General features: G+C 41.6%; 1 protein-coding gene across 5 annotated transcripts; it reads right to left on the reverse strand.

The window, feature by feature from the left end:
* Nucleotides 1-11,429: 11,429 nt before the first annotated feature.
* Nucleotides 11,430-84,657, reverse strand: LOC147465001 (heparan-alpha-glucosaminide N-acetyltransferase-like protein (DUF1624)). Of its 5 annotated transcripts, none has more exons than XM_086517400.1 (13): nucleotides 84,224-84,657; nucleotides 83,908-84,045; nucleotides 77,905-77,986; nucleotides 77,755-77,831; nucleotides 77,555-77,670; nucleotides 45,325-45,427; nucleotides 45,108-45,224; nucleotides 44,861-44,955; nucleotides 44,618-44,684; nucleotides 44,440-44,521; nucleotides 43,653-43,744; nucleotides 43,120-43,263; nucleotides 11,430-11,570 (listed from the first exon to the last, which is right to left on the reverse strand). In XM_086517400.1, exons 1-13 carry the CDS (start codon nucleotides 84,437-84,439, stop codon nucleotides 11,445-11,447), a joined length of 1,455 nt encoding a protein of 484 aa, XP_086373526.1. In that variant the 5' UTR covers nucleotides 84,440-84,657; the 3' UTR covers nucleotides 11,430-11,444. The 5 variants fall into 5 exon arrangements, with proteins under 5 accessions (XP_086373526.1, XP_086373522.1, XP_086373543.1 ...); XM_086517396.1 differs by lacking the exon at nucleotides 11,430-11,570 and adding an exon at nucleotides 38,470-39,293 and having other exon boundaries at nucleotides 84,224-84,654; XM_086517417.1 differs by lacking the exon at nucleotides 11,430-11,570 and adding an exon at nucleotides 38,470-39,293 and having other exon boundaries at nucleotides 84,125-84,261.
* Between the last annotated feature and the right edge of the window lie 59,522 nt (nucleotides 84,658-144,179).

A 144,179-nucleotide genomic window follows, 5' to 3' on the forward strand; every position in this document is an offset into this window, starting at 1 on the left:
GGGGCTACTAGCTGTGTAGATGTGAATGGGCCTCACATATACAAATACTTCAATGCAAGAGTTTAATACTGGCTTTGATGGGACAAAATCCTCCTCGAAGCCGGTCCAGCCGCCACTCCCCGTCTTGATGCAAACTCTTGTTGCGTCACTTTGTTGCCACCGCCTGTCTGGATTGGTCGTCCTCTCCTCCCTGGGGAGTGGCGGCTGGGCCAGCTTTGAGGAGGATTTTGTCCCATCACCTCCATCATGGATCGACGGGGTGGAGAGGTGAGAGTATTAAACTCTTGCATTGAAGTATTTGTATATGTGAGGCCCATTCACATCTACAAAATTGTTGTATGCGACCCATCACTTGCTTCCCCGCAGGGGTCATAATGGTCTCATCGGACATACGATTGATGAGGTAGGTGTATCACTTTGGCATGTCCCTCCCGTGAACTATAGCAACCCTGTCCAATGAATGCTCATCATCCAGGCCTCTAGGTGACCCCGACACAGTGTTCGAGTCACTCCTAAGCATCTCCGACACAGTGATCGAGACACCGGCCACTCTCAAACGCGTAGGCAGTATAATCCTTCGGTGTACTCAAAATAAACCTAAATCTAATCTAACGTAAATATAAATCTAACCTTATCTTAAACGATAAAAAGAGGAAAATGGTATAACCTTTTTATCACCCAAGTGTGGTAGATTGGTTATGTCATTTCCCTCTTCAATAACATGTAAATAACCTAAATAAACCTAAATCTAATCTAATATAACGTAAATATAAATCTAACGTAAATAAACCTAAATAAACATAAATCTAATCTAATATAACGTAAATATAAATCTAACGTAAATAAACCTAAATCTAATCAAAAGTAAATCTAACTAAAAATAAATCTAAATCTAATTTAATTTAACTTAAATAAACCCAAATCTAATTTAACGTAAGTCTACATCTAACCTAATCTCTAATGTCTTTTGGGATAGTTTCCTACGACGTTAAAACTCTCTTCTTCTTTTGTGTGTGTGTGTGTGTGTGCCAATAAAAAGAGAAAAATGGTATAACCTTTCTATCACCCAAATGTGGTAGATTGATTATGCCATTTCGCTCTTGAATAACAGGTTTTGAGTTCAACTCCTCGTCGGCTAGATCTTTAGGTCTCTTTAATTAGTTTCCTACGACATTAAATTAAACTCTCTTCTTCTCGGGTGTGTGTGTGGGTGGGTGGGTGTGCATGCCAATAAAAAAAGGAGAAAAATGGTATAACTTTTCTATCACCGAAGTGTGATAGATTGGTTATGCCATTTCCCTCATGAATAACAGGTCTTGAGTTCAACTCCTGTCGACTAGATCTTTAAGGTCTCTTGGGATAGTTTCCTACGATGTTAAGACTCTCTTCTTCTTCTTCTTCTTCTTCTCTCTCTCTCTCTCTCTCTCTCTCTCTCTCTCTCTCAATGTGTGTGTGCATTCTTTGTTTAGCATGTGTGTGTGCGTTTTTTGTTTATGCATGTTCTCTCTCTCTTTTCCTCTCTCAATATGTGTGTGCATTCTTTGTTTATGCATGTGTGTGTGCGTTTTTTGTTTATGCTTGTGCTCTCTCTCTCTCTCTCTCTCTCTCTCTCTCTCACACACACACACACACACAAAAACACAATGTGTGTGTGTGTGTGTGTGTGTGAGAGAGAGAGAGAGAGAGGGAGAGAGAAAGAGGGGAAGGGAACATGAGAGTGAGGAGAGGGAAGGAGCATACCTGGCTCTCCTTCCTCTCCTCGTGTGTGTGTGTGTGTGTGTGTGTGTGTGTGTGTGTGTGTGTGTGTGTGTGTGTGTGTGTGTGTGTGGAGAAGAAAGAGAGAGAGAGAGAGAGAGAGGGAGAGTGCGCGTTACCTTGCTTGCTTGAGCACACGCCGAAAACTCAGATCTCAAAAACTCATATCTGAGATCTAAGTTTTCGGATGCTCTCGGTTTTTTTTTTTAGCCCTGACGGCGTCGCTAAGTTACTTGTAATTTAGCGATGCCGTGGTTTTTCACATTTGAGCGTCGCACTACGAGCGTCGCTACTATTAAGTACCTCTTGTAGTGCTCCAATACGTGGCAATCTTGGCATAGCCAAGAAACAATTGCAATAGTTAATCAATAGGTGATTAGCCAAAAGGAAGAATGAAAACTTGTGCACAATGAGTGGTTTTCCCCATGAAGAGAGCAAGTTTGTTCAAATTTGCGCATTGAGTAATCTTATTATATAAATCACTACTAATTATTGCAAACAAAGGGTCGTCGATGGTGCCAATAGTCACCCACATTTCCAAGGGGGCAACCACCATGATAAATAACACCATCATGATCCATGCCCAACACCTTTGTCGAGCACCTTGTTGCACTACTATTGTATGCAGCAATCACCACCATTGATACCTGCATGTGAGTGCCACACATTGACAATGTTATTACCAATTGAATAGGCTTCAAAAAGATTAAAATTTCCATGAGGAGTAGGCTATGGCCCTTGATTATGAAAATTATTGAAGAGAGAGATAGAGAGAGAGAGAGAGATTTGGTTATCATTCTTGGAGGTTAAATAGTTGGTGATGAGAGTTGCAATGGAGAGACCACGATATGGTTAGGAGACTTTATAGGTCTAGGTCATGGCTAGAAATGTGAGGGAAGCAACTTTGGATGTGAGAAAAAGCTGAGAACTCTTGTAGTGTGTGGTACTTAAACTCTTGAACTTCTAGAGAGCATAATTTTCATAGTCGACGGGATTCTTCTCCGTTGCCCCAATGCGTTGTATCACATTGAACGGAATGGGAGCTAAGCCGAATGGTTGCAATAGTGTGTATCATTGACAAGGAATAGGATCAAGCATATGTGAGTACATATCCTCTTTTGGCAAAAAACATGGTTTTGTACTTGGGGGCAATATGGGTGGTGTAATGTATGAAGATTGACGCTCTAGATTCCTCGCAAGCCATAATACATTGGAATTGTAGAAAATATTCATTCAATGGCGAGTCTATTGAGTCATCGTGTATCAAGTGTGTATTCCATCTCTCTAAGCACTTCTTTATGGATTGCATCCATAGCATGCTCAAGATCTTGCTTTTGTACATCTTTTGAACTTTTCTTACTTCTCATGCAATTGTAGGAAGTCGATGTGTCGAGTTTTGATGCATCTTTATCATATACTTCACAACCCATAACTTCAATTGAAAGAGATCCCGAATCAAGAATTAGGAGCATATATGGTGTTTGTGTCTTAACTTGGAAAGAGTTTGAGAATACTCTCACCCCACTTTCCTTTTATGTTTCTCCATAATTCTCCACATGCACATGCCTTTTCTTAGACTTGAAAAAACTATTGATTGACTTCTCGTCTTCTTTTAAATTAGTGCCTTGTATGCATGAAAATGACTTTGATAATTATCTTTGTCCTTACATTTAGATTTATCAAAGACTTTCGAGCATTTTGACACTCTTTAACAAATCACCTCTTTTGTGATCTACCTTTGTTGTGCCAAAGGTGCTTTATGGCAAAACATTCTTCAACACAACAATGGTCTTGAAAGCTTCTCGTTTACTTTCCAATGGTGCGTTATGTTGGATCTTTGTCATCCATAACTTTTTCTCAACCATTTCAATATACATCGATGCTCATTTAAAATCCATACAAAGACACAAGTTTTCTTCACTTTGGTTGAGATTTTCATGCCTAGGTGTTTCTTCACATGTAAAGGTCAATACACAAGGTCCGATAGGTTGATTCTAGGCTCCATTTTCTAAGAATGAACTTGTGCAGTACACAATGGTTTTAAAGAGTAGCATACAATCAATTACACTATCCCCATTGTGTTTTCTACATGGGAATTCACCAAGTCCACTCCATAAAAATTCACCATTTGCATGAACATACTCGTGCTATTGCACATGTGTAGAAGTAGCTTTCCATATCGATTTGGCTCTTTCTCATCCCTTGAAGTACAATCATATGATTGAACTTCCTCCAACCCCCTTGAAACCCCTTAAAATATATGACATATCAAATTGTTGTGTATTATGTTCAATATTTTTGTGCCGCATTCATGTCCCCAAAGACAATAACATCACCTTTTCCTTGAGACTAAGCAATATCCTCCTCTAAATCAATAAATCATTGATCTCTATCCATACAAGCATAAAAGGGGTATCATGATAAGGAATGTAGCAACCAGCTACAAATAGGTGTGCTCTTTTTGGTGTCATAACCCGTACTTATACATAACATTTTTGTTTGTCATCTTTTACAATTGATACAAATTATTCCAACCCTTCCTTAGGCTTGCATACTACCCCTCATTGCCCTCTTTGTTGTTGGAGATCTTTTGACCACATCAATGAGGATACCTTGTATTCTTCTAGCTAGTTAATCCTTCATGCATCATGCTTCCGGATTTCAATTATAAGTACAACATCAGCTTTTCTAATTAATTCATCTATGCCAATCCTCGCATTCCATGGCTATCCATTGCAATTCCAAAAGAATACTTTCAATTGTAACTCAGAAGCGAGAGGAGGAGGAGAAATTTTTAGTATTATGGAATAATCCCAAGGGATGTAAAAGATTGTATTCATAACGCATGTGTGTGTGTGTATGTTTGAAATGAAAAACTAACAATAGTTTGATTATACAAACTATTGAACCATGCAATGGAGTAGACCAGACTCGAGATGTGGACAAGGACAATGACATTATATTGAAAGATACGTTTTACACCATGTCAATTTTTTGTTTTAATAGTTTAAATTAGCCTGGACTACTACTGAATGAAGACATGTTTGATGTAGATCTTCCTTTCTCCAGGTATTGCTATTGTTGTGATTCAATTTGAAGATATCCAGTCCCTAGAGACAAACCTACACTAATCTTATGAGGAGAAGGATCTAGTTGTTATCTACATCCATAAAAATCATTCAGTGACAACTCGTTATTCTTGTGTGTATTACAAGTGTTAAAACTAGGTCTAGTTGTTATCCAGGTCACACCTGTAGAGTTAGCTTACAGGCTACCAAGCGGACTACCATTTATTTTCAAACAAATACCAAAGTAAACATATGTCTGCTAATGTAAAACCAAGAAGAAGTCCTTTGAAAAATTTGGATCGCATCTTGTTTATATTACGGAGAATTGTAAAAAAAAGTTATAGTACTTGCCATCTCTTTGGAGACCCTCACATGAGGATTAAGGCTTTTTAATCTACATTGGAAACTTTAAATAATAATGTAGTCATCTACATTATTTTTTAAGTTAATCAATGATAATCCCATGTATTTCATTTGTAATATCAACCTTTTATAAAAAAAGACTCAAGATATATGTCAAATGATGTCTTACTTTACCCGGACCAAATTTTTTTAAGTTAATCAATGCTAATCCCATGTATTTCATTTGTAATATCAACCTTTTATAAAAAAAGACTCAAGATATATGTCAAATGATGTCTTACTTTACCCGGACCAAATTCAAATCTACTTACCTTGTTGATCCAATCGTCTAAACCATTTGTCAATTAATTGTTTTAATTACTCAAAACAATCACAAGCTAGCCTTAATATGCAAGATATTCACCTTCAATTTTGTTTATGTTATCAACCAAAAGGAGGTCATTAGTGCAAGCTCCATGCCCTATATAGACCATTCCTCTACCCACATGTCAATATAGGGTTCAATGCTCACCCAATCCTTAACAAAAATCTTTTTTTTTAAAAGAAAAATGGTTTTCAATACTTGGATTGTTCCAAAAAACACAAAGCCTATAGAGACTTGGTGTATATACATAATGTGTGCCTTCTGCACCACAAGTCATAGAAATTGAATATTAATGCCATGTAGTCAAGAGATTTAATTCCAAAGTTAATTTCATTAGCATTTGGCCATATTATTGCTAAAAGGTTTGTAAATGACTAGTGTGCCCACTTACCGGCTGTAACTTAAATTCGTGAAGTTATTGTTCACAAATTCAGTCCAATGTCCTAGGTACCACATTGTACAAGATAGAAAGATCTATGTAACAGCATATCATTTGAATGTGGAGTATAATTTCAAAACCCACCGTATACTGCGAACTACATAATCATGTGGAGTATAATTTCAAAACCCACCGTGTATTATGAACTTTGTAATCAAAATATACAATTATCATCTTAGGGTAGAGCAAAAATGAAACCACATTCCAACGATTAGTGATTATTGAAAGAATATGTACATTCAAGAAAGTTTTATTGTACATTAGATGAATTATAGTTGGATCCAATCATTTCAACTATCATCCTACAAGGTCAGCTTAAAAATGTACACATGTATATAATGTTCCCGATTTTTGAAAACATTAAACGTACAATATATGATGCACCTTTCTTAAAGTCAATAAAATTTAAACGGTATTCCAAAACACAGTGATAACACCTGGTTATAAACAAAAACAGCAGATAAGTATAATGTATTACGCCATTTATCCCATTAGGCAATCAATTGAGTAGTCACATTTGTCGACATCATGTGTGAAATCAGAGCAGACGTTGTAGGTTATCGCTTCAAATAATCCCAACCGTCAGGGCATAACGTTGCTTGTACTTGTGCATGTATGTGTGTGTGTGTGTGTGTGTGTGTGTGTGTGTGTGTGTGTGTGTGTGTGTGTGTGTGTGTGTGTGTGCGCGCGCGCGAGAGAGAGAGAGAGAGAGAGAGAGAGAGAGAGAGAGAGAAAGAGAGAGAGAGAGAGAGAGAGAGAGAGAGAGAGAGAGAATGTGTGGGTATGTGTTTCTTTATACACCTTGGTTACCCATCATAAGCTGAAGGATCCAGATGCAGCAAACGAATGGCATCGTACCGCCTTTTGTGTGTGTGCAAGGGTGCTAGTGTGCGAATATGTGTGTGTGTGTGTGTGTGTGTGTGTGTGTGTGTGTGTGTGTGTGTGTGTGTGTGTGTGTGTGTGTGTGTGTGTGTGTGTGTGTGTGTGTGTGTGTGTAGACGCAAGCTTATAGGTGTGTGGAGATGAGGGGTAGTCAAACGATAGATGTGCACAGATGAGAAGACGTGAGCATTTGGGGCAATCGGGCAGGGCAATCAGGCAGCATTGGCCAAAATATATAGTAGCTCATTAATCGGTGCATTAATACGACCCTTATGGGTTTCAAATGCTAGCCAGATCAAGCTCATCACAAATCCACAATAGCATGTGCATGTGGTAAGAGTTGAATTATGCGAGCCTTATTTAAAAAGGACCCGATAATTGTACATAGTTGTAGTATAGTATCAATCACTGTGGTTCAGTTAACAAGACTAGTGTTAAAAAACTAGAAAGTCCTCAACAAACCTATCTTTATGGGAATTGTTGGAGTCTAGATATCACGGGTTTTTTTAACGAGGTTTAAATATTAGTTGTAGTAGTACTTAAGTGTGTGTGTGTGTGTGTGTGTGTGTGTGTGTGTGTGTGTGTGTGTGTGTGTGTGTGTGTGTGTGTGTGTGTGTGTGTGTGTACCCGCCTTGTCCCAGGCACCATACACAATGGGTCGATAGTAGGACCATTGTGAATGGGCCTACTACCTAATAAGAGAAATGACGTTAATATGGTTGAAATGTAAGCCCGCAGGCAATAATTTTGAGAAAGAGATTTTATGATTTTGTTAATTATGTCACCTCTTGAATCCATTAAGGCAAAATTTATGGATAAGTATCTTGATATCTTCCCATGCTAAAAAGCAGTTAGAAGAGGAGTACAGTATCAAATATAGGAGGATGATGCAGGTACTAAGAGCAGCTTTATGTGGTGGATTATTGTTCCTTTTTATGAATTCAATGGGTGGGATATCTTATAGGTCCCTCTTCCAAGTAAACCGTTGGTCATAACCTCCCACACAGGGGTTATGAAGTGTAATTATAAAGTTAAGGAATTGTATCGAAGTAGAAAAGAATCCGGTTGATGAATTAAACCCTTGTCCATATGTTGGTTCTATTTTTAGGCAATTAGGGTAAATGTGACTGATTTCGTTTGAGAATGTTTTATTGTTGAGGCTTAATATGTCATCCATATATCTATAAGTGTGTTTGAATAGTGAAAGTTTATGATAGCTGCTTATGTCACTCCTGGTTTTGAGAAACCGTTTATATTCAAAGAAGGCCAAGTATAAATTACACATAAGAGGTGAGCAGAAAAAACCCATGGGAATGCCCACGCTTTGGTTAAAGCACTGTCCTCCGAAGAGAATAGTGCAATTATCAAGGACCCAATATATATTTTTAAATAGTTTATCCTCATAGAAGTGTAAGGAATGAGAAGATTGTGTTTTCTTAATCCATCTAGGTTTTTTGGAGAGAGACATGTAGAAGAAACCATTCTTCCTAGCACGTTTGAAGGTAAGCTTAATCATCTGTAATAGAACATCTTTCAATCCTAATTATCCTTTCAGGGATATGTTCTCATACATTGAGTAATATCGATTGTGAAGAGATGGAAAATCTATTTAGGGAGGTTAAGAGTAACTACTGTGGAGTTTTTTACTAGCCAAAAAGGGTTATAGTGTATTTGGAGAAAGTTAAAGCAAAATTTTTGTTTAGAGGCACATACAAATTTAGATTATGAAAGTACCAAGTCAAGGCAAAGAGTGATATCTTTGGTAATGTTAGTAAAATACCATTTGAGACATTAGATCTCCATTTGAATTAATGCTTGTGTAGTTTATAGGTGGAAAAAAGTATGGAAGTTTGGTATCTTGAAGAAAATAGCCTAATTTATCTAGATGTTCTGAAATCATATTAGTGACCTCATACAGAGAGGTGTTAAGTGGTGTGAATTCCTTCCCGAAAACATGAGAGTGAGCTATTTTCCAAGCCAAGTTTTTGCATAAAAGAGTGGGACAGTTTGAACTTTTATCCAGCCCTACTATAAATCAGTCCTGTGAAAGCTTTTGAAATTCAACAGCCAGTTGTGGTGTGATCCATGTGCTTTCAGTAGACAACCATTTATATGGTAAGAGCGAGATTTTTTTTAAAAAGACCAATTTTGCTAAGTCCAGTAGGATTGACTTCTCCAGCTGGAGAGTACTGACAAGGTCAATTAAACAGCTAAGTAAAGCTGATAAAGCGAGGTATGGGTTTTTAGGAAAAATGTGTATGTGGTTAAGTCCTTTAGCTAGGATTTTTTAAAATGTGGTATTCTCAACTAGATCAAAACTACAGGTACATACATGCTTGCCATAAGTATCAAAATCTCTACAAAAAGGGATATATTTATCACAAGCACAAATAGGAACGGTGTTGTGTCGTAAAAAATCATTACTATAAACCAGATTCTTAATAGGTTTTTGATACTTCCAACCAATAAGTACATTATCAAGTATTTCATGGTTTCCAAAAAGTAAGTCAAAACACTCACAAAAAAGGGTCTTGGGTGTACCCAATCCCGAAGGTCACTTTGAAAAAGACAATGTTGGTAAATATACTCTTTGCAAGAAGTCTTTTTGGTAAGATGCATCCTTCCACAAAGGGCCAATAGTAACCTGCACAACATAAGTAATCATAAATCAAGAAGGTGTCGCATAGGGGTGTTTATTCCTCTTCCCCTAGTAAAGGTACGAGATTTCCTCTAATAAAATTAGAGGACGAGATAGGTGTCAAAAATGACGTGAATGAATTGGGGGTGGCTAGAGATTTAGGTCTTTTTATTGAGGGAGAATCATCATCCTCAATACATGGCTTGAGTAAACTGGTGATAATCTTAACACCTTTGTAGTTTGCATATGTAGTCAACTATGTCCCAGGTTCATCATATTTCAGTTCTTTAAGGATATCCAACATAAGCCCACGAAAGATATTGAAAAATATATGATCAATCACTAATTGTTTAGCTTGGCCACCTAACCAAGAACAAATAAGGGATAGATGAAAGTCCATCGGCTCCCCGAGAAGAGCTGGTCTAGATGGTTGAGGATAAACCAGATAGCATGGTCAAACCACATAATCCTGGATTTGCATGATGCTTTAGGGTCAAGAAATTTACATGCACATTTAACATATGGTCGAAATAGATTCCGTGTAGAGGTCAGGTTTATTTTTAGCAAACTCCATGTTCCCTTTTCTCCGAATGTATAGACATGTATTGGAAGAGCATTTGGAATGGTCAATAACGTTAAGGTTGAAGGGGGCTTTAATGAGTTCTTCTTTGTCTAAGAGTTGTCCTCCTTTCAGAATTCTGAGTCTACACTCCTCAACTGTGGAGCAGGAAGATTAGCCAGATAGACCCAAGTTTCACTAAGAATTGGTGCTAGAAAGGCTTTGTTAGGTAAAACCCAGAGCTGATGGTCCACACCAAAAGATTCAATTTCAATTTGTCTAATTGGTAGGAAAGGAAAAACCTTGGACACTTTGGGTACCATTAGACATTAGAGTCACTAAGGAAGCAAAGATTGTTTTGAAATTCCTTGATAGCTTCAAGTGTTGCACTATCTCTGCAAAAGATCCACTGGTTTGAGGGACTGTTGGAGCAACAGGGATACTGATAAAAGAAGGATTGAGGCCACATAATTTTTTTAGAAAGTTAGATAATTTAGCCCCAAAAGAACAAAATAAGGCCAGCTCTTGCTGATACTTTATAGAAAGTATAGGTAGTTGGGCTATGTAGTGGGAAATCATACTAACCCCATCTTTGGAGTCCTTGTCCAAGGGAGCCAGAATCTTGACCCAATCATTGAAAGACAACATGTCTAATATAGATAGCTTTTTATCTGAGGCAAGAGCTGAATCATATATTAATTTAGAAGCATTGAGACTGCCAACACATGAGAGGTAGCCACAGAGAGGGGCTCAAAAGATAGTTCAAGGCCTTGCGAGAGGGCAAGGGTCTGCAATAGACAAAATTATTAGTAAGTCAGGGATTACTTATGGTAATATGTAACACAGCATTTGGCGCATCGATCCAGAACATGTCTAGTTCTAATAGCCAAGGCTTTTTTTGGAGAATGGTCCTTTAGTAGGTAAAACCTAATTTGTTATAAAATCCTGGTATGCTTCTCCGGGTCATGGTTTACTCAAAATGTTTGTGATCCTGAAAGAAAATATACAATTAGGTGGGCCTGCAATCCTTAAACCGGCAAAGTCACAGACTATAATAGCCGTGAGTAGGTATCTAGAACATTAGCCTATAAAGGACCACCTAACACCTCTGCCAACCAAAAAAGGATTTATAGGCACTGGATCCAACCTAGAACTAAGAATCAAACTAGTTTCCAAAGCCAGCGTCCTGGTTTTTCCAAAAAGAATGAAAAAACCTTATGTATAAGACGTGTGTGTAGCTGATTTTACTTAAATAATAAGACATAAATAAACTTTAACATTCAAAAGACAACTGGCTTTATAGAAAAGGCAATGATTAGTACAAAAACAACTCAGTCTTAGAATTATCTTTGTACATGGCATATAAGAATGAGGCCTCATTCTAGTATACAATGATAGTAACCCATTAAAGAAGTACTTCCCAAGTAGTATGAGCCAGTGTGATCATGGACAAACATTTGCTTCAAACTAAAAAAAAATCCAAGAATGGATAGAGTCAACACCTGCATCCATTCAAACAAGACAACAGATGCGTTAGTCTTGAATGCGTTTTACAGGTGTCAATGGACTATATCAGTTATTATCCATGTCCAACTTACAACACTTTTTACTTTAAACAAACATCCAAAGTGTACATGTTTTTTTGTAAAAATTTCTTTCTTTTTTTACCTTGTAAGAAAGGCCGTTACCTCTTTGTTTTATGGTATTTTTTATATGTATGGTTTCTATATAGCCCAAATTTTATTAGTTCTTCAACATATATTTACATCTGTATCATTTTGATCAGAAGGCCACCACCCCTTCTGATCCAATTGACTTAATACCACCATTAGTTTCAAAGTTATTTTGTGCCTACTTCCCAACCATACACCATTAAGATTTTCTATAGCAAGTTTGTCATTCTTTTACTTGGTGTGGAGAATTGGTCAAATAGCTCTCCTAGACTAATCAGTAAAATGTGCTATACTTCTTATCACTTCCATCTTTGAAACCATTTAGTCAAAACATAGTAACTTTGTCCTTAGCATTAGATACAACTTTCAAACACATCGTTTCTTGGCTTTAGGCAAAAGATAACTCAGCTAAGCATATCACATCCTCTACCTTTAGTTTGAGTGAGAGGAACCAAAATTATATACCAAAACTGTATACCCGAGTATTCATACACCAGTCCTTAAGCGAAAAAGAAATTTATTAAATCCAGAATGATCAATTATTGCATGGTTAAAAAACCACCATCATGGTATGCAATGTCACCTAGATCTCAATGCATAGTTTATATTATCAATGTGACACCACAATTGCGCTAACAGCCCAACAAAAAACCATGCATCAAATGCAACAAGGGCTCATCAGACCCGACCCCCCCTTTTTTGAACAATTTATCCTAATATTCTCAGCCGAAAGATACCACTAGTGTATCTTTTAAAATTGGCATCAACGACTACTTCTCGTAGCTAATAGCCTAATTTTGTTGAGTTAGTATGCAGATCTATGAGCCCAAATCCTGTTGGAATTAGGGTTGCAGAGAAACACACACAGCTTGGAGAAGACGAAGGAAGCTCAAGGCACACAATAGAGAGTGTGTTACTTAGTGTGCAATGGAAAGATAGATAGCCCTAGAGTGATGGGCGTATATACAATGCACGGGGGAAAAAACCTCCTAAAGAGGGAAAAAATGCCCCGGCGGTCCTAGTGTGTTCACACACATCACTACCACATGTATATGGTAACAAATCCCCCCTGGAGTGATGCGGTGAACGAGAGCTAGCACATGAGTAAAGGGAAGTGCCATGCCCTGAGGACAGGATCAGTCCACAAAGGGGAGTAAGCCCAAAGCTTTGCGGAAAGCTTCAATCTTCTCACGAGACAATGCCTTTGTGAAAAGATCTGCAAGGTTGTCCTGTGTTGGCACATAAGCCAACCTGATCTCTCCTGTTGAGAGCCTCTCCCTGACATAGTGGTAATGCACCTCAATGTGCTTTGTGCGAGCATGAAAAACTTGGTTCCTCGCAACTGCCAATGCGCTCTGACTGTCAGTGTAGATAGTGTTGGCAGTGTCCTATCCAACACCCAAATCAGCCATAAGGAGTCTGAGCCATACACACTCAACCGTAGCTGTGAAGACTGCCCTGTACTCAGCCTCACAACTCGAAGTGGCCATAGTAGGTTGCTTCTTGCTCAACCATGATATACATGAACTGCCAAGCATGAAACAAAAACCACTTGTGGACACTCGCGTGTCAAAACAACCAGCCCAATCTGAGTCCGAAAAAGCATGTAAGTCTGGCGGCAATGATCCCCCCTTGGGATAAAACAAGCCAAGATGTAAAGTGCCACTAAGGAAGCGGAAAATCCTCTTAACAGCCTGCCAATGCTTAGACCCTGGGCTATGCATAAATCTGCTGACCTTTGAGACTGCAAACTGAATAGCTGGCCTCGTGTTGCATACATAAATGAGGCAGTCAACAGCAGTTTGGTAAAGAGTGACATCAGCAGGATCACCAGTATCATGTAGACTCAACTTCAAACCTGTTTCCATGGGACTGGCAATAGGTTTGCAATCCTCAAGTCAAAACTTACATAGCAATGTCTCTATGTAACTTTTCTGACACAAGGCAATACCACCATCACACTGCTTAAATTGTATACCCAAATAATGATGCAACAGCCCCAAATCTTTCATCTTGAAAGTAGCATTCAAATCAGCCTTAAATTCAGCAATATGTCTCTCATTTGGTCCAGTGATCAGCAAATCATCAACATAAAGAACCACAATGACAAGTACATCACCCTCACGCTTTACATACAATGTGCTTTCTGTTGGACTGTTACAAAAGCCTTGTTTGACCAAATGAGTGTCAGCTTTCTCATACCAAGCACGAGGAGATTGCTTCAACCCATACAAAGCCTTGTTACATTTGCACACTTTGTCTTCTTGTCCTTTTATGACAAAACCGCGAGGCTGCGTTACATAAACTTCCTCACATATGTCACCATTCAAGAAAGCAGTAACAATGTCTGATTGATGTACATCCCAACCAAAATGAGCTGCCAATGCACATAGAAAACGCACAGTAGTCATACGACAAGTGGGAGCAAAAGTCTCTTCATAGTCTATGCCTTTTTGCTGTGCATAACCTTTTGCAACAAGTCGAGCCTTATCGCGATCGATCTCACCATCCGGCTTGCGTCTCAACTTGTAAACCCACTTCGTACCAATGGTCTTTTTGCCAGGAGGCAAATGACATAAAGTCCATGTGTCATTTTCTATAAGTGCATCATATTCTGATTGCATGGCAGCCATCCAATTTTTTGAATTCTGTGCTTCATCAAAAGACAGAGGCTCCTCAACATCATGTAAGCTAGACACAGCCAAAGCATAACAATCAGATGCATAAGATGCATGGCGAGAGCCTGAACGAGTACGACTAGACAAAGGTGCATCCAATTTACTGTCACGCAAAGTGTGCACCAGGCATTTTGGCATACCTCTAGCCTGCTCATTTTCAGCCCTTTCCTCATCAAGTACATCATGTACATCTCCATCAGTAATAGGCTAATCTAAAACATTTTCAGAAACCCCCATAGGCTGTACATTTGCCTCATTGGAACTTACATTCATATTTCCACCACTGAAAAGAGGCAACAAAGTGTCATAAATGTCCTGTGAGCTTACATTATTGTCTCTAGTACATGACAGCAAGGGCTGAACATAATCTTCCACAAACACTACATCCCGAGAAACCAGAATACGTTTTGTTCGCGGATGATACAACCTGTAACCTTTGATTTCAGCACTATAACCAACAAAAATACATTTGATAGCCTTATTATCCAATTTTCTGCGTTGCACTTGTGGCACCAAAGCATATGCCAAACAGCCAAAAACACGCATGTGCTCAATAGAAGGCTTTCTATCATGCCATGCTTCATATGGAGTAATAGACTGCAAAGCTTTTGTAGGACACCTGTTAAGTACATAAGTGGCACACAAAATGGCCTCAAGCCAAAAAGAATGCGGCAAAGCTTGACTTTTGACCATACATCGTGCCATTTCCGTCAGTGACCTGTTTTTCCTCTCAGCATCACCATTTTGCTGAGGTGTATAAGGCACTGTACATTGGTGTTTTATCCCACGACTAGCCAGAAATGCATTAAATTCATGAGACATATACTCCCCCCCTTGATCGGAACGGAGGGTGCCCATAGTACATTTCAAGACATTTTCAGCCATAGCCAGAAATTGTTTGAAGCACATGAAAACTTCGGACTTCGCTTTAAGCAGAAATACCCATGCATGCCTGGAGTAATCATCAATGAAAGTCACGAAGTACAGGTAATTGCCCAAGGACGGAGTTTGCATGGGCCCACAAACATCACTATGCACAAGCTGCAACCTGCATGTGGCCCGAACTGAACCATCCTTTGGAAATTTCGAACGCTGCATCTTACCCAAAATACAGCCTTCACAAACATGTTTGATAGGTGATTCAAGAGGCGGCAAAGAAGCAACCATATCAGATTTCTGCAAACGCAGCAAACTGGCAAAATTCAGATGACCAAAACGTGCATGCCAAAGTTTTGCATCTGAAATAGCTCTTGAATCTGCAACAACATTTGCAAAGTTTTGTCCACACTTGTCATACAAAGTGAGCTTATACAGCCCATGGCACAAAAGGCCAGATGCAACAATTTCATCACCAAAATTGAGATCATGAACTGTACATCTGTCATCCACAAATTTGACTACAAGTCCAAGTCTAGCAAGTGCGGATACAGACAAGAGATTCTTCTTGATCCCAGGTACATAAAGTGCATCAACAAGTGTGAAGGAACTACCATTAGCAGCAGTGAGCACAATCTTTCCAACTCCCTGAACTGGATAAGAGGCGTTGTTGGCACAAGTGACAAAATTCGCATGAGGGACAAACTCAAGAGAGGTAAACAATTCACGATGTGAGGTAATGTGCTTTGTAGCACCACTGTCAAAATACCACACATGTGAATCTGCAGCAACAACTGACAAGCATGCATCATGGACAGCAGGATTGTAAGTGCACTCTGCGCTAAAAGCCCATTCTGCATCAACATCAGCAACAGAGTCTCCTTTCACAGAAGACTCAACAATGGCTGCATTTGTAGTGGAACCAGCATTTGTAGTGGAACCACCCTCTTTCTTCTTAGCCTCTTTGGCCTTCAACTTAGGACACGACTTGATCAAGTGATCATTGGCTTTACAATAATGGCAACGCATCTTCTTTTTGCCCTTATCACCAAAATTGCCAGACGAAGTACTGCCAGCAAAAGCATTAGGAACAGAATTTTTGCCACTCACAGCAGAACCATAAGAAGTGGTTGCATTACTGTTACCACCCTTTGTTTGAGAAGCAATAAAAGCCTGTTCAACTGCACGCTGCCTAGTCCTGTTTTTTCTAGAAAGTGACTCTTGCAACAGCAATGTGCATAATGCATCAAACTTGATAACTTCAGGATTTCCTTGTGTCATCAGTCTCCAAGTACTAGCAAAAGTCTGGTAGGAATCTGGTAAGGCATCAAGAACAGTCTGCACAAGGGAACTGTCTGAAATGACTTCACCTGCAAAAATAAGCTGCTCATTGATATCCTTGACACTAGCAAGGAAAGTGCCATATCATCTTCCTCATGCATAATCTTCGACTCCAGCTCTTTACGCAGAAAAGCAATTTTAGCCTCATTGCGGCTTGCATAAAGACCTGCTAGAATATCCCAAGCCTGTTTTGCACATTTTGCTGAACGGATGTGAGGAACAATGGTGCGCTTCACAGACAACGCAATCAATGCATGAGCCTGCGCATCCTTAACATCCCAACGAGCTTGTTCTACTGTAGGCAAAACAACTCTAGCAGTTGCAATCCTTGCAGCAAGACCTGCAACATCCTCAACATCGCCTACATCCTCAGAACCAGGACGTACATCAATGCCTTGCACAATGTTCCAGACACCCTTTGACACAAGAACATGTTGCATCATATAAGCCCACATAGGGTAGTTGTCCCCATCCAACCTGTCCTCAACAGCAAACATCTTGAACACATCTGTGTTGTTGTTGTCAGCCATGGTAAATGCTGCACGTGATGTGAAAACTGCCCGAAAATAGGAGAAATGGAGCGGGAACAACCTGTGCTATATAGCACAAACCGTAGAAGACTATAAGGCACCTATTATGCAGAAAACGGCACTGACAGAAATTCTGCACAAAATGACGAAATAGCATGTGCAGTACTGCCTGTAGTGGAAACGGAGGCCGAAATGAGCCCAAATCAAAATTCTGAGCAGACCAAGCTCTTCGAGCTTACCCAAAATATTTGTCGACCTGCGAACGCTTGCCAAAGCTCACTGAAATCGGAGAAAGTGAGCAGGCGTGTGCTGGAGCAGCTGGCGACTAAGCCCGGGAGGACGTGACCTGCTCTGATACCAATTGTTGGAATTAGGGTTGCAGAGAAACACACACAGTTTGGAGAAGACGAAGGAAGCTCAAGGCACACAATAGAGATTGTGTTACTTAGTGTGCAATGGAAAGATAGATAGCCCTAGAGTGATGGGCGTATATACAATGCACGGGGGAAAAAACCTCCTAAAGAGGGAAAAAATGCCCCGGCGGTCCTAGTGTGTTCACACACATCACTACCACATGTATATGGTAACAAAACCAAGGCCTCAAACTTAATGCCATGCTTACCCATGAAGTGCATGGGTACGACCTAATGCAAGTTATCTCAAAACAACAAAAAGATGGTAGTTTTTTTCATAAAACGCCAGCAATGCATTGGTGAGAAGCTATCTACACCTGTGTAATCATAAAGCTCAAGGCATGTGAACAAAGCCGTTCATGGTTCCTTGCAATCCTCATTTACCTACCAAGGCCAAGTGCCCTTTATGCCTAAAGTCAAAACAAATCAAAAGAAATTATGTCGACTACTGTAAAAAAAACCACCTGCGTCAAAAAAACTAGAGAAAGTACGGACTGGTTTTTGATACACGTGGCTGCTAAATATCAAGCCAAACTATTTTCATGTACATCATATGAAAACCAGAACGCCTAGTGCAAAAAAACCAATAATTTTTTCTTTTTGTATAGAATGCGGACCTGAGAAGCACCCTCTTTTGCCACAAGCTCCATGATTAGACAATAGGCAATCTTCCGATAAAAACCCTCAATCTCTCTTTATACCAACACAAACACCACACAAAGAGACTAAGTGAGGGGCTCAAGGTCATCCTCACCTTTATATAGTGCTTTGATGATGATGCAGACCAGCGGTATTGAAACTGGCTCAGTACCCAAAGTGTGGCTTCAAGTGGTAGCCGCCTTGGCCCCGTAGGGGGATTGAGTGGGAGAGAGGATATGAAGAACATCATCATGTAGCGTGCGGGTGCACAGAGCTCCTATGTGAGGTATACACTGTAAGCGACAGGCGTGAACAACTCGATATGCCCAAGATCATTTCACACAATACCCAAAGTTGCCTGCCAGTTTATTATGGGGTACTATTCCATTTTCAATGCGCCTTTGTTGAGAGGCATTAACAAACTTATGCTTAAGGGGCCACTCCCATACAAGAAAGAGGGGGGGTGGGGGGGGGGGGATTTTTAAATCATATATTTGAGGGGTTGTGGGGGTAAAGAAGTCCTAAACCCAACCAAAAGAGTCGGGTTTTTTAAACTAAGTTTCAATATTATCTATATAAGTACTTATGTGTGTGTGTGTGTGTGTGTGTGTGTGTGTGTGTGAGAGAGAGAGAGAGAGAGAGAGAGAGAGAGAGATTTCATTATTATACTCAAAGGTCAAATATGACATATGGGACCTAAAGAAACGTATCATATGGGGCGTGTGTAGTTGATAAGAAACTCTCAATGCTCAAGAATTATGGAAATGATTGTTGCAATGAGACTGCTAATCAAGCCCCAATGACTTGTCTCACATTCTAAAGAATGAGAGTTGAGCTAGATGGAGACAATAGTGAAGATCGCACGCAAGGGGATGGTCTTGATCATGTATGGGTGTGTGCGGCTCTCTCGTTTGGAGAAGAAATTTGTTTTGTAGTCAAGGGTGACATATATGGTGTAATCTTTGGGGGAGAGAGAGAGAGAAGAGAGAGAAGAGAGTAGTCCCCTTGCCATCACTTTGTCCTCCATCTCTTGCCATCTTGCTACACAATGTCATGATGCTAGGTTGATGCCGTTGTCACTATCAACCTGTTGTAAGCAGCCTCTTGCCATTATACACCCTACACACACTTTCTGAAGTGTTGTTGTTACCCCACCCTTGTTAGAAAGCTCTTTGTGGTGGAAGATTTCCCAAATAGGATTTAGTGGAATACATATTTTTGTTGTTGCCTGGTTAGTCTTTGTGTTGCAGTAATACATAGATTGGAGTTTGCAGAGCTTTGGGTGATTGATGACTTTGCTAAAGGGGAATTGAACCACAAACTTAGTGTTGCAGTAATACATAGATTGGATATGCGGAGCTTTGGGTCACTGATGACTTTGTAAAAGGATAATTGGACCACAAACTTGTTCTCGTTGCTTAATCCCATGGGTTTCTTTCATTGTCACTTTGATGGTGTTTACTGGCATTCCTCGCTCTAATTGTTGCAAATGAAGCTGCCCCCATGGCAAGCTCACCATGCGCTTCACCCCGAGCAGCATGTAACTTGCTCGCCTTCAATGGCCTTTGTATGATGTAGTAAAACATTGGTTTAAAGGACTTTTCTTCGCCATAGCTAATGATGACTTATTCTTGTCATCGACTTGTCTTGTCTAATATTGTAGTGGTTTGCTTGCATCAACTGCATCTTTCTCTTATCACTTTATGCTAGTTGTTGCCTTTGTTCAACCAGTTGTCAAGGTGGTTGAGCATGTTTTCCGTGTGTAGCTATGCGTTTGGACATTGCTTTAGTAGAGCCTTACCAACGATGTCTAATCAATTTCATTATTGTTGCTTGTGCACATCCCTCACTAGTCAATCTTGATGTAGCCCCTTTGTAGGACTTTTTCTTTTGGTTTTTGCAATGATATTTTTATATTTATTTGTGTCTACGTATTTCCTTATGCCGAGGTGTGTGTGTGGCATGTGGGTGAGTGGAGCTTGGCTTATGTATCCTATGTTTTCTTATAAGTCGTTATTGTTGAGGCTTGCTTTTTTGTTTGTGTGTGGGTGGGCATATAAATCTTGTATTATTATATTGACTTTGTTTTCTATTTGAGTTTTGTTTTGTTTTGGTTTTCTCTTCTTCTTTTTTTGGCCTTTTGTTTTTCCTTCTGTTGGTGTGTGTGGGGTGCTAGGGTGCACATTTGTTGGAGCTTTACTCTCTCTACCATGTTTTCTCCTGATGGATTTCTTATGGTGGCCTCTATGATTTTCTCCACTATCTCCTCTAAGTTAGCCTCCCCAAATTTTGATTATAGTAGCAAACTTTGAAAGTGGAACATTGTGTATGGTGGAGGAGACCTCCTTGATAACTCTAGTCTAGTTTCCTCATGTTTCCTCTTCTTGATTGTCCTAAAGTAGATTTCTTGGTGTTGAGCCAGCAGAGGATCACAACCACATTTTTGCTCACACCCATCATTTTGTAACCATTGATTGTAATAAATGTCTTTCCGACATTAATTTTGATTTGAGCCATTCATTAAGTAACGGGACTCAATTGAGTTTCCAGCCTGTAATCCCGACGTAATTTCACCTGCTGATGTAAATAATTAGAGATGTTCTCACCTCCAAAGCTAAGGTATATAAGCCAAAGTTTTGTAACCTAAAGGGGATTCAATTATTAATCAAAGTGAGTTTTTGAGCGCCGTGACTGTGTCTGAGAGAGAGAGAGAGAGAGAGAGAGAGAGAGAGAGAGAGAGAGAGTCTTATCTCCTTGCTACGCGAGCTACGGGGCCGCCATTGGAGAAGCGACACCACCATTGTGTTAGCAACGGTGAGAGCTACGCACAAATACCAAGAGTGCGCGCTATCGGCTTCTACGTGTGGTAAGTTCCTACGAGCTTCGGTGTGAGTTTTCTTCCAACTCGTGTGTCGGAATAGAGCGTGCAGCATATCTATAGAACCACAACGAGTAGAGCTACACATTAGTACCATCGGGGTCAAGTTTCGGTCACCTGTATTTTTCGGCCTGTCTTCATACGCGTTTGCCGCACGGAGTGGTTATAGGTTGATTTTGCAGTTCAAGTCTTTAGGGTGTTGTTCTTACGTAGTGCATATACTTCCCCTTGAGTTTGAGATCGATTCAATGATTCTAGATCCTGTTTCGTATAGCATTCGTTCGTAGTACGGATTTTAGTCACTTGCGTATTTTAGAACTTAGATTTGATTTCCTTAGTAGTGATTGTCATTAGAAGGTCGAGTAGGTGATTTGACACCCACCTAGTTGTTTCCATGCGCCTGCGGGTCAAGCTCCGTCCTCGTCTGACAAATTCTGTTGTTGGTTGAGTTCTCGCTATTTAGCTTCTGCTAGCGGCGTAACCGCCTTAACATTTGGCGCCGCTGCCGGGGACGAGAGCCCTAAGTAGGTGACCTTCGACTAATCCTACGAGGTGAGTCGTATAAACTACTTTGTATACTTTAGTTAGAAAAGATCTAGGAGTGGTGGACTCCGAAGGTCTCGAGAGATACTAGGAAGTGGGGTATTCCTGGGTCTTCCGCGTTGACAGTATTTTTAGTTTAGCTTAGATTAGATTGTTTTTTATGGTGTTTAAGTGGTTGTTGACATAACAAGCATTTGCTACTCCTTGTGTGGTAGTAAATCTCTTTATATTTTCAATTGCAAAAAATACATTTTATGATTAGAAGTAGCTTAGGTAGGGCCTGATTTGATCCTGATCTAGAGCTATCAATTGGTGTTCTATTCGCTTGATGTGTTTGATTGCATGTTAGATCACTGAAAAAAGTCGCTTTGGTAGTGAAATATGCAATAAACAAAGTTCAGAAAAATTTTCTGTGTAACTGATTGTTGCTGAGAACTTAAAAGAGCTATTGGAAGAGTTCTGTGCTGAAAAACTGGAAATCTGCAACTTTAGACATCATACGCGTATGATGTCTTAGGACCTAAACAGAGACTAAAATTGAAAATTTGACATTGCCAAAGTGTTTAGAAGGGGGGTTTTACCCTAAGATCAACTTAAAACAAGGGCATTAACACTCAAAGAAACCCAAAAAAGACAAGTCGGAGTCCAAGAAACGCAAAGAATAGGAAATTTTGGATTCAGATTTTGTTTTTACATTCAAACCTGACAAAAACACTTGAAACTCAATTATAAACATTGGAGAAGGCTTAAAACCAAAAATAGTCAAAATCTGGGACAAAAAACATCATACGCGTATAATGTCTTTTGGCACATCCACTACTTATTTTTGAAATCTGACCTGACAAGATTGTCACAAACACTGTTGAAAGCATAAATATCAAGTTTGGACCCAAATTGATGAAAAAGACATCATACGCGTATGATGTCTTTGACCTAATTTTGGACATATTTTGATACTTTGCTAACACAGATCCATTGTAATAGCTGTCTAGAGGTTATATTTCAAGTTTCATACCATTTGGATCACAATTGACCCAAAAAACAAGTCAAAAGCGGGAAATTGCCAAGAAAAGCCTGAACTAGCCATAACTTGCTCAAACAGAGTTCAAACTGAATTTTGTGAGTAAACAGAGCATAAAGGGGCCACTGAGAGTGAGCATAACCAAAATAGTCAAAATCTGTGAAAAAAGACATCATACGCGTATAATGTCTTTTTCAGCATAACAGTAACAAAATTCTCACCTGATGAAACAGAAGTTGTCCAACTGACAAGATTAAACAATTGACCAAGTATCAGTCAGTTTGGATCAATTTTGACCACAAAAACCTGGGAAAACAAATTGCCGAGACGGAAAAGTTACAGTCCTTTAGGGGAATTGATGAATTTGAGATCGGGCAGGAATCTCCGGAATAATCAACCAAAACAAGGGGAACCAGCAAGTGTCATATCAACCGAGGAAAGTGTAAACCAAAGTTGGGTGCAACCATTGGAGCCGATCTTTGAAGGAAGTGTCTCTGATACTTCTTCGGAGAGGTCTTACGAGATTTTCACCGAACACTTGAACTTGAACAACAGAGAAAATATGGCAGCAGGATCATCAAACCCTTCCGCCACCATGAAGCTATTGTTCATAAAATACCAGTACGACAATGAGCAAGGTGCCAAGATCTACAAAGATGGAATGGACCGCTATTGTGTAAAGATAGAAGATAGACCTAGTGAGTTCAAGGACTTAGTGCATGTGAGCTATAGCGGAGATAGATATCTAGATGACGAGGGTACCATGTACTTGGTAGTCCTAAACCCTAACATTGTGGACAAGTGGGGATTGATGGGCACCAAAGCCAAAATAGATGAAGAACTCGAGGAGAAAGCACCAATAATGAACTTCCCTAATGCGAGGTTAAGAAGAGAGAATGAAACTACAAGGATCAACACTGATAACATCTATGTGGGGCTGTACAAATATAATAATGGGGAGCAAGATCTCTATTATAGATGTGAAGAACCCTACACCGGAGAGTTGACAGACCAAAAAAGACTTTATGTCTTTACCTACACAGAGGGATCGGAAGTGAAAATTGCCGCTTACGATAAGTATGGCAGGCAATACTCAACAATGGGCAAGAAAGAATTAGAAGGATATACATACTTTGGGGGACCACTACATCAGTATTATGTTACTTCTAGCTCACATAGACCAGCACCAACAAATGGAGTGCAAAACTCAATGACAACAGGAGGACAAAGAACTCAGGTTGCTGACTCTTTCAGTCAACCTTGGGACTCGAAGCTCGGACCAATGGGATCATTACATTCCAGAGAGTCAATGGAGACGAATCGAGGTAGTGCAGTTCCAATCCCCACCTATACCACTCCAGGTCCAAGGTTTGAAGCGGAACCATCACATTTACCTCCTAGTAGTAGATTCAGGGCGGGGGAACCGACAAGGGTAACCCATGAAGTCCATGATGCTAGAGAAAGCTTTAGCCGAGACACAGGAGCAATGAGATTGGTAGCAGATCATAGACGTATGAGACCATCTCAAGTAGCCAAGTGTATGCCAAAGAAGTATGGTGGTTCAGGAGATCCGTATGCACATGTGTCACTCTTTAAGCAAGTCTTAAGAGCTGAGCAGATAACAGATTTCCATACACAATACGAGGGATTTGGTCTTACTCTAGAAGGTACTGCATTGACATGGTTTCAACCAATGAACATTGGGGGATTCCATGACATTGACCATTTGCTAAGAGAGTTTGCTGAGGAATTCTCAAAACGAGGGATTAAGCACAATACGGTCTCACAAATATATGCTTTTAAACAGAGAGAACACGAAAAAGTGAAGGAAGCTTCACTTCGCTTCAAACAATACATTGAGAGATGTCCAGTACGTGAACGACCACAAGATGACAGACTATCTGTTCTCTTTATTGAGGGACTGAGGAACGACACTCTCAAGAAGGACTTGCACTTGAAAGCTTGTACAAGTTTCGAGCAAGTAACGAGAGAGGCATTGTACTTAGTGGATAACTGTACGGTTTATGGAGAGGTGTCAGCGGATACAGATTTTGCATCCAGTAGCTCCTCCTCCGTAGCGAGCGAGACTACCACTAAAAAGAATGTTCAAACAACAACCATGCCAAATGTAGAGCAAATGATAGAAGATGCTCTAAAAAGGATGGCACCATACCAAAAACCATTGCCAAAAACACTGAAATGGTGTGCTATTGAACAAAAATGGACAAATCATCCAACAGAGGAGTGCTATTACAACAAAGGGTATGTAAGGGAGCGCCAGTATGCACCTCCTGCTCAATTAGCACCACCTCAGATACATCCAGTACCTCGATACCCAACGGGAAATGTACCAGGACCTATGGGGATAGAAAGACCGCAACCGGTATTGGGACAACAACCACCTTTACCAGGAGCAAGACCAGTGGGCATTAGATATGCACCAACCTTAGAGAATCAGGAAGAACAAGCCTTAGTGCCTGTTCAAGCCTATTATGAAGAATCAGGTGCACACATGTCTCCGACAGTGTATTACCCACCAGAAGAACCAAAACAACCAGAACCATGGGGCATGATGGGGAATGTTGGAACACCAACAGTTACAAGTGCTTCTGATGAAGAGAGATACAATATGGACGCAAGAACCTTGATGTTCATAGCTCATGGAGGGTTAACAGGACAGAGACCATCCTATCCACAAAGGACGAATCAAATGGGACCAAGACCAGCACTAGGACCCTGTTACAAGTGTGGAGGTGACCATCTGATGAATGTTTGCCCACATACGGAAATCATTAGAATTAACGCTTATTGCACTGAGTGTGGGGTTACTCACTTCATTGAGGATTGTTCAAAGAATCCAAACAAAGTGCAAAAGACGACATTGAATATGCTAGAAACTATTCCTACCAGCAGTGGGTCTGAAAATGAAACTCTGATACCAACGCAAGTTGTTACTAGAGCTCAAGCTAAGAAAACCACTAGAGAACCTGAGAATGGAAAGTTAGCGACTGAAGTGGTTAGTCAAGGACCGCGGAGTCAGAAAAACACATGGAAAGCTAGAAAAGCACGCATGAAGTTGAGAAAAGAACGTGAAGACGCTATTCTAGCTGAGGAACTAAAGCAAACTAAAGCTAGATTAGAAAAACTTGAGAGTCAAAACGGGAAACGAGAGATGAGCCCGGAAAGAACGAAACAAAAGAGTATCAAAGAAACAACGAGCTTAAGCTCAGGGGGATCAGTGCTAGTCGACAAGGTACACGAACCATTGGACGCACTGATGAGAGCTTACGAAGCTAGGTTAAAGAACAACCAAACACAAGAACAGAGGTGGATGACATACCCAAACGCAGAATTGGAAAAGCAGAGACTTGAAATGTGCCAGAGAATGATCGAGACTGCACAAGCCTTATTAGAACCACCAAAAGAAACAATGAATTGTGGAAAGGAAAACCCAATTCAGCAAGAGACTATCGTTTCACGGGTAGCTGAAAAGACTCCCAGTGCACAAAAGCCTGAAAATACACAAAAGGATGACCGCATAGTATTGAACACAACCGATCAGGAGATAGAGAGTTTTCATCCAGTCATACAGAGGATTTACGGAAAAGATGAGGATTACAATGAATTTTGGAAACAAGTGAGAGAGGCAAACTTTGCAAACGAGCTAAGTTGCCAAGCTAATCAGACAAATGGGAAAAGGACATCAGGAATCCTCCCATAGTGGAATTTGAGGCAGGATCTCAAGTGGACTTGGATCTGCAATCTTACTAGGGAGATGGGGGCTCTGTTAGAACAATGGAGAGCAAACCTCATTCACTGAAAACCTTACCTTCATACTTAGGAGAGTATGAAGCAAAATCCGAGATTAGAGCACTTCCCTCACGAAAAATCTCATCAGAAAAAGTCATGGACTCGCAAGGATTGATAGAGATTTTGTCAACACCAGTGACATGCACTATCACTCTAGCTGAGCTTTTGAGGCTAAGACCACATATGTGGACCACTGTAGGAAAATGCTTGGAGAAATTCGGGATAAAAGATCCAACATCGAGATTGCAAGAGAGCATGGAGGAGCTGAGCAAGCCACAAAAGAACGCTAAGCCTGTACCCTTAAACAAGGTCGGAGAGTATTGCGAAGGTGAAGAGGGGAATACAACCTTACCAGTTGAATTCCAAGGAGTGAACACAATGGCAATACTAGACAGCGGAGCTGGGGTAGCCATTGCTACAAAAGAAATCTGGAAAAAATGGGGGAAACCAGCAATAAGGAAGACTAGGTTGAAACTCCAATTAGCAGATGGACACATGGAGAAACCTATGGGGTTATTAGAGAAAGTTGTAGAGACTTCTTGCGGCATTGAATACGAACATACTTTTGCTATTGTCGATTTTGCCAAGGAGAATAACTATGATATCATATTGGGAAGACCATTCATGAGACAGTTGAAAATGGTCCAAGATTGGGGCTACGATCACATATACTTGAGAAATATGGAAACCACTACACGTGTGAACCTGAAAGACCATAGCTACAAAGATGTGAACCGAACACCGGTGGAGGAGTTTGATTCAGCTACTTTGGCGGGATCCGAATTTCCAGCTTGGTTAGGTAAACCCAAGGAGTTATGGATGTGTGGAGCTTCGAAATGTGGAAGTCTGAAACGAGAAGAATGTGTTTTAGAAAGGGCTATCGAAGACGAAACTTATGTAGGAGAACCCTTTCCAGAGGACACGTTTGAACCATTAGAATGGACACACATTCTAGCAACCCTAGATGTTTGTGCAATTCCGGATGGTCCCACAACGAAATTTTGCGACAAGGACGGGTACGACGTGGTTCCGTATTTCATGTTGAGAACTGTACTCGAAAAAGAAACTGAAAAGAACGATACACTGGAAAAGGAAGATGAAGAGAGGTGTTTCACGACATTCCCGATCATCCTGAGTGGGGAAATGAAGCAGACAACGAGTCAACGGACAATTCAAGCGGAAACGAAGAAACTATAACGGATGTCCGATTTTATGATTTTCCGAACCAAACTAAACAACGCCAGAAACACTATAGAGCAAAGAAAAAAACAAAAGGGGTTAGAACCAATCCGATGCCTAGAATAAGAGGAAAAAATCAATTCTTAATGCTAGTAAAGGCTGAAGATTGTGTTAAGGATAAGATTTCTGGAAGAAAGAGAGGCAGTGACCAAAAGAGCTTACGAAAAGACAAAAGAGGCTCAAGAAATCAAGTTCAAAAGAATGGAACGAAAACTGAAACAGAAAAATCAGAAAAGAACAAGCGCAACAGAGAACACACGGAGTCCAAGCTAGAACGTAAAAACAAATACAGAGAGCTCAAGAAAACTTTGAAAGAAGTTTGGACGACAGAAATTGAGAGTGGAGAGGACAAAAACGCCAAAATCAAGGAAAACATGGATGTTCCCTCTCACTATAGGAAATTCACAATAGAGGATAGGAAGGTGATATTAACCCCACCTATTCGAGAGAGGAAGGAGAACGAATCTTATGACGGACCGGAGGATGCAAAAAAAGTTGATTTAGCAGCTCCAGGTGAGACGCTTAGACCGGTGTACATAGCCACAGATTTGTCTCCAAGCGAGGAAGAGAGACTTTTGAGTCTTCTCAGAGAGTACAGGGATGTGTTTGCATGGTCTTATAAGGACTTAAAGGGAGTTGACCCATCGATATGCCAACACACAATCCCACTGAAACAAGACGCAAAGCCTAGCAGACAGAGACCATACACATATAATGATACTTTTGCTAAGCGAATCAAAGAAGAGATAGATAAGCTAATGGAAGCTGAATTCATATACGAGATTGAACACACTGATTGGGTATCTCCGATTGTGGTAGTACCTAAGAAGAACGGAAAACTCCGAGTGTGTGTCAACTTAAAGAAAGTGAATGCTGCAACAATCAGGGACAATTATCCCCTGCCGATAACTGATCATGTTCTAGAGCGTGTATCAGGGAAAACAGCATACTCCTTTCTTGATGGTTTTTCAGGATATAACCAGCTAGCCATAGCACTGGAAGATCAACATAAAACAGCTTTTGCAACGGAGTGGGGAATTTATGCTTATCGGGTTATGCCTTTTGGTCTAACCAATGCTCCCGCAACCTTCCAGAGGCTGATGACGCATGCTTTCAAAGAATACTTAAGGCTGTTTCTCGAAATTTACATGGATGACTTATGCGTACATTCTCTACTGAGAGATGAGCATCTAGAACACCTAAGAAAAGTATTTGAGAAATGTAGGACATATCGCATTTGTCTCAATCCTGAGAAATGTGTGTTTATGGTCCGACAGGGCAGAATTCTGGGACATATTGTCTCACAAAACGGAATATCCACGGATTTAGAGAAGATAAAAGTTATAGTGGATATGCTTAGACCAACCAATGCGAAACAAGTACAGAGCTTTATGGGACATTGCGGATATTATAAACGATTCATTTACATGTACGCTATAATAGGCCAACCACTTTACAGGCTAATAGTGAACTTTGAATGGACAGAGGAGTGTGAGGAATCATTCAAGAAATTGAAAGAGGCACTCATTACTGCTCCAGTCTTGAAATCACCAGATTGGGAGAAGATATTCCATGTGCACATAGATGCTTCTGCATATGCAATAGGATGCATTCTGGCTCAGCCAGAAGAAGGAAACATGGATTTTCCTATATGTTACGCCAGTCGACAGCTCAACCATGCAGAGAAGAATTACACCACAACAGAGCGAGAGGGATTATGAATGATCTATGCTGTGAAGAAATTTCGGCATTATCTTCTAGCCAACGAGTTTGTGTTTTTTACGGATCACCAAGCCTTGCTCTACCTAGTGAATAAACCATGCAATACCAGGAGAATAGTGAGATGGTTCATTATCTTACTGGAATTCGACTTCACGGTAGTAGTAAAGAAAGGAAAAACACATCTTAGAGCTGATCATCTTTCGCGATTGACGAATGGAGAAGACCCTATAGGAGTAGATGACGACATGCCAGACGCGTACTTGTTCAACATAGAAATGATACCGAGGTGGTCTCAAAATGTCGTTAACCTATTAACCTATGGAGGAGAGTTCGATAGAAGAGAATACAACCTGAAACATATTGCTATTCAGCAATCCAAGAATCTTCAATTGATTGCAGGAAGGTTGTATCAATTGGGAAATGATCATGTTTTACGACTATGCATCAATCCTGAGGAATATAGTATATATCTGCGCGAAGCACATGTTCAGGAATGTGCATTTCATTGTTCAAGAAGGAACACATATAGGAATTTGTTACAATTGGGAGTCTATTGGCCAGGAATGAAAGAAAGCGTACATGAATATGTCACTGTATGTATTGTATGTTCATCAAAACCTCCAGTCGAGTATTCGACATTATATCAGATAATGAACGCTCCAGAATGGAGTCAGTATATTGTTGAATATCTCACAAATAGAACTTTCCTAGAAGGAACGTCAAAAGCTCGTCAGAAATCTGTAGAGACAGAAGCTAGAGATTATGCTTTAATAGGAGATCAACTCTATAAGAGAGGTAAAGACAACCAGCTTAGGATTTGCGCATCAGAGTCTGAGTATGTGATAATCCTGGAGCAAGCTCATGGAGGAGTAGGTGGAGGCCATTTCTCAGGTGATAAGACAGCAAAACTTGTCTTAGCCGCAGGAATATGGTGGCCAACATTACATATGGACGCTGAGGAATACGTTAAACGGTGTGATGACTGTCAGCGGACCAAAGTACCACTTAAAAGAGATGATATGCCGCTTAGACCAATGATGGGGGCAAGGCTTTTGCAAAATGGGGATTGATTATGTCGGACCCATTTCACCTCCTGCATATAAGACTCATGCACAATACATCATTGTGGCTACAGACTATCTAACAAAGTGGGTCGAAGCAAAGGCAACTCAAAAAGCAGATGCCAGGACCACGGCACAATTTCTATATGAATACGTTTTTGTACGATATGGATTGCCAATAGAAATTGTGAGTGATCGAGGCACACATTTCATAAATGAAGTGATAGAGATCCTTCTAGATGAATTCATGGTAATCCATAGGAAATCAGCCCCGTATCATCCACAAGCAAACGGACAAGCTGAAGCAACAAACAAAACCATATGCACGGTCCTTACGAAGATTGTATCTGAGTCGAGAACTGACTGGGACCAGAAGTTGCATTCAACATTATGGGCATATAGGGTAGCATATAAAACATCAATAGGAACGACCCCATATAACATGGTTTTTGGGCTAAATGCTATCTTACCAATAGAATTCTTGATTTCAACATTAAGGGTGGCTAAGGATCTAGAGTGGACAGGGCACGAGCTCTCTGATAGAATAGATGACCTAAAAAAGCTAGATGAGCTTCGCCTAAAAGCAGTAGCTTCCATCTACGCTCAAAAAAGGCGACAAAAGGAATTTTTTGATAAGCATGTGCGGACTAAAGCGTTTAAAGTTGGGGACTATGTCCTAGTTTACACTCTGAAACAGCATGCTAAGAAGCTTAAAAAGCGAGGGATGGGACCTCTGGTGATTAAAGATCTATCACCAAGTGGAGCCGTCAAGCTTGCTACGTTAGACGGAGAAGAAATGCCCAATTGGATTAGTGGATGCAGAGTGAAAAAGTATCTGTTGCCGCTAACACAAGACATGCTTCTCAAAATACATAAAGAAAAGCTGCGTGTCCAGAAAAAGAAAAAGATTGAGGAGGAAGCGCAAGCCGAGGCGAAGGAAAGAATGGAGAAAAGAAGACTACTGCGCCAGAAACAGCGCAATGAAGGAGCAATACGAATAAACGCAGTTAGTATAACAGAAATGGGGAATGACAAAGAAGAACCATCATTGAATGCAAAGTAGGAACCAACCAAATCAAAGCCAGAGCACTATTGGATTCAGGAGCTCAAGCTAACCTACTGTCACTCAGTTTGTATAGACAATTGACAAATGACACTAAACTACAAACTGCCAAGCAAGAGTTAAAAAGTTACTCTGAGAATTCAATCAAAACTGTCGGATGCACAGTTTTACATATACAGATTAACCAGTATGTGTATCCTCATATGTTTTACGTGGTTGAAGACCAAGCTACACAACATCCATTATTGCTAGGACAACCATGGCAGAAGCAATACAATGCAATGATTGACTGGAGTTCTAAATCAGTGCTTATCAAATACGAAGGTGAAAGTCAATCAGTTAAGTTCACCAAAGGAGCAGAGCCAACTCCAAAGGACGAATCCAAAGACAAAGATGAACAACAACCAGAGAAAAAGAAGAAGCAATGGCAACCAAAAGTTTCTATACAACCGGACTACTCTTCGACGAGGAATTCTCAACAGTGGATAAGGAAGACAAGCAATAATATAACAGCTCAACCTTGGAAAAAAACGGAATCAACGTTGGTATGGAGACCAAAAAAGGTGGTGCCAGAAAAAACAAACAGAGTCTTCAATACCAGACAACAGAGTGATCCCCGACAATCAAGGACAGTGAAACAGATCTGGATTCCAAAGAAGTTCATGACGGCACAAAGCGACAGCAAGCAAATTTGGATCCCATAGATTTGTAAACAGGAACTCCCTTCAATACAATCAACGGAAACTCCTAGGTATTTCAAGGAGAGGAAATCAACACACAGAACAAAGCAGGTTTGGGTCGCAAAGAGTTTGTGGCAAGCACAAGCAAAGCGGAAGCAGATTTGGATTGTGAAAAAAGACAACAAGGTAACGAAGAATCCATCTACTGATTCTACTACCGAAGTGCCAAAACCAACCCAAAACCCGACCACCAATCCTTCAATCAAACAAAGAGCAGCTTTATTGGAAAGACTGTTGTATCATCGCTCTACAATTGCATTGGGAACTTATGACCAAAACAACTACAATGCTTCACCCACAGACACTTCATAGTCGTCCGAGAGGACTCAGACTAAGAGGGGGGGAGGTATACAGGAGCTACAAAGCAGCTACAAGCGGAAAAAACAAAGAAAAACAAAAATTATATTACAAGGGCAGTGTCTTACATGATTTTGCAATTTTTTATGTTTGATTGCGGATATTGATAATATTTATGCCCTTATATACCTTGTTTTGCAACAAGAAGAGATCAAATGATGAATTTGGGTCTCTAGATGTGTAAATATCACTAAATAAGAGTGTTTTTGGAGCTAAAAAGTGGAAAAAAGTGGTAATCCAAGTCCAAAAATCACAAAGAAGTGTATATTCATATACACAGGGTTACCAGATATTTATCGGGTATGTTTGGAATTTTTTGGCTTCAATTTGCTATTTTTCTTTATTTTTTATGATTTTCTTAATAAAAATAAAAGAAAAATAAAAAAGCAGGTGAAATGAGATCGGAAAAAAGAAAAGAATAGACGGTGATGATCCTAATGACAAGGGCAACCCATGGTAAAAATGGGGTACAATTCTGAAAAAGTTGCGAAAAGCCCGAAATGACAGAATTTTGGCAAAGTGGACAGATTTCTCAGAAACAGGTCAAATGGAGTCCAAATTGAGAAATTTCAAATCCTAAAGTGCATTTCACGACGAGATAGGAGCACATGTCAAATTTGGTAACAAGTGATCCGGGAAGCCCGAAGTTAAGTATTTTTCACTTCACTATCAAGCTTATTTCCAGTATTACCTTCTTGGAGAGAGCAAAGAGCACACAGGAGCATCCGACCTTCTACCGCCTTCTACGACTGCTACGAGAGCTCAGAGGACACCAGACATGAGAGGTAGACTCGTTGCCATAAGCTTTTGATGCTTATCGTTAACTTTTGTCGCGAAAACTCACCAAAACCAAGAAACAAGAGCAGACGGGGAATGGGGAAGAACGCTAGGTAGGGGCACAACCGCTTAACCAAACCTTGCAAGAACTTAGAGGTGGGTTATCCTAACATAGAAGATGAGTTTCTAGCACTCAAAGCTCGAGAAAGAACGACTGGAAAAACCCTAGGTCAACAGAGCCTGCAAGAGGCAAACAGAAAAAAGTTATCGGAACGACACAAAACTTCTCAGGAAGCTTAACAACATCGAGGGCAATGCAACCATGGAGTATCTCCGGGTTTGGATCACCAAAAGTAGGTCGGAACAACCGATTCGGCTGCGGACACACAAAGCGTCATTTTGGCATAACGGCTAAAATTGACGACCAAATGACATGAAACTTCACGAGCAGTTTCAACTATACATGGATGACTTATGTTTGCAAGCAAAACCCAAAAGAAAGCTGATTCACTTACCGATGGTGAAAAAGACGCTTTCGAGCAACCAAATGGATAAAGATGGAGAACGGGGAGCCAAAGTCAAGTCCAACCAACTGGATGGCTTCACAACATATCCAATGAGCTGGAAATGCAACTCTCAAGAAGAAAAGTTGAAGAAATTCAACTCCAAGGCAAAAAGACGACTTCGGAGACTGAAATGCCTATAAGGGGGCTTTTTAGCTAAACTGATGACTTTTTAAGTTGAAAACTAGTTAGCAGGGCTTAGGGCACTAGCACAAAGCATTCTTTGCACAAAAAGACCAACATTTCAAGAAAAGACATCATACGCGTATGATGTCTCACAGCATGATTTTCACATTCATTTCAACATTTGAGTGCATAGCCTCATTCCACATGTTAATCACATCCTATGAACCAAGTATCATGAGAATTGGAGTTAGAAAACCCAAGGAAAACCAAAAAGACGCAAAGTAGGCCATAAAATTGATTTTTGGTCCTAATTTTGTCAAAATAACTCCAAACTCATTGAAACTTTGTAGGATTGTTGATTAACACATCTACAAGCTATTTGGAACCAAAAAGCACCATTTTGACACAAAAGACATCATACGCGTATGATGTCTATTTGCACTTACAGAGCCAAAAATGCTCATTTGTCATCATACATCCATTATATATATCTAATACATGCTACATATGAAGTTTGGAACCATTTGGTCAAGTGGATCACCCCATTAGCCCAATTAAGAGAAAATCCTTCATACAAAGCCTATTTTTGTCCCAAATCCAACATATTCAAGTCCAAACCAAGATTTGAGTATAAACAGTCCTTCACTAGCACATGGAGAGTCCACAGAACCAATCCCATGAAAAATTGATGAAAAAGACATCATACGCGTATGATGTCTCCAGAGCCATTTTTAGTCCAAATTCTATCCAAACTTGATAAATCCACTGAATAAGCCTATCTAAAGCCAAAACCAAGCTTATAGAGAAAATTGGTCCAAAAATGCACTAAAAGACATCATACGCGTATGATGTCTCACTATGTGATTTTGGCACCTCAGGGCTTCAACCACCAAACAGAAGTGTTCTACATGCCATTTGAAAGTAATCCACCAAGTTTTACCCAATTTGGATCATAAAATCCAATTCCCTTTCAAAATTTTGCCAAGAGCCTGAACTGGAGTAAACTGGCCAAAACTTGACCGAGTGGGATCCAAACTCAAATCCAAGCATATGATACTCATGTATACACTATCAGCTACAAGCACAACCAATATGAAGTCATTTTGACACAAAAGACATCATACGCGTATGATGTCTCAAGCATGTTTTTGAGCCCAGTTTGCATATTTTTTCACCTACATTGCATCCTTAGGCCCTGAATAGCTCATGTTTCAATTTTCAAGTCATTTGAATAGTTAAAAGCTTCATTTCAGCTTTCAGTACTAAAAAGACGCTAACTTCTGAAATTGGAGTTACAGGATCCATGGATTCCGCTAAGTCATCGGCAACTAAGAGAAAAAGACCAACCATCAAGGATGCTCTTGCAGAGGCAGAACCTTTTGATATTCCAACAGAAACCCTCAAGCCAACCAAGACTTGGGTGGAGGAAGCAGTACTAGAAAAAGAGGGAATAAAGATCTACCAGGGGACTTTCAGAGATCCTCAAGGGCAATCGGTCGATGTGCCTATGATCCCACGAGAATTAGTGGATTATAGCAGATCAGAGATCATCAGCAGATACCTGGAAAAGGCTACACAGGTTCTTCACCTCGAGACCATCAGGTGTAGACACAAGAAGAGTGTATGAGTTGGCAACATCCATTCAGAAGGATGGGAAAGCCACGTTGACAGCCATGGATGGAGAAACAGTTGAAGTACAGATCACTCCACAGCTCATTGCAGATGCATTGAAGCTGCACAACAAAGGGAGTTCTGTCAGAGAAAGAAGGGAGGCCATAGAGGTCTATGGATCAAAGAAACAAAATACAACCTACGGAGATATGGCAGATCAACGAGCGGCAACCCTTTGCCGATTATACAACCAGTTTTTCCATGTGTGCAGTAAAAGACCGCAGAAGTATACTACACCACCCCATGCCATTGCGACTACCATCACATGGGCACTGAAGAGCAACGTGCCAAAGGAGGTGAATTATGCTCAATACATCCACGAGCAAGTAATCGCCATGCACAACCAGAAACCAAAGTACATAGGAGGAGGAGAAATCCTAACAAGAATAGCTTATGAAGCTATTGGAGCTAGGGATCAAGGGCCACGGATTCCCTCCCAGAATGAGTGGCTTAGAGAAGCCGATGAGGAGGAAGAACAGCAAGAAGTATCCAAGAGGGCGTCCACAAGAGCACGCCGAAAACTAGAAATAGTTTCAGAACCTGAAGAGGCTGTGGACGAGCCGCTCAAGAAGAAAGTGAAGAAGAAGGCCGATCCCAAGCAAACCAAAAGTCAAAAAGCCGCAAGAATGGAAAGGCTGGTGGAGCAGTTTAGAGCGGAAAGAGCTCTAAAGGGGGACTTTGAAGAAATGTGGGTGCCGGACCCAAGTAAAGTCGGAACCAGCTCAGCCAGGCCACATGTTGATCAATATGATCAATATATTAGAGCTTATGAAGAGTCAGAAGCTGGAAAGAGCATGGCAGGATTGCAGAAAGGAAGCCAAATTGGCTTAATTACCCAAGGATGCCAGGACCAAAGGCAGGAGAGAGAATAGGTAAAACCTACATGGTGAAAACCCTAACGGGCACCATCAAACTCTTTACTGGCTCTCCTGACCTTTCGTGTCAGATGCTAAAGAAAATCTGCAGGACTCTCTTAGCATGCATTGAAGTGTTCGCGCCAGATAAAGCCACGACCTCGAGTCTACTATCGACGGCCGACACAGTGACGGATATGATGTATGATCTTTCATTGCAGCCATCACCAAAGGTGTTACATCTCTTATACCAAAGAATTATGTTTTTGCCTAGCTTCCACATGCAAACATTTGAAGAAGCTTTCTACACCGGCTTTTTCACTCACGAAAGCAAAATATTCGGCCCAACCTTGACCATCGGCAACCTACGCTACGAATCACATTTGCAGATGCTCAAGACGACAGGACTCTATTGATCAAGCCTAAAAGTCATGTCAGGGACGACATGAACGCGGAGGGGGGGAGTGTTGAGCCAGCAGAGGATCACAACCACATTTTTGCTCACACCCATCATTTTGTAACCATTGATTGTAATAAATGTCTTTCCGACATTAATTTTGATTTGAGCCATTCATTAAGTAACGGGACTCAATTGAGTTTCCAGCCTGTAATCCCGACGTAATTTCACCTGTTGATGTAAATAATTAGAGATGTTCTCACCTCCAAGGCTGAGGTATATAAGCCAAAGTTTTGTAACCTAAAGGGGATTCAATTATTAATCAAAGTGAGTTTTTGAGCGCCGTGACTGTGTCTGAGAGAGAGAGAGAGAGAGAGAGAGAGAGAGAGAGAGAGAGAGAGAGAGAGAGAGAGAGAGTCTTATCTCCTTGCTACGCGAGCTACGGGGCCGCCATTGGAGAAGCGACACCACCATTGTGTTAGCAACGGTGAGAGCTATGCACAGATACCAAGAGTGCGCGCTATCGGCTTCTACGTGTGGTAAGTTCCTACGAGATTCGGTGTGAGTTTTCTTCCAACTCGTGTGTCGGAATAGAGCGTGCAGCATATCTATAGAACCACAACGAGTAGAGCTACACATTAGTACCATCGGGGTCAAGTTTCGGTCACCTGTATTTTTCGGCCTATCTTCATACGCGTTTGCCGCACGGAGTGGTTATAGGTTGATTTTGCAGTTCAAGTCTTTAGGGTGTTGTTCTTACCTAGTGCATAGACTTCCCCTTGAGTTTGAGATCGATTCAATGATTCTAGATCCTGTTTCGTATAGCATTCGTTCGTAGTACGGATTTCAGTCACTTGCGTATTTTAGAACTTAGATTTGATTTCCTTAGTAGTGATTGTCATTAGAAGGTCGAGTAGGTGATTTGACACCCACCTAGTTGTTTCCATGCGCCTGCGGGTCAAGCTCCGTCCTCGTCTGACAAATTCTGTTGTTGGTTGAGTTCTCGCTATTTAGCTTCCGCTAGCGGCGTAACCGCCTTAACACTTGGTGATGCTAGTTGCTTCCTCACCATCATCTTCATCCATTGATTGCTCTCTCTAATATGTGCTTCCTCAGCTCCATGATTACAAATGGTATTAGTTGATGTGCTTTGACTTGACATTGAGTAGTTTCCTTTATTTAAGTTTTAAGCAAGCATGTATGTAAGTAAGTAAAGACTATTTAGAGTCCCCCTCGCCCCCACCTCCTCTTTTCCCCTTCCCCTTCCTTCCTTCTCCATATGATGAACACAAGTGATTCAAGTTTGGTTTTCTGAAGACAAAAAAAAAGTTACTTGTAGATGTCATACATGTAGTCAAATTTTAGCATGTATAAGAAAGTGAATTGGATGGGGAAAAAACAATAAATTTGATCATGTTGATACAAAGTGTCATATAACTATTTTCTTAAAATTTTATTCCATACTCACAATTGTGAGTGGATCTATTAAATTCACCAAAAAGGAATGTACAATAACCCTCAAGCACAAGATAGGCCTTGAGGGGACACAAGCTACATAAAGGAGCTACACAACCTCAGACTGAGGTAAGCAACTTCAAAAGATTCCTTACGTGATCTTAACACTTGTGCCATGATGGCTTGGATTGCTTGATTGCACTCGTCATAGTTCTTCCCTTTTCTAATGGATATGACCACTTCCATGCCTTCCTGGATAGTCTTTGTGAAGCTAGCTGTTCAGAAGTTGTTTTCGAAGACCCACCAGTTCCTAGCTCTCCAGACTTGTTTAAAGTAGCTAGTCATATGACTAATTTTACTTACAAGCTTGAGTCTAGTTGAGTGAATTGAAGATCAATTGTAGCTCTTTCTTACTCCGCTTCTCCACTTAGAAAAAACCTCATACTTCCATGGCATTGGCCAAGGTTCATCCATGAAATAGTGGCAATCTATTCATACCATGTCAATATTTTTGTATTCTCCATTCACAAGGTGAATGGCAAAAACCAATGTACTTTTGCCTCCATAAGCTAAAATGCCTTAAATTTTTGTAGCAATTAATGCATAAAGACCATTGTAACCCTCTTCCACAAACTTCGAAGGAAAATTGTTTTAGAGTTTCCAATATATTTTTTGCCGATGGAGAAGGCCTGAAACAACTCCCCAAAATAAGATTTCTCCAAACAAGACATAGAGAAGAGTGCCCGCTTTTATAGAGTGCCATGGCTCCACAAAAATGTGCTTTTGTATCCAATATACCTATTAAAGAAAAAGTCATTGACGTTGTTATGAGCCTTAGTTTAATGTTACTAACAACACATTGATCTTGTCAGATGATAAAATATATTATTACAAGTTGAGAAACATAGTTTGCCAATCATATAACAACACGACCTTGTAGAAATCCACACTGATAAAGTTATGTATTTAGCTATAACCCATGCATGTAGATTGAGCCTACATTTACAAAAACAAGTCGACTTTGTCTGTCTCTTCACCTTCCTTTCTTATCCATTATTAATAGTAGTAAGCAAGCAAATAGTTAGATGAGCTCTAAGAGATTGAATGCTGTGACGATAATGCTAGTGCTTTTACACACAACTTTGCATAATTGGGGAGCAGAAAGCTGTCTACAAAAGGAAGCAATCAGTAAACAAACTAGGAAGGTGAAGAAATTAACAATCATGAATGACTAAACTTTGTAACAGATTGTTAATTTTAATTCTAAATGACAAATATCTAAAAACTTAGTATGATTCAAACTTTACACTAAAGGTTAACTAATATAAATATGATAAATGCACCATGAAATCATTAAAAGTTTGCATTAATGTGTGTGTGCGAGAGAGAGAGAGAGAGAGAGAGAGAGAGAGAGAGAGAGAGAGAGAGAGAGAGAGAGAGAGAGAGAGAGAGAGAGAGAGAGAGAACACTTCTAAAAGGAAAGGGATCTTTCTAGAAGATGGCCATCTTGCAAGCCTTCTATTTGCCACAATTGTCTGCATCAAGCCGAGGAGACTTATGAAAGGCAAACCACAATACCATGGAGGTACATGTGATTACCCCACATACATGAACAAAAAAAAGTATCGATTCTCTGAATCTTACACTTAAATTTTGGAACATATTGGTGCATTGAAATTTGGTGAGTTAGGTGATGTTAAAAAAGTCATGTACTACATTATACAAGGTGCATAGACACACTATTTGGCAAGATGGCAATCTATCAAAGGTGCAAATCATAGACACTCATATGTTTATCACCCTCTTCCACATTTTTGGCTTGTTAAAACAAGCCCCAAAGAAGAAGCACGAAAGGTAGTTTATCTCTGAGTGTTCTCACATGTGTTTCTCCAATGGAGTTTCAAAGAAATGAGATCTAAAGGAAATCATCTCAAGCGTGAGGTCTTCACTTTAAGAGCTACCTTCCAAAATTCCAAATTCATCCTTTTTCGTAATCAATTTTCTTAATTTATCTTTGAAAAATCACATTCCTAAAATACACACTTCCCTTTTAGGCTCCTCTAAATTTTTTAATCTTTTTTAAACAAATTGATACCCTTTTTAAAAATTTACATGGATTATCATATATATTTTCATAAGAGATTCAAATTTATGATAATCATATTTTTTAATCCTTTAAAGTTTTTCATCCTCTTTTCACTTAGATCTAGAGTTTTTGGACTTTAAAAGGAAAAATTTATAATCTATTTTTTTAAATGAGAGGTTTATATGTTTTAACATACCTGAGGGATCTTTTTAGATCACCTTGTTTGATTGTAAAAGGAACTATACTCCTAGACATATTCTTTATGCATCTTGCATTCCATAACTTACCTTAAAAATAGCCTTTATACGAGTGCTTGTTGACCACCTGCGTTGCATCTATACTATATATAATGGGGAAGGGATTCCGGCCCCTCCAGCCGGACTCGTGTCGCATGCTCCCGAGTCCAGCGAGTGTGGCTTGAAGTCTGACGACACAGGCGGCCAACATGCTCAGAGAGAGAGAGGCCGCCCCCAAGGCGGCATGCCAGACTAGTTATACACTAGGATAGCTAATATGGCCATGACTTTAGGCAATCCAATCTTTTTGCTTCCATTTTTCAAGCATGAACACAATAACTAAGCAAAGATTTACGTGATAGAAACAAATAATGGTGCATGAGTTGATGTTAGTAATTTGAGTTATCCTCATGGCATGCGAAGAATAAGACGATTAGTAGTAGTGTATGAACATGTTGGAGAGGGTACTCATATTTTGCCATATAAGCATGCTCTCAACATTAAAATACTTTGAATTTCATAAAATTAATTGTACAGCTCCTCTATAGGCTGTTTTAAATGGCAGGTCTTGTAAATTGGAGGACCGTTCTTTTAGTGGTAGAAAAGCCCATAGTTGTGCACTAATAAGTGGCCAAGTATCCATAATTTAAGATACTCTTAAAATGAAAATCATGGAGGTGAAAGCTATAGCTAACATGCACTAGTAGGTCTCCCATCACTATGGGGGGACTTCTATCGTTTCAAAGGACCCTCCACATTGGAAGTGCCTCTATGAGGTCTACAACATTTGAGGTGGGTGTGGTGGTCTAAGATTCCCATTTCATAAAGACAAATATTTTGAAAATTCTTTTGGTAAAGCTTATACACTTGTAGACGATTCTAGACGAGTGTGGACAACCCATCCCAAGAAATTTTTCTGCAAAACAAGGGCTCCCCAATAGGCCCCTTAGAGGCATTTTTGGAGTGTCTTGCAATGATGAGGAGACTCCATATATGCCTAATTATTCCTTTATTCTATGGAAATTCCCAAAATATCACCCGAGTTTTAAAAATTTCCAAAATATATTGGAGGAATTTATCCTTTTTGATGATGCATATTGATCTTTAAGAGCCTTAGACAAAAAAATTCCACCAACAAGCTCATCAATAGTGGCATGCGTGTCGACAAACTAGTGGATTTTTTGATCCCATGTGCCCAAAATACCATAAAAAATCCTAATTCTATCATCTTCTATTGAGGGAGATTCAACCTTCGTATGGAAAGTTGCCAATGATGTGATGTTTGCAAGAATGACAAGGGGCGCATTTAAGGAATCTCGGTAAAATTTAAGGGTGGGAAACTTTTGACAAAATTGGCCAAATGTGAGAGCTACTACTATAAGAAGTGTTTCTCAGTGTCCTTGCACTACTTATATAGTGAATACTTTTGTTTTGAAGCCACTAGGTAACATTAGATGTATATGATGTGCACTTGACCATCTCTTTTATATGGAGATGAAATGTCTTTTGACTTTTCATTTACATGGGGCTTTTCATTTTCTATACTCACCCTTCACTTATGCATTTGAAATGTTTTGAGAGAATTTTTATTTTTCTAAGATTGGGGAGACCTAATGAGCCTTTTGGTAATTTTCCCTACGCCCATCCAAATTTTTAGTGTGCAATGTGTACACGTCCATGTTCAAATGAAGACTATCCCGCTACTATCCCTCTACCTCCTGGACTTGCGCTGTGGACGCTACCGATACGCAAGGTACCATCCTTCATTTTGCTCTTTATAATCTTCAACCAACAGTATTTCCCATGCACGAGGAAGTCTCTGCAGCCCTAGAACCTCATCAAACTTTATGCGGTTCTAGGGTTGCAAAAATAGAGCACAGAGAAAATGTTGCTACCAGACAACCTTTTTCTCGTGCTTGCCCCATAACATTCTTGTTGTGGGCGTTGCTACAAGTGCCACTCCCTCTGCCAACGATGATGGCAGTCTCATTTTGGACGTGTGAGAACTATCATTTAAGCGCTCATAGTTGGGTTTTGTGGATTGCTAAAGAGTTGTTTGGGGTACTTCATGCCTGTGTTTTTTTCTCATAATTGTTCCTAAGGCCCCCCGTGTGCGACTGTTTTGAACACCCTAAACATCAAAGTCGTCAATCCTTTAATACATTTGTCCTTTTCCCTGAATTACAAGCCACGGTGGACTGACGTGTATGTATATTTGTATAGTACTAACCAGGCTCATCTTGGCAATTCACTGGAACTGGAAATGCGCTAAGCACAAAGGTGGTTCGGAGAGAGTAAATACCAGTGTGTTGTTGGGTGACTTGTAATACCACCCATTGATGAATGCTGGGAATATGCCCTCCGCAGCCATCACAAACACAAACATAGCATTGAGGCCCATCCACTTCAGTAGCAAGAATGGCTTGCTGAATCCATAAATATCAATCTGTTACATTTCAAGCGACCAGGTCAGTAAAACATAGCATTTGCCACAAACTGGTTCCACAAGAGAGTCATGCTATATGCTCTTAAGTCATTGAGGTTGGTGTCTAGTGAAGCTCTTAGTCATTGGCACAAGTAGGCTCTAATTGCAGTCGGATATGAAAGATTTCCTTTTGTACAGGCTTTTAAGCTTTGCTTGTATGGAGTGTCTTTGATCACAATTATTTTGATGATGGGATACTAAAAGAACCTCAAGCATTTAGTTGTAATGACCTTGACCTCAGGTCTGTGGCATATGTGATTTTCCTTATGCAGTGGGAAGTACCACAAGGTTTATTTGCTTGATTATTCCTATGACATGTAAAGGGAGGCTTGCAAGCTTGATAGACTTACCACTACATAGAAAAAACTGAACACAAGTCCTGCTGACCCTCCTGTAAGGCATACATAGCTCAAGCTGTACAATTGTTTGTTTAGCGGAATAGCTGCAGTTGCCCCACACTATTTTATTAGAAAAAAGCACTAATTAATTTAAGACAATGTTACTTAATGCTTGGTCTAAATGTCATGTCTCACTCTTTTCTTATTCTGGAGAAAAGAGTGGCTATATTTTTCCACGTAAATGAGGGTTCCAAAAGGTTGCAAGCAAGACAACCCAATTGAAACGACACACGGCTATGGATACTAAAGAAAAAGATCCACAAATTATAAGTTAGTTGTTAAGGTGGCTGACAAGGATTTGCACATGATGGCATCCAAAGTATTGGTTGTATCTACTGACCCTCCTGTAAGACATACATAGCTCAAGCTGTACAATTGGTTATAGCAGAATAGCCGCAGTTTCCCATGCTATGTATTAGTAAACAACATTTGTCAATTAAGACAATGTTACTTATGCTTGGTCTAAATGTCAGCTCTAGAGTAGCTATATCTTTCCCTGTACATGAGGTTTCTAAAAGGTTGGACTCAATGGAAATCACACATGACTTTCAAAAGTAAGAGAGACAAAAACTCAAGGTAGTTGTCAAGGTGACTGACTAGGATCTGCAAGGGATGGCATACAAACTATTGGTTGTATCTACTAGTTCTCCCCCTAGTATGATAATACGCTTTTTGATGCTAGGGATTTTCTGCTCTTGCATGATGCAATAAAGACAAAGAAAAATTTATCTATGTTTACCATGAGAGTAATGAAGAATCAAGCCCAACAAAACCAAAACCAGAGCTGGAAGAACCCAGTGTAGAAGCCTTTTGGTGTGTCCCTGTAAGAGAAATACAGAAAATGAGCATTAATTCATTTTCTTTCACATAAGGCTTCAAGAAGAATAGTGGATTGAGTGGGATTGTCAAATCCTAGCCTTGTAGTGGATAAGAACATGACCATAGTGAACTCCAAGAATAGCACTGAGTATTCCTGAGATGGAGCTGTGGTATACAAATGGTAAACATCAGCAAGTCAATGCATTGAAATTAAAAGGATAATATAATTTCCTTTTTCAAGTAGCTAATCATGCATCGTGGCTGAGGGGAAGATAGTTGATATTTGAAGGGCAATTTATTTCTCTCTAGCCATCATTTAGATATTTCTTCAGCAGTTCTACCCGAGAATGCCCTCAGGCTCAAAAGGTGCCTGGCACCATGTAGGAGCATCTGGACGAAAATCATCACTTGAACTTGGCGAGCGTATATCACAAGGCTGAGAGTCAAAAATAGAATTGAGTTCAATGGTGCTCGTGCACATCAAGCATGTCGATTTGAAGTTCAAAGAGTAATTAAAGCCTGATGAAAAGAACATTCAAATCTCCTTGCGATGAATTAAAACCTAGTTAAATTTAACTAAACACTTACCAATGCACGTGTCCATTCGGGAGTTCCGTACATATGATTCAAGCCTAGAACCTCACGATCTATATACCCAACAGCATTGCAAGGTGGCCCAAAGTGAGCTTTAACTCCACATTTGACCTGTGAAGTACCAAGTTTTTGTCAAATACAGCAATCAAGGTCGTCGATGAGATGGATTATTATTCTCCAAAAATGTTTGGATAGTAGGCTAGATGCTCACAGTAAGAGTCTCATTTGTGTAGGCCGATTTAAACTGCCAATCTGGCACATATAAACCATATACGCATGAGCAGTATATGATTATAATGCTCACTGCCATCACCCTGCACAATGTGTGCTGCATCATGTTCTTAACAAAGTTGCCAACTTGTTGCTCAAAACTTACAGATGAAAAGAAAACTTATTACTGTCGCAGGTGACCCTGAAGGGGTATTGATAGTTCATAAAACTTGTATGAGAGGCTGAGAGAGCAATATAAATTTGTGAAGTATGTATGCATGGTCCATCCATAAGAACACCATAGCAAAGCTGCAATACTTATTTGAGGTGGCCTGAATGTGTGAAGGTGCCAATGAACCTTGAGTGAACCAGAGAAATGATGTCCAAAGTTGCACTGAGCTAAAGAAACTAGGAATATATTATGTGGCTGTCTGTTTGCAGCTTTCTCCAGTTGCTCAAAGGGCCAAGGCTCACGTCAGAGAGTAAACTTTCAAGCACTCGCTGAGATTTTGTGAACAATAATTTTCTTAGGGCTCATCATGTATTTCCAGAGGCTGGTCACAGTAGGCAAAAAAAGAATCCACTTCGTGTTATTGGAGAGTCATCTTCTGGCTCATCCTTAGTGTGTTTAGGTGTGTGTAATTGTTTGGTCGGAAGGGGAGGTTGGGGGGGGGGGGGGGGGGGGGGGGGGGGGATATCTTCTTTTTCCTTCTCATGGGGCCTTGTGGTCCATTTGGAGTTCTAGGAACGATCATTTGTTTCCTCAAACTCCAAGGGATTTGCATAGAAAAAGTATGTCGTGCTCTCTACTGTGGGTGCTCCTCAGTGTAATGTGCAAGAAATCTCACTCCAAACAGATAGCAATGGAACAAATCAAACTCAATAAACACAACAATAGTCTCTAAACTCTATGGAAATCGACTAACTCATGGAACCAATATAGACTTTGGATGGCAGCACATTCAGCTCCAAACCCGGGACTCACATGTACAATGGGGGTGTTGAGGCTCCAACTGGGCAGGGAGTGCATATGTGAAGCGTTGGACTGGACACAAGACTCCAAAGTCACTCACTCATAAGGCGTACATGATGCCTCTGACGACTAAAACCAACTGAGCATATATATGACCATAAAGAGCAGCCAACGGTTAACACATATCCTTGGCAGTCCAGTTGCATCTATCTTTGAATAGTTGTGGCCATGAAATGGCCACGATGTCAATTAGACCAGCACTCCCTGTGTCTGCCACCTGTCATTGCCTGGATGAGAGTCCACCCAGTATGAACCATAGAGCAACTGTAACTGCCTTAACAGTGGAAGTGCCACTGTAGCCCTGCTGTTGGATCCATCTTTGCTAAGTTCTTTTTGGATTGTTTCTCTTGCATGCCAGCTTATTGGCCCAATATGGGTGGGGGTGGTTCTGCCTAGGTGTCCCCCTCCATGTCAGAGTTACCTGGAACGCCGAACAGGAACGACGACGGGCCTCCCTGCGGAACGAGGAGGGGTCGGGAAGTCGGGAATGGGAATGGCGCGGAACGGAAGGCATAAAAAACACCCAAATAATGCAATTTTTAGCTTTGCGTGATTGAAAACAAGTAATGTTAAGAGTCGCAAAAACCTTGATTCGAAGACCATTCAACATTACTATGGCAAAGGTGACACGTGTGCCGTGTAGACTTGGGAGCTTGAGAGGGAGAGAGGGAGAGAGGGAGAGGAAGAGGGAGAGCTCGAGAGAGAGATTGTACTATGTAGACTTGAGAGCTTGAAAGAGGCTAGAGCTTGAGAGTCGAGACTCGAGAGGATAGAGCTTGAGCCTCGGCCCTTGAAAGCTTGTGTGCATTGTGAAGGTAAGGGGTGGGGAGGGGCATTTTATAAGCCAGAGGCTCACAAGATAGAAAACCAAAATCTGAAAATTTGGTTCACAAGACCAAAATCTAAAAATTTGGATGTTCCGGTATCAACTGCTTGTCCAAAACGGCGGTCTGTTCCGAAACGTTCCCTAGCTTGCATGAGGCCCGAAACGCTGTTTCGACATCTCCCCCCCCCCCCCCCCCCCTCCTCCCCACCCCCAAATGGGCGTTCCAACTTCCCTGGTAACTATGCTCCATGTGAGTATTCTATTGTCATGGACTCACTTCGTGGATGTCATGGGGCTGCCCCATTTTGGGCAACGAGGGTACTTTAAAAAGCGAGACGAGGCCAACAAGGAGAAACACACAACCTCAACTGCAGTTGTAGCTTCTCATGAGACGGTGGGGACCGCTTTTGTCGTGACGACGGACCACCCTCTTGCTACATCATAGTCAGGTACTTGGGTTGTTGACAGTGGTGCCACCACTCACGACTCCGCAACAGTCATGGTTTAGCTCTCTCAGGGAGACTCATAGGCAAACCGTCACTATGGGTGACAACCATGAGATTCCAGTGTCTGGCACAAGATAGATTACCCTCTTTCGTTCCACTTCAGACCCAAAGTTCAGTTCAGTGGAGGCGCTTTATATTCCGGACATGGCCTTCAACCTCCTCTTTGTGTCGAGTTTGGACTCTCAGGGAGCTAACATACACTTTGAGAGTGGCACAGTCACCATTTCTGATTCTACAACAGGTACTATCCTTGCACGCGGTGAGCACGATGGTTCCCTATACCACCTCACTGCTCTTCTGTGACCTGTCTAGGACCACCAAGTCTTCTTCTCTATGTCATGCATGATTTGGAAATCTATGTTATCAACAACTTCAACAGGTTGCTAGGACCTCTGTCACGTGACACATCCAACCCTATGTGTCCGTGGGCAAGCTACTGCACAACAAGGGTTCAGTCAGTTAGTCTAGATTTAGAAGTGTTTTGGCACTTTTGTGAGTATGTTCGCAGACCGTGCATGTCCATACACTTAGTGTAGATGCATATCCTTTGGTTGCACACAACATGATCTCAAGCATTCCCATCAGAATTCATCAGAATCCTGCAGGGGAATTTTCCAGTGCATTTAGCCTATTTTCCCTATTTTTGACAATTTTCACTTATTATTTTTAAGTGACTTTTGTTGGAAAGTAGGTAGGGCAAATTGAGTAAGTTTGTATAGAACTTTCTGGGAGAAGAGGCAACAGGAGCACTCGCTCAACAAGCAACTTCTCAGTAGAATCCTCAAGAAGCCTAGCGTTTTTGCATCATAGCAAAAGGTTGGCATTTTTGGACCAGATCAGCCAGCGTTTTTGCTCTTGCAGATATCTGGCGATAGCAGACCAAGCAGACTCCCCATCGTTAGCAGATTCTCCACAGCAAGACCATTTTCAGCCCTAGCGTTTTTGCATCTGCAAGGCACTTCAACGTTTTTGCAGATCTTCGCGATGGAATCCCCACAAGCATCAGCGTTTTCAGTTTCAACAGTCAAACTCCACAGTAGAACCCCGAACCTCGCAGATCTCACCTTCCCGCAGCAGTTCCTCGCCGCACGGTCAGATTCCGCAAGGTTTACAGATTCAGCCTGGAAAACGCAGATTTCAGCATCTGCGTTTTCAGCGCGTCGTTGTTGCATCGTCGTCATCATCGACATAGAGTCAAAATTCAGTAGATAAAGATTTGCAGATTTCAGCCCTTAGCATTTTCAGAATTCAGCCGTCTCGTCGTCGTCCTCATCGTCGTCGACATCGTCGCGGCAAGTCCAAGCATTGTAGAGATTTGTGCAATCATAAGTAGACCGCTCTTGCCATAGAGAGTGGGGCCTTTGGAGGAGGGTTTGACAACATTCTGGTGTCGTATTCTCTTCTCTCTCTCTATCTCTCAGTCTCATACACTTGCACTCACAGTGTCCATTCACTTTGTTTATGATCATTGCACTCTCTCATTAAGAACGGAAGGCTCTCCCTTCCATAAGAACAAAAGGAACCTTGAGCACAATTCGAAGCACTCATCTTCAGCAAAGTTCAACATTCATTCCGCTGCACCTTACAACCTCTATGGTGGAGGGTTTACCAGCAATACCCTCCTCATCAAGCGTATGCGAGGCTTGCCAGATGGGCAAGCAACACAGGGTTGCCTTTTCGAAGTAGGCATCCACCAGAGCTTCGGCACCACTTGCATTGGTTCGCATTGATCTATGTGGCCCGATGAGCACTCCTTCATTTTTTGGCTCACAGTTGTTGCTTGTGCTTGTGGATGATTTCAGCAGGTACACTTGGGCTTCGTTCCTAAAGCTCAAGTCGGAGGCTTTCAGTTTTATTCGAAATTGGAAGACGATGGTTGAAAAGGAGAATGACTTGCATGTCAAATGTATTCGCTCAAACAGAGGGACGAGTTCACCTCGAAGGACTTTGCACAATGGTGTAAGTCAGAGGGCATCTAGTGCCAACTGACTACTCCTTACACTCCTTCCCAGAGCAGAGTTGTTGAGCGGAAGAATCGGACTATCATGGAGATGCTCGTGCGATGCTTGCGCATGCTTCTTTGCCCCAGGTTTATTGGGCAGAGGCGTGCAACACGGCGGTTTACATCCAGAACCGTTCTCCCACCCATGCTTTGCATGACATGACTCCTTATCAGGCTTACTATGGACACAAGCCCTCGGTCTCACACTTCCGAGTTTTTGGGTGTCCGGCCTTTGTCCATGTGCCAAAGGAGAAGCGACAGAAGCTAGACTTCAAGGCGAAGAAGTTCACGAGAGTCTAATGGATACCGGCTTTACGATTCTGACGCCAAGACCACCACAATTAGTTGTGATGTGACTTTCATGGAGCTTTTCAGCACACCTACAGAGGGGGCAACATGCAAGCCTATACCTTCCCTACCTCCTCCTCGTCCACCTCTACACTTGATTCTACCACTGTTCCTGTTCTTGTACCCTGTACACCGCAGCCAGTTACTTCACCCGATCATGCCATGTCAGATTCCGATTCTGATGTGGATGATGGTTCTCATGGAGGCGGTCCCACCTCGCAAGGAGAAGTTAGTACCTGGTTGGCTCTACTCTACGGTTTCTTCCTTTGGAGTCACGAAGTTACCAGCCAGTGGGTCTATCTGTTCTTTGGGGACATGTCTAAAAATTGTCCTATTTGAAAACATCCAAAACATCGACCTTCTTGTAATAGAGTTTCTTGTTGTTGTAGCGTCAAACAAGGCCTTTGTGTTGGATTTTCATGAGAATCCCGAGAATTTGTTCGTTGTGGCCGAGGATTTTGATTATTTTCCGAGTGATCTTTTGTAGTAAACTCTAGCTTTCCTTTCATGAGCTTGTATCCAATCACAGCAGTCCATAAGTTCTTCAATCTTGTAGTGTGGCAACTTGTACAATACTCTTGTAAAGGTGATGGAAGTCCAATAGTGTAACGTTCGCACTGGTCCTCCAAGGTGATCAGCTTGAAGAATGACACCGGAAGATAAATGTCGAGAAACCTTTGATTGTAATCTTCCATGGTTTTCGTGGCAAGCATTTTCAAGTTACCCCATTTTGATAGAAGATGTACTTTAATTAGGGATGTCATGTGGCTCGAGACAAAAATATTCTTGAAAGCTTGCCAATTCCTTGGAGTGTGCGGCTTTGTAGCTATAGGACTCCACCATTGCATAACATTATCTTTTTGAGAAAACCGGCAGCTCAAGAAATTTTTGATTCTTTAGTTTAATTCCCCAGACCATAGATGTTGTCAAACTGTTGCAGAAACTGCAAGGCTTTCTTCCTATCTTTCACGCCTGTAAAGGTGAAAAATTCTATTGTAGATCCACCATCCTTGAAATCCTTTGGCTGGTTTGGTGCAAATCCAAGATGCGGATAGTAATATGGATATCCATATGGACTCCAACCCTCGTATCAAGGAGGTGGTGGTGGGGGAGGTGGGGCACGAGGGTGGCAAAGGCGGTTGCATCGGATCAAGGTCACAGAGTTGAACCATGTTCTTGAAAACTCCCCCGATTGGAATAGAGGACAGAGTAGGTAGTCAGTTAGAGGTCCCTGTGCTTTTTGGTGCTACAAGAGGTGGTACTGCTTGAGACAAAAGAGGGGACATGTAATTCACGGACTGCTCAAAACATTGCAGAATCGAGAGATTCTTCTGAGGATGTTGTGATAGTACGTCGCAGAGCTCGTCAAAGAGAAACGGCATATACTGAGTAGAATCCAAAAATGCGATCTTGCTCTGTCTGTTCATGGGAGGACTGGTATGCTTTCAATCTCTGATTGTTAGGTGCAATGGAATGAATGTTGTATTTTCTCAAGATTAGTGATCTTTACCGCTCAAGGTTCCTTTTAGTTCTTATGGAAAGAGAGAGCTTTCCTTCTGGTGGATAGTGCTATGATCACGAACAAAGTGAGTGGATTGTGCGTGCAAGTGAATGAGACTGAGAGAAGGAGAGAGAAGAGATACGACACCAAGGGGTTGTAAAACCCTCCTTCGAAGGCCCCACTCTCGTCGGCGAGAGTGGTCTATTTGATTGTGCAAATGCGTACAAATGCTAATGCCATGGACTATGCCGATGATGATGAAGACGGTGACAACTTAGGCTGAATTTGGGGTCTTCTTTGTGGATGAAATGGGACTGTTTTTGTCGGCTGAATTCTGGATAAAAACGCTAAAGATGATCTATGTTTCTGCTGCGGGTTCAAGGCTGAAATTCTGAGAATAAAACGCTGCCCTTTCTCTGCACTTTAGGCTGTGTTTGGGGTGTCGACAGGCTGCTGAAAACGCTGCCACACAGCAGGTTTGTAAGGGCTGCAATTCGCTGTAAAAGCTGCCCCAGAAAACGCTGCAAAGAACTGGGACTTGCTGGCGTTAGTGGCTGAAAAAACGCTGGCCTGAATTGGGGCAAAAACGCTGGCGATCCTGGCTATGGTGGAAACGCTAGGCAGCACCAAGTATGGCGATGGCTATCGGGTAAACACCGGCGAGAAGAAGGTGCTCTATGATGCAAAACGCTATGCTTGATGGTTGGGGCCTCGCCAAGGGAATGGGGAGGTTCTTGCTGAGAGGGAGGAAACACCTGCTGCTTGGGGAAGCCTGTTGTGCTCTCTGCTCATCTGCCCATTTGTGCTAACTTGGGTTTGCTTATAAATTAACTTACCCAATTTACCCTATTGACTACCCAACAAAAGTCACTTAATAAATAAGTGAAAAAATGTCAAAAATAGGGAAAAATGGGATAAAGTCATCTGAAAAATCCCCAAACTGACTCTGATGGAATCTGATGGAAATGCTTATGCTTGTGCTTATGCAACCGGAGGATATGCACCTACACTGAGTGACTGGCATGCAAAGTCTACGAATAGACTCACAAAAGTGCCAGATCACTCCTAATCTAACTTGACTGGACTTTGACGGAAATCCTGCTATGGTGTAGTTTGTCCACGGACACATAGGGTTGGGATGTGTCACGTGACATCCCCTCCTTTTTAAAGTGAGGTACTGGTACCGAGTTGCATGGCTTCCTTGTAGTCTGCCAACAACTCTGGATAATCCTTGAAGAACTCTTCGTCTACCCACACCGCTTCATGGGTTCCTCGATCTTTGAACTTCAAAAAATATTGTCGTACTTGTTTCTTCGAACCATGGGGAAACCGATGCAACAAGACTTGCTCCGGCTCCATGACCTCTGCTTCATCGATGATCTCCGGTTCTTCTTCTTCCGAAACGTCCTTTGGAGGTGTTCCCTGAAACACTTTCAACCAAGAAACATGGAAAACGTTGTGCATTGACCATGAGTTAGGCAACTTTAATTTCATTGAAACCTCATTAATCTTTTTGATGACTGGAAAAGGACCATACATACGAAAAGATAATTTAGGACATTTCTTTCCAACTTGCTTAAGACGTTGTTTCATAATCCGTAGATACACCCAATCTCCTTCCTTGATCGAGACCTCTTGACGATGCTTGTTAGCTTGTCGTGAATAAGATTCCTGAGCCTTGCTTAGCCGAAGCTTCACTCTCTCAGAAATCGCATCCAATGACTGACTCTCAACATTGGCATCAGACATTTGACTGACCGATCGAGTCAACAATGATTGGAATCGACGGCCAAAAGCTACCTCATACGGAGTTCGACCAATAGCAGAAGAGAAGGAATCATTAAGAATAGCTTGTATCGATGGGAGAAAGAGCTCCCATTGAGACTGCTGATCATGAATATAAGACTTTAACACATCAAAAGCTAACTGATTATAAATTTCTGTTTGACCATCTGACTGTGGATGAAAAGCGGATGAAAAATTCAACTTTGTGCCAAAATTTTCAAAAAGAGCACACCAAAAATTGGACGTAAACTTAACATCCCTATCTGAAACAATGGACTTTGGCAAACCACAGAGGGGGTACCAATGCTTTATGAACAATCGTGCAACATCTTGTGCAGTAACTGTGGCCTTACAAGGAATCAACATGCAGAATTTGTTGAAACGATCAACAATAGTTAAACATTGAGTGTTCCTTGAATGCTGACTTGGTGGTAAGTTAGTCACAAAATCCATAGAGATATCCTGGAAAGGTCCCTTGGGAATAGGCAGCGGAAGCAAGAGGCCTTGCTGCTTACCTCGAGGAGCTTTCACTTTTTGACAAATAGTGCAATGTGTGACATAACTAAACACATCTTTTCGCATTTTAGGCCAATAGAAAAATCGTTCAATCTTTTCCAATGTTGTGTTCATACCCCTGTGTCCACCCGTGAGAGAGTCATGTGTATCATGCAATATGGCTGGCCTAAGAGAGGGCAACACACATAGACGTTGATGAAAAAATAACAATCCATCACGAATGAGATAGTTGCTGGGCCCTTGGGAAGCAAGAGCCTGCAACCAATACTTACTAAACTCCGAATCTGCATACTGATTCTTCATGCTGTCAAAAGACTCACCCTGTATAGAACATGTGGTTCTTGACTCAAGAGCCAAAATCTGTCCTTTGCGACTCAACGCATCTGCAACAGGGTTAGCTTTTCCAGGCACATACTCAATCAAACCACCAAATTGCTCAAAAAATAGGGACCACCGTGCTTGGCGATCACTCTAATGTGCACTAGGCATAGACTGGAGCCACTTGAGGGCTTGATGATCTGTACGCACTGTAAACTCTCTACCATACAAAAAATGCTTCCAATGCTTAAGAGAGTGAATGACAGACAAAAGTTCTTTATCATAAACTGAATAATTCTTTTTCGCACTATTGAGCTTCCGGCTAAGGAAGGCTACTGGGCGACCATGCTGCTGGAGCACAACGCCAATGGCGACATTGCTCGCATCAGTCCATACTTCAAAGGGGTCATCCCAAGAGGCAAGGATAAGACACGGTGCTTCTGTCACCGCAACCTTGAGAGCTGCGAAAGCCTCAATGGTTGCCTCGGGTAAGTCTACGCGCTGACGGCGAGTCTTTACCCCTTTCAAAACATCAGTCATAGGTGCAGCAATGCGTGCAAAATTCTCTATGTGCGAACTATATGCTTGACATAACCCAAGAAAAGAACGCACATCATATGCAGTTTTGGGTAACTCCCAATTACGAACCTGTTCCACTTTCGCGGGGTCTAGCTTGACGCCTTCTGCAGAAATGATATAACCCAGATAAGTGACTTCAGTAAGAAAAAATTCAGACTTCTTAGCTGCAATGTACAACTGACACTCATCCAAACGAGTTAATACCCTTTCAACATCTCTTTCATGTTGTTCCCACGATGCAGAAAAAATGAGAATATCATCTAAAAAGATGAACACACATACACCTACCATGTCGCCGAAACAACCTACCATGAGACGGTTGAATGTACCCACGGCTCCTGTCAATGCAAAAGGCATAACAATATACTCCCATTGCCCTCGCTCGGTGCGAAAGACGGTCTTGAAAATGTCGCCTTTGAATACCCGTACTTGATGGTATTCACTTTTGAGATCGACCTTGCTGAAAACCTTTGCCCCATTGAGCCTATCGAGGATATACTCAATGCGAGGCATCGGAAACTTGTTCTTGACGGTCATCTTATTTAATGCCCTGTAATCAACACACAAACGAGACGAACCATCCTTCTTGCGAACGAACAAAATAGGGGCAGCAAAAGGACTTACACTAGGACGTATGAAGCCTCTAGCCACCAACTCTGTGAGTTGTCGCTTTAACTCTTCTTCCTGTGACTTGTTCAAACGGTAGGGAGCCTTACTGATTGGTTGCGCTCCCTCCACAAGCTCGATGCGATGGTCCTCCGGCCGCTCCGGTGGAAGGCGAGGTGGAAGATCATCCTGCAAAAAGAGATGTTTAAATTTCGTAAACAACCCCGAATACTTACCTCGAGCCTCAATGCTCTGAGAAACCGGGGCAACATATATGAATGCCGCTTGTGCTCCTTGTCGTAATTCACGCTTTACTTGCACATGCGAGATGAGAGGTAAAGAATGCCCTCCTCAGCACGAATGATGAGGGGGGAATCTGTCTTGGCATGCAAAGTGAGAGTTAGAGCTTCCCAATCAACGAGAGGGTTCAGTTCCCGAAACCACTTCATGCTTAAAATCATATCACATCCTGAGAGAGGAGACGCAAGAAATTTCCTACTAAACGAGGCTTGTTGAACGGTAAATATCACATCAAGGCACTCCTTCGTGATGAGAGAGTCCATACCAAGAGCGAAGCCAGAAACCTCGATGGGAGATTTCTGACTAACCTCTAGGCGGGCTCTCTCAACAAGAGGGGGACTAATCACATCATGCATACTACCTGGATCAAACAATATGATAAAACGCTATCCTTTGACATGACCATAACACTTCATTAGTGATTCATCAATGTGTGTCAGAGTCATGAGTAGATGAAGGTTGTGTTGTGACAGAGTTTGTGGTAGTTGCAGGTGCCTTTGGTTCTTTAGGTGTGACTGTCTTAGGACAGTTTTTCTTAATGTGACCCTTAATGTGACATTGAAAACATCTACCTTCTTTAGCATAAATCACTTGTTCTTCAGCCGTGATGTATCCTCCTACAATTCCTTGAGAAGCTTTTTCGTCAGGGGTTAGCTTAGGTTTTGCCGGTGCTTTAGCTTTACCCTTAGATTCATTGTTAGAGTTCTTTTCCGAGGAATTAGAGGAAGAAGGGCTAGAAGAATTACCATTCTTACCATTCTTACCGTTCTTATCATTCTGTGTGTTTTGAGAAGTCTGCGGGGTTGCCTGAGAAGTCTTGTTTTCCTTAGGCTTTCCTTTGTTGTGTTTCATCTCGTGGGCGAGAGCAATGGCTACCGCTTTGTTGAGATCGGGTGGATCGAGTACCTCGACATCATACTTGATATACTCGTCCAATCCGTAAAGAAATGCCTCCTTGCGCTTCTTATCCGATTTGCGTAATTGAGTACCGAGCTGCAAAACCCGATTAGAGAAAGAAATAACCGGCGTACCGTTTTGCTTGAGAGCTCGCCAATCGTCCTTTAGTCGTGCAAGGTACTGAGGTGGCATAAACCGCGCCTTGAGCTTGTCTTGGAAATCAGCCCAACTAAAGGAGAGGGGCGTGAGATCGTCGGCTTCTGTCACGAGGACGTGGCAGTTATTAACCATGTCACAGAGATGTGGCAACTGCTAACCTTGGTTGTTGGTTTCTTTCCAATGGGGTTTATTTTATTTGTTTTGAGACCCTCTTTTTGAAGTAGCAAACGGTCGGACATTGTATGGCCAATGTGAACGGTAGATTCACCCGCAGACGGGAAGTGGTCGGCACTGGAATTCGTATGGTAAGAGGATGTCTAGGCTCAGAGCAAGATCATATAGGTCCCCCCGTCGCACTTAGCAAGTTGGTGGATACTAGGAAGTGAACTCAATTAAGGCGTAAAGTCAAGGTGGGACTACCAACAAAAAGTATCCGACAGTTGGGCCACATTGCATTTTTGGATGCGGTCCCAATGAGGATAGATGGTTAGAAGACCAGTGGGAGCCCAACGGAAGCATCTCCTAAAATTTAGGGAACTGCTATTTTGGGCCACGAAATGTGTTCGCGTCATTACCTTTGGTATGACTAGGGGAACACTTTACAACTCTGCCGCGAAGTCAACTGACGCACCAGTTGAGATATTTTTAGCAGGGAAAGCCCAAACTCGGAAACTGGGCGACGTGTCAGCTTGTGAGCGATTCTGCCACTCTGGGAGGCAAAAACGAGCTGCATATCATCAAAGGGGGCGCCATTTTCAACCACAGGCGGATTGCAACAGGTACAGAAGCTATGGAATGCTTACCTTGCCCTCTATGTACAGTATGGTGACGGGAGTGATGCCCCGCGCGCTACATACTGCTCTCTTTCTCCCCTACGTGCAGTTATGTGATGCCCCACAAGAGGGCTACTCATTTGACTGATGTACAGTTGTGTGGGTTCATGCTTTTGTGCTGAGGCAAGAGCCTCCTTGAGCAGGAACAGGGGTAGCTAACTGCTGCTCCAAAGCAGGCACTGGTGAGGGTCATAACCTCACCGTACAGGTGCAAAATCAGCGCTGTGTATGCGCTGTAAATTCACTGTTTTTCAGCCATACGGACGCCAGGACCATTGGGAATCGTGCCCCACTGGCAGAGGACAGTTAGGGGACTGTTTGGGGCTGAAAACAGGGCAAAAACCAGTAAATACAGCTTGCTGAATTTACTGTTTTTGGACAGGAATCAGAGGGTATACGTCAGTGCAAGCGAGTTCCAGCAGGGGAATTGATTTCGCGCAAGTTTTGGGGCTGTTATGCTGCCGAAATTTGGCCAAATCAAATGGTATCTAGGTGGATACACGTGAAGGATTCCCAGGACCTTACCTTGTAATTTACCCTCCTAAAGAATAAAGAAATACCGAAAGGGGCGCCAATTTTGGGGCCTACAGGTTGTCGGCGTCTGCTCGGAGCATTCTAGCTTCCGAGTCGTGTGTGTGTTTAAGTGTTAACTCCCGTCGCAGGTTCTCTTTGCAAAGTGCTCTGTGTGTGTGCATAAAGTAAAGAATTTCGGGTGAAAGCCAACGCCTACCGCCCTACGGGCCGGTTTCAGCTTCCTCTAGGTGCGCGGTTAGCTGTGCCTCTTGCCAAGCTTGATACCAATTTATGGCATCACCGGCAAGGTACATAGCTGCCGTCAAAACTTTGCTATTGCTTGTTTTCTTAGTTGTCGCAAAATAAGCATTAAATTGATGCAACCAAGAATGAATAACAGTAGCATCCATCTTACCGTCATACTTACTGAAAGTCAACTTCTCTGTGACTGGATTGTGTGGATCCGCCTCGTGGCTTGCGCCACTTGACGAACTCCCACGATCTTTGGGTGATTCGGCCTTCGAGGCTAGGACTTGGGAAATAAACTCTTGTTGACGAATCTCCCTTTGAGCTTCTCGCTCGGCGTCCCTTTCTACTTTGCGTTCTTTGTGCTCAATGCGCTCGCGTTCGAGGGCAAGTCGTTGGTCTTCTTGTCTTGCGGCAATTGCAGTGCGCTCACGTTCCTGAGCAAGGCGCTCACGTTTCTGAGCAAGTCGATGTTCTTGTTGTGCAGCAAGTTTGTCGTTTTGTTTTTCGCGCTCCCGGTCCTTGGCTTCTTGTGCACGGGTCTTTGCCACTTGTTCATCTGCTTTGCTTGCGAGTTGTTCCAAGGCAACTCGATTCGTTTCTTGTTGTCGTGTCATCATGTCCAACATTGACTTGACCATCATCTCCATAGGAGTGAGGACAACTCATGGCGTAGATGGCGAAGGGGGAGGGTCAGAAAAATCTCCTGGTGGGGAAAATCCTTCGTCGCCTCTCTCATGCTCATCACCTGAATGCGAAGTATCCATGCCGCTTCGGGTGACGACCATGCACTAGGATCTTTGGTTCTTAAGTTCACGAGGAACTTGGGTCTTGAGTTCTTGAGATGCTTGAGGTTCTTGAGGGTTTCTTCCGCTTGCAAATCGCGTTGGAGAAGGATCTTCTCTTCACCCGAGTTCTACCCTTTTCTGCGGGCACACCCCTTGCCGGCCTTGCGCTCACACCAAGGTTGCTTTTTCCCACCTCACTTCGATTGGCAGGTCGCTAAGTGCACGGTCCGCTCTCAATGAGTGAAAAGAGACACAAGGGGAGGCTGGACAAGCCCTTCTTTCTTGGGATTCCTGTCACTCTTCAACAAAACACGATTAGGAATCGCCACGCCCAAGGAAACTTGGGTTCGTGCGACTGCAACAAGCAAAAAAATTCTTGTGGTTCTTGTGGTTCTTTCCTTGAGTAATGCAGAACACTTCCAAAGCTCTGATACCAATGTTAGGTGCAACGGAATGAATGTTGTATTTTCTCAAGATTAGTGATCTTTACCGCTCAAGGTTCCTTTTAGTTCTTATGGAAAGAGAGAGCTTTCCTTCTGGTGGATAGTGCTATGATCACGAACAAAGTGAGTGGATTGTGCGTGCAAGTGAATGAGACTGAGAGAAGGAGAGAGAAGAGATACGACACCAAGGGGTTGTAAAACCCTCGTCCGAAGGCCCCACTCTCGTTGGCGAGAGTGGTCTATTTGATTGTGCAAATGCGTACAAATGCTAATGCCATGGACTATGCCAATGATGATGAAGACGGTGACAACTTAGGCTGAATCTGGGGTCTTCTTTGTGGCTGAAATGGGACTGTTTTTGTCGGCTGAATTTTGGATAAAAACGCTAAAGATGATCTGTGTTTCTGCTGCGGGTTCAAGGCTGAAATTCTGAGAATAAAACGCTGCCCTTTCTCTGCACTTTAGGCTGTGTTTGGGGTGTCGACAGGCTGCTGAAAACGCTGCCACACAGCAGGTTTGTAAGGGCTGCAATTCGCTGTAAAAGCTGCTCCAGAAAACACTGCAAAGAACTGGGACTTGCTAGCGTTAGTGGCTGAAAAAACACTGGCCTGAATTGCGGCAAAAACGCTGGCAATCCTGGCAATGGTGGAAACGCTAGGCAGCACCAAGTATGGCGATGGCTATCGGGTAAACACCGGTGAGGAGAAGGTGCTCTATGATGCAAAACGCTATGCTTGATGGTTGGGGCCTCGCCAAGGGAATGGGGAGGTTCTTGTTGAGAGGGAGGGAACACCTGCTGCTTGCGGAAGCCTGTTGTGCTCTCTGCTCATCTGCCCATTTGTGCTAACTTGGGTTTGCTTATAAATTAACTTACCCAATTTGCCCTACTGACTACCCAACAAAAGTCACTTAATAAATAAGTGAAAAAATGTCAAAAATAGGGAAAAATGGGATAAAGTCATCTGAAAAATCCCCAAACTGACTTTGATGGAATCTGATGGAAATGCTTATGCTTGTGCTTATGCAACCGGAGGATATGCACCTACACTGAGTGACTGGGCATGCACGGTCTACGAATAGACTCACAAAAGTGCCAGATCACTCCTAATCTAACTTGACTGGACTTTGACGGAAACCCTGCTATGGTGTAGTTTGTCCACGGACACATAGGGTTGGGATGTGTCACGTGACACTGATACCACTGTATGTCAATTGTAGCGGAGTCAAAATGGTGAAGATCTAGACTTTACACTTCCACAAATCTTTACTTCGTTCCTTGCTTTGATGTGAGCTACTTAGCACGAATGATGGTTCCTTTTATTTCTTTGGGGGGGGGGGGAGAGAGAGAGAGTCACGGGGATAGGCACCACATGCCAACGGAAAAGAACAGATTGAACAACTTTAAACACTTCAAATAACAACTGAATTGAAAGAGAGAAGTGGCGGAGTTCCACCCCAACAGAGCATTGGCTCCAAACCTTGGCGCCCCTTTCGGTATTTCTTTAGATTGCTTCAACTCTGTACAAGCCAGTACTCCACGCTCTGCACCTTCACCTAGAAGCCTCCCAGAGAATGAGCCAATGGCACTAATTTAAAGGCCCTTGGCCTACGAAAAACAATTACATGAAAAGCTTCAAATTCAAAAGCAATTAGTCCAAAAGCTACCAACGCGTTTTGCGAAAATCCGTACAACTGCCATGCCATCAACGTAAGACACGGAAATTTGTACAGGTGCCACGTCATAATCATCATGCTCCACACGATTCTTCTCTATGTGTGTATGTGTGTGTGTGCGTGTGTGTGTGTGTGTGTGAGAGAGAGAGAGAGAGAGAGAGAGAGAGAGAGAGAGAGAGAGAGAGAGAGAGAGAGATTTGATTTGATTTGGTATTAACGTCCGCGGGGGGCCAGAAATGACCCATGGGACCTCAAAGTGATACATAGTCTCCCCTCACGGGGGTGTATTGTGTGGTGTGTGTTATTCTCTTTTTGTGTTCCTATGAGTGTCTTTTGATGCTCAAGTATGCGGGTGAGGTATGTTCCGAGAGTTGTAGGGGAGGGGTCTGTCTTGGATAATAGGTCTGCAAAGGTAGAGAAACCGCTTAGAAGTGGTTGAAAATTAGCCCGGATGTGAGCGTATTCTAGGCATTCCAATGTCACATGTGCTTCATCTTCGGGAGCTTGCATTGTACATGATGTGCATATCCGTTTAGAAGCATCAATTTTCAGCCAGCCCTCTGTTTCTATTTTGAGCATATGTGACCTTGTGCGCATCAAAGAGATGGCTCTTCGTGCCATGTGGGGCATGGGTGTTCGTATGTGGGCCTGGGCTTCCATTGGGTTTGTGCTATAGCCTTCCCAATACTTTGTGTTGACATGCTTGCAATAGTATTCAAATTTCGAGCGGTGTTGTGTTGTCTTCCACTTGGTGTGGAGGCTATTTAGTAATGCAATTTCAAAATTCAGCATGTGTTCTCCCTCCTTGCCCTCCTCAATAAGCATGTCCACATATGTCTCTACATTCCATTTAGCGAACCATTTCTTAATGTCCTGTATGAGGCTCGATGACAGAAATTTGCTTTTTTTTGTCTTTTGCGGCGCACATCCTGTTTCCCATGCAATGCAGGGGATTCGAGTAGTAGGCATCGCTTTGACCTTCATGATATACGTGTACATTTTTTGCAATGCTTTCATTTCTAGTGGTCTCTTGTCTGTCTCCAAGAGTAGCACGGAGTATGGTGTCGTCTTTTTGACCCCCATGTGTCGATATAGAAACTTTTTCTGAATTTTTTCAATTTCATTCCATGTGTGGGCTGAAATGCTTGCTCCCTAGATTTCCACTCCGTAGAGGATGGCTTGCACTACGCATGTCTCAAAAATGGTCGCTTTTATCTCCCATCTTTTTATGCTCCTTTGTGTGCACATGTTTTCAAATTGATAGTACTTGGCATGGCCGAATGCAATTCTATTATGTGTGGATTGTCCCCAAGCATAGTTGCACGGGATGTCAATCCCCAAGTACTTGAAACTGTCGACTTTCTCAATTTGTTTCCCTTGATACATGAGGGGGGCGTGTATATCCATCTTACGAGTCTTTACAATCATGAACTTTGTTTTGTCTACATTGATTGATAGACCCACATTTTCACAAAAAGCATGTAACGCATCAACCAATTTCTGTAGAGCTGTAATGTCATGGACGAAAAGAGCCACATCGTCTGCATAGATGAGCATGAGAAGTGTAAGCATCCCGATGGCTGGTTCATCCCCTTCTAGTTGAGGGAGGAAGCTTTCTATTTGATCAATGCACAATCCAAAAAGAGTAGGGGAGAGAGGGCATCCTTGTTTGACCCCCATATTGCTCGAGAAAGCTTTGGACAGCCCTTCGTGCGTTTTTAGTTGACATATGACTCTGTCATAGAGACGTGCTACCGCACTCCTGAGATGTCGGTACTTTTATGCATTCCATCCTTTTCCATATACCCATTCTCGGGATCGTGTCAAAGGCTTTAGTGAAATCTACAAAGCAACAGTATAATGTTTTTCCCTTTAGCCGACTCTCTTCCATTAATACCCTGAGTGAAACAAGGTGATCCATGGTGCTATGTTTTGGTCGAAAACCTGCTTGTTCTTTTGCTCGTTTTCCATTTGTCTCTGCCCATGTGCTTATGCTTTGTTCTAAGATGCTTCCCAAAAGCTTTGCCATGCAAGATCCTACCATAATGGTACGGTAGTTGGTAGGCTGATTTACATCCCCTTTTTTGTAAAGTGCTTTGATCTAGTTCTTTTGCCAATCCTCGGGTAGCCCTTGAACAATGGCTCGGTTTAGCATTCTATGTATCCACTCTCTGGCTCTCATACCTGACCATTTAAGCATTTCTGAGTTGAAGTGTAGTATGTCCGGAGCTTTCCCATTTGCAAGTTTCTGTATGCCTTTTTTAACCGTTTCGGAATCAAAGTGGTCTTGGGCATGGAGATCGGTTTGCATGTGTGGCATTTCTTCCGCATTATTATGCACATATAGTTGTTCCACATACATGTACATGTCATCTGAGCTTATGTCCCCCGAGAGAGAGAGAGAGAGAGAGAGAGAGAGAGAGAGAGAGAGAGAGAGAGAGAGAGAGAGAGAGAGAGAGAGTGGATCTTGCTTTATCTTTAGGTCACTTGGGACGGGGTCCGATAAGTTGGTGGGAACTCCTTCTTCTTCTTCTTCTTCTTCTTCTTCTTCTTCTGTTGCTGCTGTTTCGTAGGGTTTAGGCCCCTCGGTCGAGATGTGCAGGTTGGCTATGTTCTTCAGTGGCTTGACACGTTAGCGGTTTGTGACATCCCCCCTTCTTAAAAGAAACTAATCGTCTGCAATTACCGTATATTTGCAAAACAACTCAAGTTAGCTCAAAAATCTCTGAGGGACAATCAATTTTCTCAATCCAGATTGGAGCTCTTGATATCCTGGGTCATTGGCTTCCCAAAAAAATCTCATCCAATAAGGAGCCTCATTCCAGATCGGAGCTCTTGATATCTTGGGTTGTTGGCTTCCCAGAACAATCTCATCAAATAAGGAATATTCAATGGTTGGCACATCACAATGCAACACAAATGCTCACATATGCATGTTACAAGACACAAGGAATAGCACCGTTGAGCACTCCCTTGAGATAGACGGTCTACGGTATGAAGCTACTCAACGACTACCTCGTCACTTCCCCAGCAAATAACCTAAAACGGTCCAAGGCATGAGTTCAAAGGGCTGGTACAACCAAACGCTCCCCAGACATCCCATCTGCGTTGTTCTAAGGTTGTTCAATCATACAACAAAACACTCCCTAGACATCCCGGCTACGTAGTTCTGAGGTTCAGACAATACCAAAACAACATTTCTCACTACTTCACCCGAGAGTAATCACCAATCATTGAAACCAGTATTAAAACCAGAGTCAAACGGTTCAAATCGGCACCAAGACAGGTTCAAAACAGATACCATCTGTTTCAAAAAAATTCCAAACAAGATCACCAAACAATTTCTCAAACAGATCCAGAAAACTACTAATTTAAATTGGAAAAGCATTTTCGACATCAGTTGAGCTCAAAAGTAGACTTGCTTTCCATTTTGAAACCTACACCAAAATTAGGGTTGAACTTCTTCCATAAGGTTGTAGCCGACCGCAGCATGGTACATAAACTCTTGAATAGTCAAAACAAGCATCGACAAGCAATGTTCCTGTGGCGGTGATAGTAGCCCCAAGATACAGCAATCACATTGGCCCTCCAAGGTTATCAGCTCGGGAAGAGACACCCGATGAGAGATGTCGAGAAATTTCAAATCGTAATCTGCAAGGGTTTCCGTGGCAAGTATTTCAAGATACCCCACTTTGCAAGAATTTGCAATTTGAAGGAGAATATCAAAAAGCATGTAACTTCGAGCAAAAATTTTCTTGAAAGCTTGCAAGTCCTTGGAGTGTGTGGCTTGGTAGCTATAGACATCCATCACTGCATGGCATTGCCTTTGAGAAACACAAGGCTTGAAAAATCTTTGATCCTTCTCTTGCCAGTGATCTTTATGGCTTATGCCCTGTTAAAGAATTGGAACTAAGGTGCAACGGAAATTATAGATTAACTAAGATAATCAATCAATTGTGTAATATTGTGCATATTCAAGCATGACAATTGCAGAGCATGCATTAACTTAGATTCAATCACGCATAACACACATACACTGAAACTGCAAGAAAGAGAGAGAAGAATTCGACACCAATTGAGGGCCGCAGACTTTTTGGAGCCGACCCCCCCTCTGAAAGGACTTTGTATTAATAGATTCTTCTTCTTCAGAAGAGCTTCTAATCAATACAACTGACTAATCGCACTTTTGTCTGCGCAAATTAAAGAGATGAAAGCTCGTAGAGTCTACAATTACAATTTTCACCTAAAATACCTCGTTGAACTCGATCCCAAGGCCCTAAACACCTCGCGGGTGATGGGATCTGCGGGGATTAAGCAAGAATCAGATTGGAAAGAAGATATGTAAGCAATAAGTAGTAACCTGCATAGTTAAATAGTATAATAGCTATAGAGACTTGTGTGTGGAGAGAGAGAGAGAGAGAGAGAGAGAGAGAGAGAGAGAGAGAGAGAGAGAGAGAGAGAGAGAGATGATGAGCCTTGAGGAGAGCATGGAGAGCTTCTTTTGACTGAGGATTGCATGGAGCTTCATGAGAGAGGAAGACAGATGTTTCTCTGCTCTCTCGAGCACAGCCTTGTAGAAAAACGCAAAAAAACTTCCTCTTGCGATCCTCAAATGAAAAAAACTCCGAACTACAAAGTTGTTCATCTCACCGTTTTCAATAAGCATAACGGACCCTTTTTACGAAAGCGCTTTCTTTTTCGAGTTATTCCAAAAATACTCACCCTAGGTTCTAAAAAAGCAGTTTTCTATTTTTAAGAGCCACTCCTCTCACCTTATCTTTTGCATGGGAGGCTTGTGGACTAGACATTGAGTGGCGGAATTCCACCCCAGAGAGTATTGGCCCCAAACCTTGGCACTCCTTTCAGTATCTCTTTATATTGCATCAACACAGTACAAGCCGGTACTCCAAACTCTGCACCTTCTCCAAGAAGCATGCAGAGAATGAGCCCTAACCTCATATTTAAAGGCCCTAGGCCCCAAAAGCAGTTTTCAGTAAAAAGCCTTCAAACTCAAAAGCATCTGGTCCAAAAGCAAAGCCAAAAAGCTGCCAACGTAAATCACGGAAATCCGTACAGCCTGCCACGTATCAGCCAGCGCAAAACGCGGAAATCCGTACAGCCTACCACGTCATTATGTTAGCGCAATTTTCGGAAATCTGCCACGTCATCATGCCAGCGCAATTTTCGGAAATCTGCTTCTACATCTGTTGTGCATCTCCCATGGGTAGAATGCCATAGAGTTGTGAGAGTGAGCAACGGAAAGGGTGTGAGTCACACGCGTCGAAAACACAATAGAGAGAGAGAGAGAGAGAGAGAGAGAGAGAGAGAGAGAGAGAGAGAGAGAACACAAGTGCTTTGCAAATGATGCTCTCAATACACAATCAAAATGACTACAAGACCCTAAGCATTCTATTTATAAAATCTTAGGTTGAGGTAGGGCAAAATGTGTAACTGGTGCAGAAAACATAAAAGCCCAAAAATGGCTAAAAATGTGTGCACCCAGCCAAGGTCAAAAAATGACCGGCCGAACACGTGCTAAAGTGTCCGCCCATGCAATCTGCATGATGTGCGATGGTGGCCAACTGGGGACAATCACTAGCCGTACAAAATGGCAAAGCAACGGTGGTGTAACTCTAACACCCCCTCTCAGCACCGGATGTTTGGACAACACAGAGGAGTTGAAGGTAGCCAAAGTCCGCTGAGGTACAGTCTTCGTGAAGATGTCTGTTGCATTGTCCGTTGCAAGAACAAACTCCAAATGAAGATCTCCAGCCAAAATCCGCTCCCGAACATAGTGGTACTGCACCTCAATGTGCTTTGTTCGAGCGCGAAAGATAGGGTTCTTGGCAATAGCAATGCAACTCTGATTGTCACACAAAAGACAAGTTGCAGCAATATGGGAAAAACACAACACTCCCAGTAATCTCCGTAGCCATATGGCCTCACAAGCAACATAGCAAGCTACTCTGTACTCCGCCTCTGTAGAAGATAGCACAATGGTGGGTTGCCGCTTACTGCTCCATGAAATGGATCCCGAGCCGAGTGTGAAAACTACTCCTGTAGTAGAGCGTCGAGTATCTGGATTTCTTGGCCAAGTAAGGTGCAACCCTTGGAGAGACCATAGAACACACCATGGTCCAAGGTGCCGCAAAGTACGCTGGGCACACTGCCAATGTCGTTGACGAGGTCGGTGTTGAAGGAATTGAGGACAGAAACTATGTAACAGATGTCTGGTCTGGAATAAGTCAGCCATACGAGGCATCCAACAACATTCTTGTATTGCTCCAGGTCAATGTGTGGGAAAGGATCGTGAAGCGATGTGTTCTTTCTGGGCTCAAGAGGAGTTCCAATCGTTTTGCAGCCTGTCATCTGGAATCTCTCCAAGATAACCTTCGCATACTTCCGTTGAGAAAAGAAGATGTCATTTGGTGTCTGAAAAATCTTGAATCCAAGAAAATAGTGAAGAAGCCCAAGATCATGTTACCATATACATGTGGTAGTGATGTGTGTGAACACACTAGGACCGCCGGGGCATTTTTTCCCTCTTTAGGAGGTATTTTCCCTCGAGCATTGTATATACGGCCATCACTCTAGGGCTATCTATCTTTCCATTGCACACTAAGTAACACACTCTCTATTGTGTGCCTTGAGCTTCCTTCGTCTTCTCCAAGCTGTGTGTGTTTCTCTGTAACCCTAATCCCAACAATTGGTATCAGAGCAGGTTGCGTCCTCCCGGGCTTAATCGCTAGCTGCTCCAACACATGCCTCCTCACTTTCTCCGATTTCAGTGAGCTTTGGCGAGCGTTCGCAGGTCGACAAATATTTTGGGAGAACTCTCAGAGCTCGGTCTGCTCAGATTATTGTTTCGGGCTTTCGGCCTCCGTTTCCACTACAGGCAATGCTGCACAGGCTATTTCGTCATTTTGTGCAGAGTTTTTGTCAGTGCCGTGTTTTGCATAACAGGTGCCTTAAAGTCTTCTACGGTTTGTGCTATATAGCACGTGTTGTTCCCGCTCCATTTCTCCTATTTTTGGGCAGTTTTCACATCAGGTGCAGTATTTACCATGGCTGACAACAACACAGATGTGTTCAAGATGTTTGCTGCTGAGGACAGGTTGGATGGGGACAATTACCCTACGTGGGCTTACATGATGCAACATGTTCTTGTGTCAAAGGGCGTTTGGAATATTGTGCAGGGCATTGATGTACGTCCTGGTTCTGAGGATGTAGGCGATGTCGAGGATGTTGCAGGTCTTGCTGCAAGGATTGTTGCTATTAGAGTTGTTTTGCCTACGGCAGAACAAGCTCGTTGGGATGTAAAGGATGCGTAGGCTCATGCATTGATTGCATTATCTGTGAAGCGCACCATTGTTCCTTACATCCGTTCAGCAAAATTTGCAAAACAGACTTGGGATATTTTGGTTGGTCTTCATGCAAGCCGCAATGAGGCTAAAATTGCTTTGCTGTGTAAAGAGCTGGAGTCGAAGATTATGCATGAGGAAGATGATATGGACACTTTCCTTGCTAGTGTCAAGGATATCAATCAGCAACTTATTTCTGCAGGTGAAGTTATTTCAGACTGTTCTTCATGCCTTACCAGATTCTTATCAGACTTTTGCTAGTACTTGGAGACTTATTTATGATCCAAGGAAATCCAAAAGTTGTCAAGTTTGATGCAGTATGTACATTGCTGTTAAAAGAGTCACTTTCCAGAAAAAACAGGACTAGACAGCGTGCAGTTGAACATGCTTTTATTGCTTCTCAAAGAAAGGGTGGTAGCAGCAATGCAGCCACTTCTTATGGTTCTGCTAGGAGTGGCAAAACTTCTGTTCCTAATGCTTCTGTTGGCAGCACTTCGTCTGGCAATTCTGGTGATAAGGGCAAAAAGAAGATGCGTTGCCATTATTGTAAAGCTAATGATCACTTGATCAAGCAGTGTCCTAAGTTGAAGGCCAAAGAGGCTAAGAAGAAAGAGGGTGGTTCCACTGCAAATGTTGGTTCACTACAAATGCAGCCATTGTTGAGTCTTCTGTGAAAGGAGACTGTGATGCTGATGTCGATGCAGAATGGGCTTTTAGCACAGCGTGCACTTACAATCCTGCTAAATATGATGCATGCTTGTCAGTTGCTGCAGATTCACATGTGTGGTATTTCGACAATGGTGCTACAAAGCACATTACCTCACATCGTGAATTGTTCACCTCTCTGGAGTCTGTCCCTCATGGGAATTCAGTCACTTGTGCCAACAATGTTTCTTATCCGGTTCAGGGAGTTGGAAAGATTGTGCTTACTGCTGCAAATGGCAGTTCCTTCACACTTGTTGATGCAATTTATGTACCTAGGATTAAGAAGAATCTCTTGTCTGTATCCGCACTTGCTAGACTTGGACTTGTAGTCAAATTTGTGGATGACAGATATACAGTTTATGATCTCAATTTTGATGATGAAATTGTTGCATCTGGCCTTTTGTGCCGTGGGTTGTATAAGCTCACTTTGTATGACAAGTGTGGACAAAATTTTGCAAATGCTGTTGCAGATTCAAGGGCTATTTCAGATGCAAAACTTTGGCATGCACGTTTTGGTCATCTGAATTTTGCCAGTTTGCTGCGTTTACAGAAATCTGATATGGTTGCTTCTTTGCCGCTTCTTGAAACACCTATCAAACATGTTTGCGAAGGCTTTCTAAGATGCAACGTTCTAAGTTTCCAAAGGATGGTTCAGTTCGGGCCACATGCAGGTTGCAGCTTGTGCATAGTGATGTTTGTGGGCCCATGCAAACTCTGTCCTTGGGCAATTACCTTTACTTCGTGACTTTCATTGATGATTACTCCAGGCATGCATGGATATTTACGCTTAAAGCGGAGTCCGAAGTTTTTATGTGCTTCAAACAATTTCTGGCTATGGCTGAAAATGTCTCGAAATGTACTATGGGCACCCTCCGTTCCGATTGAGGGGGGGAGTATATGTCTCATGATTTCAATGCATTTTTGGCTAGTCGTGGGATAAATCACCAATGTACAGTGCCTTATATACCTCAGCAAAATGGTGTTGCTCAGAGGAAAAACAGGTCACTTACGGAAAGGGCACGATGTATGGTCAAAAGTCAAGCTTTGCCGCATTCTTTTTGGCTTGAGGCCATCATGTGTGCCACTTATGTACTAAACAGGTGTCCTACGAAAGCTTTGCAGTCTATTACTCCATATGAAGCATGGCATGATAGAAAGCCTTCTATTGAGCACATGCGTGTTTTTGGCTGTTTGGCATATGCTTTGGTGCCACAAAAACAACATAGAAAATTGGATGATAAGGTTGTCAAATATATTTTTGATGGTTATAGTGCTGAAAGCAAAGGTTACAGGTTGTATCATCCCGCAAACAAAACGTATTCTGGTTTCACGGGATGTAGTTTTTATGGAAGATTCTGTTTAGCCCTTGCTGTCATGTACTAGAGATAGTAATGTTAAGCTCACAGGACATTTATGACACTTTGTTGCCTCTTTTCAGTGATGGAAATACGAATGTAAGTTCCAATGAGGCAAATGTACAGCCTATGGGGGTTTCTAAAAATGTTATAGATCAGCCCATTACTGATGGAGATGTACATGATGTACTTGATGAGGAAAGGGCTGAAAATGAGCAGGCTAGAGGTATGCCAAAATGGCTGGTGCACATTTTGCGTGATAGTAAATTGGATGCACCTTTGTCTAGTCGTACTCGTTCAGGCTCTCGGCATGCATCTTATGCATCAGATTGTTATGCTTTGGTTGTATCTAGCTTACATGATGTTGAGGAGCCTCTGTCTTTTGATGAAGCACAGAATTCAGAAAATTGGATGGCTGCCATGCAATCGGAATATGATGCACTTATAGAAAATGACACATGGACTTTATGTGATTTGCCTTTTGGCAAAAAGGCCATTGGTACGAAGTGGGTTTACAAGTTGAAACGCAAGCCGGATGGTGAGATTGATTGCCATAAGGCTCGACTTGTTGCAAAGGGTTATGCACAACAAAAAGGCATAGATTATGAAGAGACTTTTGCTCCCACTTGTCGTATGATTACTGTGCGTTTTCTATGTGCATTGGCAGCTCATTTTGGTTGGGATGTACATCAATCAGACATTGTTACTGCTTTCTTGAATGGTGACATATTTGAGGAAGTTTATGTAACGCAGCCTCGCGGTTTTGTCATAAAAGGACAAGAGAACAAAGTGTGCAGATATAAGAAGGCTTTGTATGGGTTGAAGCAATCTCCTCGTGCTTGGTATGAGAAAGCTGACACTCATTTGGTCAAACGAGGCTTTCGTAACAATCCAACAGAAAGCACATTGTATGTAAAGCGTGAGGGTGATGTACTTCTCATTGTGGTTCTTTATGTCGATGATTTGCTGATCACTGGACCAAATGAGAGACATGTTGCTGAATTTAAGGCTGATTTGAATGCTACTTTCAAGATGAAAGATTTGGGGCTGTTGCATCATTACTTGGGTATACACGTTAAGCAGTGTGATGGCGGTATTGCCTTGTGTCAGAAAAGTTACATAGAGACATTGCTATGTAAGTTTGGACTTGAGGATTGCAAACCTATTGCCACTCCCATGGAAACAGGTTTGAAGTTGAGTCTACATGATACTGGCGATCCTGCTGATGTCACTCTTTACCAAACTACTGTTGGTTGCGTTATTTATGTATGCAACACGAGGCCGGATATTCAGTTTGCAGTCTCACAGGTCAGCAGATTTATGCATAGCCCAGGGTCTAAGCATTGGCAGGCTGTCAAGAGGATTTTCCGCTACCTTAGTGGCACTTTACATCTTGGCTTGTTTTATCCCAAGGGGGGATCATTGCCGCCAGACTTACATGCTTTTTCGGACTCAGATTGGGCTGGTTGTTTTGACACGCGAGTGTCCACAAGTGGTTTTTGTTTCATGCTTGGCAGTTCATGTATATCATGGTTGAGCAAGAAGCAACCTACTGTGGCCACTTCAAGTTGTGAGGTTGAGTACAGGGCAGTCTTCACAGCTACGGTTGAGTGTGTATGGCTTAGACGCCTTATGGCTGATTTGTGTGTTGGACAGGACAGTGCCAACACTATCTACACTGACAGTCAGAGCGCATTGGTAGTTGCGAGGAACCCAATTTTTCATGCTCGCACAAAGCACATTGAGGTGCATTACCACTATGTCAGGGAGAGGCTCCCAGCAGGAGAGATCAGCTTGGCTTATGTGCCAACACAGGACAACCTTGCAGATTTTTTCACAAAGGCTTTGTCTCGTGAGAAGCTTGAAGCTTTCTGCAAAGCTTTGGGCTTACTCCCCTTTGTGGACTGATCATGTCCTCAAAGCATGGCACTTCCCTTTACTCATGTGCCAGCTCTCGTTCACCGCATCACTCCAGGGGGGATTTGTTACCATATATATGTGGTAGTGATGTGTGTGAACACACTAGGACCGCCGGGGCAGTTTTTCCTCTTTAGGACGTTTTTTCCCCCGAGCATTGTATATACGCCCATCACTCTAGGGCTATCTATCTTTCCAATGCACACTAAGTAACACACTCTCTATTGTGTGCCTTTAGCTTCCTTCGTCTTCTCCAAGCTGTGTGCGTTTCTCTGCAACCCTAATTCCAACAGATCAGTCATCTCGAAATGCGTCTCCATAGCTTTCATGATCGACTTAATCCTGTTGGTACATGAGCCTGTGAAAATGAGATCATCCACATAGGCAATTACATTGCAACCAAAGAGCCATCAGAGACAACATAACAGCTGGAATCTGATGAGGTACGCCGTAACCCCAGCTTCACGAGAAACTGGTCAAGTGTGAGGTACCACTGTCGTCCAACCTGCTTTAGTCCATGCAATGCTTTCCGCAAATGATAGACCCGATCTTCCTTGCTTGGTATACGAAATCGAGGAGGTTGCTCCACATAAACTTCTTTAGCCAAACCTCCATTCAGAAACGCACTTTTGACATCCATTTGGAAGATAGGCCAACCAAAGTTGGCTGCAAGAGCAAACATTGTGCGTATGGTAGTCATGCAAGCGGTGGGAGCAAAGGTCTGGTCAAAGTCAACGCCTGGTTGCTGTGTGAAACCCCGAGCAACAAGTCTCGCCTTGTGTTTGTCGAGGCAACCATTGGCCTTGTAATTTGTCTTGAAAATCCATTTCGTTGAAACCACCTTTCGCTTGTTGGGCCTGGGAACCAAAGTCCAGGTTTTATTCTGCTCAATAGCGTCTATCTTGTCTGCATGGCACGCTTCCAGCAATCATGCTGGAATGCTTCCTCCAACGAGGAAGGCTCAACAGGTGAAGCTTGAATCTGAGACATGAGTGCAAAGTTCACCAGCTATGCGCCATCATAAACTTGCCTCTCCTTGAGGTGTACAGAACGTTGAGGCTGTCCAAGGTCTGGCGAGCCAACCCCTGCTTCGAGACCCTCAAGACAACCTCCATCTAAACGAGCTAAAACTGCAATTGGACTTGTTCCTGATGTTTTTGGCATAAATCTTGCAAGTTTCAATGAATTGTACAAAGCATATAGAAAAATCAACAGTTTAAACACACTTATTTCTTCGACCCGGGAGATACAGAGAATTTCATTCATCGAGACTTCCTTAAGCAGATGGACTTCGAGTATGATCAATTTGTTGGAGAACTTGAAGTTGAGTTAGCCACAGGGCAAACTCTAAAAGATTGTACCCCTCATTCGTTCTCTTCTGGCCACTATCCAAGGGTACCATGGAAAGACAGACTTCCACATTATGAAGTAAGGCAATTGCGATGCTCTTTTGGGCATGCCTTGGCGCGACAAGAATGATGCCACCATCCAAATCCGGATGTGTACCATCACATTGATGCAGAAAGACAAACCAATGGTCCTTAAAGTTTGATTGATAGAGACAAACCCTGAATAAATTTCTTTTTATTTAAATACTTTTTTGGAATTTGTTCAAAAATTTGTTTGAAACACACTTTACATGTTTTGAACTTGTTTTGGTGCCGATTTGATATTGCTTGATTCTAGTTTTGATGTTGGTTTTTATACTTTTTGAAAACCCTTAGATACTCATGGCTCTAGGAGGAGATTCAGTAGGAGAAAATGATTGAAAAGTGGTGCTTTACTCATGGCCCCGGCTTTTTTTGGAGGAGTATTGAAAAGAAAATTGGCTACAATTTGAGAAGCATTTACTCTTGGAACCTCCAAGCGACGCAGGCTGCGGTTTGAGGAGCATTTGGTTGTAAAAGGCCTCTATATCTCATGGGCCGGACCTTTTTAGGTTATTTGTGGGAAGAGTGACAAGGGAGTCGTTGAATATCTTATGGCCCGGACCTTCTTGTTTATTTGCGGGAGGAGTGTTCATCAGCGAGTGTATGTTTCCATGTTCTGTAACATGCATCTTTAATCATCTGTGTTGCATCATGATGTGTAAACCACTGAATATTCCTAATTGGGTGAGACTGCTTGGATATGTAATTGGGTGAGACTGCTTGGAGACCACCCTCGACACACCCCTCTAAAGATAAACGCGGATTGGGTGTGATGGCTAATATTGCTATGCCAGAATATCAAGAGCTCCGATATAGAATGAGAACATTGAATAACCCTTGAGATTGACCCTCAGATAATTTTTTATCTAACTTGAGTTGACTTGCAGATATTATTGCAGACGGTTACCCTTCTTTCAAGAAATGGGGATGCCACAAATTGCTGACGTGTCAAGCTATTGAAGACCCATAGGGTTAGGACTTCTTGAGCCTAACCCTAGCCAACCTGCAGATCCTGGCTGAGGGGCCTAAACCCTAACAGAAGCAGAAGAAGAAGAAGTCATCCCCACCAACTTTTAGGTTCTTGTTGAGTGGCCCAATTATTAAATTGGGTTTAACCCCCGACTAACTTATGGTACCCCGGCCGATGGGGCCTAAAAATAAATAGAGTAGACACTCACACCCAAAATTGCGTAAGAACTGATGAAGTGGTACGCTGGACTGAAATCTGCGATTTTTGCTGGCTGCCGATGATGTGGCAACACTACACGGACAACCCTTGGGGAGCGAGCTTTTGGACCAAATGCTTTTAGAACTGCTTTCTTTTCATGTAACTTTTCATGTAAGTGCTTTTGGATGGCCAAGGGCCTTTAAATATGTACTAAGGGCTCACTCTCTATCATTCTACCTGCGTAAGATGTAGAGCAAAGCCACAAGTGTTGTACTTCGTTGAAGCAATATAAGGAAGCACTGAAAGGGGTGCCGTAGTTTGGGGCAAGTGCACTCTGGGGGTGGAACTACGCCACTTTGCGTCTCTGTGAAGTCTCTCTCTTGCAGCTGAGTTGTTCTTAAGTGACTAAAGTCTGTTCTAACATCTTTTCCGTTGGCACCTGGTGCCGTCTCATTACAAAAATGGCTTTCTACAAAGAGTGAATGCAGTTATTTTACCGATGAGATACAGGGATTCACACCTCTTACAGCTGTGTCATAGGACAGCTTCACACCTCCTATTAGTTGCAGATAGACAGGTAGATACACTTTGGTACCTCTGGAGAGCGGATACGCAAGCTATGCGACTGGAGCATAGCAACAAAGGAGCATCACATACATTGGAGCCCAGTGTATTATGATATATGAGGCCGATTCCATTCTCTCTTTAGAGAGGGCTTTGGGCCTTTGTTGAGGGCGATAGATTTCATTGATTGGAGACTTTTTGGGCTATTCTGGCTGGAGTTATTAAAGCATGCCCCATGGGCATGCTTTATTATGGAGCTCGACACGTCCTAGCAAAGGACCCATTCAGAGACAAGTGACAGATTTCTTCCACACGGGCAGCTCTAAGCAAGACCCAGGACACGTCACTGTTCAGCTCATGGGACTCTCCTGGATAGAGCCACAGAGATTAGTAGATCTCGACACCCTCGTCTCCCTCGTAGATATGCCACCGATATATATACCATCGCCACATCCAGGCAATTATGAGAGGCATAGAGCAGCTCCTCAGAAGTTTTTTATTGAGGAGGAGATTGATGCCATGATGCAGCAGCCCAGGGGAGAGTTTATGTGATGGACTTATAGTGGCAGCCTATTGAGGAGAATGAGGTCTGCTACCAGCTGGTTCACTTACTTGATTAGATATTAGCATTTGTTACATTAGCCTTTTGTAATTTTTTGTATTAGGCAGTTAGATCATACGAAGATGATATAATTTTCTGGTCTTGTAGGTCTTTTAGACCTTTTGCAGACATAAATAAACATCTCATTTCATGTCAAGGAAAAGCAAACTTTTAAAGGTTAGCTCAGACAATGTTTGGGTTGGCAGCTTATGATGCCAACTGCTGGTGGCTGATTCTCCTGATCTTGTAGAATGTTTCCAAATTGCTTGCAGCTTGCCTTTATGTACTTCAAAGGAAGTTCTCTTAACATTCAGCTTTGTGAAATATACTAAAATATTCTGCTTTATAGTGTAAATAGTGCAAATGCACTTGCACATGATGAAGCAGAAAATTGTCTTAAATGTCCTCCTTGGTCTGTTTATGATGTACCTATAAATATGCTTAATTTCTACCAGCCAGCTTCATATCCGCTTAACAGTAGTGATGAAATGGTTATAAAGGCTGTCGCTTAACAGGGAGACGGTTCATGACAGGCATGACGTTGGAACATCCCAAATTTAAGAAACTCCTTGTAAGAAAGTAAATACATGGTGAAAAAGCCGTGTTGCTTGTAAAAAGTAACTGGCCTTGTGGAAGATGCTGGCTAAATCCTTAAGAATATGTGGTGAAAAAGCAGCTTTTGACATGCCACGTTTCAGTTGTGAAGTGACTTCCTGGACACATTCCAATTTCTACGGCACAAAAAAGCTTTTATTCTAGCTCTGTTTATGCCGAAACTTAAAGCAACTATCACAGCAAACATTGGGCACAAGAAGCCTTGAATCTCAAGAGCGTGAAGGCCCCCGACTTTTGTGGTGAAGACAGAGACGACTGCAACAAGGATATGGTGGCTATTATTCCCAATAAATGCGTACGTTAGGTGAACCTATTGAACAATGAAGGATGGACTTTGGTAAATTCTAACATTTATGAAAGCATGGTTAGGTGCTAAGCATGCATTTGAAATATTCTGATAATTCAAATATCAGTCTCAAAAGTACATGAACGCTCGGGTTTTAGATTGTAATTTTATAAATTGAAGATGTAGTTTGTATTCCAGATCTGTACTTCTTTCTTTGTTCACTATTTTAAGGTCAAACAAATCCTCAATCTTGCTTGAGGCTGGGTGGATCTTGATTAGTATTGGCTAAGGACATCTTAACAAGATATTGTACCACTTACATGTATTATGTGCAGGCTATGCTAGTCACAACTTACCAATGCCACTTGTATAGCTGAAAAATACCCCATGTATCAGGCAAAACCAATAAAGTACGTCTCCTGGTAATTGCAATCTCAACGAGAGCGACCACTGCATAGCCAAGAGCTATTCGCTGGTTGAGACATTCAAAGCGAAAAGAAATCAGTGCGCAACAACAAAAGGAAGAGAAGGTGTGGGCAATTAAGCTAAGCTTCACCTGAAGTATCCCACACCATCTTATTTTGGTCATGTCAACGCCATAGGAAAGGTCATCAGGTGCATGTGAATATCCCCCTGTCATTACCAAAGATTAGTCATCAGATTAAGAATTGTGATATGCTGAGCAGATAGAGCTCACAAAAACCACCTTGCAAAACGAGTCCCCAAAAAATGAGTTTGATAGTGCGGATGATGACTTTTTTGACAGCAGCACTCGTCTTTTGAATCCTCTGGGACCAGACGAGTTGATTTCAAAAACTTATAAACTGGCTAACAACCTTATTAAAGACTGCATGCACAGTTGTCAAGGCTTGTCCTATGAGGCTTGTGCATGCCAGCAGGGCAACAGCGAAGGGCTCTCAAATTGTCTATGATGTTTGAGATTCCGACTTGATCAACATCTAATCTGTTTCTTAGAGATGTTCTCGATGGTAAGCAAGGTTGCATTCTGCATCTGTGTGCAAATATCCTCTGTTCAATCTGTACCAATGTGTATTTCACAAGTAAAGCAAAGGTTGCAAAATGGTCACACATAAAACAGATCAAGCAAAGGTAATGCCATATGGTTTAACATGCAATCAATGTAATGAGATCCTCATGTCAAACGCTTGACAAAATTTTCAAAATATTGTGGTTTGTGAGCCACATGTCTTTTTTTTATTATAAACAAAGGTCTTTCTCAATAAAGAGGGGTCCCTGACATTTGTTCACTTTGTGCAATCCCTTCATCTTGCATCTTCAAGAATGTCAAACAGCCTGTAAAAGCCGATACCTTGGTTGTGGGTCCTTCATACCCTTTCAAATCCAGTCTTACAGAGTTATGCAGCATAGTCAGCAGCTGAAGCCTGATGATGTGCCTGATGCTGGCATGGCACTGATGACGGGGCACTGCCACGTGGTGGTAGTAGTGATTAAGAGTAACAGCTAGGTGATAAAGCAGGAAACGCGCTCCAGATTAGCATCTCCATGACCTAACAGACCACTGGTAAAGCAATAGCTGCTTTTGGAAGGTCAAAACACAAATGTGTGGGACTGATTTTGAATCATACTATTTTTAGGGGCAAGTTGCTTTTGTGACTGGTGCTTTTGGGCTTATATTAAGGCCAATATCTTGGTGGGCACCAGAGCATCATCTTTGTGAGAGCCGCATTTGGCGTTGTTGACATTTGCTTGACAGTCAATATGAGACTTTTTGGTATACTGCTGTTGGTACTATGGCAGCCTAGGGTGGCATATGTATCTCGATTGTGGATTCCTGAGGGCATGCCATTGTGGATGGAGTTGTCGTGCTTGGATGGGCCCAGTGCCTGCCGATGCATTTTCATGGCGAGACCATTCGCTTGTTGAATGTCTATGCCCCCACCCATGGAGTGCCAGATCATAGTTCCGGAATATGATCGCTGATGCCTTACCAGCAGTGGAGCATTGGGGTGTGGGCCAGATTTTAACATGCCAGTGTTGAGCAGTGTTCTGGGCTATGATTGCTAGAGCAGACTATGATTGCTGATGCCTTACCAGAGGTGAGGCATTGGTGTGGGGGGGATTTTAACATGCTTGAGGACACATCCGATAGGTTTGGGGGAGTCACGTGATTGTGCATGGTGATATATGGCAACATGATGAATAAGGTATATCAACCTCTAGCGCATTGATAGATTCTACTTGGGTGACCTTGGTGCTAGATTGGGCTCCAGGTCATACTCGCAAGTTGCTCCTTAGATCATGCACCGGTGATGCTTGTTATTGAGGAGGGAGGGAGGGAGGGGAAGGAGACACTTAGGACTCCAGAGAAAGTAATTCTTGATGAAAATCTCCACCTATAATGTCAAGGGGTTAATGACCCCTCTAGATTGTATTCTTTTTATAAATGGATGCTTGCTGCTGGTTTAGATATTTGCTTGGTTCAGGAACACAAAAGGCATTATAGAGCAGGGCAAGTTCTGCACTATCGTGGGTTTCAATGTTTTTTATGGTGGTGCGCCACATGGGTATTCGGAGTTAACTTCACCGATTTTCCAACAATGATTATGTCAAAACGATGGATGAGAAAGCAAAGCATTAGTAATCATAAGAGGTAGAGAAACCCCAGTCTTCCTTGCTCACTTTATACATTCCATTTCTTCAAACTGAGTTCCTATCCACTTGACAAGCGACAGCATATCCCTAAACTTCTACCAAGTTTCACTACGTTTGCATAGCTTCCCAAGCCGAGATTTCATGGGCAGAGGTATTACATTAACGTGTATGATGATTATCAAAGTCGTGCTATTAAATATGAAGACAGTTCTAACTGAGCATTGCAAATGCTAGGGTGACATTTCTCATAAGAGGTAGGGCTATGCGTAGAAGTTTCCACTTGCATGATTATTGATATCATAATGGTGCCACTGTCAACAATGCGGGTAGAGAGAGAATGCTGAGCATGAGACCAGAGCGATAATGCTGAGCATGGAGGAGATCTGGCAGGCAGCGATGAGCTCAGATGGGCATGAAGTGCAACTGGCAACAACGGTATACTAGTTGCACAGATTCTTTCATTAGACTGCCAGGAGTGACGCCAGGATTACGTATTCCATAGACAAGACTCATAGAGCTTTTAGGTGAGTGATCGGGTCACTAGACAATGGGAAGTCCTTTTAGATCAAAGGACCTCGGCCTTCTTGCTTAGGGATTAGACAGCTGTGTGACAACATTTGTAAATTGGCCTCTTGGCCAGGCAAACACAATGCATTGTCATCAACAAACCTCCGCATCTGAAAGCTCCTCATCACAAATAGGCATATGCAATGCTCTAAGCCCAATCTCCTGAACAGTGAGATAGCTACCTCAACACAACACAAAAACAGGACGCAAGAGGGCAGCCCTTGCTTGCCCCATTGCCACCAAAACCTGATTGTGAGGAATGGTATATAAAGCCACTACTCCCGTACCAGTCCTCTGCAAAGCCCATCCTAAGCATAGTCCCTTTAAGATAGTTCCAATCCACCCGATCGTAAGCTTCCTCATAGTCCGAAGCAATACCATCCAATCCTCATCATACATATGAGCCGAGGCCATGGCCTCCCAAAATGTGAAAATAGTTTCAAGGGTGTCGTGCTTTGATAGAACTAGTTTGAGTGGCGTGAATCAAATCCCTAAGAGATTGTTGGATTCTCAACTTGCAAAAAGCAAAAAGCAAGTGCTTCTCCACTTGCACGTGAGAGCTACAGCTTACGACTCGAAAAGTCCATACACATTAGTGCCGTGACACCGTGGGTCACATGCATCCATACATGAGTTTGATAGGATTCCTGCCTCTATGAGGGCTCCTCTGCCAAAAGGATGTCTTTGTAAAATATTGTAGCGCTCTCTCTAATCTCTGATTGTGAGCCAAGGACCATGCCAGCACGCTCTTCCCTCTGGATGCAAAAATGGTGGATTGGAGATGTTTCCATGATGAAAACGTAGCTGGATCTTGCCCTCCTGCTGGATGAAAAATGCAGCCTAGATCAGCCCCTCCTTGCGCTCTGGATCCACTTCCCGGCTCACATCTCAATAACCCATGGCAAATTTATGAAGGGTCAAAAGCATAAAAATAGGGTGCTCAACATAATTGGCACATTGGACAAAATCTGGGAAAAATCCCCCATGATGCCTAGACTCTAGAAAAGCCTTAAGGCTGGGCATAGCCACAAGATCTAGACAGAAAAACCCACCAGATGACCTCCAAACTAGCCACCTTTGATCAGTCGCTTGAAGAGGGTTTTTGTCAAATCCCTCTTGGGACTTGCGTGCGATTATTTCCATTGCTAGGTAGGCCTGGATATGACTTTTCAGCAGCAGATTGCACCCCTCCTTAGCATTAGGAGGAGCCTTCTTCACGTGAGCTCAATATGTCTTTTTTGTAAGAGATTCTATTGTGGTGGCCAACGGTCAATTGAATGCTCTTGGCAAGGATGTGGATTATGTCTTGTTGTATCTTCTCGAGCTCTTGCTTAGGTGAGATTCAACGGTTTATCGTAAACTTCTTATGGTCTGGTAGAGATGAACATGTTGCATCTGCAAAGATTTCTTTGCAAGGTCATCACCTTACCACCTCGCAAGCAGATTGGGACTCATGTCATAGTCGGACACTCGAAGGGAGGCTTCTTGTTTGTTGACATGGTGAGCCTTGGAAGGAGGTTCTTTTTGTAACAAACTTGGACACCCCAAGTCAAGATTCTACCACGACACAACAGAGATTCACTTCAAAACAGTTCACAAAGACGACACGTCCCGGCGTAGTTCCGTGCCAAGAGGTATTGGCCCCAAAGACTCGTCCAGATGCTCTGAGTAATGAGGCCCAACCAACTTATTTATTGGTACAAGGGATGCCCAAAAGCAGAGCCCCAAAAATCTCAAACTCAAAAGCAACGTAATTTGCGGAAATCTGTACAGCGTACAGATTGCCATGTCATCAGCGTAATTTCCGTACAGTCGTATGGACTGCCAGCGCAAAATCCGGTGGGAATTCCGTTGCCACGTCAGCAAACAGCTTGCCGGTCATTTCTTCAGGGGCCCCTCGTCCTGTGGCCAGAAGGGTGCCACGTCACCAGTTTGTGACATACCCCCCTCTTGAAAGAATTGTAATTGCCCTCAATTACGTCTGCAAAACAGACAGAGGCCATAAACTGTCTTAGTAGACAGTGATTGTTAGTACCGACGCACTAGACACAACACATCTAGCACTTGTACAAATTGACAGTCGCATCACCGGACATCACAAGACATCATTTGACATCACAGGACATCACATGACAAGCAGCCAGCGTAATTTGTGCAACATAATTTCCATACAGTCATACGGACTGCCAGCGCAAAATCCAGCAGGAATTCCGCTGCCATGTCAGCATATAGCCTGCCGGCACATTTCATGAGGGGCCCTCGTCCTGTGGCCAGAAGGGTGCCACATCACCAGTTTGTGACACTTTTGGCTAAAATTTTAGGCTCAATGCCTCTAGTAGGGGGTTCATGATGACCACAAACATGACTGATTTTGAGAGAGAGATGCACAATAGACAAGCCAAGGCTGGGAGGACAAACTTGTTGCAAGCATTTTGCGAGGCTGAAGCAACTTTGTCCTTGCCTGACCTAGAGGAATTCCTCTTGTATGAAGGATATTTCAGCCTCCATTGATATGGAAGCAAGACTTTTCCCACAGGCCATCATGGGGTTCCTTTCTTTCAGTAACAACACCACATACCCCTTGGATATTGATGCACAGCGCCGGACCACCTCGGTCCATTTCTGGTCACGACTCTGAGCTAGCTGCTAGGCTTGCCGGATTAAAGTAGAGTATGACATTATACAGGATATTTAAACCAAGGCTTAGAGACTGCGCAAGCCTTTTGTTAATTTGTGGCGGCAGGGTCTCCACTTGCACTACAGGCCTTCCGTTTGGTTCCTCATAGTAGTTGATGTAGCCATTGTAACTTTTTTTCTTTCATTTTGAAAGAGTCTCCCTCTTTGTACAGTTCTCTCATGATAGGAATGATGTAGCCCATTGGGTAGATTATAAACTCATAGAAGGATCTATTTGCTCATAAACCCTTTCCCTGACTAGCAAGGGCAACGACAACAAAGAAGGTGAAGTAATGACAACTTGCAAAACAAGAAGTCTACTGGTGAAAGCTACTCGAGGGGGATTGTGCAGAGCATCACAGCAGTAGTGGGTGAGTGCGGCAAACACACTCGCAGAATGTTGCTTGGAAGACTGCAAAAAGAGCTCGAGATGCGTGCTCGAAGCCTTCGATTGCTTTGACAGATGGCATAGGGTCTTCTCTACTCTCTCGTTCATGCTTGTGCTGTGTTTCTAACGTGTCTAGGACAATTTTAAGAATTTTAACATGCATTTCTGTCAAAAACCAACGTCTCATGGAGTTAACTATGTGTTACTATGTCTTCTCGACTTCTTCGAAAAACACTACTCGCAATGCACTTTATTTTCCTGAATGGTTTTCTGTATTTTGAGAGCCACAGCTATGACCTCCCCAAGAATTCAAAGATTTCTACCCCCATAGGAATCTCACTGTTAAGATTTTTTAGACATGAGCCCTTTTATGTATCCTGAAAGCTAGAGCTATTGCCACTCAAACAATAAAAGGATTTGTTAGGCATGAGCCCTTTTATGTACCTTGAAAGCTAGAGCTATTGCCACTCCAACTATAAAAAGGAAAAAAGGCATAACGAAATCGGCGAGTGTGCATCCATTCCACGGTGAATGATTCATGTGAGGCCACTCTCCACCGGCATCATCAACGAGTATCATGACCTGCATGATAATAAGATCATGCATCATTGACTGGTGAATGTAAGGAATGTGATGATAGTTGTGTAAGCTTTTTACATACTTATAGATTGTGCATGAGGAATTGCACTCAACATTCTCAGAAATGTTGAAAATCACTGCAACTGTACAAATTCACAAAGAGGTTATGTCGACAGTCTACCGCAATTGTGAGGCCTCGAAAGACGTCCAGCGTCTCCACTCGCTTTGCCTTCGGTATTGGAGTCTCTGGCATGATAATGGGTTCTTTACTCTGACGGTCCAAGTTGTGGGCATCGTCCATAAAAATTGAAGTTTGCTTGCTAGAGGGAAAGTCCTGATGAGGAGAGGCAATCTCATTCTTAGCGCCGTCTTCAGGGTCATTTTTAGCAGCGTTCATGGTTTTGGCTATGGGGGAATGTGAATGTGATGCAGGTTTCAACAGGAAGAGTGCTAACACATGTTGCTTGGAGACTACTGAGAAAATAGGGCATTGGAAGCTGGTATGGAGCTGATGAAAGTAGCTAACAAGTAGGTATTGGGTTCACGGTAAAGTGAAGATTGAGCTTGAGCGCAGCTGCAGGTCTTGTAGAAAAGCGGGGCTCACTAAACACAAACATAAACGTCCAAGAACTTTTCCTTCTTTATGTTCACACCGATATTAACTAAATGTCGACAAATGTGTATTTATAAGTTTAATTCTATGATAGTGCGACAGATCAATCGGCAGGCCAGGTTGTCTCACTTTTTCTTGCTCTCTTAGGGCATGGTCACGCGAGGCTTAGTTATCACTAAGCCTCGACTGGGTCTGATCGTGTTAGGTACGACGCTCAGAATATGACGGGCAGTAGTGGGGAGGGAGGGAGAGAGAGAGAGAGAGAGAGAGAGAGAGAGAGAGAGAGAGGGAGGGAACGAGGCGTAGCAAGTGAGAGATGGCTTGAGCTGATCGGAAACGCATCGGCATAGTTTGAAAATTGTGCCTCTTTTGGCATAGTGACACAACTTTGCCAGTGGCACTTGCGTCGTTGTCAGAGGTGGTCGGGTGTTTCAACTGGAAACTAAGCCTCGCGTGACCATAGCCTTAGCAGACACAAATGAATGAGAAAAGATATAATTAAGCACTACTTACAAACACAACACAACACAAAGAGAGAGAGAGAGAGAGAGAGAGAGAGAGAGAGAGAGAGAGAGAGAGAGAGAGAGTTGATAGTACTTAGATAATCATCATGAATCAAGGCCTAAAATTGACAAGCATAGTTTAAATTTCTTTTGACAGGCAATTTTCCAAGCCCCCTTTCATATGCTTTGTGTAATTCGATCAACTTACATAATTTGCCATATATAACGTAAATTTAAGGATATGCTTTGTGTAATTCAATCAACTTATATAATTTGCCATATATAACATAAATTTAAGGGTATAAACACAAAAAATGACAAACAATTTTGAGATTCTAGTATGTCAAATGATACGAGGTTTTTTTGAAGTACCTGTTTTGATAGGCTAAATAGCCCTTGATAGGAAAAATAGGTGTCATAATCCAAGTCATCTTTACACAACACTTGTTAGAAGAGAGAGAGAGAGAGAGAGAGAGAGAGAGAGAATTTTCAACACTTACAAAGATAGATTCATCTTTCATCATTAGAGTTGAAAGTTTCTTGATACAACCCTTGACATAGGTAGTATCGACATTAGAATCTAATTCTTCTTGACACAACATTAAGTGTAAAGAATGACCAAGGGCCAAAATTTTCAAGTTCTCATATACACGTTAAGGTGTTTCAACTTAGGTAAACACTTTCACTCGATATTGTTCAAAATGACCTATATTATAGAGTGTTGCATTTAGAAGCCATTCAAAGTTAACAAACTAATTTGTTTAGTGTCCTCATGGGGATCACATGAAATATGGTAGTATCGAAGAAGAGTCAAAGGGTATCTCTATGAGATAGAAAACTATCTCATATACACCAACAAAAATGTGTAGAGGTTTGTAACATTGTTTGCAAAGTAAAGAAAGATTATTAGCTTCGAATAATTTATGAAATAAAATTTTAAGAACTCATTTCTAAATTCATTAACGCTTTAGAACTTTTTGGAAGTTTGAATTGATCTTGTTGTTGATATATGCCCTCTCCATTGTAATGGATCTATTGACAAATGTAACAAACTCTCAATTTGTAAAACACAAAAAAAGAATATGTAAAGTTTTTCAAAGCATAGAAAAAGGGACAATAATGATGAATCTTATCTTGCATAAACTTACTTGGATCGCCAACAATATAGGGAATATCACAATGGCAATTCATCTACCATCATAGATACGTTTATCACCATGCATAGAAAAGTAATTGACCATAAAAAGCTACATATCCAAGTGGTAGAGGATGTTATATTCTTCAAGTTCTTCCATTTTCCAGTTTCAATACTTCTTTGTAGGCAATATTGCAAGTTCTTCCACTAATTTTTGTAGTGCTATGTTCTTGATCTATTTTGTTGTCATCAACCATAACTTTGATAGTAGTCAAAGACTTGACACATGATAGTGCCACATAAAGTTGTCCATGATTGAAGATAGATGATGCCATATAAAGTCTCAAAACTCCAAGAGTTTTCCTTAGTGATTTATTGATTATTATTCCAAATACAAGCTTGACAAGAAGTCCCCTACGTCGTACCTCAAATGGTAGTCTTGAAGAACCCGATGAAATGAAATCAATTCTTGGTATCAAAACTCTACCTCCAACATCCTTGCAGCGAGAATTTTTGAACCGGTGACTTTGTCATAAAGTACTTTGTATGTAAGTTTTGTCTTATTACATAAGCCACATCTTAGATCCAAATTGCGTAATGATGGGGGACATTTTCTTTTAGACTCAGTTAATGAGGTGAAAAACTGCCACCATGGTCTAAACTATGCAAAAACTTAATGGCATATAATTAGTGAATTTGATCAGTGGAACAAATTGAGTGTACACTTAGATATTTTATACACAAGCCTTGTAGTTTATTCAATGCTAAGCTATTAACGAATAGCATAAACATCCTTGTTTTTTAAGTGTAAGTATACCACGCTCCTTAAAGAAGATAGCGAAGTTATTCATGCTTGTGACATTTGAATATATATAATCAATAAGAGATTGAACACAATTTACTTCAAGAAGCATCCTTGAAGACAATATCACTTCATCATTACAAACATTTGTTTGCACCTCTTCATTATCAATATTAAGCACTCATTTTGCAAACAATCTCTCATTGCTGTCAATAGTTGCATAGTTTTCCAAACACACATTCTGAGTGAGGTGCAATATCTTGATATGGCTCTAGCTATATAAATAGCATAATGGTGTATCACCATATCCTTGTGACATTCCTTAGAAACAGTAAGTAGAACTTGTTTAAAATCGCCTTCAAATAATATTAAGTTTCCACCAAACAAACAATCTTTGTTGCATTATTTCCCTCAAACTCCTATCCAAGGCGTCAAAAGCATGTTTATGAACCATACGAGCTTCATTTCAAAGATCAAGGACATTTGTCGTAGCAATTTTGCAAAACTATTACTAACCTTTATACTACATGTCGATTTGTTATTAATTTTAATTGGTATTTGTAGCAGGCTACAGTGTCACTTTCACAGGACACACAATTAGTACAGTTGGTCTAGGCTGGTTCACACTGGACGGACTCTCTAGGCTGGGCAGTGACACGTGGAAACAGAGATACGGACTGGTCTAGTCGACATCGTGGCCGGGTCACCACATGGCTGACATTTATGAGCCGTTGGTGGCTCTTTATGGTGGTACATATGAGTAGTAGTGGTTGGTCATGGGGATTATCTTCTTCACCTCTGGTCCAACATCGTCGTCGAGGGAAGTGAGTTTATACACAGAGCACTGATTCACCATCCTCACCATCCCTGCACATCTGAGCCTCGACATCCCCATTGTACCTGTGAGTCCTGGGCTGGAGCTGAGTGTGCTGCCATGCCAGAGTCTGTATCAGTTCTTTGAGATAGTCGAGTCATTTGTTGTGGTCTACTGTTGCTGTTGTGTCTCTGTGAGCTCAGTTGTTGTCTGTTTTTTCCCTTCTTTTCACTATGTTTGAGTGAGATTGTCACGCACATTGCACTGAGGACCACCCACTATAGAGAGAACGACACATTATCCGCACTACAGGTGCTCTCATTTTGGCGACCACGATGGGATCTCAACTGAAATCTCACTCTGTGAGGTGCAAATCTTGAAGCTAGTTGGGTCTGTCTAGCTTCGCCTACCTTGCCTAGCACTGTTCTCCTCTCACCTGGTCCATCTGTTCTCTCCCCCTGGTCCAATTGTTCTCTCGCCCTGGTCTCCTCGTCCCTGGTCTAGACCTCCTCGACCTTGGTCTAGTCCTCCTCGTCCCTGGTCCAGCCTGGTCTAGTCACGCCTGGTCTAGTAGAGTCTAGACTAGTCTTCAGCTAGTTCAAGATTTTCTTGCCCAAGGGATGGTTGGATTGGTGGTCACTGCATGACACATACAAAGCGGTCAATCGAGCGTCAAAGCGCACTACTGAGCCCTCTGAAGTACTATAACAGAAGACGAACTTTGGTACCTAGTAGAAGTCCATCAACCTCATCACCTATACCTTCACATACATCACCCATTCCTTCATCCGATTCCACATCTTCCAGATCACCTTCTCCAGTAAAGCTCTCTCCTATTCTACTACAGTAGGCTACTGAGCAACAGGATCGGGCTCAGCAAGGGTCCATGGAGCCGTTGGCTAGCGTTTTGGCTAAGGTAAACATCAAGTTCCCTACATTCAAAGGACTCTCCTCAGAAGATGCTGACGACCATGCAAGGAGGTTTGTATCTCTCTGTAGGGGTCGTGGTCTTAACAGGGAAGATGCTTATTTGGTACTCTTTCCATCCACCTTGGATGGCTTAGCAGACAAATGGTACAACTAGTTTGTAGAGAACCATTTTGCAACTTGGGCGACCTTAAGACAACAGTCCTGTGTAGCTTTCAGGCCAGGTGACTACCAGGAGAAGGTGTTGGATGAGTTGGTCAACATGGTGCTCCAGCCAGAGGAGACTTTTGCAGAGGTTATGACTAAAACCAAGTCTGTAGTTGCCAAGCTTCCCCAACAACCCGGTGAATTTATGGTTAAGAAGTGGGTAGAGAAGGCGCTTCCCAAAACTTCTCAGCAAAAACTACGAGAGAGTCTCCGACCCGACGCCACTCTGGAGGAGTTCATCGAAGCTGCTACGAGGATAGAGGGGGCTATGAAGATGTTCACCAACCCCCCTCACATAGAGACCCCCTCTGTGTTTTTGGAAAGTCCTTCTGATCCTTTAACTTCTTTACGCAGGGAACTGGAAGCCCTAAAATTACAGCGAGCTCTTCAAGAGGAGAGGTCCTTCTTTCTTAGACAGGAGACGCCTCCACATCACGAAGCATTGGAACAGATCAAGCGCGAGCTAGAAGAGCTCAAGGGTCATCAAGAGATTAAGGCTACGGTTTGGTGTAGCTCATGCCGCTCTCCAGGGCACCCTCCACAGGAATGCCCCCTTCGGGTGTACTGCCACTTCTGTGAAAAATATGGACATGAGGACAAAGACTGTTACTACCTTAAGGGATTGCAACAAATATAGCAAAGTCTTGGTCCTACTCTTCAACAAGGGCCAACACCTGCATCCAACATGGTTTCTCCTTGTGGCCATCCATACCATATGCCACCTTTGCTGACAGCCCCTCCTATGCAAGGTATGCCAAGTACTTTTTCGTCTCAGAGCTTTTATCATACCCTTCCTCCCTCATCACCTCAAACTCAATGCACTAGGAGCAAGGACCACCTCGCCCTTCGACTCGCCCTTTGAATCAGCCCATTTTGTGCTACAGATGCGGGGAATATGGGCATTACCAAAGCAAATGCCCCCTGCCAGAAGGGTCCCCTCCTTGCCGTCATTGCCCTGAAACGAAGGATCACTACAGTAAGGATTGCCCTAAACTTCGTGCATCCACGGATTCGAACTCAAGTGAAAGCCAGAATGAGTTTGCCTTTCCCAAGCTCAACTTGATAGCAGTGAGCACCGCTTCTCAGCCGCCCCCTTCTACCCACGTGGTTACCCCTCAAAATAAACCGCCGAAGTTGGCAGAGGAGCCATCGGGCGTCCTCAACCGGGCCCAGAGAGCCGCTCTCGGTCTTAGCATTCCATCGAGTTCAACTCCCCGACACATTCTCACACCAGTGGATACCCTGCCAGCAGCTGTTAACAAGCCATCCCCTAGTGCCATGAAAGAATCCAAATCTTTGCTCTCAGATATTGATGAAGCTTTCTTGGAAGCAGTTTCCGATCTACAGAAGATCAAGGTACCAGAGGAACAACAACAGGTAGAAAAAGAGAAGCTTACAACAGAGACAGTCTTGAAGAACACTTTCCAACAAGTGTCCCTCTATGACATGTTGCGGCTAGATGTGAGTTTAAGAAGTGACACCCTTGCAGTTATTCAGTCACTTTACCTTGGAGCAGGTCCTAGTGGCGGCACCTCCCAGTGCGACCGTCAGAGTCCTATATGATATCCAATCCCGTTGCTCCACTCACGGATTATAGAAGCCCTCGCCTGACAGTGTCCATTTTGGGTCAGCATTTCTCAGGAGTGATAGTGGATGGTGGATCTGGCATCAACCTGATGCCCAAGTTCACTATGTTGCTCTAGGTCTACAGCCCACTCTCCCTGCTCCCTTCACAGTTACATTGGCCGACCAGCGGACAGTCTACCCAGTGGGCATAACGGACAATGTGCCTCTGCAGGTACATGACTTTAATTTTAACTTGGATTTTGTTGTTGTTTGTCTTCCCCTGGTTGAGGGCGGATTTACTTTGATCATTGGAAGACCATGGCTGCGACACACTAAAGCACTTCATGATTGGGGAAACGATGCAATGTGATACATACTTCTAGCTCCCCGATGCAACCCATTCTCTTAGAAGGAGGTATGGATCCCATCGTGCAGCAAGTTTCTTTATCAATGGAAACCAACCCTAAACAAGAACAGCCTACTCCACCTGACGAGTCAGACGAGGATTTGTTGGAGTGGTTGGATGCTACCAAGTCTATGCCTTGTTATGGAGTCTCTATTCACTCCTTGCCTGAAGGTACATCCTCTTCAAATGTTTCCATAGTTATTAAACTTAATGAGTCACCTGAGCCTTTGAAGAAACATAGAAGCAGGAAGAAATCCCCTCTACAAGAGTTCACCAACCTTCATCATCAAAACCATCTGCTTCTCCAACCAGAACAAAGCTCTCCTCTGTGTCTAGTGAACTCCCTTCACAAAGCTTCCTTAAGATTGGATACAACAAAAACACTATTGCTTTCAAGTTTGATGATGTCCCCGATCCTAATATATCTAACGGAAAACCTGGGCTGTTGTATAGATGCTCAGAACAACTGTTTCCCTCACTAACCCTGCCCACTCACCCTCTCCTGCTACCTACCCCTTGCCCCCCTTCTCTCTCCCTCGTCCCCCATACTTACCCCTCGCCCTACCCCACCCCTCCCAACTCGCCCTTACCCACCTCTCCCCTCGACCCTACCCAACCCAACCCCTCCCTTCCCCTTGCCCCTACCCACCCCCTTCACCCTCGCCCCTACCCTCCCCTCCCTTGCCCTCGCCCCTACCCACCCCCTCCCTTGCCCTCGCCCCTACCCACCCCCTCCCTTCCCCTACCCTTTCTTGCCCTCGTCCCTACCCACCCTCTCCCTTCCCCTCGCCCCTACCCACCCCCTTCACCCTCGCCCCTACCCTCCCCTCCCTTGCCCTCGCCCCTACCCACCCCCCTCACCCTCGCTCCTACCCACCCCCTCCCTTGCCTCGCGCGTAACTAGCCCCAGTCGCCCCTATCCACCCACCCTCGCCTCTACCCACCCCCTTGCCCCTATCTAGCCCTTCCCACCCCTCTCAGGCTCAGTAATGTTTTCCCCAAGCACCCTGCATGATCAGCTTGGCTCTATGCTTTCACTTGGTTGCCATCCTGTAGCAAGTCTTTCCCCACCCACCTGCATGATAAGATGGCTCGATGCACTCACTTGGTTGCCATCCTGTTGCTGTGAAGGCCTTTTTGTTCTACCATCATGATGGAGCTTAACCCTATTTGCGGTGTTACTCAGGCTTATGGTCATCCCTCCTTTCGAGAAGAGTGTTGCTGCAAAAAGTGTGGCAAGGTTGATCATCTGCAACTGCAAGCATGGACCAGGTCATTTTCCTATCACTATGGTTAGGGTAGATAAAGATGCGCTAGAATCAAACTGAGCTTATCTCTTTGCTGTAGAGCATTTTTTTTTTGCCAATTGGGATTCTTGGATTATGAAATCATATTGAGTCGCGCCTATTCAAAGGCTTAAAACGTTTGCAAGCAGTGCAGTGAGTTTAAACTCCACTTTTGGGCCTAGAACCTGCTTCAAGAAGGATAACAGATGCAACACCTAATGGTTTTCTTTCACAGTTTTTTCAGTATTCCTCTCACCGGGACGGTGAGCGGTCTTGTGACGGGCAACTTGTACAGGCTACAGTGTCACTTTCACAGGATACTCAGTTAGTACAGTTGGTCTAGGATGGTTCGCACTAGACGTACTCTCTGGGCTGGGCAGTGACACGTGTGAGCAGAGATACGGAATGGTCTAGTGGACATTGTGGCCAGGTCACCACATGGCTGACATTTATGAGCCGTTGGAGGCTCGTTATGGTGGTACATATGAGTAGTAGCGATTGGTCATGGGGATTATCTTCTTCACCTCTGGTCCAACATCGTCATCGAGGGCAGTGACTCTATACACAGAGCACTGATTCACCATCTCACCATCCCTGAACATCTGAACCTCGACACCCCCATTGTACCTGTGAGTCCTCGGCTGGAGCTGAGTGTGCTGCCATGCAAGAGTCTGTATCAGTTCTTTGAGACAGTCGAGTCATTTGTTGTGCTCTACTGTTGCTGTTGTGTCTCTGTGAGCTCAGTTGCTGTCTGTTGTTTCCCTTCTTTTTAGTCTATTTGAGTGAGATTGTCACACACATTGCACTGAGGACAACCCACTATAGAGAGCACGACACATTATCCGCACTACAGTATTTTAAACTGTGAGTGTACAATTCTACCATTAGTAAGAAGCAATGAGGCATTGCTAGTAGATGTACATGCAAAAAAAAATCTTTGATGCTCATAAATTCTAAAAAGTTATGCATTGTAAAGAAAGGTCGTACTAGACCTGATAGGTCCATCAAGAAAGAATACAACTCCTTTATTGTGTACTCTTGATTGAAACAATTTCTTATAAACTTTGTGCTGATTACAATTTAGTTGTCTTTCCATATGAAGGGAAACATTCAATTGGTCATCCGAATCAAGCACACCCCAAAAAAAAACATTGTCTCTTCAGCAAGCTGAAAATTTTGAAGCAACTATATGTCTGACCAAGCTATATGAGACATGCCGAAAAATTCACACAAGGACTTTTTGTATCGTCTCAATAGTCTATCTACATCTAACAGTGCTCTCTTATGTGTCATATTACCACAAATTCTAATATCATGTTCTTTGAGCACACAAGACAGAAAATTAGTCTTCTAAGAGTTTTGATGAAAACCTTCCTAATATCCATTCAAGAGACGTTGGCATGTAACACACCAATATGAGAGAAAATAGCTTATGTAATTGTGCTCCACTTTGTAAAGACGAAGCCTATTCTAAGCACATCATCCACTTGTTATCGCTTGGCAATATTCCCTTTGGATTCACATCCTTGAAAGTAGGGTAAGGGCACCCATCAAAGGTGCAACTGTCTTTAAATGACATAACCATTACAAAAAGCTAGGAAGATTCTCATAAAGTATAAAGATTTGGCATTTGACGCTACATCATTTGACCAATGTACTTATTCGTCCAGTGTTTCAAGTTATTATTCCATACCCATTGATAAAGAAACTCTATGTATAGAAGATTATGAGAATCATCAGCTGTTCCATTTGTAACAAACCATTCTGTTAGTGGTGTCTTTTGATTTCTATCATCCTCTACAACATTTTGCAAGTCCTATGTACCTCAAACATTATGGTGTTTTGTCTCGAGATAACATAGCATTTTTCATAATGCAAGTCAAAATCGTATATTTTTCAAATAATGTCAGATAAAGATACATAAAATGCATCAAGAAAACTTTGGACTTTGTTGATAACATTGTCACCATTTTGCATGACAACAGTTGCTCGATCATGACGCTTTTATAAATACTTATATAAATATTTCAAAGCGCTAATGGTGGAGCATACCTTAATATTGATATAAGCTCATCACTAGAAATGGGTTGTATTGAACAATTCACCTATTAGTTAGCTTTATATTATTCATGCAATATGTTGAACATCAATTAGTCCTTTTCTAGGTAGGATATATATTTCTATTTATCAATTGTTGTGGAGGCATAAAACCCTCGAAGATATTTGAATTTGCATTTTTATTCAATCATGTAAGGAGAATCAGGCTTCAAAGGTCCACACATAACATACATGTTATGGCATCAAGTTATCTTATATACTTCAAGAGACACTGATTTATCAAAAAACTCGGCACACGCTAATTACTTATCATAGTTTTAACTCGGCATGCTTGTATTTGTCTACAATGATTATTAGTTTATATGATTTTTTTTAAATGAAAAGCTCTACTCACCAAATAGGACAATTAAAGGCAATTGGACTTCGCAACAATGTATCCGTAATTTTTATTGCAAGTTAATGTTATAAACAAATCAATGTTTCCTCTCTTTGGATAACATAGAATCTTGATATAATTGATGCATATATCTTACACCATCTATAAAAGATGATGGTAGGTCAACTCATCTATCGACGCCTCTACTAGGGAGTCCTTCTTTATCATCTCTTCCTTGAACCATATTGACTTATCCTTTATATAATTCAGTTCTAAGATATTTTTGATTGTTATGCATCCATAATAATCTAAACAACTCTGTAGAGATTTATGCACCAATTATATATTTTGAAATAGTTTACCACCATGCATGTTGACCCTTGGGTCAATAGCACGACATAACTCAACAAAGCCTTATTTTCTGAGAGTTATGAAATGTTGTGGATCATGGTTAAAAACATCATTTGTAATAAGTAGTTAGTATATTGCAGAAGACGAGGTGCAATGGCACTTTCAGATTGTACATACAAAGCCATTTTACCCCTTGAACTCTATTTTAGGTTTAACCTATGGTAGCCTTAGTATATAAGGTAGGTACCTAGGCCATTTTGTAAGAAGAACTTTATCATAATCAAGTTTTAAGCTATCGTTGACTATATGTGAGAGCGTGAGCTTCATCCTGGCACTACTCCCCGCTCGTTCATCGCATTGGAGAACAGACTGCACCATCACGAGAGGCTTGATGAGAGCTACACGCCACGTCAGGCATTCCACGTGAGATAGAGCACACACATTGACATATCTATGAGCTATTTGCTGTCGTAAGTATATAAAACAATGTTTGTTTTTTGCATGCAAGTAGTCATTAGAATCATAGCAACATAAGCTACACATAGATACTCATAGACTTCAACTTCGGTCACTTTTGAAATTCGGCTCTGTCTTCATACATGATTTTTGCAGATGGGTCTACAGTGAGGGTTTTAAGTGTAGAGGCTTTGGGACATGTGTATCCTAGTGAGAGGATGGTGTTACTTAAGTTTCGTACGATTCTGGCATGGTTTGGTGAGTTCCTTTCGTTTATGTGTTATGTGGGTTGGGTGGTGTAGTTGAGAGCAGTAAGATTCTTGGTTGGGGTTTAGTTAACCTTCTAGAGTGTTGTATGCATGGGATGGTCTTAGCCTGACAAACTAAAGAGATTGCCTCCATGCGCCTATCGTGTCATCTGTGTCCTTGATTGACATTATGTTGATCTAGGTAGTGCTGCATGCACTCTATAGGTGGTGTGATTCGCTCCTGCAACATTGGCGATGTTGCCGGGGACACAAGGACTTGAATAGGTAATCCTACCAACACTTTTGTGATGGTTGCTTGCTTTAGTTTTAACTAAAGAAAACAATTTTCTTAAGTGGATCCGGAAGAGGTTATTTTGAGATCAAGTGTATAGCTAGGAAGCGTGTGTCTTGCCGTATATAGATTTAGTTAGAATTTGTAGTATTAGTTGTAGATTAGAGTAGTTGTTGGTGGTCGAGTGATTTATGAGGTGATAAAAGCGTTTGCTAGTCCGTGTGTGGCAGTTAAGCGTTTTTTTACTCATAAATGCAAAATCCATATGATGTGTAGGAGTAGCTTTAGGTAAGTGATTTTATTCTGATCTAGAGCTATTCATCACTAAATTATTTGCTCAAGTGTTTGTTTGCATTTATAATCACTCAAAAGTCTGCCTTTGAGGGTAAAAATGCAAAAAACAGATTTGTGTTAAGACATTTTTTCATGACCGATTGGTGCTGTGCATATAAGAGGGCATGTGCAAGGGTTCTGTGAAGAAAATTTGCAATTCTAAAAACTTGGACATCATACACGTATGATGTCTCAAGAGGCATTTGGAGACCAAATTTGTAAATCTGACTGCACTAGAGTGTTTAGAAGGGGGGTTTTACCCTAGGCACACCTTGAGTCTAAGGTTTTGACCAACTCTTGACACCCAAAAGACAAAAGACGCAGTATTTGAAATGGAAAAAAGAGAAACTTGTGATTTTGAGCATATTCTTGCATAGAAGTTGGTAGAAGTGCTTGAAAACTAGTGCTGGAGACTTGGGGATGCTTGTGATTGAATTTTGTTAAAAAAAGTCATCAGCAAATATACGTGTATGATGTCTGAAGGGTGATTTTGGTAGCAAAAATGAACTTTTACTTTACACCCCTATTTTGCATGTTGTGTTGCGCACATACACCAAATTTCATGTCATTTGGGATGATAGATTGAAAATTGGGGGAATTTACTCTTTAAGGGGATTTCCTTGTCAAAAGTGATGATTTGGTGCATTTTTGAGTTCCAAAATTTGCTATGAGAACATATCTAGGTTCTACACATCAAGGGGCACCTTGGGTAGAAACAGAAGTCCATTCTGACCACCTAGACATAATACATGTATGATATCTTAGAGGCCAGATTTTGGGTCAAGAGATACATTTGAGTGTAGCCTTGTGATCTATAGCATTTAGAAAGCAAATGGGCCAACTTTCATTGACTTTGAAGCATTTTTGGGCTTGTAAAGGCCACAAAACCCAATCTAGGCAAAGTGAATGCTTGAATTGACCATAACATGCACAAAAAAGTGTTGAAATTCAATTCTGAAAGTTGATGTGAGTTGCCAGTGTAGTGAGGGACCTTTGGAGTGAGTTTCACCTCATTCTGATAAGTTAAACGTCATATATGTGTATGATGTCTCAAAGGTACTATTAGGGACCAAAGTTGACATCAGAGAATATTAGGATGTTTAGTACCACAAGACAAGTTTATAGACCAAGTTTCATCTAATTCTGAGCACATAGACATCATACGCGTATGATGTCTCATGTCAAGATCTGAAGGTCCAATTGCATTTTTGACCACAGAGGAGGTTGGGAAATGATGATTTAAGCATGTTTTCAAAATTTCATCTCATTTGTACTCATATTTTTGAACTAAAAAAGATTTTTGTAGATACAAGAAGGTAAAGGTGAAAAAGTAGTGATTTTGAGCAATTTTGACATCCAAAATTTGTTGTGATCTTGTTGTATGCATCAAGGAGTACCTTGGGTAGAAATATAAATGAAATCTGAGCCAAAGAAAATCATACATGTCTAATGGTTTAGAGGCTAGATTTGGGTCAAAACAGACATTTGAGTATACCCTAGTATCCTAGAGCATAAAAGAAGTTCCTAGTCAAAATTTCATTGCATTTGGAGCACATTTAGGCATTTGAGTATACCCTAGTATCCTAGAGCATAAAAGAAGTCCCTAGCCGAAATTTCATTGCATTTGGAGCACATTTAGGCTAAAAAGTGCCAAAAGACACAAAGTGGACAAGGTTCATGTTTGTGTTGACCATAACTTGCACAAAAAGTGTTCAAATTAAAATTTGAAAGTTGCTGAGAGTTGCTTAAGTGATACGGAATCAATGGGATAAAAGTCACTTGATTTTTCCACTTGAGACATCATATGCGTATGATGTCTCAAGTGTCAAATTAGAGGTCAAAAATTATCTCTAAGCTTACAAAGGTGTTTGTCATGACAAGATAGGCTTAGAGACCAAGTTTCATTTAATTTGGATCACTTTTGGCTTATCTAACCTCCTCCGACAGTTGCAGGCAACCAAACAGAAAAGGAGTGATTACCTGCCTAAAAGTGTCAGAATCACAAACTGAGACTTGGAGTGGTTAGAGTGCAACAAGGAGAGTCTATAGCTCAAGTTTGGAGAAATTTTGAGTTAGGGGACATCATACGCGTATGAAGTCTCTAGGCACAGACTGAGGCCATACAGTAATTTTGACCAGCCAAAGGGCTTCCTTTTGACCCTAGAATCCCAAATATCATTCCAAAACAAAATTTGGACAACTGTAAGTGGGCCAAAGCATGCATCCAGTGATGACACTCTGAAATTGCCAGAATTGATCTACAGGAAGATTGAATGCGATAGAAAACTGTTTTGACCGTAACTTGAGCTCACAATATCGGATTAAAAAACTTTTTAAATCAAAACGAAGCTCCAGAGTAGCTCTACAACAATTAGTGCAACCCCATGAACAACAATCAAAATCCCTTTGGATCATTCATGGTTGGTCAACGTCCGAAAAAACATCGTTTGAGGTCTCAAAATTCATCCGGAAGTTAGGGGTGTCTAAAAGTGACAATTTGAAAGAAATGTGAGAAAACGATCACGGTTTTGGACATAGTTTCAACTTTTTTGTAGCCAAAACACTTGAACACATTGGTATAAGTCTTCTTACACTGAGCTAGAGCTGTTAAGCCCAAAAATCATGCCAAATTCAGATTCAAACTCAGCTTATACAAGTTGCGGGATCCCAGCGATAGAGGAGCATCCACCCATAATGTATCTTCCAAACTGGCAGTTGATACATACCAATTTTGTTGAGAGATTTTGGATGAAAAATCATGAGATTGAAGGACTATATAAATACATTGGCGACAGTGAGGTCAACCATTATAGGTGATCAGAGGCATACCCAGAAGAGGTGACGAATTACAAGCTCTTATGTGTCTATACATACGGAGTCGACTGTCAATGGAATTCTATAGTGGTTGAAAAGTATGGACAAGAATATAGAGTTGTACAAAGTACAAATGCATGGCGTGCGTTCAAAATAGGTGGATATTTGGTCAATGAAGGACCACAAATACCTCCACCAAACATGAGGATTCCTATGAGAATTCCAAAAAGGGAGCCACCTTGATTCCCTTCTAGAGCAATAACGAGAGATGAAATGGTCACAAAGATGGCAGACATGCCTCCTCAAGTGAATCTCCCTAAGGAACCAATTTCTAAGAGAACGACCAATCCCTTCGAAGAAGAACCTAGCCATAGGAGAAGGCCTGAAATGAGAGAAGGATTGGGAGAGTCTATGATTAGATCTGTAGACAATCGGCGAGTTAGACCATCCCAAGCCCAGAAATGGATAAACAAAAAATACTATGGGGATAAAGATCCGAGAGATCACGTAGCGGCTTTCAGAAGAGTAATTAGAGTAGAGGAAGTTTACGACATAGTTTGCAAGATTCAGACTAACTCTGAAAGATGACGCGGTTACATGGTTTGATCCAGTGGAAAGATGGGATTTTGAGTCTTTAAACGAGCTGTTTGAGGAATTCATCGAAGAATTCTTACAAAAATGCATAGCTCACAATACAGTCTCACAAATTCACAAACTCAAACAAAAAGAGGGTAAATCAATACACAAAGTGGCATTACGGCTCAAGAGACACATCAAGTTTTTTTCGAGAGCTGAACTACCTACGCAAGCACGGTTAATGCTGATCTTTATCCAGGGAACGAGACATGCGGGTCTTTAGAAAGATCTACATATGATAAGGAGCCTGACGCTAAACAAATTGATCAAAGAAGCTCTTTATTGAATGGACAACTGTGAGGAATAGAAAGAAAAGGATTGTAAGAGTCAACAAGATGACACATCCTCTTAGCACAGTGATTCACAGATGAGTGAGTCCATTGCAAAACCAGCGGCACCTATCAATAAAAAAAAGTTTATTGATGAAATGATCAAGAGGTTAACTCCTCTTGTAAATTCTGATCCTAGGGAGCCTAAGTGGTGTGAAATTGAGAGAAAATGGACAAACCACATGAGAGAAGAGTGTTACTATAGCATGGAATATGCTAGGGAGTAGTATGTACAAACCATTCCAGTAGCACCTCCTCCACCTAGATACGCTATGGGGAATGCGCCAGGTCCAGTAGGAGTTTCAAGACCACAGCCTGTCTTAGGACAACAACCTCCACTGCTAGGTGCTAGAATTCCTTTAGACATGAGATACACACCGATGATGAAAGCATCTAATAAACAAGCGCTAGTACCAACTACAATGTGTTATGACAACCAAAGCGGGTTCTTCCCTTTGAAGCTACATAAGATGAGAGAAACAAATGGAGTGGTGAGACCAATACAACTTCCACCTCCTGCGTTTAAACCTGAAGAAAGAAGGTATGAGATGGACGAAAGGACATTGCAGTTCATTGTGAATAGAGGCTTAGCTAGGTCAGAGCCTGTTTACAGCCAAGCGCAAATGCAAGAAGAAGCTCCTCAACTAGAGTGTCACAAAGGTTGTGACAACCATTGGTTTGACAATGTACATATTCCAAATGTTTCATGGTGGCACACTCATCTCGCCTATAAAGACTGATGTGGGCAAAACCTGTCAAAAATGGTAGCTAACAGACATCGTCTCGCAGAATTGCATGGAACGTGACCCAAAATGGTATATGAAAGAAAAATGATGCATATCTATGTATTGTATTCTTATGAAAGTGATCCAATAAATTTAGGGATTTTTTTGACTTCATTTGGGATTTTTCGCATAAAAAATGGCATTTGGGTAAAAAATGAGCTGAAAATGGCCTAGTTTTGGTCCAAAGTGGAAACATGGTCTAAAAATTGGCACATTAGCTGAGAATGCCATGGGGAAGATACGGACGGCTGCTTTTTACAGAGAAAACTTGCAATTTTTCTCTACTGTGCAATAACTTTGATGGTTGCCCAATCTATGTGTGCTGCAGTCCCGCCTCTTTGCAATCTTCTATCTGAGCTTGTGAGGGAGTGAATTAGGGTTTCCCCTTATCAAAATGGTGTGTGGGCTTAAACTTAAAAGCTCTTACATCTTTGCAAAATCAGAAAATCGTTGCCGTGAAGGTGGAAGCTCGAGCATCCCTTTCAACTGTTTGACGTCACGACTATGTAATTGGGGGCGAGGCTACATGATACCATGAAAGAGGTTTGTGTTTTTATTGAGATTTGTGCTTGTATGAGCATGGAGGTTTCATGGCTGAAACTTTCGTGTTTTTAAATGGTCTTTTTAAGTGAAATTGAATGTGATTTGGTGATCCTCTCATCATATTCTCAACTACGAAAACAAGCAAATTCCAAGCACGATAGGAAAGAGGGTTTGTGACTTTGCTGTCATGAACGCTCTTAGATCTTCATTCACCCTTAGAAAGAGGGTTGGTGATTTTACATAAACGCTTTTTCTTAAAGTGTTTGTGTCTCTCATCACGAACTCTCACAGTGAGAGGTCTTGCAAATTCCCAGCCATACCGCACACACTCTGACATTTTTGGTGAACCCGACGCGAAGTTACTGGGTTGGGAGTTTGTGAATTGATCTGCACACTTTGTTAGCCATGGATGAAAATCTAGAGACACGTGGGGATCTAGTCACAATGCCTTTAGGACTTTGGCAAATGAGATACTTGGTACTTGCACGAGAAGACTTGACAAACCAAGTGGAAGGGCGTGCATTGAGGACAAAAACTACAGAAGCTGTTTGTAAATTTTTACTTGAAGATGTAATTTTCTGCTATGAATACCATGTTCGGATTGTTTACTTGAAGAAAGGCTTAAATCAGATGCGCCATGGAAGATACGGGCTACATGGAACGTCATGCTTTTGCAAGTGTCTTGTGTGCAGTGGTGGAATAGCGTAGTGCACATCACCAAAAGCCACTTTTTAATCCTTGACAGAACTATGGGAGTCTGTATTGTGTCCAAAGCCAATTGATAGTGCTTTTCACCACAACAAATGCCTTTTGGGAACATGCACTGATTGTGGGATTGAAAGGCTCTTGTTGTGTCGCGTCGAAGAGAGTGATGGTATCTCTAGAATGACTATCAAGCTTTTTGACAAGGTTCCTACACAGGAAAAGGATGAAAAAAGTCTAGCTAAATGCTGAAAAACCTCGTGGTTTAGTAGCTCAGTCCGATGAGTTTCATTTCTGTGCTCCGAGGGAAACTAGGGAAGTTCATGAAACACAACTACTTGTACATTTGGCAAGCTCAACAGTTCAAGGAGTGTTTGGCCAATTTTTTTGACAATGCAGTGGTGTCTATAATGGATTTCGTAGAGAATTACTCCTTCAAGGTGCAAAATGAGATCCATTTAATGCATTGGTATTCATCTTAGGTCACAATCTTTGTTCACAGTTCATACTTGTTAAGTATGGAGCCTGATTTACCCTTGTAATTTTCTGTGGTAAAAGCGCACATTTGTAAGGCCCCCATTATGAGGAGAAGCCATCGTGCGTGAAGGAAAATCACTCACCGGAAACCAAAATTTTCACGGACAAGAATCATGGGCAACTTCAAAGGCCTCGGGGGCGGAGGCCCCCGAGACTTTTTTTTCGCCGGAATATTCTTTTTTGTCGGAATATGATGGCCAGACGACGGCTGAAAAGTGGTCGGAAAACAACCGATCGGTTGGCTGGTGGCCGGTAGTCAATGGCCGGTGGCCGGTGGTCGGAAGTCAATGGCCGGTGGCCGAATTCAAAAGCGGACTTGTCTTCTCAAGGACGGCCACACATGGGCGGATTGGAGGGTCCGATTTGGACTTATTCGCACAAGGGCGGCTACACATGGCTGTCTCTCATAAGAGAGGGCAGCCCTTTTGGCCTATAAAAGGAGGCCATTTCTACACACATTTCATAGTGTGAAGTTGATGCAACAAGGTGAGTGTGAGGTGGTGAGAGTGAAGCAAGGCGGGAGCTCCATTCAGGGTATAATCTCTTTGTAAACTACTTCTTGTTTTGAAGTACTAAAGCCATTGAGTGGCTGCTTTCCCGTGGACGTAGCCCACATTGGGTGAACCACGTATATCGTGTGTACTCTCTCTCTCTCTCTACTCTATAATCTCGTGTATATAAATCTGTCTCTCTCCATTAAGTAATCTACTCAATTATCTATTTAGCTACGTCTTATTTCCTAACAACTGGTATCAGAGCAAGGTTTGCTCGTAGCTAAATTATCTCAAGGAAAGGATTCCTTGAATTGAGTGGGAGTTATGGCGGAGGAAGGGAAGCTCAAGATTGAGAAGTTCAACGGCAAAAACTACCAACATTGGAAGATGCAGATTGAAGACTATGTCTACCAGAAGGACCTCTATTTGCCACTAGGGGGTCTTGTGAAGAAGCCCGCAACAATGGCAGATGAAGCATGGATTGTCCTTGATCGAAAGGCACTGGGAACAATCCGGTTAAGCTTGGCGTCAACGGTGGCCTTCAATGTTTTGGAGATGAAGACCACGGAGGACTTGATGAAGTCACTTGACGAATTCTACGAGAAACCATCGGCATCCAATAAGGTATTTCTTATGAAGCGCTTGTTCAATCTAAAGATGGCAGAGAATGGTTCAGTTGCAGAACACGTAAATGACTTTAACACAAACATAAGTCAACTTCGATCAGTGAAAATCAATTTCGATGACGAAGTGAGAGCTCTCCTTATACTATCATCTCTACCGGATAGTTGGGACAGCCTTGTGATGGCTGTAAGTAATTCTATCTCTGGCACAAATACTCTTAAGTTTGATGATGTTGTGGGTGTTCTCCTAAGCGAGGAAATGCGAAGGAGAAGCACAGGAGAATCATCAAGTGCTGCACTATCAGTGGAAACAAGAGGAAGGCTTAAGGAGAGGTTCAAAAACCAAAAGGGTCGTGATCGCTCAAGGCGGAGCAAGTCACGCACAAAGTCAGTTCTTGAATGTTGGAACTGCGGCAAGAAGGGCCACATCAAGAAGGATTGCTGGTCCAAGAAGAAGAAGGAGACAGAGTCTCAAGACAACAAGTCAACATCGGAGGCCAATGTAGCAGGTAAAGTAGAGCAAGATGCTCTAATTCTCTCATTAGACAATGTGTCTAATTCTTGGATAGTAGATTCTGGGGCTTCATTCCATGCGACACCACACAAGCAACATTTCCAAGACTACACCAAAGGTAATTTTGGGTATGTATACTTGGGAGATGATGAAGCTTGTGAGATTGTCGGCAAAGGTACAGTTTCTGTCAAAACTGCTAACGGAAATGATGGAAGGCATGTTCCTTCTCTTCGCAAAAAATTGATCTCTACAGGACAATTGGACGATGAAGGTCACAACATTGCATTCGGAAACAAACAGTAGAAGATCTCAAAGGGATCTTTGGTGGTTGCCAAGGGTGAAAAAGTCGGTACACTTTACTTGTGTACTGTTAGCACGCAACCTTCAGCTTGTGCAGCAACTACAGAAGTTGACAGTGCGGTGTGGCACTACCGACTTGGGCATATGAGTTCCAAAGGAATGCAAATCCTTCAAACAAAGAAGCTTCTACCAAGTTTGAAAGAAGTGGACTTAGAGTTCTGTGAAGATTGTGTTTATGGTAAACAAAAGAGGGTAAAATTTCAAAAATCAGGAAATGAAAGAAAAAATAAAAAACTTGAGTTGGTTCATTCTGATGTTTGGGGTCCTGCAAGTACACCATCACTTGGTGGCTCATTGTACTATGTAACATTCATAGACGATGCGACTAGAAAAACATGGGTTTATGTCATGAAGAATAAATCCGATGTATTTTCCATATTTCAAAGGTGGAAAGCCTTTGTGGAGAATGAAACAGGTACCAAGGTTAAATGCCTCAGATCCGACAATGGAGGCGAATATTGCAGCCAAGATTTTGAAAGCTTACTACATTGCAACCAAACATGGGAGTTGGTTGAGTTGCCTAAAGGTAAGCGGGCACTTCAAAACAAATGGGTGTACAAGCTAAAGGAAGAAGAAGGTGGGAAGAAAAGGTACAAGTCTAGGCTTGTGGTAAAATGTTTTTCTCAAAAGAAAGGTATTGACTTCAATGAAATATTTTCTCCTGTTGTAAAAATGAACTCAATTAGGCTTGTCTTAAGCCTTGTGGCTGCTCATGATCTAAATCTCGAGCAAATGGATGTAAATACGGCAGTCCCTCACGGTGACTTAGAGGAGGAAATCTACATGCTTCAACCAAAGGGGTATGAAGTAAAAGGTAAGGAGAAAATGGTTTGCAGATTAAAGAAGAGCTTGTATGGTTTAAAGCAAGCATCAAGACAATGGTACTTGAAGTTTTATTGATGGATGTTGGATCATGGATTCACAAGATGCAACTCGGATCACTGCGTCTACACGGAGAATTTGGGAGATGGGAAATTCATCATCCTAATGTTGTATGTTGATGACATGTTGATTGCAAGTGCTAACATGCAGAAAATCAAAGACCTAAAAGAGGAGCTGTCCAAATCTTTTTCAATGAAAGATTTAGGTGTTGCAAAGAGGATACTTGGTATGAAAATATCAAGGGACAGGACGAAGAAGACAATAAAGCTATCTCAAGAAGATTACAGCAAGAAGGTACTAGAAAGGTTTGTAATGCAAAATGCAAAACCAGTTTCTACACCTTTGGCTGGTCATTTTAAACTAACGAAGGATATGTGTCAAAAGACACAAGAGGAGATAGCCTATATGTCTAAAGTTCCATATGCTGCAGCGGTAGGTTCTCTAATGTATGCTATGGTTTGGACAAGGCCAGACATTGCACATGCAGTGGGAGTTGTGAGTAGGTTCATGGACAACCCAGGTAAAGAGCATTGGAAAGCTGTGAAGTGGATACTTAGGTATCTAAAAGGGAAAACAAAAAATGCTTTGTATTTTGGAGGAACTGATATTTTTCTAGAAGGGTATGCTGATGCAGATATGGCAGGTGACAAAGATACTCGAAGGAGCACTACTGGCTATGTGTTCACGGTTGGAGGCTATATTCTTTTTCGCCGGAATACGATGGCCGGACGGCGGCTGAAAAGTGGTCGGAAAACAACCGGTCGGTTGGTCGTTGGCCGGTAATCAATGGCCGATGGCCGGTGGTCGGAAGTCAATGGCCGGTGGCCGGTGGTCGGAAGTCAATGGCCGGTGGCCGAATTCAAAAGCGGACTTGTCTTCTCAAGGGCGGCCACACATGGGCGGATTGGAGGGTCCAATTTGGACTTATTCGCACAAGGGCGGCTACACATGGCTGTCTCTCATAAGAGAGGGCAGCCCCTTTGGCCTATAAAAGGAGGCCATTTCTACACACATTTCATAGTGTGAAGTTGATGCAACAAGGTGAGTGTGAGGTGGTGAGAGTGAAGCAAGGCGGGAGCTCCATTATGGGTATAATCCCTTTGTAAACTACTTCTTGTTTTGAAGTACTAAAGCCATTGAGTGGCTGCTTTCCCGTGGATGTAGCCCACATTGGGTGAACCACGTATATCGTGTGTACTCTCTCTCTCTCTCTCTACTCTATAATCTCGTGTATATAAATCTGTCTCTCTCCATTAAGTAATCTACTCAATTATCTATTTAGCTACGTCTTATTTCCTAACAATACTTACATGATGTGCTTGGTGCTATACAAAAGATGACTCACTTCTACATCTGTGATGACAAGACACATGACACTTTATTTGTGCAACACTGTTTTCTTTTGCACAATGAATGGCTAAAATGACACGGCTATAGTGTCAAAAGACATTGGGTGTGGTCGGATGGTGCTGCGTCACAATTCAAAGCAAGAAGGACATTCTATTTTGCTGCACGATTCTTCAATATGACACGTGTCAAAATGACGCATAATTTCTTTGTTTCTAGACATGGAAAGGGTCAACATGATGGTACTGGTGAAGTGGTCAAAAGAGCCCTCACACACGAGTAGTTGAAATGTGAAAGGTGGGAGCTGCATAATGCTTCAAGCATTGTTGCATTCCTCAATGCAACTCTCAAAAATCAATGCCCACAGATACGCAAGAAAGTTGATCGTGCTTTGTGGGAGGTCAAGCTTGGTGATGTCAATAGAGTTATAGTGTGGGATTGCAAGCGCATGACAGGGTCTAGATCCTGGCACTATGTCAATGGCTACAGGCAGACGTATATGCACGGACTAAGGCATAGACTGCTCTCTTGATTTTGTGGGGCGTGCATCAAAGGTCAATGGAGGAGATGTGCCAACAGAGATCATGTGCAGGGTGGGTATACTTTGCAAATACAGCCCATAGTTACAGATGAAAGTGATGGAGAAGCGTCGAGCGAGGATGAGGATGAATACACCCCCATGTATACCGGCCACCACGATGACCTGAGCGATGCCTTGATGGTTGGCCAGAACTTTGCAGTGCAGAGGAGGTAGCTGTAGACTTCTACGTCGTGAAATGCACCAACAAAAAGCGCCTGGCCAAAATAGATTAAAAGGATCAATGGCACAACATCATTAAGAAAAAATTATATGTGGTTGAGGGCCTATTCTACAACAAGGTAAATGGGCGAGATGATAGTTATGTCCTTTTGGACAACAAGCTCACTGCTCTAATCTACTCCCATCTGGTGTGATGCATCAGGTTTTCCATGTCCCTGCGGGAAGGTGAGCATAATGTATATGATATGTCAAATGACATAGTCGAGAAAATCTATAACAGCATGCCCCCAGAGGAGAACTTGTAAGATTTATCTTTGCAAATTTGACTTGAGGACTTGGCCAACACTTTTAACAATAGCTAGCACTTAAAAAAATAAATAAAAAATGGAGGCAGTGAACTATATTGAAGAGAGTGAGGAAGGATTAGATCAAAGCTGAAGGGGGGGGGGGGATCACCTGACTACTTACCTCTAAAATTACAGCTAATTAGACCTGCTAAATAGATATCACTTTTCATAGTAGAGTGATAAAGACATCTTTTAAAACACTTGAAAGCACTTTTGAGCACTTGGCCAATTGACCAGCACTTTACCAGCCCCGTGAACAACTTTACTAGCCCCAAGAAACACTTAAAATCACTTTTGAGCAATTTACCAGCCCCCTGTACCACTTGACCAGCTCTTTGGACCACTTAGGACCACATGAGTAGCCCATTGAACCACTTGACCAGCACTTTTAAGCACTTTATACTACTTGACAAGCACTATGAACCACTTGACCACCCCCTGAACAACTTGGACATCACTTTATACCACTTGACAAGCGCTTTTAACCACCCGACCATCACTTATATCCACTTTTCCAACCCTCTGGACCACTTGGACATCACTTTGTTCCATTTGACCACCATTTCTCAGATCCTTGAAAAACTTGATCAGCTCTTTGGACCACTTAGGACCACATGACCAACACTTTATACCACTTGAAAATCCCCTTGAACCACTTGACCACCCCCCTGAACCACTTGGCCAGCATTTTATACCACTTGACAAGCACTCTGAACCACGTGACCAGCACTTTGAACAACTTGACCAACCCCCCTAAACCACTTGGACATCACTTTGTACTACTTGACCACCACTTAACAACCACCGAAACCACTTGACCAACTCTTTGGACCACTTTGGACCACCTTACTAGCACTTGCAAGCACTTTGCACCACTTGGACAACACTTTGAACCACTTGACCACTTAACCAACACTTAACACCCAATCCGGTTAAGAGCAGCAGAAACAATTGACTTGCAAAATTCTTCTCAGGTTTAGATAAAAGAACAGCTTGCTTTACAAGGAGTTAGCGTTTTCAAGGAGTAAAGTCAATTAGTTAGAAGACTGCTTTGGCCATTCTTGCCGACGTGGCCACTTATAATTGGTTGCTGGAGGTGGCATTTTTGATGCAAGAATTTTCTGCTGTGCCCGTACATTTCTATGTGTGAGATCCCAGTCCAATTGTGCAAGTTCATCCTTCTTGGCATCAAATGAACATTCCCTAACAGTCTTGGCTCTCTCAGTAGTCTCAGCCCACTGTATTATAAATGAACCAACCTTATCCTTGAGGAAATTTTCCCACTACCTCTCATTTTTCTTTTCTATCCCAGGCAGAATGACAAAGTTACTGGGATCATTAAAGTACATCTTATAAAGGGAATCATCCAGTAGTAAAGTGCTAAACTTATTGAACTTAAAAAAGAGGTGCCAAAAGTTTTCTAGTTTTTTGAAAAACTTTTGCTTTGGTGGGGGGTTTCCATATTCCCAACTGCTAACATGGCAGCAGTTTTGTGCCAGCCACCCACTCAGATAACGCTTGGCCTGAGATAGGCACTTTTCCATACCCTTCTCAAGATTGTGGCAGGCACACAATGACCACATAAAAGTCTCTGCTATCTGAACGAGTCCAAGCAAGAATAATTTTGCATCATTCCATACATAGTAGGTGATGTCATCATCCCCCTTTACTTTGTCAAAGTACAACGTGTTTAAATCTGGGGGTTCCAATCCTTTACGATTATCATGCACACAAACAAGCACATTGTTGAAGTCTACAATTACTGCCAAATCTGTATGGACTGGGAAGTGAGACATTGGTTCGTAGCAAGGAAGCTGGCAATCAATGTGCTCTACCTCATCAGTGGGTGGTGGGGGTTTTGAGAGAACCACACGAATTTGAACTACAGAGCATGAATAGACAGAAACTAAGAGAGAATACTTAAATTTATATTACCGGGAATAAAGATACAAAGCTGCAATCTAAAAAAGATAGCATGAAAAAAAAAGATACAAAGTTGCAAGAAGCATGCTCTTGTTTTTGGGGGGAGTATGCCAGTACTCTTTTTGGGGTCCTGGGACAGCTCATCCTCCACTTGCTTCTTTCTCTTCTTTTGCATCTCCATCGCTACAAATTACAAGGTTGATTCCATTTCAGGATCCTCTACCTTAGCTACACTGTCCTCCTTACATGCATCAGCACATGGGCATCATATTGTGACCACAATGAAGGTGGTGACCATGTGTCAGACATGGGAGGAGACAGATATACAAAACTGACATTACCTTGGTTGCTTGCGGATGGAGTTGTCTCCTTCAGAATGTCTCCGTCACCACCCTCAACAATTTTCCCACCCTCAAAGTTCTTGTACTTTAACAACATGGCATCAAGGTCAAAGACCTCGTCCACATCATGCATGGACAATGTGGAAACTTCTTTCTTAGCCACTGGCTTAGATGAACAAACACACACAATTAGTCTCCAGGACAGATCAGCATAAGTTCTATTGTATAAAATGACCAACCTACCTTCAAGCTCCTCATAAGAATGCCCAAGTGCCCAATATCTTGCTATGTGGGGTATCTCCCATTTACAGTCTGGTACACCACACTTGGGATCAGTCGTGTTGACCACTGAAAAGCAGAACAGATGGTATCTGGTGGCACACGACAGCTAAAAGACACTGACCGCACATTTGCCTGACAGTTCTTGACCACATGCCACACAATTTCCAGACAATAAAATAGTATCCACACTAAATTTAGACTTGGAGGGTGGAGTGGGCACTAGAAGGGGCCCTCTCTTTTCATGAACTTGCTGGACCCCTTCATGAAGGAGGATTGCCTTCTGAACTCACCAGGCTCCCTGTCCATTTCTTGAACTATTTTTTGTATAATATGAAAAACAAAGAAAGATTATGCACAACAAACCATGATGGGGGACATGTAGGCCCTAGCAGCAGGCACTTGCAAGCACCTTGGAGCACTTCCTGGAACATTCAAGTACAAGTAGACACTTGTAAGTGCTTGCAAGTGCTATATATGTCCACTTGCAGCACTTTGAAAGGCACTTGCTAGCACTTGGAAGCTCTTTTTAGCACTTTGAAGCACTTTCAACCACCTGCAAACTCCTACAAATGCTTGCAGGGTCTTAAAAGTGGTTAAAAGTGCTCTGAAGTGATTGCAAAAAGCACTTTTAAGCACTTTAAAAGGAATTTTAAGCACTTTGACGTACCTTCAAGCACTTGCAGGACTTTGCACTTGTTTTAATGTGCCTGCATGTGGTGCAAAGTGCTTGCAAGTGCATAAAAGTTAGGCACGTTTTAGCACTTGCAGGCATTTGAGGGTTTTTAATTGTTCTTTGAAGTGCTTGCAGGTGCTCAATTTGTCCACTTGCATCACTTTGAAAGGCACTTGCTAGCACTTGGAAGCTCTTTTTAGCACTTTGAAGCACTTTCAATCACTTGCAAACTCTTGTAGGGTTTTAAAAGTGGTTAAAGTGCTTTAAAGTGGTTAAAAGTGCTCTGAAGTGATTGTAGGAAGCACTTTTAAGCACTTTGAAACCATTTTGAAGGAATTTTAAGCACTTTGAAGCACCTTCAATCACTTGCAGGACTTTGCAAGTGGTTGAAAGTGCTTTCAAGTGCATAAAAATTAGGCACCTTTTAGCACTTGCAGGCATTTGTAGGTGTTTAAAAGTGCACTGTAGTGCTTGCAGGTGGTTTAAAGTGTTTGCAAGTGCTAAATAGTCAATCACTCACTACATTCATACCACCCTCACCCATGTAAAAAAGCTAGAGAACATCACCTTTCTAAGAGCTTCTGAAGTGCTTACATGAATAGCTTATCAAGCTATCGGCCAGGCAGAGCATCTACCTCTAGTACCAAAATAGAATTTATGGCTAGCAAGCAAAAGAGATGATGAAGAAGAAGTGCAAACTAGAGCACCTCCAGTAGCCACAAGATTTATTGAGCCCAAGTAGCTAGGATCCATTCTTTAAACCTTGGCTAAGGTATAAAAGCCTACTTTTGTAAATTTTGAACCTAAGTTTTGGATAATGAAAGTGAGCGTATGCTGTAGCTGAGGACTATGAGTTTTGTGTTACTTCCAATTGCTTGTGCCTCCCTCGTGCATTGTTGCATTATGAATCTGAGCATAGGAATGCATTCACAGGTGAAAGCTCTCTCTATCAATGTAAGTTTCTCGCGATGAAGTTGTGTTTTTAGGCATGTCCATCTACGAGCTATTTTCATTCCCTACGCACAATACATTCATCTTAACTGATTTTTGACCATAGCGATGGACAAAGCACGTCCTAAGGAAGCCATAGAGTGCTTCGGAGTCCGAAATTGTCTTGCCCAAAATAGGTTGTTTATCTTAGGTGTGATTTTTTTCAAGTGTCAAAAATGACATTTGAGCATATGGGGACGTTGGGGACCTCTGTACATTCTAGGTAGTAAGTTTTATTGAATTTAGAGCATCATAGCTATACAAAATCATTGGGTAAAGCTCACAATAAGGAAAGTTGCTTTTGATGTTTGACACACATGTGAGACCAATTTAGGCAAGAGCACATAGGACTTGGGTTTTGCGAGAGATTAGCTATCTCTTGTAACCTCCATGCACTAGTTAGCATTGATATGGTGAGGATTGGCAATCGAATGATAGCTGCCAAGTGCTATAGTCTGCTCAGTGTGGGGCTTAGCTGCTGCTGAAGACTCTCCAACTTTTATCGGAGCTCTGTCATGCTGGAATTGAATCTTGGCAAGCACCATCTCCTAGTCAGCTGGTGTGTGACGAGCTTACTATCCCATCTCCAAAATCCATAAATCTGTATATACTCGTGGGGTAAACTAGGAGCGAGTACCCTCCTCCATCGCTTGTAGCTCAGTAGCAACTAATGGGTCAGCAAAGTCTATCTATGTGGGAAAAGAAGCACCACCAAGTGGCCTCCTCAATGCTCTCTCTCTCTGGAACACTCTATGAGGATGTCCTACTGTCAAAAGTGCTCTTGCTTGACCTCCTCTTCCTCTATAACCCCTGGTCCAACTGCACCCACTGACTCTGCCATTTTTAGTGCCTCATCCTCTCATACCCCATCCTTTAGCAGTGCTACCATGATTGTGTGTTTGCCTGCCTTGTGGCGAGTGACAAGGTCTACTATCTGCCCTCATGGTGGAAAAAGGTTGTTGATGCCCTAGTGGCAGTAAATGGTGATTGGTATCTATCGGTGGCATAATAGTCTAAATGCACGCACATGCTGTGGACGAGGTAGTAGAGGTGGAAGCGGTGGCCACAACCCAAAGTGTAGAAGCCACCATTGTCAAACAAGTCAAGACAAATGCAGTACTCCACATGGTCACCCAGTGTGTCTATATACCCATCAAAAGCTCACACTTGCCCAAACCCACATCAGGCATGTAAAGGTAGAGTGGTATCAAGGGCTGAACTCTGTGTGTTCTGGAGGAGCGGCTAAGGTAAGCATGCAGTCGTGTGAAGTGATTTTCTCAAAAGTAAGCAATTTGATGCTCAATGGTGGAGTCCCCCAAAGCCACTCTGGTTTCTCTAAGTGCCTGCTCCAACTCTCCAACCCTCTGTTGCATTGTGGCCAGCTCTTGCATGAGCTCCTCTACATGGTTGTGGAGCTTGAGAGAGGGATCAACCTAAAACAAATACAACAACACAAAATTAGAGAATTATCTATCCAAAAATTAGTTTGAAAATTATCGAAACCATAGGTGAGTGAATGTACCTGAGAAGTTGTAAAGGCAGTACTCGGCACTAATGGCGTCAAAGGTCTGGTCGATGGAGGTGGCTCCTCCGATGGTGTAGATAAAGCGGCTTGATTGCAAAAAACAAAAAGTAAACAATGCTAATAATAATGAATCACATTCATAACAAAAGCAAGGAAAACTATGGGAATGTTATGTATGCCATGGTGGAAGTAGCGGCTGCAGTACGATCCTATCCGTGTGGACTAGCAAGCAGTGTAGTACGTAAGACCACCTAGTATTAAAAAAAATGCATTACCTACTGCTCTACCAATCAAATACTTGTAAGTAAAGAATGTAAAAATATACCTGAGAAGGGCATCTTGGCTATGCAAATTGCTTGACAAAATGGCTGAGTGTGTCGTGCATAGAATGGACCTCCCGTTCAAGGTGTGTATTGAGGCCCTAGACTATGCTCCAAGGTACCATCGGGTCTACCCAACATCGGCGAGCTGGACGACCTGTGAACTTGGTTTTCCTCGGGAGCCTATATTGCTGCCCTAGTCTACCAAAATCGTGACCCCTTGTTGGACGTCTGTCAAAGTAGTCCAAGTTAAACCCGAGAACAAACTTTGTGCAGAGCTGGAAAGTAAAGTAGAGGTGGTAAGACCACGTCACTTGATGAGTTACGTGGATCCTCTTTTCGGTAACTCGAGTTCTTGGAACATGCCACACGTCGCGAGCTCATGCTTCAGGAGTGAGGGTAACTTGACAAGTTAGCCACATTGCAGATGTCATGCTTGGGTGCAAATGTAGGAAGTGGGTACGCTCTATCTTGCATACACCATGTTCTCACTTCTGGACATACCAAGCCGAGAGATCATTCTTAGTAAAAAGTCCCTCATGCTTAATCAATGATATGGTGTCGGTGAAAGAGTCATAATTAGGGTTTGGAAGAAGTCAAATGGAAACAACCGATTCTATTATGTACCTTAGGACTATTGGGGCTGATGGTGAGTGTGGGTATGTGTGTGCTTAAGGAGGTTTGTGTGTGTGTGCAGACATAACTTACACAGTTAGAGAGAGAGAGAGTACTTGTGATTTTGACTCAAAAGGTGTTACATTAAAGTACAAATCATAGCATAAAAATATGTACATAGAGGGCTTTATTTATAAGCCTGGAGTAGATATCTGGCTAGAGCTCCTCCCTTTTGACTTAGCTTACACATAGACATACAACACATAGGCCAAATGCCAAACACTAAGCTATACAAGTGTAGAGGTGTTTCCCATGGTTACAGAAGGGCATGGCTATCCCAACAAGGACTGATTCAGTAGAGTCTACGGACCTATTCTTAAGTTCAATCCTCACAATGTCACTATCACCTTTGATGACTATGAGAAGCCTAGATGCATTAGTGACTTTGCTCAATCATATCCAATGGGAATCAACTCAAGTAGGTATTTATATAGAGATGATGTAAATGAATGACACGCTTATATAAACTGCTTTAATGCAATACCACCCATGGACGTATCTCAAGGGGAAGAGTGGTATGAGAAGGAGGATGTAAATCTTAGCGTACAAGTAGAAGTTCTAAACTTTGAGACCCGATATGTAAACAATACAAGAGTAAAAACTCAATTATAGAAACCAAAAATTGGTTCATAGGATCTTTTTGCATTTATGTATCTTACTAAAAGTGGCATGTATCTTTTGACTCTTATGGTTATAAAAATTTGATTTTGATATGATTCATATTGTCTTAAGATCATAATATTTGACTTTGGATATTTGTTATACTATTCTAGCTAACTTGAGCGATGGGGTGTGTATGTAGATGACTGACATCTTACCTTGAGGGATATGCCAGGCAAATATACTCTCTCGCCTTATGGTGGTGAAAGAGCATCTTTAGACAGGAGTGGAAGTGCAATGACTTGTCGCAACCATGCATGATGGGATAGAGAAGAGAAGGTTAATATCCTTAGATTTTATTGTGCCAAATACATTCCAAGCTTGGTACCATTATGCTAAAAAAACGTAGAGTTTAGACCACCAGGACCTAAATCTTCACCCATTGGAAGTATTAAATGGGTTCAGTCCAAGTTGGGAAAGGAAATAATTGTTACTAACCAAATGTTGTATATAAATATTTATGAACCTACCCTAAGACCGATAAAGGAAAACTGGATAAATAGGTACATATTATCCTTAGTGATTTCCACATGATGCTTCGGTATTGTCATGTTCAATGTATGGGGCCATCAATGTCAGACCGATGACCAACATTGATTTAGCCAAGCACCTTGGAAGTAGTTCTTTGGCTTGTTTGGGAAATCCATAATCCACAATCCACACAACATAAATTTTTTTACGATGCCTACAACAGACCCCAGTGCCTCACAGATTGTGCAAACATACATTGCTGTAATAGATGGGACATGCCGGATGTGTTCCCTAAGGACTCTGCCTACTTTAATGATTACTTTGATTACAAAAAGGCAATAATTCACACCAAAACGGTGTTAGGAAATAAGACGTAGCTAAATAGATAATTGAGTGGATTACTTAATGGAGAGAGACAAATTTACATACACGAGATTATAGAGTAGAGAGAGAGAGAGAGTACACACGATATACGTGGTTCACCCAATGTGGGCTACGTCCACGGGAAAGCAGCCACTCAATGGATTTAGTACTTCAAAACAAGAAGTAGTTTACAAAGGGATTATACCCTTAATGGAACTCCCGCCTTGCTTCACTCTCACCACCTCATACTCACCTTGTTGCATCAACTTTACACTATGAAATGTGTGTAGAATGGCCTCCTTTTATAGGCCAAAAGGGCCGCCCTCTCTTATGAGAGGCAGCCATGTGTAGCCGCCCTTGTGTGAATAAGTCCAAATCGGACCCTCCAATCCGCCCATGTGTGGCCGCCCTTGTGTAGACAAATCCGCTTTTGAATTCGGCCACCGGTCGCCGGCCATTGACTACCGGCCAACCGATCGCTTTCCGGCTGCCATCCGGCCATAATATTCCGACGAAAAGGAATATTCCGACGAAGCAATAAAAAAAGTCTCGGGGGCTTCCACCCTTGAGGCCCCTAAAGTTGCCCCTGATTCTTGGCCGTGAAAATTTTGGTTTCCGGTGATTGATTTTCCTTCACGCACGATGGCTTCTCCTCATAATGGGCCCCATACAAATGTGCGCTTTTACCACAGAAAATTACAAGGGGTAAATCAGGCTCCATACTTATCAAACGGGAGTACCAAGAACCAACCGTTCACTTACTTAGCAGTGATATGATTCACATGCAAAAAGAAAATGTTTCTGCCAAAGATTTTGAAAGATTATTTGGATCAACCGTCAGACGTACTTTCAGAATGGGACCATTATGATCCATTGGTGGAAGGATGTCACAATGGCTACTACAAAATGCATTACCTTAGATCCATTAGGACTTATTAGAAACTTTCAAAACACATTGTAGCATTTTGAACCTCAAAATTTTTGTGATGTAGAATTGATTTAATTTATTTGTTATTCTTTCTCCTACTCTCTTGACTTATTCTCAAATGTTTAATTTATTTTGCTAAGAGGGACTTCGAGCGAACTAGAATATTATACTGAGAATGACCTTGATTGATATGGTGCAGTAAGTTACTATGCCTCCTAGAGGAATACAGCTGCTGCAAATGCCAATGTGTCTATTGCACCTCAATAAACAATCATTGATAGAGACATGGATACTATGCTTTGCAAGTCTCGATTTGGAAACTTTGGTGGAGAAGGCAAAGATATAGGCAAAGTCCTTGAGGATTGGATTGAGCGATTGGATGACTACTTCAATTTGGCTCATTCATCTATAGATAACAAGGCTATTATTGATAGTCTCAAGTTAGAAAAGACGGCCAACCATTGGTGAAAAGGCCATTGCATTGAAAACGATGTTGACCCTAATGCAGCAACTTGGGATTATCTCAAGATTCAACTCAAGAAGAACTATCAAACAAGTATATCATTCAGATTGCATGAATGAGTTTCTTGATTGTACTCAAGGAACCAAAGATTTGGAGTTGTATTATCAACATTTCTTAACCTTGTCAAATATGCTCTAACGTGAATGACTCAAGAAGTAAAAGTGGATAGATTTGTGTCTGGATTACACAACGCTATGAAGACCAGACTTTAGAGTCTTCATCTTACCAACTTTGTAGATGTCCTTGATGTGGGCAAACCAATTGAGCTAGAGTTATCATGTAGTGGGAAGAGAAATCTGGAACGTGCTCCTGCTCATGAAATCAAAAGACCTCGTCTCGAGGGGGAACAAAGGTCTGGGAATTCACAGCAAAGAAGAGAGAACCTATTACGTATGAAAGCTAGACGATATCATCTGTGTTATGCTTGTCTTGATCCTGACCATCAGTCCAAAGATTGTCCATTCAACAATTCAAGCTTCACAGGATTGGTGGAAAATTATGAACCCATGAGATTCAACTCAAATAAAAACTTTATAAATTTTAGACCTAGACTGCCTACAGCTCAACGGAACTTCAATCAGTAGCACGTCCTCAAAACTGAGGGAACTTTAGACCAGGGAATCCACCTTTTGTTTGAAATGGACCACCCGCCAACAACAACAACCATAACAACAACAATGGGATTAATTTCAACCGTTAACCTCATCCAAGAGGAGGAGGAGGAAATCAAAGACCTCAAGAAAGAGCTCAGTCTAATAGAGCTCAAGGTGCTAGAGGTGAAGGGAATCAAGAAAATGAATATGTCCATGCTCTGCGATCAAACATCAGGAAGTGAATGAACCATTTTCAGTAATTCAAACCCTAGTAAATATTAAGGTAGCCATTTTACCTTATTGATTGATTCTAGGACTACACATTCTTTCATCTCTCCTTGATGCATTAGAAACCTTATTTTGCCTGAACCTCTCTCTCTCTCTCTCTCTCTCTCACACACACACACACACACACACACACACACAACGACGTGTACACTTATATTCACCTTCCACAATGTTATATTTCTTGAGTACGCTTTCATTCATATCACCCATTCAGAGGTAGTACTAGTCCTCTAGATATAGTGCGGCTCATGGCTTAAACTCCATTCTAGACCAGGCACTGAGAACTCCTCCCCTATGCAAATGCTTCCACAACTTTGATGTGTATTGAAATTGTATATTGAAAATTATATAAAAGTGTAAATTGTGTATTTTGTGCATAGACCCCTAGGGAGGGGTATCTCTCAACTCTATCTATGTAGCAGAGTTGCCTTCTATTGAGCTATGGCATATCCGGCTTGGTCATATGATTGAAAAGGAAATGAAGCAGTTACACCATTTTGGTTATATCCCTATGTTAAAATATTGTGATTTTAGCTTGTGCGATTATTGCATATACGAAAAATAGACTAAACTTATCAGGTTTTCCATTGAATAGAAAGTTAGGAGATCCTCTATATTTAGTACATCGTGATCTATTTGGACCTATGCCACATAAGTCACTAGGGGGGAATTATATTTCTTGAATTTCATAGATGACTCTACTCAAAAGGTGTGGGTCTCCCTCTTGAAGAGGAAAGAAGAAGTCTTTAGTGTCTTCCAGAAGTTCCTAGTTATGGCAAAGAACCAATCAAGCAAGAAGCTGACAACATTGCATCTCGGGGGATTCACTCTGTATACAAAACAGGACGCCACCTGCGAGCGGGCAACTTTGATAAAACCCATATATACGACTCTTATTAAAGAATATGACCCCTCTTTCTATGCTTATATGACAACTAATGAAGAAAACTATCATACCCCTATCTTACATATAAATTTAGGTCTCACATGATCTAACCAGGTAAAACTAGTCAAAGAGTGTGTAGCATAGCGATTGGCAATGTACTAAGGAACCACTTATGTTGATAACTAGATGTATCCTCAATGTGTCTTAGTTTGACTTTCAAACTATGTGCTCGATCGGCCTACACTCTAGCTACTCGTCCAATTTTTACTCACCTAAAAGATGGTGTAAATCAATCCTTGACCTGCTCCAAATCAGTCCTTGTCTATGACCGGCTTGATGAAAAAATTGATGTGTGACCTGATAAAAACCTTCTCCTAAATTCATTCAAATTCTAGTCCACATCGGTGACCAATCATTAAAAGTAATCAACGTGGGTCAGGTTGCCTCTCCTCCCCCCCCCCCCCCCCCCCAACAACCACATAAATATGATACCCCCCTCCCTTATTTTTAAGCTTGGGAGATAAATTATCGGGGGCCTGCCCCTAACTTATACGCTTATGTAACTTGTACAAAAAAACCCCTTCCCTGTACTTACGTGGTGCGGTAAGTTTTCCATGGTGAATCCCCGAGCGTTGCATATTGAAAATAGAGGGGAATATGTATCCTCTCATTTTAAGGACTTCTATAGCAAACAAGACAATAGGAGGTAGTTTACTATGCCATACACACCTCCTCAAAATGAAGTTGTTGAGTGCATGGATAGGACTATTCAGAAGAGGGTGGTAGATTTACCTTAAGAGATTTGGGGAGAGGATATTATGACATCGGTGCATATAATCAATAGGTCTCCTAGTACACCATTGAACTACAAAATTGCGTAGGAGATGTGGAGAAGTAAGAAGCTTAATTATGATATATTATGTGTGTTTGGGTGTGAGTAATTCTCACATGTGCCTAAAGAGCTTAGAGAGAAGCTGGACCCCAAGTCACACAAATACATCTTCATTGGCTCTGGTGCAAATGGAGAGGTGTTATCATCTTTGGAACCCAAAATCTTGAAGATATATTCACAGCTCACAAGTGCTCTCTAATGAATCAAAAATACACAAAGAGCCCATGAAACAGATTATCACAGAGTGAGATTTGAGGACGTAGCCTCAAGTCTAGCTACGCAAACAATTCAGTATTCTAGCAATGCACATATCACTAATAGTGCTCTAGAGAGAGCTAGTGATGCTCCTAAGAGAGCACAATCTAGCGTTCAAACAATGAAGAGATGTACAAGTGTATCTCATGTCCTTGAGCAGTTCAGCCAAGATTGAAGTATCTATTGGTCACTAATTACGGAGAGCCTACCTGCTACCAAGAGGCTAGTGAGATGTAAGATAGCATGAAGTGGGAGCAAGCAATGTAATTTAACTCGATTGTGGAAAATGAGATTTGGGAACTGACAGAGTTTCCAAAGGGCAAACAAGCCTTGCCTTGAAAATGGGTGTATAAGAAGAAGTACACGATAGAGGATCTTGAGCCTAAGTACAAGGCTAGATTGGTTGTTGAGGGTTTCAAGCAAAACCTCGTGGGGTGAACTATTCAGTAGCCTCTATATAACGTATGTTTGCGGAGTAATTAAAAACCCCTGTTTTAAACATGTTTGAATTAGGATTTTTTGTCCAAACTCGAATATAAAAACCACTTTTTCTAATGTATTTCTATTAATTTGCCTAGAATTTTTGCATTTTAAAAACCTCTTGTTGAACTTACATGATACATTAACATGATTACATAGTGCACCACTTGAGAGCAAAACAAAGGAGTGTATTTTGATTATATCTTTTCTCTAGTGGTCAAGATGATCACAATGCATCTCGTACTTGGATTAGTAGCCATTAAGGATATGAATTGGCCCAAATGGAATAGAAGACAATGTTTCTTTACGGGGATCTTGATGAGGATGTCTACACAAAATAGCCAAAGGAATTTTAAGTCGCACCTGAGAAGCTTACAAGGGCAGAACTGGTGTGTAGATTATGTAAGGCATTGTATGGCCTAAAACAAGGCTCAAGGTAGTGGTACATGAAGTTTGAAAAGTACATGCAGTCCCAAGGGTATGAGAGAAGCCAAGAAGATCACTGGTTGTGTACTCAAAAGTTGAAGAATGGTTCACTTATGATCTTGATACTTTATGTCGATGATATGCTCCTTTTCATGGAGTCTAAAATGAGATTACCATCTTGAAGAACTCAATTAGCACACAATTTTCTATGAAATATTTGGGAGATGTGAATCACTTGCTTGGTATGTGAATCAAGCAAGATCAGAAGTAGAATACTAGAGTTTTCACCGAAAAAGTATATCCACAAAGTTTGGCAGCATTATAATATGCAAAGGGGAAGTCTACATTGAGTACCCCCAATGCAAACATTTGCAAAACTTAGCCAGAATGATGCTACCAAATATGATGTTGAGAAAGCAAAAATGTCCAAGGTGCCATATTCTATAGCAATCACCAGTCTTATGTACGCCTTGGTAGCCACGAGATTGAACATTGCTTTTGTAGTGGGAGTGGTTTGTAGATTTGCGAGAGAATGTAGTACATACTTTAGATTTAGTGTAATTTTAGCTTATGAAAGGGAGATGAAAGGAGAGAGTTTTCTTTAACGGAATTCTGAAGAGGAGACTAGAGGTTGCGTCGGCCTGATTTCATTGCACATGTACACATCAAAAAACATTGAAAACTCTGCACATATAATTCAAAGAGAATACCATAATTAAGATTGAAAACTTGATGAGAACTAGATTTAATTTCTTGGAGCCAGTTCCCCCTCTAAGAGGTCTCTGTACTATAATTGTCTCTCACAGAGAGCTTTGATTACGACAAACTTGTGCTCTAGTGGAGCCTTCCTTGAGTCAAGAAGATGGTTTTCCTCAAGATTCCATGTTGTGACCCTCCTTCCCAAGCCCTAAACACCCCAGTAGGAAGAAGGAATTGTAGGGTAAGAGGTAGGTGAGGGTAAAAGAAGTATTTTTCAAGCAAGAGAGTTTTTAGTTTGTATACGCTTACTCCATGGGAAAGGTCTTAGCATAGCTTAGCATAATAGAGTAGTAGGAGAAGATGAAGCTTTTGCTTGCGTGGATTACATCCATAGCCAAGTCCTGAGAGAGAGAGAGAGAGAGAGAGAGAGAGAGAGAGAGAGAGAGAGAGAGAGAGAGAGAGAGTTTGCATGCTTTGCTTTTCCACCTTCAAAAAATTTGAAAAACGAAAGGATGAGAGCAAGAAAAATCCAACAAGCCCTTCTTGTGTAAAACTCATCCCCCCCACTTACTCAAATTCAAAATAAATGCTCAATAAGTGTACCAATGAGGAATGAACACTACAAAATGCAAGTTGATGCTTAAGTGAGCACTTGTCCCCTCCTTTCCTTGCCAAATTGAAAGGACTCGCCCCATTATTTTTGGACTTTCCTTTGACTCACCAGCACACTCCCACACATAAGCTGTCTTCACATAAAGCAAGTAGGTGTTACTTTGAACATGTGGACTAGCTATACTTGGTGAAAAGGGCCTAGGGTCAACTTACTAATTAAGGATGGACTGATTTAACCTTAGTCTTTCAATCTTTCCTAGAATTATTAAAAATCCTAGTCTTACCTTTGAATTTACGACTCAGGTGCAAGACCTTTCCACAATCCTTGGAGGCTTTATGAAGCTGACCGAAGCTATAGCCTACCTGCTAATTTAGGATCTGCTAAATAAGGATGGTCTTTGGTAAAAATAAAACTCACTCTTGGGCTTTAAAACTTCACCTTTTGTGTGAAACCTTAGCAAAATGCTTTGGAGATGCTACCAAGCTACTTCCAAAACCTACTAAATTTAGACCTTTTATATTTAGACAATTTGTGGCAAGTTAGAAATTTACCCTAAGGCGTCTCAAACTTCATATATAGAATCTAAAAAGATATTATAATGACTTGAACTTAACAAAATTACTTTTTAATTTAAACTCCTATAATTGCTCTAGGTCATCTCCTTTGTCATGTACCTTTGATCAAAGCTTCTTAGGATATATTCATCCTTTCTTGATTTGTACCTATGACCGAAATAACAAAATAGAAACTACCCTTGCTCTTTTATGGAATTTTCCCATTTTGGTCCTAACCCTTTGATAGGGTTGGGTATTTTGGCCATTTTAGCATACATGTACCTACTAGCTGGACACCACATTTTAAACATATTTTCACTCTGTTATTTTTTTAAAGCTACTGTTGTTGTACTATGTGTAAATCCTAATTCCAAAGTGACATATCTATTCTTTGAGTTTTATTTTTTTCATGATATTTGTAAAGGCCCAAGTGAGCTTGGCCACTGGCCATTTAGAAAGCCCAGGGTATAAAAGATAGTAACATTTGTATGAAAAGGAGGTTTATCTTTTGAAGAAAGGAAGCTCTATGTACGTATGTTGAAGTAGCCAATCATGTATGACTTCTAATCAACTTATCTCATGATTGGTTAATCTTGTTTCAATTCCAAAGAGTGCATTGTGTTCCTCTTCTCTTGCTCTTTTGATCAAGTGTAAGCATTTCAAGTTCTTTTGTGGTTTGCAGATACGCATCTGTGAATCTAATCTTCAATTTTGATTGCCTAAATCACTGTTTTTTGACATTTGGACCATAGGAGAATGTTGTTAGACCTTAGGATGACCTGTTTATACAAAATGGGGTAATGATCTAGAGTAATGAGATAGGACATAGATAGATTTTTTGATCTGGGAGTGGTGATTTGCTTGTTGAGTTGACAAGTTTTCTTGTTAGGTTCACTTCTTAAGTATTGACAATCTCAAAGAGTCTTAGTGCCCATCCGAGTCACTTCCTTGAGTTTTGACATTAGTATGTTAGTGTGAGATAGTTATGCTACAGATGTATTTCACGTCAACCTGCTAACATTGGTACCATTGTCGAGAAATGATCCTTAGGTGGTGAGTGACCTAGTGCATATTTTGAGTTTTGTTGCCCAGAGGTTAGTCTTTCCATTCCATTTACACTAGCAACAAAGTAGATAAATGGGGTTTAGTAGGTGATAGAGTCAAGGAGTCAGGGACTTGCTAGATCTATTCTCAAGAGGTAAAAAGAGTTGTAAGTAAGATAGCCAAAAGAGTTTTATTCTTCGATTTTCTCATGACTTTCAAAGGGTTGTTCTGTTTTCCATTATGACTTTTATTTAGATTGTTTTGTTCATTTTTGTTTCATGTTTCTTTCTAGCAGATAGGAGCTTTCTAGCACATAGAGGTAGGGTAAGTGAGACTTAGCACCATCAAATTGGGTTTAAAAGTCTAGGGCAAAAAGGGTTGAAAACCATATTTGGTTAGAAAAGGCCATAAATCTAAAATTTAGTAGATCTGATGGAAGAGACCTTAAAGCTAATCTAAAACCAAAAATTTGGTGCTCCAGGGCCTCAACAAACTCATCAGAAGCAAATTGAGAAGTTTCAGTAGAATCTATGGAGGAACATGGATTGCGATCTATGTATCCCATAGGTGACTTTTATAGAAATGTTATCAATGACACTCTATATCAGTAGAACATTGCTTTGAGAAATTTTGGTTGCAAGAAAATTATAGAAATCATATTGAAATTGACTGATAGGGCAAAAATTGTAGGAACATGGGTTTCAGACAAAAAATTTGGGTATATCTTGAGATCTTGAGATCCAAATCACAAAACACTAAGTGGACCAAGTAGAGACAATCATTATATAACAACTTTGACAATTGTATATTCATTTGTGGTGGAATATGGATCGCAATCCATGCACCCTTGAGATACAATTCTGCATAAGAGAGACCAATTGCTAGATATTGGCTTCATTTTAATAAAACCAAAGTTTGCGATCAAATTGAGCTCAAAACACACTCAAAATCAAGAAAGTGATGGAAAAAACATAGAAATAGTCTACTAGACCAAATTTGGGAGTCATTTAACTTTTTGTTATCCAAATCCAAAACCAATTTGGGAATAGCGTCTAGATAGCAGAGACTACAAGCTGACAAAGTTTCAAGTCAAAAGGAGATGGAACATGGATTGCAATCTATGTATCTGATCAAAAATTTTGGTTGAGATTGAACAGTGAGTAGCAGAGACATATAGAAACATATTTGCAAAGTAAAATTTGTAAAATGAGACAAAAAAGTTACCAAAAGGGCCTAAAATAAGAGGATAGTGAAAAACCGGCAAAGGAGACACAAGATTTCACTTTTGGTTAATCAAAACTTGTTCAAATCCAAAAAGATTTTGGGGATGGCCAAGAATTACCTTTATCTAGAAGTGGTTCAATTTTTGGGGTCAAAAGCTCTCCAAACATGGATTGCAATGCATGTACCTTTTTTTTAAAAAGGAAGCCAAACCCTAGCTATATTGATCTACATGCTATTTCTAGCCTAAGCCCAAAGTTTCATCTCATTTGGACATCAAAACCCAAGCCAAAATCTCAAAATTGTTCAACTACTCCAAGAAACTGCAAAAATTGACCTAATTTTCAATCCAAAGGTCCAAACCTGAAAATTTTGATACCATAGTATGTAGTAATCATACTGATCTTGATGGTACTAAGAAAACTCACTTTGGCCTCCAAACATGGATCGCATATGTCCTCATGGTGGCAACCTGAAATTTTCCTAGTTTATAGTGCATATACAAGGAAATATATCCCGAAGTCCAATCATGGAAAAAAGATTAGCAAATTTGGATCAAAGGGCATCAAAATAGAAGACAGACTTAAAACCATAGATTAGATCTAGGGTTTGTCATTTGGCCTATCACAACAATTACAAATTCAAAAAGATTTGAGATATTGCTTGTAGCCATAGAGTGCAACAAGATCTCTAACGATCAAGTCCAGATGTGGTGGAACATGGATCACAATCCATGTCCCCCAACCTCAAAAAATTGTGAAAATTGGAATAGAGCCTATAGATGACCTTATCTAGCTATTGTCAAAATTTGATCAAATTTGGCAAGGGATCATGTATTGCAATCCATGCACCTCTTCATAGCTGGGGTATCTGAATTGATGAGCCTATAGATATACTTGAATACATTTTATATCTCAATTTTGAGCTAAAAATACCCTTTGAAGACCAAGATACAAGCAAAAGTTCCCGTGTCCCAGTCTTAATACTATTTTCAGTGTTGTTTCAAGTGCAGTTCACCAAAATTGCTCTAAATTTTGTTCATAAGTCCAAATTGAGTCAAATAAAGCCAAGATAAGAGCTTGTGAGCAATAGGACACGCTAATGGGGCTCGGACAAACACACCCAGACACAATCCTCGGACTCTTTTCAGTTGCCTCGAAGCACACACTAGTAAGCTCTTTTAGAAGAAACCCCTACAACAAAAACTATTCTCACTCTAGAGTACACATAGGAGTCTCTCTCTCTCTCTCTCTCTCTCTCTCTCAATACACTAACATGGTTGAATCATCAGCCTTGTTCAGTCCTAAAGACCATCCTCAAAAGGAAGTTATTTACATAGCTATGCGAAATCAAAGTGCCCTTCTCCTATGGCGAGCTTGTCTCATGCACTGAGAGGAGACTTCATTGACGACAAGCTCCAAAGCTATGATGCCCCTTCCTAATTATTCAACGATAGGGGCTTCTTTGAATACAAGATCCCTGAGCTCTTGACATGTGCTTCACACAGTCTCGCTCCTGACCTGGCGGCCTATGATGAGCTTTCTCTCATTCTTTGACTACGGCCTCTTGAGGCCCAGCTTGAGCATGACAGCCCCTGCACTTTGTGTGCTTGCTTCAACGATGCTTCAACGAGCTCTCTCTTTAAGCTCCATCGAGACTATCTCCCGAAAGGGTTGTCTCCCTTTTCAAGCTGGCCGCCCTGCAGTGATCGACACACTCTCCTTTTTTATAGTAGCACCCTCAACTCCTTTTGCTTACGGACCATATATAGCCGGCCTCTAGTGTAGCTCCCTCCATAATTGCTCAGGATGGCGCCCACGGCCACCCCCTTCTTCGATTCACGTACCAGGCCTGGCGTCCCTCTGCAGCTCACCCTGAGATGGTCCCCCTAGCTCCAGTGCAACTTATAGCCAGCTTGTTATTTTTTCTGCAGCCCGCCGGCTCTCCCCCATTCTGGTCCTCTGAACTGCGTGGCCTCCCCTTTTTCCTCGAGCTCGATGTGGCTTCAAGGGCCTTCTCGTTGCATCGTAGCCCATGCTCGGGGCACCCTTCACCTGCTTGGCCTTCACTCGCCTTCAAGACCTTTGGCGGCACCCGCCCATCTCCTGCAGCGTGCCCTTCCTGCTGCCTTCCAAGACCAGCCCCTGGCAGCTTTCCTTCTCCTACACTTGCTCCCCCGACTGGATGATGCCCCCCTCCTCTGCTCTTGCGTCCTCTTCTCGTTTTTCTAGCTCCAGCTTCGACAGCCTTGTTCTCGTCCACTAGGAGCCCATGCTTCACGTGCCCCCATGCCTGCCATATTCGGCCTGCCTCTAAAACGAACTGCCCTTTCCCTGGTTGAAAGTCAAAATAGCCCATGAAGAGGTCGTTCCCACCAGAAATGCCAGATTCCCTTGAGCTAAAATGTAGTTCAACTGGCTGGCTCCACTTCATAGAGTGCCAATGCCCATAAGCACACCAATACAAGTCTAGCTTTGCATAACCTAAATGACTTGCCACCCTTCGGCAACTTTGCAAGACGATCGACGGACGCAGATAGTGGATTGGGATGTCGAGGTAGACTCTCCTCGATGATATTTAACATAAAGACTGCCCATAACCTAGAATCCTACATACCCCAAGGCATAGACAATGATGCCCACCCAATGCATCAATTGGGAGACCCTTTATCAAAGACTTGCTAAAGATTGTACTCCCGTCAATGATGGCCAACTTCAAGATTCAAAGCATATGGTAGACTGGTCCAATGAACCCAGCTTTTGAAGTTTCCACCTAGATATGTCTTGAACCTGCTTTAACACTTGCACAATGATTACAAAAGTGGCAGACCATCGGATTGTCTTTCTCTCGGATGCACTGGTTGAGGAGAACTCGGAATCTATCAATGCCAAAATTTGATAGGTTTCCTAGTTTCAAAATTTTAGGGATCACAAAACCTATTTTCACAGACCAAAGGGTCACAAAGACCCGACTTTTGAGAAACCCTACCAGGGACAAAAAGGGATAAGTTTTACTAAGCCAAGCTGGGCTTGTCAAAGAATATCTTGAGAGTATTGAGTGAGCGTTAACCATGACAATCATCCTCTACCAGGGTTTTTTGCCTCAACTTAGATATATGCAAACCGCAAGAAATGTTGCAACACCTTCAATAGTAGGATTGATGGAAAACATGAAGATGTATCAAACATATAGCAGCACACCTCAAGGCAGGCTCATGGACCTTTCTAAGTGATAATACACCTCATTGAGAGACGCACCATCCATTATACACCTCAACTCAAAAGCGTGTGCTTGGAAATACGAGAGCAAAAAAATTGATGAAGACCTAGAGGAGAAGCATCCACTGATGAACAAACCTAACGTGAGATTCATCAAAACCAATGAATCCATGAGAGTTCTAACAAATTACACTCACGAGGGCTTGCATAGGTTCACAAACAGGGATCAACATAACCTTTACAAGTGTATAGAACCCAATGTTAAAGAGTTGACGACATACCATAAGAACCTCTATGCATTCACGTAGACAGATTCCTAAGGAGTGCAAGTTTTGATGATAGATAAGTATGGACGAGAGTAAAAACTTGTTGATCTAATTGACCTAGAAAGATATACTCCAATCTCTACCTAGTTTTAGTTGAGTGTGAGTGCACCAGTGATCTTTGAGACCAAAACACAAGGAGTTGAGACTCAATTTATGGGAAGAATGGGATGCCACGAGTCTCTTGAATATACTCATACTTTATATATCTAGAAGCTATGGGCTCAATAAAACTACAATTTTGACATACATCTCCAAAAATGATGCCAAAACATATATTAGAGAGGATTCCAGTAGCATTTTTGCCAAGACAAGAAAGAGAGCAAGAGGCATCTTTGTAAGAGATCCCGAATTGTCAAGTAACCAAATGTGTCAAGATAAAGTACAATGGGTCAAGGGATCCAAATGATCATGTCTCACTCTTCAAACTGGTTTTGAGAGCTAAACAAATTGTAGCTTTCCACGAAGGTTTTGGGATGACATTTGAAGGAATAGCCAACCACTAAAAAAGATGATTTTCCAAACATAGAACAACTCTTGCATGAATTTGTGGAGGAATTCTCTCAAAGGGGAATCAAGCACAATACTATGTCCCCACTCTATGCTTTCAAACAAAAAGAGAATAAAAAAATGAAGGAAATTGTGCTTTACTTCAAAGAGTACATAGAAAGATGTTCTGTAAGAGAGTTACCACAAGATGAAAGGTTATAAATTCTCTTTATAGAGGGCATACAAAATGAAACTCTCAAAAAAGATTTACACTTAAAAGGATGTACCATCTTTGAGCAAGTCACTAGAGAAGCTTTATATTTTGTTGACAATTATAAGGCCTATGGAGAGGTGACGAAAGATGAAAACAATGCAAGTAGTAGTGCCTCTTCTACGACTAGTGAATCCACAACAAAGTGAAGTATTCAAAATATTACCATTCCAAATTTTGATCAATTGGTCGAAGAAATAGTAAGGAGAATGAACCAAGGCTATAGACAGAACTCGAATGTATGATAGCAACAAATAAGGAGATGTGACACTTGTGGAGGGGACCATCCCACCCCATGGTGTAACACTCAGCCGAGATCGCAATATATGCTAGGATAACAATCACCTCTTCTAAATTATAGTAGAGCAGTAGTCAACTGCACTCAACTAGCTGAATACGTGCCATAAACCATGAGAAATCATTATTTTATGAGCGAGGACACCTTAATGTTCATAGCCAATCAAGAGTATGGATCAAAGACCATTCTTATTAGGGAATGTAAGGTCTCTGTCTCCCTTGGAGAGGGGATTCCCATGTAAACGAATACATATCAGGCCATTCTAGCCATATACAAAAAGTTACTATTTTGATAGTTTTTTTACCTCTGATGAACTAATGATAATTGTATTATTGTAAAATTTTCAAAAATAATTTTTTTTTTCATTTTTGTCCAAAAATAGAAAGTTTTGAGGTGCTTACACCCACTTAGACGCGATCGTCTCGTCAAAATCTACCTCATTCTGAATTTCCATTAAAATAGCTACCTACTCCAAAAATCGCTAAATATAGCAGGTGTGAGCATCCGACACCTTAGATTGTCATCCTCAAGATTGTCTTTTAATAGCAACTTTCAGAATTAAATTCTCATGAGTCAAGCTCACTCTAGACAATTAACTTTCATCCTAGTGTTAATAAATAATTAATTCCTAAGTCTAAGGTATGCATATGTATGCATGTGCATGGACATGTATGTGCATGTATGCCCATAAATGATCCATATCCATAGACCCATCTCTTATAGAATAATTGACTATGAGCATGGGGGCACTACATGAGGTGTATCACCCAAAAGGGTAAAGAGGGACACCTCTAATGGCTAAGTAGGAGCTTGTGACACCTCTACTCATTCTTTTAGCAGCAAGAGGGGGGGCGATCTAGGGAGGTATGGGGCAGATTTGGGCAACAAAGAACCTCCAAACTCTATATAAAGGGCATTCACACTCAATTTTAGACACTTGAGCACACTTGGGAGAAGGGAGCTCTACTGCTATGGCAATTAACTTGGTGGCTTCTACATCAAAGCTTTGAGAGACCAATAACTCCAAAATACATTTGGGTAATGTAAATCTATTGTTTAATCAAGTTATTATCATTTTTTTCTCTCAATTGGAATCCTTTCCAATTGCTTCCACATATTATCATTCAATTGGAATCCTTTCCAATTGCTACTCTATTATCAAATGCTATACTCTTATTTATTTATTCTCGATTGGAAATCAACAATCATTATACCTATTTTATGGTAATTTCTCTACATTACAAAGTTATGAAGGTCCCACTTGTTGATTGTATAATCAACTGTGGTGATTGCATGTACAATTCTTCATCAATGTAACCTAGATGCTTACATGAATTAGATAATCATATTCAAGAATTTTGTCCGACTAAAATGATGGATTGTTCTTGCAAGTATATATAAGTGATTAATCATGTGATTAGTGTATGATTATGATGCATGGTATCATAAGATTATGGCAAGATCAAGCAAGCATATGTTTTGAGTTGATGTGTAGAGTAGCCATATATGTTTTTGAATTAAAATACTTATAATCATTGACCCTACTTCCATTGTATTCTTATACTTTAGCTTACAACTTCTTAAGTTAAGTATCTAGTGGTGGGAATGGCACTTAAGAGAACTCGCTATGGTGGATCACACGATCACGAAGCCGAAACCAGTGATGATAAAGGCAAAGGAAAGGCTCCAATGAATGAGGATGTGCCACTTATCCCATGAAGTGACGTTATTGCTCCTTGCATCATGAATTCCTTGCATCATGAGTAAAGAGGAAGGAGAAAACTACCTAAACATTGGATCATTCCCAATTCAAAACTGCATTAATTGAACTTGTGAAATTTATTTAAGTTGTATTAATATGGAAGGACCGTTTGATGATATACTCTCTGAAGTAGGAAAGAAATGTTTGTCTAGTAGGAAAAATTCTGAACCTTTTTCATTCAAAATCCTACATTGATATAGTCAAAACTCCCTTTGATATCTAGGGAGGACGGCTTACGGGAGTGAACGCTAAAGCAGTGCATATGGGGGCACATATCTTGCGGGTTTGTGCCCAAAATGTGAGATATTACTTGCGGATTTGTGTCCAGGTTGCAAGTTAGTCACTGCGGGTTTGTGCCCAGATTGCAAGACAATTTAGTTGTATGGGCAACTAAAGACACCGGGAGCAATAAAATCTCGCCAAGAGGAGTGAACTCTTGGGTTGGGACATTTTAATTCAGAAGGGTCGTATGTTGTTTTTCTTCTAGAAAATATTGTTTTGGTGTTGCTTTGATCATGCTTGAAGGGTTGTCTTAACGAACTTGTGATGGAAACCAAAAAAAGAAATTTTGTGTATGAACAATCATGTTGTAGTAATTAGAATACAAGCACGAAAGTGTGAGTGTGGGGTGGAAATTGGGGATTGACTCAGGTTGCCAGTCAAGGATGGGTGGTTTTGATTAGTCAAGAAACTCCCCGCTCCTCATTGATAGAAGAAGTGAAACTAGAGACTCATTGTGCCAAGAGTTGAGAAGTCCCAATTCTACGCGCCTTTGAAAATTATGGGAACAAAGGAATTTGGAGTTTCTCTCTTTTGGAAGGTGAGAATTAGGAACGTCAAGTTATTGCATTAGTTCATGCTTTTCTTGCGAGACAGGGCTAGGATCCCTTTTCAATGGTTCGGACTCAAGTTACTTGGTGATGAGAGTCTGCCCACCATTAGAAATCTTGTCTATCTGATTATACTTTTCTCAATTGATTAGGGCCTAGCGACCTATCAAGTACCCTTGTTTTGCCAAATGGATATGGTAACCATCGATTGCACCACTAGCTACTCGACAAGTAGGACCATGCTACAAATGTGGAGGTGATCAAAGACAAGGAGTTGTCCACACAAGGGTGAACTTAAAGAGATTTTTGGGTTCTATGATGAATGTGAAATTGCTCATGTTCTTTTGAACTATCCCAAAAATCCTGATAACAAGGAGAAATCAACGATGAACGGTATAGGAGTGATACCTTCTTCAGGTGGAACTGAGGTAGAACCCACGGTTAGTGACAAGAGCTTAAGCTCAAGAAGCTACCAAAGACAAACCTATCAAGAAGGAACATAAATAGCATGTTCAAATGGAAATTGAGAGCTTATCAGTGAGGAATCAAAGAAAATCTTGGAAGGCTAACAAGACAAAATGAAAGCAAAAAGATTGAAAGAGAAAACCAAATTGCAACAAATTAAAGAGTATTTGAAACAAGAAAAGGAAAGCAAGGAACAAACGAAGAAATAAAAATCATCTAAAATGTCATCAGGAGGATTAGTGTTGGTAGACAAGGTCTTGGAGCCATTAGACGCTATGTTGCAAGCACTTGAGGCTAAATTGAAGACCAACCAAACTCTAGAGAAATAATGTTTGACATATCCACATCCTGAGATTGAGAAACAAAGATTCGAAATGTGAAATTTGGCTCATGGAGATAACTCAAGCTCTAATAGATCTAGAGAAACTAAACATTCCTAAACAAGAAGTGTAAACCCACAAAAGGGACACAAAAATTGAGCACAAAAAAGAAAAAATGAATGATCAAGTGAATCCTAAGACACAAACCCCATTAAACAATGGGTAGTGGCTAATACCACGGATGACTTGAAGTCACAAGTGATGATGCCAATTCTTGAGGTGGATGAGGCATAGCCACAAGCCTTATGGGAAACAATAAGGAATGAGAGTGATGGTAGTGAAAATTTCAAGTTTTCACCTATCACTGACATCAATATAGATCACTAGTTTACCCAAGAGACATACGATCTCTATATGGTGTCGTAGAAACATAAGCATCTATGGAGAGTAAACCTAAAACGTTGAGAAATTTGTCGTCTTTTATAGGAGATCATGAAATGAAATCAAAGGTAAGGGTAGTAGTACCTATACACATTACAAGAGGTTCCTCACACTTGTGATGAATGTAGTGATCAAATACGCGGGGATATTTTCCCCCCCGACGTTGTCGTGCTGTGACACGTACATAGTGGGAACGCATCCTACAAGAGTTATCTTGTAAATTTTTAGATACATAATTATCTTTCCTATAATATACATATGAATATTTAAGTATAATAATAAGCCTTCTATCTCATCCTATTATTCTTCTCAAGGGTAACCTATTCTTACTTTACCATCAGAAAATACTATGGGAAAAGCATCAATAGCTCCGCCTCTTTAACTTGGGGCAAGAAGCATTGATTCTTTATTTCTACTATCTCATTATCATCTCACACCCTAGCTAGATCCTATATCTAGGGTAAACTCCAATATATATATATTCTATGTATTTTTCATATTTTTCTCATATTTCTTTTTAAATAGCTACTAGGAGGGAATCAAATCCTAGTGGGACACTTGGTGGCATGATTTCAAAGATACACTTATTTTAATGCATTATTGCAAGCATGATTACAAAACTTTGTCAAAGAGCAATGTCATGCTTTGATATGGCATGAGGTGTCCTTTGGAATCAAATGAAAGTTTAGGCTAAGGGGACCACAGGAAGACTTTTGCTGCCAGAAATGGACCCTATTTTGATGAATTTTTTACACAAGGTTCCAATCCGAATTGGAAAATGATTTTAAAATGAAAATAGTAGCCAATGAGCTGAAGTTTCTGCCCATATTTTTACTTTTTTATTTGGAGGCACGGTTGAGGAGATATGATCAAAATACTGGACCCCAATCTGCCCACATCATGCAGGGACAGCTCATTTCCAACTTTTCCAATTCCTGTTCACACTGGCTCCTCTCTTCTTGTGTAAACCCTTGGGGGTTCCCTTCACCTATAAAAGGGGACCTTTTCTTCCTTGAAAAAAAAGCTCAAGCATTCAAGCCATTGATGAGAGGAATTCTTGAGGGAGTGAGTAGTAATGCCTAATTGTACTTAGCCATTAACATAAGCCCAAGCCTACACTTTCTCCTAGAGGAAGACTAGCCATTCTTGTACGCTATCCTTGGAAGATCAACTCTAATCAAAGAAGGTATTGCACTTGACGTATCAATCAAAGTGGAGTTCTCCCCTCTTCTTCGCTCTCCATCAATAATGGTGCCAAAGGGTTTGTCAAGTAAAATGTGTTCTACATTGATGTTTTCTTGATTTCTTGTTGTTTTCTTTTTCATCTCTAATCCAACATATATATATATATATATATATATATATATATATATATATATATATATATATATATATATATATATATATATATCTAATATTATCTCCTTAACCAAATCTATCTCTCTCACTCTTAGTAATTCATCCTCTCTACAAATTTTAGGTTCTCTTTGCTACAGGTACATCTCTCCCCGCAGTATCCTTATTGCCTACGGGCAAGAATAGGGCTTGGGAGGGAAACTTCTCATCTCTTCACGTCTCTCATATCTACATTTCTCACATACTATCCTAGATGAATAATCCACATGATGATAATTTCTATCGCTTTCACTCTGTACAATCTATTAGAATTAACGTATGGATTAGCCGTAAATTACACTTTCAACAACGTATAGTGTTTCTCTTTGGCCTAGAAAAGCTCAATGAAATACTTCTATCACCGGATCCCATCATACTACCTCTCATAGACTATAATTTTTCTTTTGATGTAAGCGTAGTTATCTTGCTATGAACCAAGAGGATTTGTACACACAATTAATCCCAATCACTAGACAAAATATATATACTACGGTAAGCACAAAGCTACAATTCCAAAGAACAATTTATAGCCTATTTGGTCAGCCAAGATTGAATGCCATTAACTCATCTATTAACCCTTTCATACTACCCATGATACGATATGACCATAGCCTTGATGTTTTCATCTTTGTGTTGTTTTGACATTCTCTTTTGTGTTCTTTCTTTGTGTGTGTGAGTGCAAGAGAGAAAGAGTGGGTCTTCTTTGATTGCACTTCTTTCCAAACCCTAGTCTTCATGGAATCTATGGTTTCATTCCTTCATATAGTTTTTGTTGAGTTCTCTCACAAACTCTCACAGCCATAAGCCCGGTGCTTTCCCGGCAAGACGGCTAATTTCTCGACAACGTCACTATAAGTGTCGCTAAAAACGTCGCAAAGAGGGCATCACTATATGCGTCGCTATACGCGTCGCTATATAGCAATACATATAATAACTCTACACTTTCCAAGTTAGCAGCACATATAGAGATGTTACAGGACCAAAAATAGAGACGTTGTTAGCGTGCAAATGACAAGGAAAACGAATACCTCTATAGCCTTACACAAGACACACCGTCAGAAGGAAGAACTATTCCACTGCCGAAACCACTTGTGATAAGCACTTGTAAAGATTTAGGAAGAAACCTTCAAGCATGAAACACACTTAAAATTAGGATAAACCAAGGACATCCTGACTTAGCTCGTCTCGAGTAGATGTCCCATAGACTAAAAATAGAGGAAAAATGAGAGAGATATGTCCATCCGAAGTTGGGGGTGTACTCTCTCTTGCTAAAAAATGAGCTCTCTAGAAATTTTACAGGTGTTGCAACTATAATAATGGGGATTTTCTTATCTTTTATTCCCCAAGATTTCTTCTCTCTCCTCAGTCGACAAGGCTTTCTTGCTAGGCTTCATTTTATTGGTCCTTTTTTGGGCTCAATTTGGGTATAAAATGGGCAGCCGATGACTTTTTGACCAAGGGAAGGCCTGGTTCTTCTCAACATGCATACAAATTTTGGATGGATGACACTAGAGTCACAACACTTTTTAGGTGATCTATTACAATGTGTTTACTTCAATAAAAATCTCTAAATGTATAATGTACCAAATTACTTACACAAGTGTTTTGCAAATTTTTCTTTGTGTAGATTGCTCAAAGCCTCACATACTGCTGATAATGTGATGCCAAATTCTAGAAAGGAGGCAAGAAAGATCTTGTGAAACTTGGGCATGGATTACAATTCTATTCACACTTGCCCTAACGATTGCATTCTTTTGAGAGGGGAATACGTAGACATGGAGAAGTGTCCAAAATGTGATTCCGAGAGATATCGAGTAGATTTCCACGGGCAAAACAATTTTTGCAAGTGTTGCAACACTTTCCTATGCTGCCTCGCATCAAGCATTTCTTTGAATGTAAGTCCATGGCCGCTCTAACATCATGGCATGAGGAGAATAGATATTCGGACAGTGTGCTACGGATTCCTACAGATTGCATGGCATGGAAGCATATAGATGAAACATGGCCAAATTTTGCAAAAGAAGCTTAAAATTTGCACCTCGGCCTGGCTATGGATGGCGTAAATCCATTTGGTTAGAGGTCAACATCTTATTGTGTATGGCCAATTGTCATTGTCAACTACAACATTTCCCTGTGGTTGACTACCAAAAGGGGTACCTATTTCTAAGCTTGATTATGTCAAGGCGGTATAAAGTGAAGAATATGGATGTGTATCTTCGTCCACTATTAGAAGAGCTACAACAATTATGGATTGGCATAGAAGTGGTGGATAGGAGCCAACACACACGTCGGCTCAATGCTTTGATCAAAGGCATTCTGATGTGGACCATGCATGACTATCCCGGACTAGCAGAATGCTCATGTGATATATACTCAAATTCAAACACTATAAGCCTTTGTTTTTATCGGGCTTATCTATTGTCACATGTATACATGCAGGGCCAAACAAGTGGATACAAAGAATGCTCACATGTGGACCTAGACTTAATGCACGTTGGGTGCTCTCACTCAAGAAGCAAATCTATGAAGGTCATCAAGTGCATCTTCCAGAGAATCATGAGTTACGCGATGGTTTTTTGGGAAGAGAGCCACCGAAGATGTCTGCTCGAGCATGGCTAGAGCAGAAGGAGACGTGTGATGACAGTTTGTCCCTAGAGATGAAGAAATTATCTCTATGAAACAAGTTACCATATTGGCCTAGACTCATGATCAATCACTTGCTCGATCCAATGCACATATTCAAGAATGTGGGTAATCTAATGTGGGACCATCTCATCGGCAAGAAGGGTACTTTGGGAGCCATAATTGACCTTAAAAATGCAGATCGTATGGAGAAACACTGGCCGCAGACAGCACCCGATGGAATCGACAAAACTCCCTAAAGCACCATGGATTTTGATAGGATCCATGCGGACGCCCATTGGCTAATGCACTCGCTCCAAACATGTTTCACTAAAGAAGGAAAGATAAGGAGCCTTGACGACTACGGGGCGGTGTGGAAGCCTCAATGACTATGAAATGAAGTGGAGGACATCTACCTAAACGGAGAGCTCTATATAGACATAGGGAGTTATGTTGAGTTATGTGAGGATGAGAGAGAGACCTCTTAAATCCATAGACATTGTATCTGAGCAATTTTGCTCCTTTTTATAATATATATTGTATTCACATGGAGTTTTTCCCATTCTTGTCACTATGCTAAACCTGTGAGATTTGAATTGTGAATCAAATTATAATTTATTCATATTTTCTTCTCCATTCACCATTAAGATTTAATGTTTGTGTATTTAATACAGGTATGGATGATGATCAGTTTCTTTCTTCCTTGGACCTCGAGCAAAGGAGGTTGTACAAGGACCGCCATCGCTCCAGAGCACCATCGCATCGCTCCACTCCTTCAGAGTTTCCCTCTGCTTTGGAGCGATCACCATGCTCAGAGAGTTTTGTGTTGACAAGAAAATCTACACACTCTTCTAGGCACCGACACACTAGTGGTGGCAGTGGGTTGCTATGGAGGAGCCACCGCTAATGCTTCCACATTGCCTCGTAGTCGTCGAGGCTCCTTACCTTACCCTTCTTTGAACGCCCCCACACTAGCCACAAAATTGCCCTCTACTCCAAGATTTGCGCGACTATCGACGTTCTTGGCTACACACCACTCACTACTCCTCCGAGAGTCACCCCACTCAACACTCCTCGCTTTGGGACACAAACTCCAATGGAGACACCTGTTGTCCATACCCCCATCGAGATGCCACTTGAGACGCCACTCGAGACCCCTGCTGAGACACCTAGGTTCATGCATCACAGGGAAAAGAACATGTATATAGATGCTAGTGAGTGTGGTTGCACCATTCCACTTGTAAATTCTCCTGCTTTTGATAAATTAATGAAGAACTCGGTTTCTATGTACTTGTCAAAGAGTCTCTAAAAGATCCTAATGTTTCATCAAATGTAAATGGTAGGAATCAAGAAGAGTTAGACTTGTCTAATTTTCTAAAAGGATTCCAAGATGTGTTCATCGATGATATCCCTATGGACTTACCTCCAAAATGAGGGGATGATGACCATCGCATTGAGCTCCTTCCAAGAAGCTCACCGCCTAACAAGCCTCCTTATTGATTCTCACAAGCTCAACAAGTAGAGATCATGAGGCAAGTATAGGAATTGGTAGACAAAGGGATGGTGAGGCCTAGTTCCTCTCCCTTTTGTTCTCCAGTCCTTTTAATGAAAAAGAAAGATGGTACATACCGTATGTGTGTGGACTATCAAGCACTAAACCATATCACTATCAAAAACAGATTTCCCGTGCCTCAGGTAGAAGATCTGTTTGATAAGCTACAAGGCTCTACCTACTTCACTAGGATTGACTTGAAGAGTGGCTATCATCAAATAAGGATAGTGGATGAAGATATCCTAAAGACCGCATTTTGCACAACGTTTGGTCTTTATGAATATCTAGTCATGCCTTTTGGCTTGACTAATGCACCATCTACATTCAATCGTCTAATGGAGAAAAAAATTAGACCTTACCGCAAATTCACTCGAGTGTTCTTTGATGATATCATCATCTACTCCAAGTATTTGAAGGAACATAAGCAACATCTCCAAGTGATTTTTCAAGCATTGAGGGAGAACAATATTTTTCTCAACCAAAGAAAAACAAATTTTTCCTTCAAGAGATTCAATACCTAGGTCATATTATCTCACAAAATGGTATCCGTATGGATCCATCGAAGTTAAAGGTAATAAAAGATTGGCCTAATCCAAGGAATCTACATGAGCTAAGAAGCTTTATTGGTATGTGTGCATACTATAGATGCTTCATAGCAAAATTCTCTCAAGTGGCAAGACCACTATACAACTTAACTAAGAAGAATATTAAGTATGTATGGACTACTAAGGAGCAAAACGTTTTTGATAAGCTCAAGGAGAAGTTTACCTCTCAACCAGTCCTCATGCTTCCCAATCTTGCAAAACCATTTGAGGTCTAATGTGATGCTTGTGGTGATTTCCTTGGAGCTGTTTTGCTTCAAGAAGGGCATGCCATAGCATATGAGAGCCGAAGGCTCAATACTGATGAACGAGTCTTGGGCATTTATGAAAAAGAGCTTTTAGCTGTTCTACATGCCCTAGACACATGGAAGCACTACTTATTGGGGACTCCATTCATTCTATGAACCGATCACCAAAGTCTCAAGTATTTCATGATGCAAACCAAGCTCTTTGACAAACAAATGAGGCGGAAAAAATTTCTTTCACAATTTAATTTTCATATTGCTCACATTACTGGTAAGCACAATCAAGCGGTCTATGCACTTTCATGACGACCAAAAGTTAATGTGGTGTCTATAGCTACTCACAATGATCTATCCTCTATGATAGATGAGTATTCTACTGACCCTGATTTTAGAGACATAATGTCAGCTCCTGCTTTGGGTAAGAAAGAGAAACCACTCACCTTGCAGGATGGTTATCTTCTCCATGGTAATAGCCTATGTGTTACCCATTCCCTTCATGAGAAAGTTATGTATGAATCCCATGCTCCTCCCTATGTGGGGCATAGAGGTATTCAAACTACTCTCCGAGGAGTAGGGATGTACTTCTATTGGCCTACCATGAAAGTGGACATACAAGAGTAAGTTTCAAAATGTGTAGTATACCAAAATACCAAATATGATAGAGATAAGCAACTTGGATTACTCCAGCCATTGCCTATCCCAAATTCACCATGGGAGAGTATATCCATGGATTTCATCTTTGGATTACCCAAGTCTATCCATGCGAATACGGGAATATGGACAATAATTGACAGGTTTAGCAAGCAAGCACACTTCATTCCTGTCAAAAAGACTATTAAGGTGTTGGAATTAGGGTTGCAAGAGAACATACACGGCTTGGAGAAGATGAAGGAAGGTCAAGGCACACAATAGAGAGTGTATTACTTAGTGTGCAATGAAAAGATAGATGGCCCTAGAGTGATGGGCGTATATACAATGCACGGGGGAAAAAAACCTCTCCGGCAGTCCTAGTTTGTTCACACACATCACTACCACATGTATATGGTAACAAAACTCCCCTGGAGTGATGCGGTGAACGAGAGCTGGCACATGAGTAAGGGGAAGTGCCATGCTCTGAGGACATGATCAGTCCACAAAGGGGAGTAAGCCAAAAGCTTTGCGAAAAGCTTCGAGCTTCTCACGAGACAATGCCTTTGTGAAAAGATCTGCAAGGTTGTCCTGTGTTGGTGAAGGAGTACGAGCGGAAGTGCGACGCGAGAGAGAGTGCGAGAAGAAGAGCACGACGATATGGTGAACTCGATCTACTGTAATGTGTAGAGCATAGTGATTTCTTATTAGGTTTTAACAAAAGAATATGTGTACATACCTGGCGGCCCGCCCACTTACCTGGGCGACCACATTGGGCTTTATACCCCAACAACCTCCCACTTAAAGTCCAATGTGGTACTTTTAGTGTGAGAGAAGCTACTATACAAGCTAATATACAAGAGATGTAGAGAAGTGATGTACTACCCTACACCTAACTGCTTGCAAAAATGCGCAAAGCTCTCTGAGGGAAGTCCTTTTGTAAGTAGATCAGTAGGATTTTCTGTGGTGTGAACTTTGACAAGCTGAAGTTGCTTATCCTCGAGAATTTCCCTGATGAAATGATACTTCACATCCACATGCTTTATCTTTGAGTGATAAACTGGATTGCGAGCCAATTGTATAGCACTTTGACTATCACAATATAACATAGCATCTCTTCTTTGATTCCCAAATCTGTTACTAGTCGATTAAGCCAAATTGATTCTTTGCATGCCTCTGATGCTGCAACATATTCGACCTCTGTAGTAGACTGAGTAACACAATCTTGTAATCTAGAACGCCATGATACTGCTCCACCAGCCAATGTAAAGACATACCCTTACGTAGACCTTCGGTTGTCTAAGTCACCTGCATAATCTGAGTCTGTAAAACCCTTTACACTTAGCTCCTGACTCCCATAGCATATACGCATACTCTTTGTAGCTTTCAGGTATCTCAATATTCCTTTCATTGCCTCCCAATGTTTCTTGCCTGGGTTTGACATGTATCGACTTACTACTCCCACTGCAAATGCAATGTCTGGGCGAGTAGCAATCATTGCATACATCAAACTACCCACTGCAGACGCATATGGAATCTTATCCATTTCAGCCTGTTCTTCCTCAGACACAGGACAATCTTGTTTGCTAAGTTTCACATATGGTGGCAATGGAACACTCAGTGCCTTTCCCTTCTCCATATTGAAACGTTGCAAAACCTTGTCAATATACTCTGTTTGAGATAACCAAATCAACTTCTTTGATCTGTCTTTCTCAATGCGCATACCAAGTATATGACTTGCCTCACCCATGTATTTCATGTCAAACAATTTTGCCATCTTTGACTTCAAAGCTGAAATTTCTTCCAAGTGCTTGCCAGAAATCAACATGTCATCCACATACAAAATAAGGATCAGCCAACTACCATCCTTAGCCTTCTTTGTATATAGACAGTGATCGAACTCACTACGTTTGTAGCCTTGAGAAAGCATAAACTTGTGGAATTTATGGTACCATGCCCTCGGTGATTGTTTTAAGCCATAAAGACTCTTTAACAACTGACATAGCCAATCTTCCTTGCCTTTCTCAACAAACCCTTCTGGCTGCTACATGTAAATTTCCACATCTAAATCACCATGCAAGAACGCTGTCTTGACATCCATTTGGTGCAACACCAAATCTAATATGGCAACCAATGCAAGAAAGCATCTCAATGTAGTCATCTTGACCACCGGAGAGAAGACTTCATCAAAGTCAATGCCTTGTTCTTGCTTAAAGACCTTGGCAACAAGCCTTGCTTTATACTTTGGCTGACTATCATGAGCGGTGATCTTATACCTGTAAACCCATTTACAAGGTAGAGCCTTTTTGCCCTGTGGTAATTTAACTAGCTTCCATGTCTTGTTTTTATGCAGACCTGTCATCTCTGACTGCATGGCCAATTGCCAATTCCCGGAGTCCTTCATTTGCACTGCTTCCTTGTAACATGAAGGCTCATTGCAATCAGTCAACATGACATAGTTCATAGATGGAACAAACCTATCAGGAGGTCGCGTGACACGTCCAGATGTACGCACAATAGGTGGCTCAGGCTCAGCCACAACCTGTGGTTCCACTCTATCCTGTCCTTGCTCCTCTTGAGCCCTGACATTTTGTCTTGCACGTGCAGGTCCATCTTCTTGGAAGACAACTCTTCTAATCTCCTCAACCCTCTCTGGTTTAGAATAATATTTGGATTCATTAAAGTGAACATCATTGCTGTGGACAACCTTTCTGGATTTGGGATCCCAAAGTCTGTACCCCATCTCACCAGAATTACCATAGCCTAGAAAGATGCACTTTCTACTTTTTGGCTCAAGTTTGTTCCTAAATTCCTTTGGAACGTGAGTATATGCCTCACAGCCAAAGACTCTGAGATGCTTGTATGAGGGCATTTTGCCTGACCATACCATCTCTGGCACTGAATCCTTCTGCAAAACCTTGCTAGGAGATCTATTTACAAGATGAACAACTGTTGATACAGCTTCAGCCCAAAACCCATTTGGCAGCTGTGCATTAGACAACATAC

The sequence above is a fragment of the Adiantum capillus-veneris genome, chromosome 1 (genome assembly GCF_014529385.1).
Source record: "Adiantum capillus-veneris isolate H3 chromosome 1, ASM1452938v2, whole genome shotgun sequence".
Lineage (NCBI taxonomy): Eukaryota > Viridiplantae > Streptophyta > Polypodiopsida > Polypodiales > Pteridaceae > Adiantum > Adiantum capillus-veneris.

Excerpts from the sequence above, each read along its gene's own strand:
- LOC147465001 (XM_086517396.1), bottom strand. The coding sequence starts at position 84,439 with ATGAACGCTGCTAAAAATGACCCTGAAGACGGCGCTAAGAATGAGATT. Across the intron at positions 77,987-83,907 it reads CAATAGCTCTAGCTTTCAAG|AGGATTCAAAAGACGAGTGC; the intron begins GTACATAAAAGG and ends GTCTGGTCCCAG. Across the intron at positions 45,225-45,324 it reads ACACAAATGAGACTCTTACT|GTCAAATGTGGAGTTAAAGC; the intron begins GTGAGCATCTAG and ends GGTACTTCACAG.